Source organism: Parasteatoda tepidariorum, chromosome 6 (genome assembly GCF_982258835.1).
Source record: "Parasteatoda tepidariorum strain Cologne lab strain chromosome 6, Ptep-v5.0, whole genome shotgun sequence".
In the NCBI taxonomy this organism is placed as follows: Eukaryota; Metazoa; Arthropoda; class Arachnida; order Araneae; family Theridiidae; genus Parasteatoda; species Parasteatoda tepidariorum.
In genome coordinates, this window is record NC_141760.1 from 74,931,585 (window position 1) to 75,075,763 (window position 144,179).

A 144,179-nucleotide genomic window follows, 5' to 3' on the forward strand; every position below is an offset into this window, starting at 1 on the left:
TTATTAATTAATGCTAATTAAAATTCATGTTGCTAAATATTTATTTTGTGGTATGAGGAATTAGTTGATTTTTCATTAAAACATCCGAAATTATATCTCATTTCTTCTCTCTTTTGTAATACTTTTTTTAACAAAATAAATATAGTAGATTGTATTAAATTATTTGTTTTTGATCCCCTGAAACTGGTTTTTACTTAAATTTATTAATTAAATTTATTGATGATATGGATTTCGTTATTTAAAATATTGTCATAGTCAAAGTATTGTTATTAAATTTTTGTCATAGTCAATAGTAGACACTCCTGTTGTTGCTGCAATGCGCGCATTGGCTATTACTTTTTATTTGGTTTAGTATTTATTCGTTCAAATTTACTATTTTGAAATCTTTAAATTAATAAATTCTGAATTAGTTTTGTTATTTTAAATATCTGGTAATGTTATTATTTTGTCAAATATTTTTTTTGTGAATAAACTTTCTTTATTTTACTTGCGAAAATGGATGGAAAAAAAGTGATTACGTTACACACTTTTAACTTCGAAAAATTGAGTCAAATGCTTATAGAATTTTTTTCTTCTTACAAATAAATCTTTTTTTGAAAAAAATATGGTAATTTTTAACAGAGACATTAAAATATAGAAAGGGATTTAATCCCATTATACTTGAACGCAACTGCTTATAAATAAAAGTGTTAGCATAGAGGACCATTTGAGATGACCCAGGGTCGAATCTCAGCGTCTCGAAGACTGGTCGTACGAATGCTGCTCTCGGCATGCACTGACCACAATGCAGGCTTACATTTTTTGCAGAAGTTTTTATTGAAATAACAGAATTTTCAGAAATAATAGTACTTATCTGGTGAAAAGACAAGCGCCTGTTTTTTTGAAAAAAAAAAAAAAAAAAAACAGTATTTTTCTGTGAGATAAACAGTTTTATGCTGATACTTGAGCTCACTGTTTTTTCCATAAATTTAAAAAATTTTTTTTTAGTTTTAATGTGTGAAAGTTAAAACTCTTAAAACGGTTCCAGATAAAGCATATTAGAAAATGACAATAGAAAGTGCAATTGAAATCTTTTTTACAAGATTGTGTCCTTCCTTAATAGATAAGTTTAGTACTAACCATCCCTCTTAGCTAAAATGTTGGTTTTATTTTTATTAAATATTGGTAATAATGGCTTGGAATTTTGCGTGTATTTTTAGATCTTTTTTTGTAATTTTATTTTTATGTGCGGCGACTAACTGCCTTTCATCATTTTACCACTTTCATGTTTTTTTTTCTATTTTGGGCATTAATAGCTGAATCACCATTCTATAATAATATTTAGTGTATCACACAAAAGGTAGACTGAAATTACAGGTCTAATACTAAAATAAAAAATAAAAAGTACGAAAGAACTGTTTTCCTTCCTTTGAAAAAAATCGTTAGATTTTGGAATGCAAGGTGTTTTTAAACTACCAAAACTTAAAATTATGCAAGATCTGATCTTAAGAAGCTACAAGGGCTTAACAAAATAATAGAAACACTTTTACACTGAGAAAAATCTTAAATCAAAATCTCAAAAAATCTTAACGCATAATCTTATTACTTTAGAAGTGTATAGCTTCTATAATTTCTCCTACATATAAATGAAATTCAAAGGATTGAGGGACAGACAATATATTATAAACCGAAAATAATGTTTTTAATCTGTCTATGCCAAAAAAATATAACGATAGATTTGTAATTTGCGAAGTTATTTTGGTTTACTATAATTATCCAAAATTTTGTAAGCCTGACTTAAATATTTATGGAAATATGGTCATTTTTTATATAGAGTTTATTTTTTTTTTAGTTTAAGGTTTTTTTGCTCTATAACTTTAAAGATATAAAGTAAAATTGTGGAAGACTCCTGATTATTTTGGGCTTTATTTTAAAAAGTACGAAAGCTACATAGAAAACTGCTCGGAGCTTTTTAATTTTTTAAGATATTCAAGTGGGACATTTGATTAGTTGCCAAATATGATTCACTACAAAATTATTAAAAAAGAATGTAAATGTTTCTCTCAATTTTTAAAGCAAACATTTTGTGATTCATTTTGAATTTCCGTAAAGCTTTTGATTAATTTCATTGAATTTTATTATTGAAGTTACAGCAAAACAACGCAAGACAAGAAAAAGGATTTTTTTAAAAAATTTTATATAATAATACCTCTAGAAAATAATACCTCAATTTAGTTTTTGTTGGAAAAATATTTATGACTCAAAATTGAACTTTTAAAAATTGTTTTTAAAAATCCGAAATTTTTTACTAATGAGTTTAAAAGATTTATGTCCATTTAACTATGCTTATAAACAGCAAATACTCCTTAATCTGAACACTGTAAGAGATTTCGGAACAAATTACGGTATAAAGTACCACCATTCATGGTGTTGATACTTTTTACCATAAAATCCACTCTTACTGGAGCATGTTACGGAGCAAGAAATTTGATATATTGTCATTTTTACAGGAATAATTACCGTAAAATCATTGAATCACTTTAATTGAATAAAAACTACTGTAAGATTTAAAGTGTATTATTTTACGGATGAGTAATATAGACGATGTACTTTATATCGTAATTTAATTTAGAATTTCTTGCAGTGTAACAACCATTGTGTGTTTTATTTCAATGAACTGTCGTGTGCTTCTTTATTTCTGTAAATATTATGGCAATGGACTCGCAATGGGCTAATAGTTCTTGGTGATATGAAATGTCAAGTTATATCAGGTTATAAGCGAAACAAGATATTATTTAAGCTGTTTAAGATTAAGTTTTATGATCTAAGAGTCTTACTTTAAAATTCTTATTATTATTTAAGTAAAATTTTTAAGAAAAGGATGCTTAAAATTAATTTATGTCGTTAATTTTTTCGAGTCATGCAGTTTTTGAGTGTTTGGTGTTGATATTTTCTCTAATGAGTGCAAGAAAAATGTCATGTAGGATTAACTAAGCGGAGACTAGAAATGCAGTGTACATTGCAAAAAATTCTGAAATGAATTACGATAAAAATTACTGGTATACTTAGTGTATCATCTTCAAAATCCATTTTACTGTAAAATCCATTTTTTCTGTATATTTAAGGCATGAAATCCATTTTTGCCGAATTTAAGGCATATGGTGCGTTTTCTTGTTTTCAGTGACGCCATTTATTTCAGAGAATACGACTTCAGCCACACACTCTCGTCACAGCCCGTGTAAAAGAACGAACCCAATCATACATCCACAGATCGTAATTTTGACCTAAACCAGAAAACGATTTGTTAGAGTCCAGAGTTATTGATTTGTTATGGGAACTTGGAGGACATAGTGACCTGACAGTGCACCAGTCGCCATTTACTATACAAGGGGAGTCTTCGCTCGGCTGGGATGGAGCTCACGGCTTCTCGGACATGGTTCCAACTCCCTACCAAACCAGCAGGCTACTCCAGCCCTAATGAAATTTTATACATTAGTTTATAGAATCTCATTAATTCTACGGAGTCATTTATTTAATTATGGTGATTTACTGATGTTACAGTAAATATTATTGCAAAATTTGCAGTATATAAATATTGTCCCGAAAAATTTTACTGTGAAGCACACTGAGTGCCAGTACTTTTTACCGTAATTAGTTTCGGAATTTTTTACAGCGTAACATAATAATACCATTGTTGATACATTACTTTTTCATGAAGTGTTATGATTTAATTGCTTACGTAATTTTTTTTTCAGAATCTCAACACCTGTTAGGCCCGTGCAACAGACAAAGAGAAAAGCAGTTGAAGATATTGCTACTAAAAACACCAAGAGTATGAAAGGTGATCCTGAAACAGAGAAACTTCAGCAAATTCCCAGGTGCCGATTTTTTCCAAAGTGCCGCATGGGTCAAAAGTGTCACTTCCAGCATCCAACCTGCAGGTATAATGCCGCATGCAGAAATCGGAGGTGCATCTACCGACACATTGGTCCAAGAAAAATAGAGCTCTTCGAGAACAAAGAGAACGAGCAACCGAATAATTTCCGACTGCTGCTCGAGAAATTAGAAAAACAAAAACCTAATCCATACAAATGGGTAAAACCTAAAGATGTTGGTGCAAAGAAAGATGTACCATAGACACAGAAAATTGGAGGTAAAATAGATATTTTAACGAACGCGATTTCAATTAACAAATCAAATTCCGTATCCATCTTTACACACGATGGAAGGAAGAGTACCCGGTCTCTGCAATGAATGAGGGAAATGTTATTTGAGTAATGTTTTATGAATTAGATTGAAGAATATATAAAAGCAAATTTGTATACTAAGTTAGGTTTCTTTTTAAAAATTTCAATAAATTTTTTAATTCTATTTTTTTGTTCTGTAGTTACTTAAAAATTTATTTTGTTTCTGATTTATTGCTTTATTTACATTTTTTTTTAATTTGCAAGATTTGACACTTCAGTATTTATTCATTTACCGAGAAAAAAGTCTATTAGCAAATTTTTTTCTGGCACGAGATTTAGATTCTTGCCACATTTAAACATACAGTCGATTCAAACTTTTGCTTAAAATATATTAATTCAGAACTGTAATATTAATAAATTTCCCAAGCCTTGTTAATTATTTTTGCACTGATCAAATTTAAAAATGTCCCATAAGAAACAATGTTATAGGTTAAAATCTGAGAATTATTTAATGTTATATATTATTCATAACAAATACATAAGTTAAAGTAGTGTTTATTTTATATGAATTAAAATGGAAGAACTTTTTTAATGTTGCATGTTCATTGAAAAATCATTCAATGAGTTGATATTATGCTTTGATGTTATTTAACAATGAATGAAATCTCAGTTTCATAATGATCCAAATCTCTTTAAGTTACTTGTTTTAATATAACAACTCTTTATCCAATTCACATCAAATTCTAGTGTAGGAAATTTGAGTAGTACATGTTAGAATTTCAATTTTTTTCAAATATTACTTCAAAGAGAAAGAAATTACATGATGTGTTTTTTAATTTTTTTAAATAAAGATGCAGCAATTAATATATTAATATAATAATTTTATATAAAGACTAATGAAAGTGAGCTTTAAAATATTAAAATTGCTAAAAACCTAAAAAGTTTTATTAATTTTAGCACAAAACTGACAATAAATGTTTATGAAATGTGTTGTTTGTAAATTTTGAATGTTGCATTAAGTGTTCAGTACTTCTGATACATTTTGAAGTTCAACAAGCATGCAAACTTTCAAAAGGTTAGATGTTTCACACAGCTGTGGAGAGAAATTCACAAGAAATTCATGGGATAATAACTCACAGAAAAATCAACAAATTTAAGAAATTCTTATTTCCCCCCCTCTATTTTAAAACTTATTTCCGAATTATTCATGGTATGACATTCACCATACAAACCGGGAGAGGGATGTTCATTCATTCATGCGTTCAAAAAAGGAAACTATATTTTTTACTACAGGGGTAGAAGACTCTTTAAGAATTATGCGTCAATGAGGAACCAAAGCAATTAGTGATTATTTTGCGTATTATCCAAACTTAGTAAAATACAAGTAATTACTCTTATTTAAGTTAGATCAGTAAATTGAATAATTACTTGATAATTAGTACCCTTTTATTTTCTGCTTGTTTTCTGAACTTTAACTATTAAACGATATTTCCCATATGTTACTTGAACAATAAGTAGGTCCAATTTTACTTTTAGTTCGCTGTATTTGGCTTATACTTTCATTCAACAACTAAATAATGCAATTATAAGTTAGTACATTTTATAGGGTAGGTCTTGGATATATTTCAAACCGAAATAAAAATATTAAGAATAGAGATAGAAGAAATGTCTATGCTTATTTAAAATTCTCATGCATTTATTCAGCATATATTGAGCAAAAAATAATGAAATATGGAGAACAAAATATCAGAAAAAAATTGCTTGAAAGCAAACATAAAGAGTGGTCATCTCTTAATGTCGAGGAAAGATGAGCGTCTAATACAGCAATGGAAAGAGATGAATTTAATTTATAGAAAATAACACATTTCATACAGTTGATATGAAAAACTTAAAATAGGCTGTAAGGAATAAATTTTATCTTGAAAATAAGCAAAAATAAATCTATCAAATAAAATTTAATGAGCAGATTTAATCAATCACTTTCAAAAAAAAAATATCTCATTTTGGGCAAAGGGTTTTAAAACTTATACATTTTACCTGGAGTCATAGCATATATCTTACACATTTTAGCCAGAAATCGTTTTTTATGTTTTCTAATGTTTCTAATTATACCTTTTATTTCTTAAACCAAGACTTACCCTAGTCGCCTTAGAGCAGAGTTAATAGTAAAATAGAAAATAAAAATTAGTTACGTTTATTATATGTACCTTTTAAATTTTTTTAATATAATGGGAGAGATACACCTTCTCTTGATTCTTTTTTCATTATTGGTGTTTCTCCGAATCAAATTAAACCTCAATAAAGTTTATAGAACTATTAATAGTTGTTCAAAATTTATAAAATTTTTCATCGATAAAAAGTACTGTTTTGTACATATGCATATTGACTTGTTTGTCACCGCTAAATACGTAAATCAATATGTATGATTATGCGTATTATTTTTTTCTCTAAATAAACAGAAATAGAAGACAAATTAGAAGAATTAATAATTTAGAAGTTTTAAGTGTTGAAATGATTTAATTTACAAAAAGGTTTTGACTTACACCCATTTGCGATTCTACATTTCTTTCTAGGTAACTAAAAATGTATGGTACAAATACTTTTGGTAATTATATAGCAACATCAAAAGTCCTTAAGTGCTTATACAGCTGTGTCAAATATATAAATAAGAACAAATCAAAATTTATTCAGTTTAAAATAAAATTACTTCCAAATTATGCGCCTTATCAGGTTATCTTATTACTTCCAAATTATGCGTCTTACAGGCAATGTTACTCGGTTTCAGCAATTCGATATATCGAAAGGGGAATATGTTCAAAATAAGATATTAAATATTCCTGAAGCAGAAAAATAATATACTAATCTTGATTTCATTTGAATTCGTTTTATCTGATTAAATTAACCCTAAAAAATTCACAGAGTCTAAAACTATTTTCGTCTGCACAGTAATGTATTTAACCACAAAAGCTTTTACAGCTTCTGATCTATTAGTTGCATCGACGTGGACGATATTTTATCCGATTAAATGTAAAATAATATTTCGGAAAAACATGGCTTTTTTCTAGATAACAAAGTGTAAGTTACACCCTCCCCTCAGTAAGTTCTAGATTTTTATTGCAGCTCATATTGGAAGAAGGTAAATTTTTTAAAATTTATTTCATGAGTTTAGGAAACATGGCCTGAAGTTATATTAAAATCGACTCCTTGCCTGAAATATTGGGGTATTGTTACTCATTTTGAGTGTCAAGAATCCTAATTCATAGAAAACATTTTGCACAAAGAAGATAAGCACTTTCAAAGTTTAAGAGTAATTTTTTGTTTTTTAGCAAGAAAAATTTCCAATTAATAAAATCTTTTGTGGGACATGACATATACTATGATGTAAATACTGCGAAACTATTGAAAGTCTGAGTTTTGATGCTTCATATTCTTGAAGTTAAAAAGGCTCCTCCAAAAAGTTCTCATTTTATAAACCCTTCCTGCAAAGAGATAAGGCTCCCGATTTCAATAAATGATATAAATGCATTTTTTCTCTATTTCCAAGCGTATTTTTAATAATTATCAATACATTTTGTGAGAACATTGATTCTATAAGCCTTATTATTGTTTTTTAACAGATTTCCCTCATATTTACTAATTACGAAATTATTCTTATAAGACTTATGCATCTAGTTAGTTTTCACACATATTTGTGATTGAAAAATAATACAAATTCAAATATAATCCCAATATTCATAAATGCGTTTTTAATAAAATAGTAGTTTAAATGTAAGTAAACGAATAAATAAATTAAGACTGTATTGATAAAAAAATAACTTGAAACGATAATGAAAACTTTTAACGGTAAAAAAACTGAAAATTCCCCTATAAATTGTTCTATAAATTTTCTATAAATTGTTGATGAAAATCACTATAATTAAGAAAAATTTTATTACATGTAAATTAAACGAAATAACTAAAATTAATGGAAACTATCATTAAAATCTATAAATTATAATAAAATAATGAAAAAAAAAATGGTTTCATAAATAGCATAAGATAGATAAGCATAGAATTATTTGATAAAATTACTAAACATTTTCTAAAATTATTAATTTTTATTCTAATCAAAAAAAGCGTTCAGAGGTTTTAAAGAATACAACTTACAAAAAAAAAAAAATTTTTAATTTTAGGTATAATAAAACGGGCGTAAAGTAAGGGGAACTCCAATTTCATATTCGGAAAAAAAAACTATTTTTGAAAATGGAGAGGACATTTTTCTTTACTTTGATAGGTAAGGAAACTGATGCTTCACAATTCTAGATTGAGAAAAGTATTAATTTTACAATCATTTGTCCATGAATCCATCTTTACAACTTTGGACTGATAAAGGTAGTTTGAGTAAGTCGGGGGGTTAATATTAAATCATTTTTCTCATTTATGAAGCAGGAAACAGCCTTTTGTACTTTTAATATGAATGGAAAGTGTCTTTGGCCTTAGGTATGATAAGAGGTGTGACAATAACAATGATTCATAACAATGTAGCGAAGTATGTTATCTAAAACAATCTTCTACCTTATGGGGGTGGTCGTCAATTCGCAGGTGTTGTTCTGAGAAATTTTTATTTAAATTAACTCATTTCTGAGAAAATAAAAGATATTCTTGAGGAGACTGAAGCAGGAGTGATTGAATTTCCCTCCTTACATTGAATTCCTTTATCAGATGAGCAATTTTAAGAACGAGACAATCGCTTTTTTTTTGAGTGGAACTTCTTAAATGTGTTGTAAAACTCAAAGTCTTTTGAAAAGGAAAGTCTTCTCTTTTATATGAGTTTTTATAATTTCTTCAATTTACTACTGGACCTCATTTAACACTTTCTATAGCTTATCTCAACTTTTGACCGCACTCCTACCGAAACTTCTAAGAACATATTTTAAACGCTATAGCGACCCATATTTTCATGGTCAAAAATCTAAATAGAATTTGAAAAGAGTGAGGTTATTTAAAGAAAGTAAACTTTGTGTTAGATTTCACAACTTAACTATTTTTTGAGCTAATTAATCAACTTAGTCAAAGTCGGAGTACGAAACCCTTAAGTTATAATGCGTGAAAATCTAACAATTGCATAAAAAATATTTAGAATGCTTTTTTTTTCATGTTCACTGCATGAAACCTGGTATATTTTTAATTATGTTTCGCTTTTATTATGCATGTTTCGTCAAATATTGCAAAATTAAGCTAAATTGTTTCAATGATATTGTTGCTAGGGTAAAATTTTCGGAGTTGTATATTTTACTTGAATCATTTGTAGCCTATAGTATTATCCACAAAGTTATTTTCGTGGCGGAAATGGAATTCGCCATTAAAAGAGGAAAATTGAAAGAGAATAAAAAAAAATAAATGAAAAATTTGACTTCGCTGTAAGCATTTTCAAAATTTCACATTATTTTTCCATAAAATTCTCGTCTTTAGTGCAAAGAAAAAAAATGAAGAAAACTAAAATAAATTTCAAAATTAAAAATGAATTTAAATTACTTTAAAGATATTACTAAAAATTTTTAGTCTCCCTATTATCTGATATTATCGATATAAGGTTAGATATAGAAAAAAACTTTAAGGCAGGAAAAAGTAATAAAATAGAATATATGTGTGCCTGTAAGACAGCACTTCTTCAAGGGACCCACTGTCTACCAACACACATGAGCCTTTCTGTTGTCAGTGGGCAAACCAAAATTGACAGTGCACCATATATGAATCTAACCATCTATCCTTATAAGCTATCTTTAAAAATTACAAATTTCATTTTAAAATAAAAGATCATTCTCGATAAGATGGATAATAATATCAAATCAAAAGTGTTTGAAGATTTTATTCGCAAAAATGATTTCTCTAAAACACAAATATTAATGTTGGGAATAAACTTTTAGACTGTACATTTTAAGATCTTCTTTGAAGGTTTATATCATTCATAAATTGCTTCAATGAAACAATCCGTAACTCACTTTTATTTTTACACAAATATTCAATGCTACTTAATTGAATTCTAATAATAACTGTTTTTTTAGGTATTTGAATGAAATATTTAAATTTCAAATAATTGTGACAAAATTCTGTAATGCGTTTTGAGCCTTATAGAACTTTTCTTTTCGTATAATTAGCCTCAAAGACATGTCATTCTTGTAAAGATTAATTGTCATTGATAAGAGCTTCAAAGTATATAATACCCTGAATGATTTCTTATAGTTTGTATGTTGCATGAAAAGAACTGTGTGTGTGTGGGGGGGGGGTTATGACTTGACACGAGTGACAATAGTTATGATTCAGTGTCTAGGTTTGACCAATGAGAGGTATCTATCTATTGTTGCAGCAAAAGTACATAACTGTTACTTTAAAATTGTAATATTCATTTCGGTGTTGAACTGTGAGTTCGGGACTTAGTTTCTTAATAGTTATATTAGTAGAAAAGTATAGTTACTTCGTTATAGTCTTGAAGCTTGGTGTAGTGAATTTTCTGTCAAGATTTTGTGGAAAAGTCTTAGGATCCTTAACGATGTCTCTGATCAAGGATATTAAGTAAGTTCTTCTTTATTTTTTACTGATTTATTTATTGATTAATTAAGGCTTTTCATTCTTCGATCTCCATTTTATTTAATACGCTCTAATTAGAAAAAAAAATGTGGCTTACAGTTATGGTTCATCTGTGTCTGAATATAAGTTTTAGTATTTGAAATTTCTTAGTATTTGTAATTAGTATTTGAAATTGTTGGATATATTAGAAAATAATCTAGGAAAGTAAATTTGACTTAATGTAATTTTAATTTAATGTAAGATTTATTTGGTTAAATAATTTGTTTTTGAACAGTACTCCTGAAAGTCGTTTTGAACTGTAATATTTTAATTAATGTTAATTAAAATTCATTTTAGAAAATATTTATTTTGTGGTATAAGGAATTATTTGATTTTTCATTAAAATGTCCGAAATGTCCTCTTTTGTAATACTTTTTTTACCGAAGTAAATATAATAGAATGTATTAAATTATTTGTTTTTGTACTCCTGAAAGTGGTTTTTAGTTAAACTTAATTAAATTTATTAATTATATGGATTTCGTTATTTAAAGTATTTGTTAATACATTTTATTCTGTTGTCGCAGGAATCAGTTGATTCTGCAAAGAGCCCCCAGAAATTACTCTAAATATCTCAGCTTTTCCTTGCTGACATTTTTAATACCTTTTCTTGCAAAACAAATGTGATATAATGTAATTTTAATTATATATAAAGTTTAGTTGATTAGGTTATTTATTTTTGACCTAAGAAACAGTTTTTTAAAAATTTTATTTAACTAAGTTGATTGCTGAAATGGATTTCATTATTTAAAGCATTTATTAATTCATTTTATAAAATATTTTATTCTGTGGTATCAGGAATCAGTTCATTCTGTATTGAGGTATGAAGAATTAGGTGATTTTTCATTTAAACGTCCGAAATTATATCTCATTTCTTCTCTCTTTTGTAATACTTTTTTTACCAAAGTAAATATAATAGAGTGTATTAAATTATTTGTTTTTGTTCTCCTGAAATTGGTTTTTAGCTAAACTTAATTAAATTTATTGATGATATGGATTTCGTTACTTAAAATATTGTTATTAAAATTTCGTCATAGTCAACAGTAGGCAGTGCTGTAGTAGTTGCAATGCGCGCATTGGCCATTACTTTTTATTTGTTTTAGTATTTATTCGTTCAAAGTTACTATTTTGAATTTTTTAAATTAATAAATTCTAAATTAGTTTTATTATTTTAAATATGTGGTAATGTTAAAATTTTGTCAAATATATTTCTTGTGAATAAACTTTCTTCATTTAATTTGCGAAAATGGATATTAAAAAAGCGATTACTTTTCGCACTTTTACCTTTAAAAAATTGAGTTTCTTTACATTTGAAAAATTAATGGGTTAAATACTTATAGAATTTTTCTTTCTTTTTTTTTCTTTACACATTAATCTAATCTTTTTTGAAAAAAATTAATACTTCATCAGAGACATTAGAATATAAAAAGAGATTTAATCCATTAATCTTGAATTCAGTTGCTTATAAATAGAAATTTTTGATCCAATTACGTCAGAAAATATTAATTTACGTCAAATTTAATTAGATTATTTGCAATTGATAAAGATAAATAAAATAGTATAATATTCGATTTGGTTTTTCAAAAATAAAGTTTTTAATATTAGTTATTTTTCCAAATTCAGTTAAAATGTAAAGAAATTAAGAAAAAAAAATCATACATGTGAAAAAGAGGGGTAAAATATGTACTCTGATTTACTGATATATCGCGTACTCTAAGAATAGCACCAAACATGTCCTTAGGCTGTGAAATACTGTAGTGAAGGAGAAGGTTTTCTTCTTCACGGATGGGTTTTACTGAATTTGTTACGATATTATCGTTTGTCGATATTTATTGTGCCCATATATTTTTTGATATTCATCGTGTGTTTATATTTATCAATATTTAGCTTAAGTTAAAATTTTTTGCATTTACTATATATCGTGAGAATATCTCGCTATAAATTTAAATTATCGACGGCTCACGAGATATCGATACATCGAACTATTAGCTCCGAATTGGTTTGTGAATAATAAGTGAGTCCTAAATTTAAAGATGTATCGTACACAATAAGGATTAACTTAACGGAAGAAAAAGATATTTTTTACAGGAAAAAAACACTGTTTAAGAAACTGTTTCTGTTTTTCTCCGTTATCTGCTCTCTGTAAAAAATTCCCGTTATTTTTTGCAGACTTTATCTATATTTGCAAAGCAGTTTTTCTTACCGTATAATCACTCTTTCTTTTTCAAGTCATTTTACTATAAAGTATAGAAAGTAGTAGAGAAGTATCGAAAAATACTTGCTCTTATTTTTCAGTAAATATTTAATGATAATGACATCGTATAAATTAAACTGCGATCTGATTTTATTTTTAAATTAATAGTTTAACTATATATTTCCTTAATATATAATTTTTCGGAAGTTAAGTTACCATACATTTTTATTCTGGTAGACCTCTATAGTTTAAACTTTTTTACACTTACGTGTTATATCAATAACTTTTTTAAGATGAAAACAGTTTAAGATTTCCCTCATACTGGGACGCTAGAGCTCCGGTAGTACAGAGGATCCATTGCTATGTCCCAGGTTCGAATCCCATCTTCGCGTCAATACGTCGTACGAATGCTGCTTTCAGCATGCGCTGACCGCAATGCAGACATCATAGAAGTTTCTGTTGAAATAGCGGAATTTTCAGAAATAACAGTACTTATCTGATGAAAAAACAGACGCCTGTTTTTTTGAAAAAAAAAACTGTTTTTTTTTTCTTCTGTAAAATATACAATTAATTTTAAGCCATTATTAACCAAATCACCACTCCTTAACAATACTTAGTTTGTCACACTAAAAGTATACTGAAGTTACTATGATAATACTGAAAAAAAGCTCAATGGAACTGTTTTCCTTTATTTGAAAAATATCGTCAATTGTTAAAACGCAGGATGTTTATAAACTCCCAAAACCTAAAATTACGCAAGATATGATCTTAGTGAACAAAACAAAAGCAAAACTTTTATACTAATGCATTTTTGTTTCAAATTTCCGCAAAAAAAAAAAAAAAAATAACTTAAAGAATAATTTCATAACTTTAGAAGTGTTTAGATCATATAATTTCTCAAACATATAAATGAAGTTCAGAGCTTTTTCAGAGGTTTGAAGGGCAGAAACTATATTGCAAATGCAAAATAATGTTTTTGAATACAACATCCTATGCCGAAAAATATAGCAATAGATTTATATTTTTGTTAGTTACTCAGTTATTTTGGTTAGTATATACTATAATTATGCAAAATTTCGTAAGCCAAACTGAAATATTTATGGAGATTTGGTCATTTTTATAAAAAGTTTATTTCTTTGTCTCAGGTGCTTTGCTAAATTTAGAGAAATATTAAGTTAAATTGGACTAAAATTTGTGGAAGACACCTGATCATTTTGGGTTTTATTTTAGAAAGTACAAAAGCTACATAGAAAACTGCTTGATACTTTCTACGTTTTAAAGACGTTTAACTGAGACTTAAATATAAATTAGTTGCCAAATGCGATTCATCGCAAAACTATGAAGAAAAAATGTAAAAATTTTCCAGCGCATGTGCAGTAAAATTTTTTTTATTGTTACACAGATGTCGTGCAGTATTAAAGAATTTTTCTCAAATTTTAAAGCATACATTTTGCAATTAATTTTAAATTTCTCTAAATATTCTGATTAATTTTATTGAATTTTTTTCATTGAAGTTATCGAAAAACAACGTAAGACAAGAAATATATATTTTTTTCTTATAAAATTATTAATTCTTAGTTATAATTATTTAGCTTAATTTTATAAAAATTACTATATCTCCATAAATATTTAAGCTAGGCTTACTAAAATTTGTGCTACCATTGCATAAAAGTACCAAAATAATACAAATTTATTGTTACATTGTTTGGTTTAGGGCGTTCAAAAGCATTTTTTCCCGCTTGTAATTCATTGTCAGACCCTCAAATCTTAAAAAGGTCTTAAGTTTATTGATATGTATGAAAAATCGTATGATCTAAACACTTCTAAAGTTATAAAACAATTCGTTTTGTATTTTCAGAGAAATTTGAAAAAATGTAGTAGTATAAAAGTGCTTCCATATTTTTGTCTACTACCTGTATCATTACACTTGTATTTATTAAATTTTCTTCATGGAAAATAAATTGTAAATGCTGTGAATGATAAAACTTAAAAAATAATTTCTCAATTTAGTTTACGTTGGAAAAATATTTATAACTCATTGTTCAGTTTTTTAAATTATCTTTAAAACTCCAAATTTCTCGCTAATAAGTTGAAAAAAATTATATCCATTTAACTAAGCTTATAAACAGCAAATATTCCATAATCTGTACACTGTAAGAGATTTCAGATCAAATTACAGTATAAAGTACTGCCACTCAGGGTGCTGATACTTTTTACACTGATAAATACCGTAAAATCACTTTAATTAAATAAATATTACTGTAAAATTTTAAGTACAATATTTTATGGTAAAATTGGATTGGACTGAGGATGCACGCACAGACGATGTACTTTATATCGTAATTCAATTAAAAATTTTTTACAATGTAACATCCATTGTGTGCTTTATTTCTATGAACTACCATGTGCTAACTTATTTCTGTGAATTTTCTCACTTTCATACTTGCAATATGGGCGAATAGTTTTTGGAGTCATCAGATGACAAGTTATATCAGGTTATAAGCGAAACAAGATACCACTTAAGATGTTTAAGCTTAAGTTTAATGATCTAAAAGTCTTACTTCAAATGCCCATTATTATTTAAGTAAAATTTTTAAGAAAAGAATTCTTAAAATTAATTTATTTCGTTAATTTTTTCGAATAATGCAGTTTTTGAGCCACTCCATGTATGTGATTTTCTCTCTGATGGATTCAAGAAAAATGTCATGTCAAATTAACCAAGTGGATACTAGAAATGCTGCGTACTTTGTAAAAAATTCTGAAATGAATTACGGTAAAAATTACTGGCACCCTTAGTGCATCATCTTCAAAATCCATTTTACTGCAAAATATGCCACGTTTTCTTGTTTTCAGTGGCGCTATACACGGGGAGTCTTCGCTAGTCTGGGATAGAGCTCACTGCTTCTTGGACATGGTTCCAACGCCTTACCAAACCAACAGACTATTTCACCTCTAATAAAATTCTATGTATTAGTTTATAGAATCACTTTAAGTTAACAGAATTATTTATTTAATTACGGTGATTTAGTGATTTTACAGTAAATATTATTGCAAAATTTGCAGTATATAAATATTGTCCCGAAATATTTTACTGTGAAACGCACCAGCACTCTGAGTGCCAGTACTTTTTACCGCCATTAGTTTCGAAATTTTTTACGGCGTAATTTAATGACACCATTGCTGATACATTGCTTTTTTTATGAAGTGTTTTGATTTAATTGTTTATATTTTTTTTCAGAATCTCGGCACCTGTTAGACCCTTTCAACAGATAAAGAGAAAAGCGGTTGAAGATGTTGCTACTAAAAGCAGCAAGAGTATGAAGAGAGATCCCGAAACAGAGAAACTTCAGCAAACTCCCAGGTGCCGATTTTTTCCAAAGTGCCGCATGGGTCAAAAGTGCCACTTCCAGCATCCAACCTGCAGGTATAATGCCGCATGCAGAAATCTGAAATGCATCTACCGACACATTGGTCCCAGAAAAATAGAGCTCTTCGAGAACAAGGAGAACAAGCAACCCAACAGTTTCCGATTGCTGCTCGAGAAATTAGAAAAGCAAAAGCCTAATCCATACAAATGGGTAAAACCTAAAGATATTGGTGCAAAAAAAGATGTACCATAGACACAGAAAATTGGGGGGTTAAATAGGTGTTTTAAAGAACGCGATTTTAATTAACAAATCAAATCCCGTACCCATGTTTGCACGCGATGATAGAAGAGTACCCGGTCTCTGCAATGAATGAGGGAAATGTTATTTGAGTAATGTTGTATGAATCAGATTGAAGAATATATAAAACTTACTATACAGAATAATAAAAAATTTATTCTGTATAGTAAGTTAGTTTCTTTTTTAATGATTTCAATAAATTTTTTATTTCTTATTTTTTTTGCACTGTGGTTATTTAAAAATTTATTCTGTTTCTGATTTATTGCTTTATTTAAATTTTTTTTTCCAATTCCAAGATTTGATACTGCATTATTTATTCATTTTTCGAGAAAAGAGTTTATTAGCTACTCTTTCCTAGCGCGAGATTAACATTCTTGCCACATTTAAACACACAGATTATTCAGTCTAGTGAATTTTTGCTTAGGATATATTATATTTATTCATAACTGTGATAATAATAAATTTCCCGAGCCTTACATAGAAGTTTGTTACTTATTTTAGCACTCATCAAATTAAAAAATGTCCCATAAGCAACAGTGTTATAAGTTTAAATCTGACATTTATTTAATGCTATATATTATTCCTATAAAAACATTTTATCTGATCCTGTAATTTAAGGATATTGTTTATTTTATCTGAATTAAAGTGGAAGAATTTTTTAATGTTACATATTCATTGAGAAATCAATCAAGGAGTTGATATTATGCTTTGTTGTTATTCAACAATGAATGAAATCTCAGTTTCATGATAATCCAAATCTCTTTAAGTTACTTGTTTTAAAAATTCCTTATCCAATTCACACCAAACTCTAGTGTAGGAAATTTGAGTAGTGGAAGTTGGAATATCAATTTTTTCAAGGAAAAAAAATTCCATGATTTGAGTTTTTATGTTTTTTAATTTTTTTTATAAAAAGTATTAAAACGCAGTAATTAATATATTAATATAATAATTTTTTATAAAGAATAATGGAAATATTAATATTGTTGAAAAAACTTATTAAATTTAATACAAAACTGACTATAAATGCTTATGAAATGTATTGTTTGTAAATTTTGAATGCTGCATTAAGTGTTCAGTACCTCTGAGTTCAACAAGCGTGCAAACTCTAAAAAGGTTAGATACTTCACACAGCTATATAAAGAAGTTCTCTGGTAATTTATGGGATAATAACTCACATAAAAATGATAAAATTTAAGAAATTCTATTTGCGATTTGTAGGTTACCTTATAATGTATTAAAAACTGGAATGCCTTTTTTGATACACTTTTATTTGTATGAGGCAAGACAAAAAATTAAAGGAAAAAACACACTATTTTTAAACTTGCTTACTGAAAAATTAGTCAAACATCAAGAGGAATTTTAAGAAAATCATAGAAATTTAATACATTTTTATGATTTTCCTAATGTACTTTATCAAGAATAAAAACGAATAAGTTATAACGACTTCTACATCCATTTAAACGAAGTCAATTTAAGTAACAAAAAAAATTTATAAAATCGGTTAAAAATTTTTGTTATTAAATTAAAAACAAAAATAACTTTATTTCCCCCCCCCTCTCTATTTTAAAACTTATTTCCTAATTATTCATGGTATGACATTCACCTTACAAACTGGGAGGGGGTTAGATCTCACACACCCTCATTTTTCATGTTCATTCATTTATTCAACAAAACAATACGATATTTTTTGCAACAAAGGCAGAAGACTCTTTAAGAACTATGCGTCAATAAGGAACAAAAGCAACTAGTGATTACTGATTAATTTGCGTATTATCCTACCTAATTGAAACACAAGTATTTACTCTTATGTAACTTAGATCAGTAAAATGAATGATTGCTTGATAATAAGTAAACTCTCATTTTCTGCCTGTTTCTCAACTTTAACTATGTTTTCCCAGATGTTATTTGAGCAATAAGAAGTCCCAATTCTCTCTTTAGTTCATTGCATTTGGAGTATATTTTCATTCAAATACTAAATAATGCCATTATAAATTAGTACTTTTTATAGGGTAGGTCTAGGATATAGTTCAAACCGAAATAAAAAATATATAATAACAGAGATAGAAGAAATGTTTATGCTTAGTTTAAATTCTCATACATTTATTTAACATATATTGGGTAAAAAATAGTGAAATATTGAGAACAAAATATCAGAAAAAAATTGTTTGAAAGCAAATTTAAAAAGTGATCATCTCTTAATGTCGAGGGAAGATGAGCGTCTAATACAGCAATGGAAAGAGATGAATTTAATTTATAGAAAATAACACATTTCATACAGTTGATATGAAAAACTTAAAATAGGCTGTAAGGAATAAATTTTATCTTGAAAACAAGTGAAAATAAATCTAGCAAATAAAATTTAATGAGCAGATTTAATCAATCACTTTTAAAAAAAATCTCATTTTGGGCAATGGGTTTAAAAACTTAAACATTTTGCGTGGAGTCATCTCATATATTTGAAATCCAGTCATCGTTTTTATGTTTTCTAATGTTTCTAACATGCCTCTTATTTTTTTAAACCAAGATTTACCCCTGTCGCCTCAGAGCAGATTAATAGTAGAATAAAAAAAAAATTTACTTTTAGTTAGATTCTATATATTTTTTTTATATAATGTGAGAGATGCACCTTCTCTTGGTTCTTTTTTCAGCATTGCTGTTGTTTGCATCCAAGAAAATGGTCTTGAACTTGATGCATCTGCTCAAGTATGGTGACATATTTTTTTCGAAGTGTTTTTCCAAGCTGAATGAAATAAAGACTCTATAAAATTTGTAGAACTATTAGTAGTTGTTCAAAAGTTATAAAATTTTCATTGATAAAAAGTACTGTTTCGTAGTAATGCATATTAACTTGTGTGTCACTGCTATATACACAAATAAATATATTTGATTATACGTATTTTTTTCTCTAAATAGACAGAGATCAAAACTAAATTAATGGAATTAATAAATTTGATGTTTTAAGTGTCAAAATGATTTAATTTATAAAAAGGCCTTGACTTACACCTACTTCCGATTCTACATTTCTTTCTAGGTAACTAAAATGAATAGCACAAATACTTTTAGTAATTATATAGCAATATCAAAAGTACTTAAGTGCTTATACAGCAATGTCAAATATATAAATAGGTACAAATCAAAATTAATGCAGTTTAACATAAAACTACTTCCAAACTATGCGTCTTTCAGGTTAAAATCTTATTCGGCTTCAGCAATTCGATATATCGAAAAGGGAATATGTTCAAAATAAGATATTAAATATTCCTGAAACTGTTAACAATAAAGTGATCTTGATTTCATTTGAATTCGTTTGATCTGATTCAATTAATTCTAAAAAAAATCACAGTATCTAAAACTATTTTCATCTGCACAGCAATGTATTTAATCACAAAGGCTTTTATAGCTTCTGATCTATTAGCTGCATCGACGTGGATGATATTTTATACGATTAAGTGTAAAATAATATTTCGGAACAACATGGCTTTTTTCTAGATAGCAAAGTGTAAGTCACCCCCTCCTCCCACTCAGTTCTAGAGTTTGATTGCAGCTCTTATTGGGAGAAGGTAAATTTTATTAAATTCATTTCATTAGTTTAGGAGACATGGCCTGAAGTTATATTAAAATCGCCTCCTTGCCTGAACTATTGGGGTATGGCTACTCATTTTGCGTGTCAAGAATCCTAATTCACAGAAAACATTTTGCACAGAGAAGATAAGCACTTTCAAAGTTTAAGAGTAATTTTTTGTTTTTTAAGAAGAAAAATTTCCAATTAATAAATTTTTTTGTGGGACATGACCTATACTGTAATGTATATACTGCGAAACTATTGAAAGTCTGAGTTTTGATGTTTCATACTCTTAAAGTTAAAAAGGCTCCTTCAAAAATTTCGCATTTTATAAACCCTTCCTGTAAAGAGATAAAGTTCCCGATTTCAATAAATGATATGTATGCTTTTTTCTCGATTTCCATGTGCATTATTAATAATTATTAATACATTTTGTGAGAACATTGATTTTATAAACTTTATTATTGATTATTAACAGATTTCCCTGATTTACAAATTACGAAATTATTTATGCAACAATTTAATTTTCACACATAGTTGCGAATGAAAATACAAATTCAAATATGATCCTAATATTCAAAAACATATTTTTAATAAAATAATAGTTTAAATGTATGAAAACGAATTTAATTAAGACTGTATTGATAAAAAAATAACTTGAAACTATAATGAAAACTTTTAACAGCAAAAAAACTGAAAATTCCCTGAAATTTTTTATAAAATGTTGATGAAAATCACTATAATTAAGAAAAATTATATTGCATGTAAACTAAACGAAATAACTAAAATTAAAGGAAATAATTATTAAAATCATTAAGTTATAATAAAAAAATATATAAAAAATATGGTTTTATAAATAGCATAAGTGTGATAAGTATAGAATTATTTGGTAAAATTACTAAACATTTTCTGAAATTATTAATTTTTATTCAAGTCAAAATTCGCGCTTAGATGTTTTAAACTATGCCTTAAATTGTAAAAATACTGACTGTACTTACTGACACAATTATTTATTGACTAAATGTTTTTAAAGGTAAGGTATGTATGTATGTAGCATAATAAACAAATACAATAACAGCAAATACAAAATTTTCTGCCTTTCAGCAGGAAAAATTTGCAGTGAATAAAATCTTTCGCAGGGCATGACAGATACTGTGATGTATATATTGTGCAACTATTGAAAGCCCGAGCATAATTTTTCATTTTATAAACCCTTCCTGAAAAGAGATAAAGCTTTCGATTTAAATAAATGAATATATAACTTTTTTTCTCGATTTCCATGTGCATTTTTGATAATTATTAATACATTTTGTTAACCGTTAAAAACAGATTTCCCTAACATTTACTTCTTTAAGAAGAGATTACGAAATTATTCGTATAAGAGTTATGCTACAATTAAATTTCCACGCATAGCCATGATTGAAAAATATTAAAAAATCAAAAATAATCCAAATATTCACAAAATATATTTTTAATGAAACAGTAGTATAATTGTAAATTAACGAATAAATAAATATAGATGATAGAGATAAAAAATAGTTTAAATGACATGACATCAAAAAAATGATAACTTTGGACATTTAAAAAATTGAAAATTTTCCTAAAATTTTTTTACAAAATTTTGATAAATAATCACTATAATTAATAAAAATTTGCATTGTACGTAAATTAAACTAAATAACTACAATTAGGAGAACTTAACATTAACATCATTAAGTTGCAATCGAAATAATGAAAAAACTGGTATAAGTTGAGTATCATAACTAAGAAAAATTAAAATGCGCATAAATGTAAACCAAGGAAAAATTGAAACCAACATTAAAACCTTTGAGAACTTATATTTAAGAATCATTACGCAATGTTTTTAATAAATTAATAATGATTTATAACTGAACATTAATAACATAACATAAATTTAATTAAATAACTGCAAACTAAAATGATTAACTAACATTAAGTTATAATTCATGGAAATGTATGATTTTTAAAACACCATTTATATTATAAATATAGAATTATTTTATTTCATTTTTGATAAATTGTCTGAAATTAAATAATTTATACTTAAATCAAGAATAAATTTTTGAAATTTTAAGATTATAACTTTCAAAAAAGCACGTGCTTTCCTCTACTAATCAGCTTTATAATCAGCTTGTTATAAATAATTTGCAAATAAGAGGCGATAAAGGATAATCCTCCAGCACCCCTCTCCAAGCTTCATCTTAGTTTTTCACCCCTCCGATTTTCCTTCTCCGATTTTGACAGTTGAAGATGGATTAAGGATTACGCCCACTGAAGAGGGGGAGAATTCGTGTGACGAAGGAGCAGGAACGCTGATTGGATGAGATAACATACTTCGCTACATTGTTATTGTCACACCTCTTATCATACCTAAGGACAAAGACACTTTTCATTCATATTAAAAGTACAAAAGGCTGTTTCCTGCTTCATAAATGAGAAAAATGTATTTAGTAATAACCCCCCAGACTGACTCGAATCATCTTTTTCAGTCAAAAGTTGTAAAGATGGGTTCATGGACAAAGGATTGTAAAATACATACTTTCCTCGATCTAGAATTGTGAATCATCAATTTCCTTACCTATCAAAGTAAAGAAAAATGGCCTGTCCATTTTTAAAGTTAATTTTTTTCCGAATATGAAATTTGAGTTCAACTTATTTTATGCCCGTTTTATTATACCTAAAAGCGATATATATTTAAACCATTAGCGGGATTTTGAAAATTAGCTCACTATTGAATTAGCTAGAAATTGAATCAAAAGAGTACAGTGAAAGCTCAATATATAACGATTACGGCATATTTTTTTAAAACGCTGTTTTTTATATGTTGTATTGTATAAAAAAAGGGCAAAATGGAAGATATTTTTATTTATTTCTAGTATCGATAAAGAAAATTCAAGTACAAATTTCGTTCAACCTTAAATTCAATTTCCTTAAATTCATTTATTCTTAAAAGTTAGTCCTTTATTTTTGTATAGCATACATGCGGGAATAACATTGATCACTACTACCTTCCAAAAAGTACTCTTCCTACTTACAGGAAAAAAATTCAGTTAATTGCTATTTTCAATGCTGTTTATTTTTAAAAAAATCGCTATTTTAGCAACTAATTTAAGTATTCACTTACTACATCAATTTCGCTAAAATGGAAGTTCCATCAGTTATTGTGAAATTTTACAAATAGAAATTTAAACTATATAGGATTTAAACTATATGACTAAAAAATGGTGCAAAGTAATTGAATTAACAAATATTTGAATTTGCAAATTTTAAAAATGTGGACAAAAACTTATTGATGCGCTAAAAACTTTCCCCTGGTATAACGAAATATACAAAAACTAAAATTAATATTAAAGGGCCAACGCATGCGACTAAATTTTTCAAATTAATGACCGAAAATCTAAATCCATCGAAAAAAGTTACGTTTATTGAGAAATTTTACGTTTACTATGTTTATTTGCTGATTAGAAAATAATAAATTCATAACCTAAAATTTCGTCTTAATCTTAGAAACCTTACGTTACGAAACCTTAGAAACCTTACGTTACTATTGGTACTCAATACTTGAAAATTCAATAATTAAAACCAGTTATTTAGGGTAATATACATTTTCGCTTACTCATTGTATCACTACACATTCCTTGATTGAAATAATAGCGATCATGTTGAAATAACAGTTGTCATGTGCTATATTTTCAGTGAATATTTTTTATACAAAGCAACTCCACTATAATGAACCTGCAATATAGTGAACATCCGATAGTAATCAACTTTTTAGTGGTCCTTCTGATTTCATTTAACTAATGTTATTTTATGCGCTTATAGTGGACAGCTAAAAATGGGTATAGTTCATTTATAGTGAATTTTTCAGCCTTTTTTTTTTCCTTCCTTTTTTTTTTTCACTTATGATTTTAAGTGGAGGCATTTCTTTAAGCAGTGTCAAATTTTTAATGTTGATGAAGAGCAAGAAATTTCACCAATTTATCTCAGGAATGAGATTTTCTTACTACAGAAAATGGGGATAAAAAAACACTGTATTCTGTATTAATTGTTGATACGGAAATTGTTGAACTGTGCTTCAGAAGTGCGTAGTGCGTCAGAAATCACTAATTTCTTCCGTAGGATTTAGAAATTAATCATTTTACTTTTTATTCTTAATTCAATTAATCAATTAAAACTTTATTGAAACAATTATGTGCTATCGCAATCACTATTTCCATTATGTGCTAAAAATAATTTTTCAGAGATTGAAAATAGTGAACCATCGTTTATAGTGAACTTATCACTAGGATCCTCAGACAGTTCAATCGTTTTACTTTTTATTCTTAATTTAATTAATCAATTAAAACTTTATTGAAACAATTATGTGTTATCGTTATCACTATTTCCATTATGTGCTAAAAATAATTTTTCAGAAATTGAAAATAGTGAACCATCGTTTATAGTGAACTTATCACTAGGATCCTCAGACAGTTCATTTTCACGGAGTTCGACTGTCTTTTATTTTTGATTAGCATCTGTCATTCAGAAACTCTAGTATTAAAGGTATGCTTAATTAAATTTTTACACAATCTCCTATTTTCTAGAAATATATTTTTTAATTATGTGTTTTTTCTCTCGGATATTGTGAGAGTACCCTTCAAAATATGGGGGACTACCTTTTTGAGTGTTTCATCACACCTTCAGAAAAAAATAAAATTTAAAAAAAAATTGCACTCAATTATAAAAGTCTTTTATTTAAAAATTACTGAGTGTAAAATATTTTTTTTGATTTATTTATTTATAATTTTTATAACTTAATTTTTCCAATTTTAATCATATTTTAATTTGTAAGGCATTCACGTTTTTCTCATTTTAAAAACTCTGCTTCTTTAAATGACAATAGCGTAAATTTCCATAAAGTTTTTGTAAATACAAATTTTTTTTCAAAAATTTTAGATTTTGTCGTCTGAGATAACATTCCTTAAATTATTGTGAAAACTTTATGTACCTCTCATTTAAAAAAAACTATGAGGAAAGCAATTAATCTCATATTACCTGTAATTATTTTTAAATAAATATTTTTTTAACCATTATGTTCCTGAATTTTTGAATCGTTTAATTAGTCCCGAAGATAAGGTGAAGTTTTCAAAAAGAATAAAGAATATTACTGGCTTTTAACTTTCGAATTAAGCAATTGGAACTATATTTTGCAGTTTGAAAATATTTTCTCCCTGTTTTAAGGGTTGAAAATGAGTATTGAAAGATTATTTTTGTTAACATAATTTGATTGATTTTAGATTGATTTTTGTGGGAGAATTTGATGATTAAATGGAATAGTTAGTTTTTTTAGCTATTGAAACCAATGAAAAATAAATCATCCAAAAACTGTATACACACATATACAGAGTCATCCCTACTTAATTAATAGCACATCAGATAATCGAATAACCCGCTTATATGAAAAAAATTTAAAGAAAAAAATAATTTTATATGACACTAATGTTAAACTTCTTCGTTTAAATGAATATTTGTTGTCCTCGCCTAATTGCATGAAAAAGAGGTACTGAAATGTAAAAAAAATCAATTTATTTTTAAGAAATGTTTCACCAACTAGAATGAAATTTTCAGTTTAGAAGATAAGAATTCGATAGGTGGTCTCTTCAGTAGGGACTTCTTGTTTATTTGTTGCTCTGAACAGGTGTTAGGAGTATAGTTTAAGAATTAATCAAATCTTGCTGGTAGTTAGTTATACATTGGAGAGAATGAAGAGAATTGTATCCCTCTTTGCTACCTCTCTTTACTGTGCTTCCTAATTGCCTCAATTATACCCCCCCCTCCACACTGCTAACAGCATGCGGATTGCATTTCTAGGAAGGTCTCTCTTCTATTTGACATGTGAGAGGTGCAATTTATAGAAATCAAACATTATCTTGGCGATTAGCCCGACCCACATTAATATATAAGAATATATTACATCAAGTTATGCAGAGAAATAAATGTAAGATATTGCAATCAGAATTAGATTTACAACTAAAATATGATGCCTTTGCTAATAATCTTGCATTTATCATTACATTTTTATTATCGTTATGTGTTATTAAATTTTACAAATGATGCTGAATTATAAATTCTGAAATAAAAGAATTGATGAACTTTTCTTATTATTATTACTGTTTTTGTTTAATTGATTTATTGTGAATAAAAAAATTTTGATTAGAGCATGTTTAAATGCATTATTATGTATAAAAGTCATACTCAGTGTTTTGTAAATAAAATTTAAAAACAATTTCCTCCAAGTAATTGCTTAAGAGTAAGATTAAATTTACAAAACAACAACACTTCTATGGTTTTGCCAGCAAAAACAAAAATCAAAATATTAAGTGTAATATAAGAATTGAGTTGATATAGTCGCAGTCATTTTATCAAACATCCTGTTCATTTTATATAAATTTTATCTTAAAATATGTTACAAGAATTTCTTACTAACTTTTAAAAGAAAAGCGGATGAAAAGTTGGAGTTTTATGATTAATAATAACAATACGAAATAAATCTCCAACTTTTCTCTCTTTAAGAAAATAATAAGGAATTCTTGCAACTCATTTAAAGATAAAATTTATTTTAAATGAACATTTTATGAGAATTAACTGAGAGAACTCGATTCTCACAAATTGAAAAGCTACACTAAGTATTTAAGACTATTTCATCTTATATCTCGTTTAAAAGTTTCCCATTTAAAAAAATAATAATAATAATTCTTTTCTTCCAGTTATTTTCTCATTTTTGTAGATTTCGAACTGATAGTGAAACTCGATATAAGATCAAATATATTTGTACTCCATATAGCTATAGAGTAAAGCTTATATAAGGTAAACCAACCAGTGAAGGAATATTTCATATATATTGATTAAAAAAAAGAATTTGAAAGTTTTTCTTTAGAGTGATTGCTAACAGTAGCTTACTGCCAAACAATAGGAAGTCATCTAGCAATGTTTTGAATTACCTGGTCAAATAGACTTATCTGGAAAAAATTTTGAATTTTTTATTATCTCTGCAACACCTTGTTTCTTCACCTTGTGCTTACATTTATACGTTTGTAGTGGAATTAATTGCATGCAATAGTTTTATTTTTCTCATTGTAAAAAAGAGAATTCAAAATTTAGTTGTTAAAGTTACGTTTTATTGTTTTTTTTTTAAGCATCATAGCATAACAAAGTACTGACATAAGGGGTTGTTTATTCACTGGATCCCCCAGGCGATGAAAAACCAGTGAAAGAACAAGCGTTCCTTTAATGGTTTTTTCTGTAAGTTGATGAAAATAAAAGACAAACTTCAATTTTCTTGTACCTTTAGTGATGTTCTGCATCAAAAGTATGTTAAAAATACGAAAAACAACTTCTGCATACAAATAAAAGTTTATCAGAAAATGTATTCCAGTTTTCGATACATTCTAAGGTAACCTGCATATCGCAAATAGAATTTCTTAAATTTGCAATAGTTTTGACAATAGTTCTCAATAGTTTTAATGTTAGTTTACATTTTTAGTTTAATTTATGCGCATTTTAATTTTTCAATTTAATATAAGATAACAATTCATTTTAATTTACGATACTCAAATTATACCAGTTGGCATAAGTAAGTGTAGTGTTAGCTCCCTTATAAGTTTTTAAAATTACAATTTTTCTTTTTAAGTTGTATTCTTTAACGAACTCTTAATCTTTAAAAATGACTTTTCATTTCAAATCTCAAAGATAATAATTAATGTATTATAAAAACTAATAGAACCTTGTTTCTTTATTATATTAATTTTTTTCGTCGCTATTAGGGTATAATATAATCGTTTACTAACAAAAACCTACTTTTTGTATTAATTAAATTTTCTTTCCTATTGCTATAAATGCTATAATTATATATTAATTAATATATATTAATTAATATATATTAATGTTATAATTTAAAATAATATTTTAATGTTATAATTTAAAGCTGAAAAATAAATCTTTATTTATTATTTTCTAAAAAAAACAATCACTGCTTTTGTCCAGCAAGTGCCAATGCAATAGCCAAGGTGTATACAATCGCCGATGTCGACAGAATAATTTCGTCAACAAAACTCTATATTAATAAAATATACAAAATAGAATATTGCTTAAAATTAAATTTCTGTATTCTTAGTTTGCATATATTTCTGGTTTTACACACTAAAGTTAATTATAATTTTGAAAATTTTAATTCTCTACGTAATAGATTTATCAATAGGGTGAGATGAACACGTGCGAATATATATATAATATATATTATGAAAATAAAAAAAGAAAAAAAATTATATAAAGAAATTTTGATTGTAGATATTTCTAATTTCCATTAAAAAAAACTTCAGATATTTTATTTTGATTTTTTTGATTGCCATTATTGATAGTAAAGTCGTACCTCAATTTTCACTAGCATACTACTAGCATTGCAATTTTTAGTTATACACAGGGCTGACGATTCTAAGGTTGCTCAGTAATCTCTTAATTCATTCCTTTCCTTGTGCGTCAGACATAGTTTAATGCATTTTTTGTCAGTATACCTGGTGTAGTAATTATTTTTGTCTGACTCTATTACTTTCTACATTTAGTCATGTAAATTTGAAATGCACTTTCCTCACATTTTAATTTTCAAACTTCGCAGTTTACTTTGATTTTTTGTTAGTCAATGAAAATCCGAAGAAAATGATATTTTTTGAAAATTTCTCTATAATAATTCTTATTCCTCGATCTTTGTTATTTTTCAAACATTTTTAAACTAAATCGTACTTTTTGTTCATTTTTGGGATTAATTTTGTAACCCGTAATTCATAATTCTTATTAATAAAATAAGTCTTCATGAAAGCTCTGTAATAGTTTTAAGGAGTACAACAAATTTTTCATTTCTTGTTTAATTGTAAATATTTCTTTAAAACTTCATTTTCATAGGATTTTAACTTTTACATTGTTTATGTTAATGATATTTTTGTAAATTGTTTTCTCTATATTTTTTTAGAATAATTTAAAGTCATTAAATATATTTCATTCAATTTATACTTGAAATTTTTTAAATATTTTGAAAGTATATAACATAATTTCCCAATATCATTAGGTTTTTCAAAAATTTTTTAAAAATTTTCATTAGTCTTTTTCGTTATCTAGCTATCCAATTTTGTTTCGAATAGCTATAATTCGAAAAATAATATTACATTGTTAAGTTAAAAAAAAATAATAATAACCATGTATATCATACAATATACTTTAATATACAATACACTCTAATATACAATAAATGTTAGGTTATAATTTTAGAATTGACAATGTGTTTAGATTATACTTCGTTAAATACGAAACATATTTAAATATGGCACGCTGGAAGATATATACACATATATTTTAATTTGTGTAAATATATATACATTTCCTTTTATGTAAACTTAATTTTTAATTTAGACTAAATCAGAGAAATCAGATGACTTGTTAAAATTAATATGTTAATTCAATATGTTTTTTAGGAGCGAAAAACCATTTCATCTCATTATGATTAGAATGCATCTATAAAATGCATTCTAAATGCTCACCATTAACAAATTTAAAGAAGTAAAATTAAAAAATTAATTAAATGTTAATGCACTTTTTTCTTTTTAATTTGTATTCGATTGATAAATCATTTTTTGTTAACTAATTTGTTGCTGTGAATGTAATAGTTAAATCATAGTCATAAACAAAATAAATAATTTAAATAATTACAATTAGTTAATTACAATATAAATAATGCAGCTAATTTTAAAATATTAGATCGGACGAAGTTCATGACTTTGCATTCAGAACATACCCTATAGGGTAACCCTATAGCCTCTGTAACTCTGTGGGGGAAACATTTTGAGCGTGTTAGGTGGGTCATCTTGACCATCATTTAGCAGCAAGTGTTCCTTTGTAGCACTCCTTGCAATGCCTTTTGTTCATTTTGGGGGGAATAAGTTTGTGACGAACCGTACCCGTCATCAAACAATCCTCTACCTTATGGGGGTGGTCGTCAATTCGCAGGTGTTGTTCTGAGAAATTTTTATTTAAATTAACTCATTTCTGAGAAAATAAAAGATATCCTTTAGGAGATTGAAGCAGGAGTGATTGAATTTTCCTCCTTACTTTGAATTCCTTTATCAGATGAGCAATTTTAAGAACGAGACAATTGCTTTTTTTTGAGTGGAACTTCTTAAATGTGTTGTAAAACTCAAAGATTTCTGAAAAAGAAAGTCTTCTCTTTTATATGAGTTTTTATAATTTCTTCAACTTACTACTGGACCTCATTTAACACTTTCCATAGCTTATCTCAACTTTTGACCGCACTCCTAAAGAAACTTCTAAAAACATATTTTAAACGTTATAAGCAACCCATATTTTCATGGTCAAAAATCTAAATGGAATTTAAAAAACGTGAGGTTATTTAAAGAAAGTTAACTTTGTGCTTGATTTCACAACTTAACTATTTTTTTGCGCTAATTACTCAACTTAGTCAAAGTCAGAGTGCAAAACCCTTAAGTTATAATGCGTGAAAATGTGACAATTGCATAAAAAATATTTAGAATGCTTTTTTTTTCATGTTCACTGCATGAAACCTGGTACATTTTTAATTATGTTTCGCTCTTATTATACATGTTCCGTCAAATATTGCAAAATTAAGCGAAATTGTTTCAATGATATAGTTGCTAGGGTAAAATTTTCGGAATTGTAAATTTTTTTGAATCATTTGTAGCCTATAGTATTATCCACAAAGTTATTTTCGAGGCGAAAATGGAATGCGCCAATATAAAGAAGAAAATGGGAAGAGAATAAAAAAAATAAATGAAAAATTTGACTTTGCCGTAAGCACTTACAAAATTTCACATTATTTTTCCTTAAAATTCTCGTTTTTAGTGCAAAGAAAAAATATGTAAAAAACTAAAATAAACTTCTAAATTAAAAATAATTGAAAATGCATTTAAATTACTTTAAAGATATTAATAAAAATTGTTAGTCTCCTTAGTATCTGATATTATCTATATAAGTTTAGATATTGAAAAAAATTTTAAAGCAGGAAAAAGTAAAAAAAAATAGAATATATTTGTGCCTGGAAGAGAGCACTTCTTCAGGGGACACACTGTCAACAAACACTCATGAGCCTTTCTGTTGTCAGTGGAAAAACCAAACTGACAGTGCCCCTATCCATATAAGCTATCTTTGAAAATTACAAATGACATTTCGAATTACATTAAACAAAAAAGATCATTCTCAATAAGATGGAGAATAATATCAAATCAAAAGTGTTTTAAGATTTTATTTGTAAAAATTATTTCTCTTAAACACAAATATTAATGTTGGAGATGAACTTTTAGATAGTACATTTGAAGACTTTTTTTGAAGGTTTATATCATTTATAAATTGCTTCAATGAAACAATCCGTAATTAAATTTTATTTTTGCACAAATATTCAATGTTACTTAATTGAATTCTAATAATAACTGTTTTTTTTTTTTAATATTTGAACGAAATACTTAAATTTTAAGGGATTGTGACAAAATTCTGTAATGCTTGTTGAGCTTTATAGAACTTTTCCTTTGGCATAATTAGCCCCAAGGACATGTCATTCTTGCAAAGAGTAATTATCATTGATAAGAGCTTCAAAGTATATAATACCCCGAATGATTTCTTATAGTTTGTATGTTGCATGAAAAGAATTGTGTGTGTGTGGGGGGGGGGGGAGGTTATGACTTGACACGAGTGACAATCAGTTATGATTCCCTGTCCAGGTTTGACCAATGGGAGGTATCTATCTATTGTTGCAGCAAAAGTACATAACTGTTACTTTAAAATTGTAGTATTCATTTCGGTGCTGTACGTTGAGTTAGTGATTTACTTCTTTGAGTTAGTGATTTGCAGAAAAGTGTAGTTACTTTACTTGGTGTAAAATTGGTGTAGTGAATTTTTTAAGATTTTGATTGAAGATTTTGTGGAAAACTCATTAACGCAGGATCATTAACGATGTCTTTGCTCAAGGATATTAAGTAAGTTTTTCGTTATTTTTTACTGGTTTATTTATTGATTAATTAAGGCTTCATTAATTATTGATTAGTTTACTTATTGATTAAATAAGGCGTTCCAATTAGAAAAAAAAATGTTTCTTATGGTTCATCTGTGTCTGAATAAGTTTTAGTATTTGAAATTTTTTAGTATTTGAAATTGTTGAATATATTTGAAAATAAACTAGGAAAGTAAATATTACTTAATGTAATTTTAATTTAATAGAAGATTTATTGATTTAATAATTTGTTTTTGAACTCCTCCAAAAGTTTTTCTAAATTTAATTGAGTTTATGGATGAAATGGTTTTTGGTATTTAAAGTATTTTATTTGTTTTATAAATTATTTTAATTTGTGATATCAGGAATTAATTGATTCTGCATTGAAATGTCAGAAATTACATTTAATATCTGATTTCTCCCACTCTTCCAATTAATACTAATTTGTTTTTGTTCTCCTGAAAGTGGTTTTTAGTTAAACTTAATTAAGTTTATTGATGATGTGGAATTCATTATTTAAAATATTTTTTAATGAATTTTATTCTGTGGTCTCAGGAATCAGTTGATTCTGCAACGAAGCCCCACTCTCTAAATATCTCAGTTTTTCCTTGCTGTCTTTTTTAATACCTTTTCTTGCGAAGTAAATGCGATATAATGTAATTTTGATTAAATAATATAAGATTTAGTTGATTAAATTATTTATGTTTGACCTAACAAACAGTTTTTAAAGAAATTTTATTTATCTAAGATGATTGCTGAAATAGATTTTATTATTTAAAGTACTTATTAATTTATTTTATAGAATATTTCATTCTGAGGTATCAGGAATCAGTTTATCCTGTATTGGAGAGACAGGAATTACTCTAAATGTCTCAGTTCTTTCTCTCTCCTTTTTAATACTTTTTTTAGCAAAATAAATGTGGCATAATGCAATTTAATTTTAATGTAAGGACTTTTTGATTTTTAGCTAATGTAATTTAAACTTAATGTCAGATTTATTTGATGAAATCACTCGTCATTAAGGCTCCCCGAAGAATTTTTCATTTAAAATTTCATAATTAAAATGATTATGAATGACAATTGTTTTGTATAGAGAGCATTAATTCATTAAGAAGTTTTTTATACTGCAATTTCTGTATTCTTTTGCACTTAGGTTATTTAAATGAAAATTGTCTGTCAGAGAAGGAATTACCTATTCAAATTTAGATTTTCCTATTTTGTTTCTCCTAATGAAGGGAATGAAATATATTGCATCTATTGATATAGATTAGAGGAAAATTTAGGAAATAGAGGAAGTGATTTTTAATATTTTGGAGGAGTAAAATAGTGCATGATTTTTTTTTCTTTAATATGAATTTTGATAAAAAATTTAAGACGATGGTTTGTTAATGATTTATTTTTCCCCCCGGCTATAATTGTATAAAATAACATAATTTTGTCACAGTCAATAGTAGGCACTCCTGTAGTTGCTGCAATGCGCGCATTGACTACTTTATTTTGGTTTGGTACCTAATTCGGGAAAATGGTTCAAAGTTACTAACTTCAGAATTAATTTTGCTACTTAAAAAATGTGGTGATGTTAAAATTTTGTCAAATATCTTTTTAGGAATAAAATTTCTTCATTTTACTTGCGAAAATGGATGTAAGAAAAAGTGGTTACATTGCGTTCAAAAAATATAGTTTCTTTTCTTTAGAAAATTAATGGGTTAAAAGCTTATAAAAATGAATCTTTTTTTACAAATTTATCTTTTTTAAGAAAAATAGTAATTTTTAATCAGTGACATTAAGATTTAGAAGGGGATTTAAGCCCTTTGATCATTTATTTAGCTGCTTATGAGTAGAAATTTTTGATCCAATTACGTCAGAAAATATTAACTTACGTCAAATTTAATTAGATTTTTTTGTAATTGATAATGAAAAATTAACTAATATAATATGTGATTTTAATTTTAAAAAAAAAAATTTCAATCTTAGTTATTTTCCAAAATTCAGTTATAATGTAAAGAAATTTTAAAGAAAATATGCTGGTGTAAAAGAGAGGTAAAATATATACAGATATAACCGCTAATTTACTGATATATCACGTACTGCAAGAATAGCCGTATGTATGTCATTGGGCTGTTGAATACTGTAGTAAGGGAAAAGGTTCTCATCTTCACGGATGGGTTTTACTGATTTTGTGACGATATTATCGTTTGTCGATATTACTTTTGCGCTTATACTTTTTGATATTCATCGTGTGTTGATATTTATCAATATTTAGCTTATGTTAAGATTTTTCGTATGTACTAAATATCATTAGGATATATTTTAAATATCGTTTTCGCTATAAATTAAAATTATCGATGTTTCACGATATATTGATTCACGAACTATTAGCTCCGAATTTGGCTGTAAATAATAAGTGAGTCCTAAGTTAAAAGATTTATCGTATACTGTAAAGATTAACTTCCCAGAACAAAAAACTGTTTAAAAAACTGTTCCTGTTTTCAACTGTTATCCGCTCACTGTAAAAACGTCCTGTTATTTTTGCATACATTCTCTGTATATTTGCAAAGCAGTTTTTCGCACTTTATAATCACTCTTTCTTTTTCAAATCATTTTACGATTAAGTATAGAAAGTAGTAGAGAAGTATCGAAAAATACTTGCTCTCATTTTTCAGGAAATATTTAAAGATATTAACATCGTATAAATAAAACTACGATCCAATTTTATTTTCAAATCCATACTTTAGCAATGTATTTCTTTAATATAAAATTTTTTTGGCTCATTAAGTTACCATGCATTTTTATTCTGGTAGGCCTCTATAATTTAAACATTTTTACACTTATATATTTTTTCAAAAACTTTTTTAAGACAAAAAGAGTATAAGATTTTCTTCATATTGAGATGCCTAATGCTCCGGTAGCATAGAGGACCATTTGAGATGACCCAGGTTCGAATCTCAGCGTCACGGAGAATGGTCTTACGAATGCTGCTCCTGGCATGCACTGACCAGAATGAAGGAATACATTTTTCGTAGAAGTTTTTATTGAAATAACAGAATTTTCAGAAATAACAGTAGGGGAGAGTGGGGTCAATTGTAACAGGGTACGATTGTAACAGAGCAAAAATTTCGAGTGTCGGGTTCTAGATTTGGTTCCTAGGTGGCGCACAAGGTGTATTTAATAAATCTACATGTACACCCCTGATGGCAACCATTTTTATGTACTTTTGAAAGAGTTAGATCGCAAAAGATATTTTCACGCCACGCAAGTACTTTTTTTGGTATTAGAATATTATATTGTAACAAAGTAATTTTGTTTAAACAAATAAAAATTAGTAACCGAATATGTAAGTGGACACCTTAATTAACATTTCAATAAAAAAAATATTAGTTTTGCTAATTAACTAGCATTGTTTTTAACAAATGAAGCTGAAATGGCGTCTTGGGGACAATTGTAACAATAAGTAAAGGGACGAATGTAACAGCTGAAAATAAATAATTTTATGTTAACAAACCATTACTTAAGTCTTTAAGAACCACCAATAGTTTCCTATATCATTTATATTATGTTGCATGCGCATTATTTTATTTGTCACCTTTCACAGCATAAATTAAAATTTTTAACCCCTTAAAGTTAAAAGCTTAACCCTTTAGGTCTCTGCTCACTATTATTTTTACTCCTAAAATATAACTACTATTTTGATCAATAAAGAAATATATCACAACTATGATACTATGTATAATTAACTATGTTTTAGTTGAATTTATGAACTGTTACAATTGACCCCGTAAGTGGGGACAATTGTAACAAGTGCTCGACTGTCAAAAATTGTTAATAACTAATATAATAACATTTAAAATCAGGTATTTATTTTTTTTTCTAGTAGAGGATAGTCTACTTTACTCGTCTGTCAATTAATACTAATAATATATTGGATTTTTTGTTAGTTAAAAATAGTTAAGTAAAAAATGTTACAATTGACCCCACTCTCCCCTACTTATCTGGTAAAAAAACAAGCACCCGTTTTTTTGAAGGAAAAAAAAACAGTATTTTTACGAGAGATAAACAGTCTTATGCTGATACTTGAGCTGACAGTGCTTTTCTGCAAATTCAAAAAAAAATTTTCAACATTTTTTTTATAGTTAAAACTGTTCCAGATAAAGTATTTAAGAAAATGAATATAGAAAGTACAATAAAATCTTTTTCACAAGATTATATCCTTTTTTTGATAGATAAGTTTAGTACTAACCATCCCTCTTTGTTAAAATGTTGGTTTTATCTTTATTAAACATTAATAATATTGGCTAGGTATTTTGCTTGTATTTTTACTTCTTTTTCAGTAATTTTATTTTTATTTGCGTCGATTAATTGCCTTTCCATCATTTTACCACTTTCTTGGTTTTTTTTTTCGATTTTAGGCCATTAATAGCCAAATCACCATGTCACACTAAAATTATACTGAAATTACAGGGCTAATACTAAAATAAAAAAAAAGGTTTTAAGGAGCTGTTTTCCTTCATTTGAAAAATATCGTCTATTTTCAGGACGCAAGATGTTTTTAAACTTCCAAAACCCATAATTATGCGACATATGATCTTAAGAAGTTACAGGGGGTGAACAGAATAATGGAAACACTTTTATACTTATAATTTTTTTTTCATGTTCCTCAAAAAGTTATCTTATTCGTTGATACGGATAATCAAATTATCTTATCACTTTAGAAGTGTTTAGATCCTATAATTTCTCCTACATGTAAATGAAGTTCAAAGGATTGAGGGACAGACAATATATTATAAACCGAAAATAATGTTTTTAATCATTCTGTGCCAAAAAATATAGCAATAGTTTTGCAATTTGTGACAGTTATTTTGGTTTACTATAATTACCCAAAATTTCGTAAGCATGACTCAAATATGTATGGAGATATGGTCATTTTTATTAAAAATTGCTCCATGACTTTAAAATTGTTAAGTAAAATTGGGGGAGACTCCTGATCATTTTGGGCTTCATTTTAAAAAGTACAGAAACTGCTTGGAACTTTTAAACTTTGGAACTTAGAAAACTGCTTGGAACTTTTTACGTTTTTAGGATATTCAAGTAAGATTTTTGATTAGTTGCCAAATAAGATTCACTACAAAATTGTGAAAAAAGAATGTAAAATTTTCCTCGCTCATGTGAAGTACAAAAGAAAAACAACTTTAATTACTCATATCTTGTGCAGTTTTAAGCGAATTTTTCTCAAATTTTAAAGCAAGCATTTTGTAATTAATTTTAATTTTCTCTAAATATTTTGATTAATTTTATTGAAGTTATAGGAAAACAGCGTAAGGCAAAAAAACAAATTTTTATAATAACTATATATCTGTAAACAGGATTACTAAATTTTGTGCAACCATTGTATATAAGAACTAAAATATTTCAATAAATACAAATCTATTATTACATTGTTTGGTATAGAGTGTTCAAAAGCAATTTTTCCCGTTTGTTTTCACCATTGTCAGTCCCTCAAACCTAAAAGAAGCTTTAAAGTTTATTGATATGTATGAGAAATCATATGATTTACATACTTCTAAAGTTATAAAATAATTCGTTAAGTATTTTCGAAGAAATTTTAAAAAAATGTTGTGGTATAAAAGTATTTCCATTATTTTGTCTACACCCTGTATTATTACAGATGTATTATAGATATTACAAATTTCATTAAATTTACTTCATGCAAAGTAATTAGTAAATGAATTAATGGATTAATTTTTTTCACCAGGACCATAATATAGAGCTGTGAAAGATAAAACCTAGAAAATAATATCTCAATTTAGTTTATGTTGGAAAAATATTTATGACTCATAGTTGAATTTTTTAAATTGTTTTTAAAAATCCGAAATTTCTCACTAATGAGTTTAAAAGATTTATATCCATTTAACTATGCTTATAAACAGCAAATACTCCATATTCTGAACACTGTAAGAGAATTCGGATCAAATTACGGTATAAAGTACCGCCACTCATGGTGTCGTTACTTTTTACCATAAAATCCACTCTTACTGGAGCATGTTACGGAGCAAGAAATTTGATATATCGTAATTTTTGCAGTAATAATTATCGTAAAATCACTTTAATTAAATGAATATTACTGTAAGATTTTTAAGTATCTTATTTTATGGTAAATCTGGATTGCACTGCTGATGCACGCACAGACGATGTACTTTATATCGTAATTTAATTAAAAAAATTTCACAGTGTAACAACCATTGTGTGCTTTATTTCTATGAACTATCATGTGCTGAATTGTTTCTGTGAATGCTTTCACTTTCATACTTGCAATATGGGCGAATAGTTTTTGGAGTCATCAGATGTAAAGTTATATCAGGTTATAAGGGAAACAAGATACCACTTAAGCTGTTTAAGCTTAAGTTTTTTGATCTAAAAGTCTTACTTTAAAATTCCCATAATTAAAGTAAAATTTTTAGGAAAAGAATGCTTAAAATTAATTTATGTCGTTAATTTTTTCGAGTCATGCAGTTTTTGAACCACTCCATGTATGTGATTTTTTCTCTAATATGTTCAAGAAAAGTGTCATGTAGAATTAACTAAGCAGACACTGGAAATGCTGTGTACATTGTAAAAAATTCTGAAATAAATTATGGTAAAAATTACTGGCACCCTAAGTGCATCATCTTCAAAGTCCATTTTACTGTAAAATCCATTGTTACTGCAAAATTATATGTTTTTATTGTTTCTAATGCCACCTGCCAAATACCAGCAAATGTGTTATGTGAAACCAACCAAGGCATATGGTGCATTTTCCTGCTTTCAGTGGCGCCATCTATTTCAAAGAACACGACTTCAGCCCCACACTTCCGTCTCAGCCCATGCTAAAGGATGAACCAATTCATACATCCACAGATCGTAATTTTGACCTAAATCAGAAAGCGATTAGTTAGAGTTCAGAGTAACTGATTTGTTCTGGGAACTTGGAGGTTTTAGTGATCTGACAGTGCCATTTACTATACACGGGGAGTCTTCGCTAGTCTGGGATAGAGCTCACTGCTTCTCGGACATGGTTCCAACGCCCTACCAAACCAACAGACTATTTCGCCTCTAATAAAATTCTATGCATTAGTTTTTGAAATCACTTTAATTTAACAAAATTATTTATTTAATTACGGTTATTTAGTGATTTTACAGTAAATATTATTGCAAAATTTGCAGTATATAAATATTGTCCCGAAAAATTTTACTGTGAGACGCACCAGCACACTGACTGCCAGTACTTTTTTCCGTCATTAGTTTTGAAACTTTTTACGGCGTAATTTAATATTACCATTGCTGATACATTGCTTTTTTTATGAAGTGTTTTGATTTAATTGTTTATATTTTTTTTCAGAATCTCTGCACCTGTTAGACCCTTTCAACAGATGAAGAGAAAAGCGGTTGAAGATATTGCTACTAAAAACAGCAAGAGTATGAAAAGAGATCCTGAAACAGAGAAACTTCAGCAAACTCCCAGGTGCCGATTTTTTCCGAAGTGCCGCATGGGTCAAAAGTGCCACTTCCAGCATCCAACCTGCAAGTATAATGCCGCCTGCAGAAATCTGAAGTGCATTTACCGACACATTGGTCCCAGAAAAATAGAGCTCTTCGAGAACAAGGAGAACGAGCAACCCAACAGTTTCCGATTGCTGCTCGAAAAGTTAGAAAAGCAAAAGCCTAATCCATACAAATGGGTAAAACCTAAAGATATTGGTGCAAAAAAAGATGTACCATAGAAGCAGAAAATTGGGGGGTTAAATAGGTGTTTTAAAGAACGCGATTTTAATTAACAAATCAAATCCCGTACCCATGTTTGCACGCGATGATAGAAGAGTACTCGGTCTCTGCAATAAATGAGGGAAATATTATTTGAGTAATGTTGTATGAATTAGATTGAAGAATATATAAACGCAGATGTGTATAGTAAGTTAGTTTCTTTTTTAAAGATTTCAATAAATTTTTTAATTCTTTTTTTTTGTACTGTGGTTATTTAAAAATTTATTTTGCTTCTGATTTAGTGCTTTATTTAAATTTTCCAATTGCAAAATTTGATACTGCACTATTTATTCATTTATCGAGAAAAGAGTTTATTAGCTAATCTTTCCTAGCGCGAGATTAACAATCTTGCCACATTTAAACACACAGATTATTCAGTCTAATGAATTTTTGCTTAGGATATATTATATTAATTCAGAACTGTAATAGTAATAAATTTCCCGAGCCTTACATAGAAGTTTGTTACTTATTTTATCACTCATCAAATTAAAAAATGTCCCATGAGCAACAGTGTTATTAATTTAAATCTGACATTTATTTTATGCTATATATTATTCCTATAAAAACATTTTATCTGTTCCCGTAATTTAAGGATAGTGTTTATTTTATCTGAATTAAAGTGGAAGAATTTTTTAATGTTACATATTCATTGAGAAATCAATCAAGGAGTTGATATTATGCTTTGTTGTTATTTAACAATGAATGAAATCTCAGTTTCATAATAATCCAAATCTCTTTATGTTACTTGTTTTAAAAATTCCTCATCCAATTCACACCCAACTCTAGTGTAGAAAATTTGAGTAGTGGAAGTTGGAATTTCAATTTTTTTCAAATGTTACTCCAAGGGGAAAAAAATTCCATGATTTGAGTATTTATGTTTTTTAATTTTCTTAAAAAAAAGTATTAAAACGCAGCAGTTAATATATTAATATAATAATTTTTTGTAAAGAATAATGGAAGCAAGTTTTAAAATATTAGTATTGCTTAAATTAAATTTAACACAAAACTGACTATTAATGTTTATGAAATGTGTTGTTTATAAATTTTGAATGCTGCATTAATTGTTCAGTACCTCTGATACATTTTGAAGCTCAACAAGCCTGCAAACTCTAAAAAGGTTAGATACTTCACACAGCTATATAAAGAAGTTCTCTGGTAATTTATGGGATAATAACTCACATAAAAGTGATAAAATTTAAGAAATTCTATTTGCGATTTGTAGGTAACCTTATAATGTATTAAAAACTGGAATGTCTTTTTTGATACACTTTTATTTGTTAGGGGCAAGACTAAAAATTAAATGAAAAAACACACTATTTTTAAACTTGCTTACTTAAAAATTAGTCAAACATCAAGAGGAATTTTAAGAAAATCATAGAAATTTAATAAATTTTTATGATTTTCTTAATGTATTTTATCAAGAATAAAAACGAATCAGTTATTACGACTTCTACATCTATTTAAACGAAGTCAATTTAAGTAACAAAAAAAATGTATACAATCGGTAGAAAATTTTTGTTATTAAATTAAAAACAAAAAGAACTTTATTTCCCCCCCTCTATTTTAAAACTTATTTCTTAATTATTCATGGTATGACATTCACATTACAAACTGGGAGGGGGTTAGATCTCACCCACCCTCATTTTTCATGTTCATTCATTTATTCAACAAGACAATACTATATTTTTTGCAACAAGGGTAGAAGACTCTTTAAGAAGTATGCGTCAATAAGGAACAAAAGCAACTAGTGATTACCGATTATTTTGCGTGTAATCCTACCTAATTAAAACACAAGTATTTACTGTTATGTAACTTAGATCAGTAAAGTGAATGATTGCTTGATAATAAGTAAACTCTCATTTTCTGCCTGTTTCTCAACTTTAACTATGTTTTCCTAGATGTTACTAGAGCAATAAGCAGTCCCAATTCTCTCTTTAGTTCATTGAATTTGGAGTATTCATTCAAATACTTAATAATGCAATTATAAATTAGTACTTTTTATAGGGTAGGTCTTGGATATAGTTCAAGCCGAAATAAAAAATATTAAGAACAGAGATAGAAGAAATGTTTATGCTTAGTTTAAATTTTCATACATTTTTTCAACATATATTGAGTAAAAAATAGTGAAATATTGAGAACAAAATATCAGTAAAAAATTGTTTGAATGCAAATTTAAAAAGTGATCCTCTCTTAATGTCGAGGGAAGATGAGCGTCTAATACAGCAATGGAAAGAGATGAATTTAGTTTATAGAAAATAACACATTTCATACAGTTGATATGAAAAACTTAAAATAGGCTGTAAGGAATAAATTTTATCTTGAAAACAAGTAAAAATAAATCTGGCAAATAAAATTGAATGAGCAGATTTAATTAATCACTTTAAAAAAATCACATTTAGGGCAAAGGGTTTAAAAACTTAAAAATTTTGCGTGGAGTCATCTTACACATTTCATCCAGTCATCGTTTTTTATGTTTTTTAATGTTTCTAACATGCCTTTTATTTTTTTAAACCAAGACTTACCCCAGTCGCCTCAGAGCAGATTAATAGTAAAATAGAAAGAAAAATTTACGTTTAGTTAGCTTTTATATATTTTTTTTATATAATGTGAGAGATGCATCTTCTCTTGGTTCTTTTTTCAGTATTGCTGTTGTTTGCATCCAAGAAAATGGTCTTGAACTTGATGCGTCGGCACAAGTATGGTGACATATTTTTTTCGAAGTGTTTTTCCACGCTGAATCACGCCAAATAAAGACACTATAAAATTTGTAGAACTATTAGTAGTTGTTCAAAAGTTATAAAATTCTTCACCGATAAAAAGTTCTGTTTTGTACTTATGCATATTGGCTTGTTTGTCAGTGCTATATACACAAATATATATATCAGGTTGAGTAAAAACAAAAAAACAATCCTGTAAAATGATAAATAGATAGAAAATCAGCAAAGTTAATGAGGATAGTAATGTCCATTCAAATCAGTAATAGTCTGCCAACGTTTTGGCAACTTTCCAATCCCTTCTGCGAAGAATTGGGAGGTGCGCGAGTCCAGAAAGCGATCAACCTCATTTATGATCTCATCATTTGAACGGAAGATTGTGCCATCAAGATGCAGCTGCAAATGTGAAAACAGATAGTAATCTGAAGGTGCCATGTCTGAACTGTATGGTGGATGATGCATCAAATCCCACTCCAGTGTGTAGAGGGTCCAGCCGGTCATTGCACTGACATGTGACCGGGCGTTATCTTGATGAAAGAGAACCACCTTCCTTCTGAACTCGTTTTTTCGTTTTTCGCAAATGGCATCGCTAACTTTGATTAGCATATTGCTGTTGTACTGTTGATAGCCTGCCCGCTTTTCAGGTACTCCTTGTAGATAATTCCACGACAATCCCACCAGATACAGAGAACGACTTTCTTGTTAGTTAGAGTTCGTCTTGCAACCGAACCTGCTGATTCCCCGTGTGCTGACCACCCTCCTTTACGGCTAGTATTGTTGTAGTATACCCATTTTTCATCACTGGTCACAATTCTGACCAGAATGTTCTCTTTCCTTTGATCTCTGAGCAGAACCAAACAGGCCGCTTTTCTTTTGCTCTTGTTTTCAGCAGTCAATTCGTGAGGCACCCAGCGGTTAAACTTAAATGTTAAATTTATGCGTTTGAGGGCATTTACTATTGTTTTTCGGCAAACGTCAAGCTCCAACGCAATGGTTCGTGTTGAAACATTTCTGTCTTGATCAATAATTTACTTTAATTGATCACAATCAATCTCAATAGGGCGACCAGAACGTGGTTCATCTTCAATGTTGAAATTTCCACTATTAAACTTTCGAAACCAAACAAATCATAAGAAACAGTACTGAAACCTAAACTTTCACACATTTTCTTGTGGCATTTAGTTACACTGAGTTTATTTCGGAACTCATAGTACATAATCGTTCTGATCTGCTTACGTGATAGCTCCATTTCAAACACTTTTCTAGTGCACAAGATGATAAAGTTTTGACAAACAAATTACACAGTTGTGTAGCTCCAACTTTCAACTTTAAAATGCAAAAGCCCATTTCAGGAAAGGTTAATTACCACGGGAATGGTTGCTGCTGGCACGGAGGTATCTCCCCTTGGCGGAAAACTTTTTACTCAACCCGATATTTGATTATACGTATTTTTTTCTCTAAATAGACAGAGATCGAAACCAAAGTAATAGAATTAATAATTTTGATGTCTTAAGTGTTAAAATGATTCAATTTATAAAAAGATTTTGACTTACATCTATTTACGATTCTACATTTCCATCTAGGTAACTGAAATGAATAGTACAAATACTTTTAGTAATTATATAGCAATATTAAAAGTGATTATGCAACAATGTCAAATATATAAATAGGTACAAATCAAAATTTATGCAATTTAAAATAAAATTACTTCCAAACTATGCGTCTTACAGGTTAAAATCTTATTCGGTTTCAGCAATTCGATGTATCGAAAAGGTAATATGTTCAAAATAGGGTATGAAATATTCCTAAAACTGTTAACAACAAAGTAATCTTGATTTCATTTGAATTCGTTTTATTTGATTCAATTAATTCTAAAATAATTAACAGGATCTAAAACTATTTTCGTCTGCACAGCAATGTATTTAACCACAAAAGCTTTTATAACTTCTGAATTATTAGTTGCATCAACCTGGATGATATTTTATTCGATTAAGTGTAAAATAATATTTCGGAACAACATGGCTTTTTTCTAGATAGCAAAGTGTAAGTCACCTCCTCCTCCCAGTCAGTTCTGGATTTTGATTGCAGCTCATATTGGGAGAAGGTAAATTTTTTAAATTCATTTCATTAGTTTAGGAGACATGGCCTGAAGTTAGATTAAAATCGCCTCCTTGCCTGAACTATTGGGGTATTGCCACTCATTTTGAGTATCAAGAATCCTAATTGATAGAAAACATTTTGCACAGAGAAGATAAGCACTTTTAAAGTTTAAGAGTAATTTTTTGTTTTTTAACAAGAAAAATTTCCAATTAATAAAATGTTTTGTGGGACATGACCTATACTGTAATGTATATACTGCGAAACTACTGAAAGTCTGAGTTTTGATGTTTCATATTCTTAAAGTTGAAAAGGCTCCTTCAAAACTTTTTCATTTTATAAACCCTTCCTGTTAAGAGATAAGGCTCCCGATTTCAATAAATGATATAAATGCTTTTTTCTCGATTACCATGTGAATTTTTAATAATTATTCATACATTTTGTGAGAACATTTATTTTATAAGCTTTATTGTTGATTATTAAGAGATTTCCCTGATATTTATAAATTACGAAATTATTTATGCAACAATTTAATTTTCACACATAGTTGCGATTGAAAAATAATACAAATTCAAATATGATCCTAATATTCACAAATATATTTTTAATTAAATAATAGTTTAAAAGTATATAAACGAATAAGTTAATTAAGACTGTATTGATAAAAAAGTAACTTGAAACAAAAATAAAAACTTTTAACTGCAAAAAAACTGAAAATTCCCTGACATTTTTTAAAAAATGTTGATGAAAATCACTGTAACTAAGAAAAATTTTATTGCACTTAAATTAAACGAAATAACAAAAATTAAAGGAAATAATCGTTAAAATCATTAAGTTATAATAAAATAATATATAAAAAATATGGTTTTATAAATAGCATAAGAGTGATAAGTATAGAATTATTTGGTAAAATTACTAAACATTTTCTGAAATTATTAATTTTCATTCAAATCAAAAGTATATGTTTTGAAGAATAGAACTTAAAAAGATAAATTGTAATTTCAAAAACTTGTGAGGCAGCTAACACTACACTTACTTATGCCAACTAGTATAATTTGAGTACCGTAAATTAAAATGAAATGTTATCGTATATTAAATTAGACCTACATAGAGAGTGACCTACATAGAGAAGAGAGACCTAAATAGCAGCGATATCAGCTTACCGTTAGCATTGGGGGGGGGGTTATAATTGAGGCAATTATTAAGCACAGTAAAGAGAGATAAAATTCTCTTCATTCCCTCCAATGTATAACTAACTACCAGCAAGATTTGATTAATTCTTAAACTATACTCCTAACACCTGTTCTGAGCAACAAATAAACAACTGAGGAGACCCCCTATCGAATTCTTATCTTCTTAACTGAAAATTTCCTTCTAGTTGGTGAAACATTTTTTAAAAATAAACTGCTTTTTTTTTCATTTCAGTACCTCTTATGCAATTAAGCGAGGACTGGAAACAACAAATATTCATTTAAACGAGGAAATTTAACATTAGTTTAATATAAAATGATCTGTTTTCTCTAAATTTTATTCGTATAAGCAGTACTACTCTGTAAATATATATATATATATATATATATATATATATATATATATATATATATATATATATATATATATATATATATATATATATATATATATATATATATATATATATATATATATATATATATATATATATATATATATATATATATATATATATATATATATATGAAAGCAAAGTGTATGGTTTCTAACTAGCAAACGTAAAATTTCTTATTTAACGTAACTTTTTTCAGATTTTCGGTAATTATTCTGAAAAGTTTAGTCAAAAGAGTTAGACCTTTAATATTAATTTTAGTGACATATTTCGCTAGATCACGGGAATTTTCTTAGCGCATTAAAAATTTTGTCCACATTTATAAAATTTGTCAATTCAAAGATAATTCCGTATTAAAATAATTTTTTAAAACTATGTACTATTTTTTAGTCATATAGTTTAAATCATATATAGTTTAAATTTTTATTTATAAAATTTCACAATGACTGATGGAACTTCTATTTCAGCAAAATTGATGCAAAAAGCGAATACTTACATTAATTGTTAAAATAGCAATTTTTTTTCAAATATACTGCATTGAAAATAGCAATAAACTGCATTTTTCTTTTGTTAGTAGGAAGAGTACTTTTTGGAACGTAGTTGTTCATTGTTATTCCCGTATGTATAACACAGAAAAATAAATTTAGAAAAAGAATTTAAGGTCGAAAGAAATTTGTATTTGAATTTTCCTTATCAGTGCTAGAAATAAATAAAAATATCATCCATTTTGCCCTTTTTATATACCATACAACATATAAAAAACAGCATTTTTTAAAAAATATGCCGTAATCGTTATATATCGAGCTTTCACTGTACTCTTTGGATTCAATTTCTAGCTAATTCATAGTGAGCTAATTTTCGAAATCCCGCTAATGATTTTAATATATTTTGATTTTAGGTACAATATAATGGGCATAAAATAAGGGGAACTCTAATTTCATATTCGGAAAAAAATTAACTGTGAAAATGGACAGGACATTTTTCTTTACTCTGATAGATAAGGAAACTGATGCTTCACAATTCTAGATTGAGAAAAGTATGTATTTTACAAGCCTTTGTCCATGAACCCATCTTTTAAACTTTTTGACTGAAAAAGATGATTTGAGTCAGTCAGGGGGATATTACTAAATCATTTTTCTCATTTATGAAGCAGGAAATTGCCTTTTGTACCTTTAATATAAATGGAAAGTGTCTTTGGCATTAGGTATGATAAGAGATGTGACAATAACAATGATCCATAACACCTTAAGGTAGTGGTCGTCACCTTATGGGGGTGGTCGTCAATTCGCAGGTGTTGTTCTGAGAAATTTTTATTCCTGAGAAAATTTAATTCTGGTCCTTATTTCAGCACTTTTTCTAACTTATCCCAAATTTTGACCGCTCTTCTACCAAAAATTCTAAGACTGTATTTTCATGGTCAAAAATCTAAATAGAGTTTAAAAAACGCGAGGTTATTCAAATAAAGTTAAATTTGTGTTAGATTTCATAACTTCCCCTATTTCTGTACTTATTAATTAGCTTATTCAAGGACAGAGGACAGACCCATTAAGTATTAATGCATGAAAATCCGACAATTACTTGAAAAAACATTTGACTTTTATTTTGTGTTCACTGCATGAAAACTGATACATTTTTATTATGTTTCGCTTGTCCTTAGAAGTCAAATAATACATAAGTAAGCTATGGATGGTGTTTTCAATAAAAATGCAAACAATAACAATCTCGAGCTCGGGACCTACTCTAGTTCCGGTTAAAAAGCTTGCAGCTGCTTATTACATGTTATTCTGATAGGCGATGTTTTCAAACGGATAATTTTGCTTTCAGTAAAAGATATAAATTAGATAATTTCTGAGCTCAAATCTGCCGTCTTTCATAAGATATTAATGTTATTATGTAATTCTGGGGAGTTTGGAGTGAAAATGTGTTTTAGTTATTTTGTTATTTACTTTTAAAAAAGGTGACATTATTGCTAGATTTTGAATAACTCGCTTTTTTGGCAGTCTTGATTTGGCCTCTTTCCATTTGTTTATTACTGTTTGTTCGTGTTGCAAGCTGTGCACCATCTTACGTTAGTGTTAACACTTTTAGTATTGTAAACACAAGTATTGTTAGCATTGTAAACATAAGTAATAAGTAATCAAATACATTGTTTGCAAGAATCTCAAAACACAATGATGCCAAATGGCTTTAAAATAAAACTGAAACAGTAACCCTTTAATTTAGGCAGTCCCGAGCTTGCAGCGTTCCCTAGTGTAGAAAACACCATCCATATTGTTTCAATGATATAGTTGCTAGGGTAAAATTTTCGGAATTGTATATTTTATTTGAATCATTTGTAAGCCATAGTTTTATCCTCGAAATTATTTTCTTTTTGAAAATGGAATGCGCCATTAAAAGAAGAATTGGAAGAGGAAAAAAAATGAATGAAAAATTTGACTTCGCCGTAAGCAATTTCAATATTACACATTATTTTCCCATAAAATCCTCGTTCTTAGTGCAAAGAAAAAAATATGTTGAAAACTAAAATAACTTTAAAAATTAAAAATACTTAAAAATGCATTTAAATTACTTTAAAGATATTACTAAAAAATGTTAATCGCGTTATTATCAGACATTATCCATATAAGCTATCTTTGAAAATTACTAATTACATTTCTAATTACATTTAAAAAAAAGAAGATCATTCTTAGTAAGACGGAGAATAATATCAAATCAAAGGTGTTTTAAGATTTTATTCGCAAAAATTATTTCTCTAAAACACAAATATTAATGTTGGGAATAAACTTTTGGACCATTTGAAGATCTTTTTTGAAGGTTTATATCATTTATAAATTGCTTCAAGGAAACAATCCGTAACTCACTTTTATTTTTACACAAAATTCGATGCTACTTAATTGAATTCTAATAATAAATGTTTTTTTTAAGTATTTGAATGAAATATTTAAATTTCAAAGAATTGTGACAAAATTCTGCAATGCTTTTTGAGCTTTATAGAACTTTTCTTTTCGTATAATTAGCCTCAAAGACATGTCATTCTTGTAAAGATTAATTGTCATTGATTACAGCTTCAAAGTATATAATACCCTGAATGATTTCTTTTAGTTTGTATGTTGCATGAAAAGAATTGTGTGTGTGTGGGGGGGGGGGTTATGACTTGACACGAGTGACAATAGTTATGATTCAGTGTCCAGGTTTGACCAATGTGAGGTATCTATCTATTGTTGCAGCAAAAGTACATAACTGTTACTTTAAAATTGTAATATTCATTTCGGTGTTGAACTGTGAGTTCGCTCGTTATAGTTATATTAGTAGAAAAGTATAGTTACTTCGTTATAGTCTTGAAGCTTGGTGTAGTGAATTTCCTGTCAAGATTTTGTGGAAAAGTCTTAGGATCATTAACGATGTCTCTGCTCAAGGATATTAAGTAAATTCTTCTTTATTTTTTACTGATTTATTTATGGATTAGTTAAGGCTTTTCATTCTTCTATCTCTATTTTATGGTTATGGTTAATCTGTGTCTGAATATAAGTTTTAGTATTTGAAATTTCTTAGTATTTGTAATTAGTATTTGAAATTGTTGGATATATTAGAAAATAAACTAGGAAAGTATATTTGACTTAATGTAATTTTAATTTAATGTAAGATTTATTTGATTAAATAATTTGTTTCTGAACTCCTCCAAAAGTTTTTTAAAGTTTAATTCAATTTATTGCTGAAATGGTTTTTGGTATTTAAAATATATATTTATTTGTTTTATAAATTATTTTAGCTTGTTGTATCAAGAATCAATTGATTCTGCATTTAAACGTCATAAATTTACTTTAAATAAACATCCATACAATTACATACATTATCTTTAAATATCTCAATTAATTTTGCCTTAAAGTGCTTAACTCCACAAATAGTTTTTTCTTATTTGAATTTAATTAACATAATTTCTTTAAATGTATTTTTTAATTAATGTTATTTAAAATTCATTTTATTACATATTTATTTTGTGATATGAGGAATTAGGTGATTTCTCATTTAAACGTCCCAAATTATATCTCATTTCTTCTGTCTTTTGTAATTCTTTTTTTTACCAAAGTAAAAGATAAGATAATTTAGATAATTTAGATAATTAAGATTTAGATAAGAAATTGAGTGTATTAAATTATTTGTTTTTGTTCTCCTGAAAGTGGTTTTTAGTTAAACTTAATTAAGTTTGTTGATGATATGGATTTCGTTATTTCAATTATTTATTAATAAATTTTATTCCGTGGTCTCAGGAATCAGTTGATTCTGCAACGAAGCCCCAGAAATAACTCTAAATATCTCAGCTTTTCCTTGCTGTCATTTTTAATACCTTTTCTTGCAAAGCAAATGTGATATAATGTAATTTTAATTATATATAAGGTTTAGTTGATTAGGTTATTTATTTTTGACCTAAGAAACAGTTTTTTTAAAAATTTTATTTAATTAAGTTGATTGCTGAAATGGATTTCAATATTTAAAGTATTTATTAATTCATTTTATAAAATATTTTATTCTGTGGTATCAGGAATCAGTTCATTCTGTATTGAGGTATGAGGAATTAGGTGATTTTTCATTTAAACGTCCGAAATTATATCTCATTTCTTCTCTCTTTTGTAATACTTTTTTTACCAAAGTAAATATAATAGAGTGTATTAAATTATTTGTTTTTGTTCTCCTGAAATTGGTTTTTAGTTAAACTTAATTAAATTTATTGATGATATGGATTTCGTTACTTAAAATATTGTTATTAAAATTTCGTCATAGTCAATAGTAGGCAGTGCTGTAGTAGTTGCAATGCGCGCATTATTATTTGTTTTAGTATTTATTCGTTCAAAGTTACTATTTTGAATTTTTTAAATTAATAAATTCTGAATTAGTTTTGTTATTTTAAATATGTGGTAATGTTGAAATTTTGTCAAATATATTTTTTGTGAATAAACTTTCTTCATTTTATTTGCGAAAATGGATATTAAAAAAGCGATTACTTTTCGCACTTTTACCTTTAAAAAATTAAGTTTCTTTACATTTGAAAAATTAATGGGTTAAATACTTATAGATTTTTTTTTTTACACATAATCTAATCTTTTTTGAAAAAAAATTAATATTTCATCAGAGATATTAGAATATAAAAAGAGATTTAATTCATTAATTTTGAATTCAGCTGCTTATAAATAGAAATTTTTGATCCAATTACGTCAAAAAATATTAATTTACGTCAAATTTAATTAGATTATTTGCAATTGATAAAGATAAATAAAATAGTATAATATTCGATTTGGTTTTTCAAAAATAAAGTTTTTAATATTAGTTATTTTTCCAAATTCAGTTAAAATGTAAAGAAATTAAGAAAAAAAAATCATACATGTGAAAAAGAGGGGTAAAATATGTACTCTGATTTACTGATATATCGCGTACTCTAAGAATAGCGCCAAGCATGTCCTTAGGCTGTGAAATACTGTAGTGAAGGATATTTATCGTCGATTTATTGTCGATATTTATTGTGCCCATATATTTTTTGATATTCATCGTGTGTTTATATTTATCAATATTTAGCTTGTGTTAACATTTTTCGTATTTTTCATATATCGTGAGAATATCTTTTAAATACCATTCTACCAATTTTAAGCCATTATTAACCAAATCACCATTCTTTAACAATATTTAGTTTGTCACACTAAAAGTATACTGAAGTTACTATGATAATACTGAAAAAAAGTTCAAAGGAACTGTTTTCCTTTATTTGAAAAATATCGTCAATTGTTAGAACGCAGGATGTTTATAAACTCCCAAAACCTAAAATTACGCAAGATATGATCTTAAGTTACCTGGGGTGAACAAAACAATAGAAAAACTTTTATACTAATAAATTTTTGTTTCAAATTTCTTCAAAAGAAAAAAAAACTTAAAGAATAATATTTTAACTTTAGAAGTGTTTAGATCATATAATTTCTCAAACATATTAATGAAAATCAGAGGTTTGAAGGGCAGACACTATATTGTAAATGCAAAATAATATTTTTGAACACAACATCCTATGCCGAAAAATATAGATTTATATTTTTGTTAGTTACTCAGTTATTTTGGTTAGTATGTACTATAATTATGCAAAATTTCGTAAGCCAAACTGAAATATTTATGGAGATTTGGTCATTTTTATAAAAATGTTTATTTCTTTGTCTTAGGTGCTTTGCTAAACTTAAAAAAATATTAAGTAAAATTGGACTAAAATTTGTGGAAGACACCTGAAGCTACATAGAAAATTGCTTGAAACTTTCTACGCTTTAAAGATGTTTAACTGAGACTTGAATCCAAATTAGTTGCCAAATGCGATTCATGTCAAAACTATGAAGAAAAAATGTAAAAATTTTCCAGCTCATGTGCAGTAATTTTTTTTTTCATTACTCATATGTCGTGCAGTATTAAAGAATTTTTCTCAAATTTTGAAACATACATTTTGCAATTAATTTTAAATTTCTCTAAATATTCTGATTAATTTTATTGAATTTTTTTCATTGAAGTTATCGAAAAACAACGTAAGACAAGAAATATATATTTTTTTCTTATAAAATTATTAATTCTTAGATATAATTATTTAGCTTAATTTTATAAAAATTACTATATCTCCGTAAATATTTAAGCTAGGCTTACTAAAATGTGTGCTACCATTGCATAAAAGAACCAAAATAATTCAAATAATACAAATTTCTTGTCACGTTGTTTGGTATAGGGTGTTCAAAAGCGTTTTTTTTTCTCGTTTGTAATTCATTGTCAGTCCCTCAAATCTTAAAAAGGTCTTAAGTTTATTGATATGTATGAAAAATCGTATGATCTAAACACTTCTAAAGTTATAAAATAATTCGTTATGTATTTTCAGAGAAATTTGAAAAAATGTAGTAGTATAAAAGTGTTTCCATAATTTTGTCTACTACCTGTATCATTACAATTGTACTTATTAAATTTGCTTCATGCAAAATAAATTGTAAATGCTGTGAATGATAAAACTTAAAAAATAATTTCTGAATTTAGTTTATGTTGGAAAAATATTTATGACTCATAGTTGAATTTTTTAAATTGTTTTTAAAAATCCGAAATTTCTTACTAATGAGTTTAAAAGATTTATATCCATTTAACTACGCTTATAAACAGCAAATACTCCATATTCTGTACACTGTAAGAGATTTCGGATCAAATTACGGTATAAAGTACCGCCACTAATGGTGCTGATACTTTTTACCATAAAATCCACTCTTACTGGAGCATGTTACGGAGCAAGAAATTTGATATATCGTAATTTTTGCAGCAAAAATTACCGTAAAATCACTTTACTTAAATGAATATTACTGTCAGATTTTTAAGTATCTTATTTTATGGTAAATTTGGATTGCACTGCTGATGCACGCACAGACGATGTACTTAATATCGTAATTTAATTAAAAAAAATTCACAGTGTAACAACCATTGTGTGCTTTATTTCATGTACTATCATGAGCTTATAAACTATCATGTGCTGAATTGTTTCTGTGAATTTTTTCACTTTCATACTTGCAATACGGGCTAATAGTTTTTGGAGTCATTAGATGTAAAGTTATATCAGGTTATAAGGGAAACAAGATACCACTTAAGCTGATTAAGCTTAAGGTTTTTGATCTAAAAGTCTTACTTTAAAATTCCCATTAATAAAGTAAAATTTTTAAGAAAGGAATTCGTAAAATAAATTTATGTCGTTAATTTTTTCGAATCATGCAGTTTTTGAACCACTCCATATATGTGATTTTTTCTCTAATGGGTTCAAGAAAAGTGTCATATAGAATTAACTAAGCGGACACTGGAAATGCTGCGTACATTGTAAAAAATTCTGAAATGAATTACGGTAAAAATTACTGGCACCCTTATTGCATCATCTTCAAAGTCCATTTTACTGTAAAATCCATTGTTACTGCAAAATTATATGTTTTTATTGTTTCTAATGCCACCAGCCAAATACCAGCAAATGTGGTATGTGAAAATAACCAAGGCATATGGTGCGTTTTCCTGTTTTCAGTGGCGCCATCTATTTCAAAGAACACGACTTCAGCCCCACACTTCCGTCACAGCCCGTGTTAAAGGATGAACCAATTCATACATCCACAGATCGTAATTTTGACCTAAGTCAGAAAGCGATTAGTTAGAGTTCAGAGTAACTGATTTGTTATGGGAACGTGGAGGTTTTAGTGATCTGACAGTGCCATTTACTATACACGGGGAGTCTTCGCTAGTCTGGGATAGAGCTCACTGCTTCTCGGACATGGTTCCAACGCCCTACCAAACCAACAGACTATTTCGCCTCTAACAAAATTTTATGCATTAGTTTATGGAATCACTTTAATTTAACAGAATTATTTATTTAATTACGGTGATTTAGTGATTTTACAGTAAATATTATTGCAAAATTTGCAGTATATAAATATTGTCCCGAAAAATTTTTTTGTGAAACGCACCAGCACACTGACTGCCAGTACTTTTTACCGCCATTGGTTTTGAAATTTTTTACTGCGTAATTTAATAACACCATTGCTGATACATTGCTTTTTTATGAAGTGTTTTGATTTAATTGTTTATTTTTTTTCAGAATCTCTGCACCTGTTAGACCCTTTCATCAGATAATGAGAAAAGCGGTTGAAGATATTGCTACTAAAAACAGCAAGAGTATGAAAAGAGATCCTGAAACAGAGAAACTTCAGCAAACTCCCAGATGCCGATTTTTTCCGAAGTGCCGCATGGGTCAAAATTGCCACTTCCAGCATCCAACCTGCAGGTATAATGCCGCATGCAGAAATCTGAAGTGCATCTACCGACACATTGGTCCCAGAAAAATAGAGCTCTTCGAGAACAAGGAGAACGAGCAACCCAACGGTTTCCGATTGCTGCTCGAGAAATTAAAAAAGCAAAATCCTAATCCATACAAATGGGTAAAACCTAAAGATCTAGGTGCAAAAAAAGATGTACTACCATAGACGCAGAAAATTGGGGGGATTAAATAGGTATTTTAAAGAACGCGATTCTAATTAACAAATCAAATCCCGTATCCACGTTTGCACGCACTGATAGAAGAGTACTCGGTCTCTGCAATGAATGAGGGAAATGTTATTTGAGTAATGTTGTATGAATTAGATTGAAGAATATATAAAAGCAGATGTGTATAGTAAGTTAGTTTCTTTTTTAAGGATTTCAATATATTTTTTAATTATAATTTTTTTTTGTACTGTGGTTATTTAGAAAATTATTTTGTTTCTGATTTATTATTAATTCAGAACTGTAATAATAATAAATTTCCCGAGCCTTACATAGAAGTTTGTTACTTATTTTAGCACTTATCAAATTAAAAAATGTCCCATAAGCAACAGTGTTATAAGTTTAAATCTGACATTTATTTAATGTTATATATTATTCCTTTAAATACATTTTATCTGATCCCGTAATTTAAGAATAGTGTTTACTTCTTCTGAATTAAAGTGGAAGAATTTTTTAATGTTACATATTCATTGAGAAATCAATCAAGGAGTTGATATTATGCTTTGTTGTTATTTAACAATGAATGAAATCTTAGTTTCATAGTAATCCAAATCTCTTTAAGTTACTTGTTTTAAAAATTCCTTATCCAATTCACACCGAACTCTAGTGTAGGAAATTTGAGTAGTGGAAGTTGGAATTTCAATTTTTTCAAATGTTACTTCAAGGGAAAAAATCCCATGATTTGAGTTTTTATGTTTTTTAATTTCTTTAAAAAAATATTAAAACGCAGCAATTAATATATTAATATAATGATTTTTTATAAAGAATAATGGAAGCAAGTTTCGAAATATTAATATTGCTAAAAAAAACTTTAACAGTTTTATTAAATTTAACACAAAACTGACTATAAATGTTTATGAAATGTGTTGTTTGTAAATTTTAAATGCTGCATTAAGTGTTCAGTACCTCTGATACATTTTGAAGTTCAACAAGCATGCAAACTCTAAAAAGGTTAGATACTTCACACAGCTATATAAAGAAGTTCTCTGGTAATTTATGGGATAATAACTCGCATGAAAATGATCAAATTTAAGAAATTCTATTTGCGATTTGTAGCTTACCTTATAATGTATTAAAAACTGGAATGCCTTTTCTGATACACTTATCTTTGTATGGGGCAGGACAAAAAATTAAATGAAAAAACACACTATTTTTAAACTTGCTTACTGAAAAATTCGTCAAACATCAAGAGGAATTTTAAGAAACTCATAGAAATTTGATAAATTTTTATGATTTTCTTAATGTATTTTATCAAGAATAAAAACGAATCAGTTATAACGACTTCTACATCCATTTAACCCCACCCTCATTTTTCATGTTCATTCATTTATTCAACAAGACAATAATATATTTTTTGCAACAAGGGCAGAAGACTCTTTAAGAACTATGCCTCAATAAGGAACAAAAGCAACTAGTGATTACTGGTTATTTTGCATTTAATACTACCTAAATAAAACACAAGTATTTACTATTATGCAACTTAGATCAGTAAAGTGATCGATTATAGAATGAAATGGAACTCAATAAATTGTTCACTATTGATTTTTTAAATAAAAATTATTAACATTCGTAGTTAAGGCTGATAAAAATAATAATTCAGATTAGCACATTAGCTTTTAATCCGAAATAGAGCTAATATTATGAAAAAACTGCGTGCAAAGTTTCAAAGAACTTTATGTTAAACATTTTTTGCAATGTGTGTTAACGTAAAAAGATTTTCTCAAAATCAACGTAAAAAGACTTAGTAAGCTAATCAATAAAATTTCAAAAATAGACCATATTAGAAGAATGGAAATTTTTGTTAATTTTGCCGATATTGAACCAGTCCAGGATACCTAAAATTTAAAAATATTTTTGGCTCTCTAGTCATGTAAGTTTAAGCCTGTTTTTTTTTCGTGTCATTTTTATCCAGATATTTCCATGATATGTAATATGCTTTTTCCCCCATTTTTTGCCAAAAATAATAATAAATTAGCCATATTACTCGATTTTCTTAAAGAACTATATTAAACTTATTTTTAAAAATTATTTTACAAATCAACTTAGTTTCAGCAAAGCTAATGATACATTTATTTAATTAATTATTAATAAAAGTTCAGCTAGTTTGAAAATTGAACTTAAAAAGGTGCTTCTGAAGGAGTTTAAAAATTATGAAAATTCCGAAATAGTAGTAGTTAAGTTAAATAAAGAACTATTGGGTAAGAAAACCTAATAGCTCCTAGAAAATTCATCTATTATAAATTTTTTATTTTATTTGCAAATGTTAAGCTGCATTGCTTTAAAATATATTTTAAAAAAAAGATTCTTTTGATTATTTTTCATTGGTTTGAATGTCCACTATAAAAACTAACTATTCGATTTAATCATCAAATTTTTACATAAAAATTAATATTAAGAATTATATTAACTAGTGGAAATTTTGAGTTAAGTGGCGAAATCGGACACGAAAATAATACTTTAATACTCCTTTTCAACCCTCAAAATAGGGAGAAAATATTTTCAATCTGTAAAATATAGTTCCAATAGCTTAGTTTGAAAGTTAAAAGCCATTAATATTCTTCATACTCTTTGAAAACTTCAACGATGGAACTAATTAAACGATTCAAAAATTTAAGCACATAATTGTTAAAAAATATTTATTTCAAAATAATTACAGGCAATATGAGATTAATTACTTTCTTCTACAGTTTATTTAATTTAGAGGTACATAAAGTTTTCACAGTAATTTAAAAAATGCTAATTTAACTGACAAGATCTAAAATTTTTGAATTTTTTATTTTATTTATCAAGAACTTTATGGAAATTTTCACTATTGTCATTTAAAGTAACATAATTTCTGAAATGGAAAAAAATGTAAATGCCTTACAAATTAAAATATGGTTAGAATTGGGAAAAAGTGAGTAATAAAAATAATAAATAAATAAATATTAAAAAATATTTTACACGCAGTTATTTTTAGACTTTTATAATTGAGTGTAAATTGTCTTAATAATTTATTTTGTTCCAAAGGTGGGATGAAACACTCAAAAAACTAGTCCCCTATATTTTGAAGGATACTCCCACAATATCCGAAAAAAAAACACAAAATTGAAAAATATATTTTTAGAAGTACGAGATTGCGTAAAAATTTAATTAATTATACCTTTAATACTAGAGTTTCTGAATGACAGATGCTAATAAAAAATAAAAGACAGTAGTACTCCGTTATAATGAACTGTCTGAGGATCCTAGTGATAAGTTCACTATAAACGATGGTTCACTATTTTCAATTCCTGAAAAATTATTTTTAGCACATAATGGAAATAGTGATTACGATAGTACATAATAAAAAAAAAGGCTGAAAAATTCACTATAAATGAACTACCCATTTTTAGCTGTCCACTATAAGTGTATAAAATAACATTAGTTAAATGAAATCAGAAGGACCACTAAAAAGTTGATTACAATCGGATGTTCACTGTATTACAGGTTCATTATAGTGGAGATGCTCTGTATAAAAAATATTCATTGGAAATATAGCACATTACAACTGTTATTTCAACCTGATTGCTATTATTTCAATTAATGTGTAGTGATACAATGAATAAAAGAAAATGTATATTACCCTAAATAGCTGGTTATAATTATTGAATTTTCAAGAATTGAGTACCAATGTTAATACTTTGAAAACGTGACGTAAGATTTGTAAAGTTAAGACGAAATTCTAAGTTATGAATTATTTGTTTTTTGATCAACAAGTAAGCATAGCAAATGTAAAATTTCTCAATAACCGTAACTTTTTTCGATGGATTTAGATTCTCGGTCATTAATCTGAAAAGTTTAGTCACAAAAGTTGGCTTTTTAATATTAATTTTAGTTTTTATATAGTTTTTCTACATAGTTTAGTTTTACACAGTTAAGTTTTTGCATATATTCGGGAAATTTTTTAGCACATCAAAAAGTTTTTGTCCACATTTATAAAATTTGTTAATTCAAAAATATTTCCATATAAAAATAATTTTTTAAAAATATGTACTAGTTTTTAGTCATATAGTTTAAATCCTATATAGTTTAAATTTCTATTTGTAAAATTTCACAATAGCTGATGGAACTTCCATTTCAGCAAAATTGATGTAATGAGCGAATACTTACATTAATTGCTAAAATAGCAATTTTTCTTCAATAAACAGCATTGAAAATTTCAATAAGCTGCATTTTTCTTTTGTAAGTAGGAAGATTACTTTTTGGAAGGTAGTTGATCGTTGTTATTTCCGCATGTATGTTATACAAAAATAAAAGACTAACTTTAGAAAAAGAATTTAAGGTCTAAAGAATTTTGATCTCTTCCATTTTGTCCTTTTTTATGCAATAAAACATATAAAAAACAGCATTTCTAAAAAAATATTCCGTAATCACGATATGAAGCTTTCACTGTACTCCTTTGATTTAAATTCTAGCTAATTTAATAGTAAGCTAATTTTCAAACACCCCGCTAATTATTTAAAAATACAATGCTTTTAGGTATAATAAAACGGGCATAAAATAAGGGGAACTCTAATTTCATATTCGGAAAAAAATTAAATTTAAAAATGGACAGGACATTTTTCTTTACTCTGATAGATAAGGAAACTGATGCTTCACAATTCTGGATTGAGAAAAGTATGATTTTAAAATCCTTTGTCCATGAATCCATCGTTACAACTTTGAACTGAAAAAGATGATTCGAGTCAGTCAGGGGTTTAATACTAAATCATTTTTCTCATTTATGAAGCAGGAAACAGCCTTTTGTACTTTTAATATGAATGGAAAGTGTCTTTGACCTTAGGCATGATAAGAGATGTGACAATAACAATGATTCATAACAATGTAGAGAAGAATGTTTTCTCAAACAATCTTCTACCCTATGGGGGTGGTTGTCAATTCGCAGGTGTTCTGAGAAATTTTTATTTAAATTAACTCATTTCTGAGAAAATGAAATATATTCTTCAGGAGACTGAAACAGGAGTGATTGATTTTCCCTCCTTACATTGAATTCATTTAACAAATTAGCAATTTTAAGAATGAGACAATCGCTTTTTTTTTGTGATTGGAACTTATTAAATTTGTTGTAAAACTCAAAGATTTTTAAAAAAGAAAGTTTTCTCTTTTATATGAATTTTTATAATTTCTTCAGTTTATTTCTGGTTCTCATTTAACACTTCCTCTAGCTTATTTAAACTTTTGACCGCACACCCTACTGAAACTTCCAAGAACATATTTTAAACTTTATAGCGACCCATATTTTCATGGTCAGAAATCTAAATAGAATTTAAAAAAAGTGAGGTTATTTAAGGAAAGGTAACTTTTTGTTAGATTTCATAACTTAAACTACTTCTGCGCTAATTAATTAGCTTAGTCAAAGACAGTGCACAGAACCATTAAGTTTTAATGCGTGAAAATCCCGACAATTGCATAAAAGAAATATTTAGAATGCTTTTTTTTCTCATGTTGACTGAATGAAACCTGGTACATTTTTATTATGTTTCGTTTGTCCTTAGAAGTCAAATATTACTGAAGTAAGTTATATTGTTTCAGTGATATAGTTGCCAGTGCAAAATTTTCAGAATTGTATATTTTATTTGAATTATCTGTAAGCCATAGTCTTATCCACAAAATTATTCTCATTTTGACAACGGAATGAGCCAATAAAAGAAGAAAATTAGAAAAGAATAAAAAAATTGAATGAAAAATTTGACTTTGCCGTAAGCAGTTTCAAAATTTCATGTTATTTTCCCATAAAATCCTAGATTTTAGTGCAAAAAAATATATATTGAAAACTGAAATAACTTAAAATTAAAAATAATTAAAATCAAAAATAAAAATAATTTTAATTTTTTAAAATTAAAAATGCATTTATATATATGATCTTACTAAAAATTGTTAGTCGGCTTAATATCTAATGTTATCCATATAAGCTATCTTTGAAAATTACAAATTACATTTCTAATGACATTAAGAAAAAAGGATCAATCTCAATAAGATGGAGAATAATACCATATCAAAGGTGATTTAAGATTTTATTTGCGAAAATTATTTCTCTAAAATACTAATATTAATGTTGGGGATAAACGTTTAGGTAGTACATTTGAAATTTTTTTTTTTGAAGGCTTATATCATTTATAAATTGCTTCATAGAAACAATCCGAAACTTAATTTTATTTTCATACAAATATTCAATGCTACTTAATTGAATTCTAATAATAAGTGTTTTTTTTAAATATTTGAACGAAATATTTAAATTTTAAAGGATTGTGACAAAATTCTGTAATGCTAGTTAAGCTTTTTTGTACTTTTCTTTTGGCATAATTGGCCCCAAAGACATGTCATTCTTGCAAAGAGTAATTATCATTGATAAGAGCTTCAAAGTATATAATACCCTGAATGATTTCTTATACTTTGTATGCTGCTGGAAAAGAAATGCGGGGGAGGGGGGAGGTTATGACTTGACACGAGTGACAATAAGTTATAATTCACTGTCCAGGTTTGACCAATGGGAGGTATCTATCTATTGTTGCAGCAAAAGTACATAACTGTTACTTTAAAATTGTAGTATTCATTTCAGTGTTGTACGGTTAGTTCGTGACTTAGTTTCTTAATAGTTAAATTTGAAGAAAAGTGTAGTTACTTCGTTATAGTCTTGAAGCTTGGTGTAGTGAATTTTCTATCAAGATTTTGTGGAAAACTATTAGGATTATTTGCGATGTCTCTGCTTAAGGATATTAAGTAAGTTTACCTTATTTTTTATTGATTAATTAAGGCTTTTCGTTCTTCTATCTCCATTTCATTTAATACGTTCTAATTAGAAAAAAAAATGTGGCTATAGGAAATAGGAAAGTAAATATGAATTAATGTAATTTTAATTTAATGTAAGATTTATTCGATTAAATTATTTGTTTTTGAACTCCATGAAAAGTTTTTGAAAATTTAATTAGTTATTATTATTGCTGAAATGGTTTCTGGTATTTAAAGTATTTATTTACTTGCTTTATTAATTATTTTTATTTGTGGTATCAGGAATCAATTGATTCTGCATTGAAACGTCAGAAATTACATTTAATATCTCATTTCTCCCACTTTTCCTATTAATACTCTTTTAAAGAAAGTAAATAATGCATAATGTAATTTTAATTTAATGTAAGATTTATTTGATTAAATAATTTATTTTTGATGCAAAGAGCTTTTTTTTAATTTGATTAAGTTTATTGCTGAAATGAATTTTGCAATAAACTTAATCAAATTAAATGGCATGTCTTCGGATCACATGCCATTTGTCGGATCACATGCCTTGTTTTAATGCTATTTAAAGTTCTTATTAATTTCTTTTACAATATATTTAGTTCTGTGGCATCAAGTATCAATTAATTCTGCCTTGAAGTGCCTAACTCCACGAATAGTTTCTTTTAATTTAAATTCAACTAACCTAATTTCCTTAAATGTATTTTGTTAATTAATGTTAATTAAAACTCATTTTATTAAATATTTATTTTGCGGTATGAGGAATTAGGTGATTTTTCATTAAAACGTCCGAAATTATATCTCATTTCTTCTCTTTTTTGTAATACACGTTTTTCACCAAAGTAAATATAATAGAGTGTATTAAATTATTTGTTTTTTTTCTCCTGAAAGTGGTTTTTAGTTAAACTTATTTAAATTTATTAATGATATGGATTTCACTATTTAAAATATTGTCTTCCCCCCTAAGAAAAAAAAAATCATACATGTGTAAAAGAGGGGTAAAATATGTACGCTAATTTACTAATATATCACGCACTCCAAGAATAGGCGCCTTAGGCTGTGAAATACTGCAGTGAAGGAATAGGTTTTCTACTTCACTACTGATTGTTGTGTTTTACTGATTTTGTTACGATATTATCGTTTGTCGATATTTATTGTGTCCATATATTTTTTGATATTCATCGTGTGTTGATATTTATCAATATTTAGCTTATGTTAACATTTTTCGTATTTACTATATATAGTGAGAATATCTTTTAAATGCCGTTCTCGCGGTAAATTCAAATTATCGACGGCTCGCGAAATATCGATGCATCGAACTATTTGCTCCGAATTTGTCTGTGAATAATAAGTGAGTAATAAGTTTAAAGATGTATCGAACACTGTAAGTATTAACTGGATTAACTTAACGGAAGAGATAGTTATTTTTCACAGGAAAAAAACACTGTTTCAGAAACTGTTTCTGTTTTTCTCCGTTACCCACTCACTGTAAAAAATTTTTCGCCATTATTGCAGACTTTCTCTGTATATTTGCAAAGCAGTTTTCCTTACTGTATAATCAGTCTTTCTTTTTCAAATTATTGTACGATTAAGTATAGAAAGAAGTAGAGAAGTATTAAAAAATTCGTACGCCTGTTTTTCAGGAAATATTTAAGGATAATAATAAGAGTAATTTTGTGCATCCATTGTATATAAGAACTAAAATAATTCAAAGAATACAAATTTATTGTTACATTGGTACCTCTTAAACTGTTAAAGATTTATAATCTAAAGGTCTTACTTTAAAACTCCCATTATTATTGAAGTAAAATTTTTAAGAAAAGAATGCTTAAAATCAATTTATGACGTATTTTTTTCCCTAATCATGCAGTTTTCAAAACACTCCATATATTTCGAACCACTTCATATGTGTGATTTTTTTTAATGGGTTCAAGAAAAATCTAATGTAGAATTAACTAAACGGACACTAGATATGCTGCTTACATTGTAAAAAGTTCCGAAATGAATTACGGTAAAAGTTACTGGCACCCTTAGTGCAACATCTTCAAATTCCATTTTTACTGTAAAATTATATGTTTTTATTGTTTCTAATGCCACATGCCAATTACCAGCAAATGTGTCATGTGAAACCAACCGAATTTAGGGCATGAGGTGCGTTTTCTTGTTTTCAGTGCTGCCATCCATTTAAAAAAATACGACTTCAGCCACACACTTGCGTCACAGCCCGTGTTAAAGGACGAACCAATTCATACATCCACAGATCATAATTTTGACCTAAATCAGAAAGCGGTTAGTTAGAGTTCAGAGTTACTGATTTGTTATGAGAGCTTGGAGGTTTTAGTGACCTGACAGTGCACCAGTCGCCATTTACTATACACGGGGAGTCTTCGCTAGTCTGCGATAGAGCTCACTGCTTCTCGGACATGGTTCCAACGCCTTACCAAACCAACAGACTATTTCGCCTCTAATAAAATTTTATGCATTGGTTTATAGAATCACTTTAATTTAACAGAATTATTTATTTAATTAGGGTGATTTAGTGATTTTACAGTAAATATTATTGCAAAATTTGCAGTATATAAATATTGTCCCGAAATATTTTACTGTGAAACGCACCAGCACTCAGAGTGCCGGTACTTTTTACCGCCATTAGTTTCGAAATTTTTTACGGCGTAATTTAATGGCACCATTGCTGATACATTGCTTTTTTTTATGAGGTGTTTTGATTATTTTGTTTGAATTTTTTTTTCAGAATCTCTGCCCCTGTTAGACCTTTTCAACAGATAAAGAGGAAAGCGGTTGAAGATATTGCTACTAAAAACAGCAAGAGTATGAAAAGAGATCCTGAAACAGAGAAACTTCAGCAAACTCCCAGGTGCCGATTTTTTCCAAAGTGCCGCATGGGTCAAAAGTGCCACTTCCAGCATCCAACCTGCAAGTATAATGCCGCATGCAGAAATCTGAAGTGCATTTACCGACACATTGGCCCCAGAAAAATGGAGCTCTTCGAGAACAAGGAGAACGAGCAACCCAACAGTTTCCGATTGCTGCTCGAGAAATTAGAAAAACAAAAGCCTAATCCATACAAATGGGTAAAACCTAAAGATGTTGGTGCAAAAAAAGATGTACCATAGACGCAGAAAATTGGGGAGTAATATAGGTATTTTAAAGAATGCGATTTTAATTGACAAATCAAATCCCGTATCCATCTTTGCACGCGATGAAAGGAAGAGTACTCGGTCTCTGCAATGAATGAGGGAAATGTTATTTGAGTAATGTTGTATGAATTAGATTGAAGAATATATAAAAGCAGATGTGTATAGTAAGTTAGGTTTCTTTTTCAAAATTTCAATAAATTTTTTAATTCTAATTTTTTCTTGTACTGTGGTTATTTAAAAATTTATTTTGTTTCTGATTTATTGCTTTATTTAAATTTTTTTTCCAATTGCAAGATATGATACTGCAGTATTTATTCATTTATAGTGAAAAGAGTTTATTAGCTAATCTCTCCTAGCTCAAGATTATCATTCTTGCCACATTTAAACACACAGATTATTCAGTCTAGTGAATTTTTGCTTAGGATATATTATATTAATTCAGAACTGTAATAATAATAAATTTCCCGAGCCTTACATAGAAGTTTGTTACTTATTTTAGCACTCATCAAATTAAAAAATGTCCCGTAAGCAACAGTGTTATAGGCTTAAATCTGAGAATTATTAAATGCTATATATTATTCCTAATAAAATACATAAGTTAAAGTTAGTGTTTATTTTAAATGAATAAAAATGGAAGAATTTTTTTATCTTGCATATTCATCGAAAAATCATTTCATGAGTTGATACTATGCTTTGTTGTTATTTAACAATAAATGAAATCTTAGTTTCATAATAATCCAAATCTCTTTAAGTAACACGTTTTAAAAATATAACAATTCTTTATGCAATTCACATCTAACTCTAGTATAGAAAATTTGAGTAGTAGAAGTTAGAATTTAAATTTTTTCTAATGTTGATTCAAAGAAAAAAAAGAAATTCCAGTATTTTAGTTTTTATGTTTTTTAATTCTTTTTTATAAAGTAATAAAATGCAGCAATTAATATATTAATATAATAATTTTTTCTAAACAATAATGGAAGCTTGTTTTAAAATATTAAAATTGCTAAAAAAAACCTTAGCAGTTTTATTAAATTTAACACAAAACTGACAATAAATGTTTATGAAATGTGTTGTTTGTAAATTTTGAATGCTGCATTAAGTGTTCAGTACCTCTGATACATTTTAAAGTTCAACAAGCATGCATATTTAATGCTATATACTATTCCTATAAAAACACGTAATTTAAGGATAGTGTTTATTTTATCTGAATTAAAATAGAAGAATTTTTTAATGTTGCATATTCATTGAGAAATCAATCAATGAGTTGATATTATGCTTTGTTGTTATTTAACAATGAATGAAATCGCAGTTTCATAATAATCCAAATCTCTTTAAGTTACTTGTTTCAAAAGTATACAAATTCCTTATCCAATTCACACCAAACTCTAGTGAAGGAAATTTGAGTAGTGGAAGTTATTTTTTTTGCACTGTGGTTATTTAAAAATTTATTCTGTTTCTGATTTATTGCTTTATTTAAATTTTTTTTCCAATTCCAAGATTTGATACTGCATTATTTATTCATTTTTGGAGAAAAGAGTTTATTAGCTACTCTTTCCTAGCGCGAGATTAACATTCTTGCCACATTTAAACACACAGATTATTCAGTCTAGTGAATTTTGGCTTAGGATATATTATATTTATTCAGAACTGAAATAATAATAAATTTCCCGAGCCTTACATAGAATTTTGTTACTTATTTTAGCACTCATCAAATTAAAAAATGTCCCATAAGCAACAGTGTTATAAGTTTAAATCTGACATTTATTTAGTGCTATATATTATTCCTATAAAAACACGTAATTTAAGGATAGTGTTTATTTTATCTGAATTAAAATAGAAGAATTTTTTAATGTTACATATTCATTGAGAAATCAATCAATGAGAAATCAATCAATATTTGTTGTTATTTAACAATGAATAAAATCTCAGTTTCATAATAATCCAAATCTCTTTAAGTTACTTGTTTTAAAAGTATAAAAATTCCTTATCCAATTCACACCAAACTCTAGTGTAGGAAATTTGAGTAGTGGAAGTTGGAATTTCAATTTTTTCAAATGTTACTTCAAGGGGAAAAAAAATTTCATGATTTGAGTTTTTATGTTTTTTAATTTTCTTAAAAAAAGTATTAAAACGCCGCAATTAATATATTAATATAATATTTTTTTATAAAGAATAATGGAAGCAAATTTTGAAATATTAATATTGCTAAAAAAACTTTAACAGTTTTATAAAATTTAACACAAAACTGACTATAAATGTTTATGAAATGTGCTGTTTGTAAATTTTGAATGCTGCATTAAGCGTTCAGCATACAAACTGCATACAATTTCAACAAGCATACAAACTGTAAAAAAGTTAGATGTTTCACACAGCTATGGACAGAAATTCATGGGATAATAACTCACATAAAAATCATCAAGTTTAAGAAATTCTATTTGTGATTTGAAGGTTACTTTATAATGAATCGAAAACTGAATGCATTTTTTGATAAACTTTTATTTGTATGGGGCTATACAAAAAAGGAAAAGAAAAAACACATTACTGTTAAACTTGTTTACGGAAAAATTTGGCAACCACAAAGAATTTAATCAGTTCTTGTGATTTTATCAAGAATAAAAACTTGTGAAATTTTTAGTTATAACGACTTTTACATACATTTGAAAGAAGTCAATTTAAGTAAGAAAGAAATTTTACACAATCAGTTGAGCAATTTTGTTATTATATTGAAAACAAAAAGAAACCTTATTTCCCCCCTTCTATTTTAAAGCTTATTTTCTAATTACTCATGGTATGACATTCACCATACAAACCGGAGAGGCTTAGAGATCACCTACCCTCATTTCTAATGTTTATTCATTCATTCAAAATAAAAAATAAAAAACTATATTTTTTACAACAGGGATAGAAGACTCTTTAAGAATCATGCGTCAATATGGAACAAAAGCAACTAGTGATTACTGATTATTCTGCGTATTGTCCTACCCAATTAAAATACAAGTATTTAATCTTATTTAACTTAGATCAGTAAATTGAATAATCACTTGATAATTAGTACCCTTTCTTATTCTGCCTGTTGTCTCAACTTTAACTATTAAACGATGTTCTCCTGATGTTATTTGAACAATAAGCAGGTTCAATTCTCCTTTTAGTTCATTGCATTTGGAGTATATTTTCCTTCAAATACTAAATAATGCAATTATAAATTAGTACTTTTTATAGGGTAGGTCTTGGATATAGTTCAAATCAAAATAAAAAAATTAAGAATAGAGAAAGAATTAAGAAATACTTATGCTTATTTTAAATTCTCATACCTTTATTCAACATATATTGAGCAAAAAATATTGAAAACAAAATAACAGAAAAAAATTGTTTGAAAGCAAACAAAAAAGTGGTCATTTCTTAATGTCGAGGGGAGATGATCACCTAATACAGCAATGGGAGAAGTGAATTTAATTTTTAGAAAAGAACACACTTCATACAGTTGATATGAAAAACTAAAAATAGGCTGTAACGAATGAATTTTATCTTGAAAATAAGTAAAAATAAATCTAGCCAATAAAATTTAATGAGCAGATTTAATCAATCCCTTTAAAAAAAAAAAAAAAATCACATACATGTTACACATTCCATCCAGTCATCGCTTTCTATGTTTTCTGAAGTTTCTAATATACCTCTTATTTTCTTAAACAAAGACTTACCCTAGTTAACTCAGAGCAGAGTTAATAGCAAAATGGAAAATAAAAATTAGTTACGTTTATTATATGTACCTTTTAAATTTTTTTTATATAATGGGAGACCTTCTCTTTTTTTCCTTATTTCTGTTTCTCCGAATCAAATAAAACCTCAATAAAGTTTATAGAACTATTAGTAGTTGTTCAAAATTTTTCATCGATAAAAATTACTGTTTTGTACGTATGCATATTGACTTGTTTGTTACCACTAAATACGTGAATCAATATATATGATTATAAGTATTTTTTCCCTCTAAATTGACAGAGATCGAAACCAAATTGGTAGTATTAATAATTTAGAAGTTTTAAGTGTTAAAATGATTTAATTTGCGAAACGGTTTTGACTTACACCCATTTGCGATTCTACATTTCTTTCTAGGCAACTAAAAATGTATGGTACAAATACTTTTGGTAATTATATACCAACATCAAAAGTACTTAAGTACTTATACAGCAGTGTTAAATACATAAAAAGTTACAAATCAAAATTTATGCAGTTTAAAATAAAATAACTTCCAAACTATGCGTCGTACAGGTTAAAATCTTATACCGATACAGCAATTCGATGTATCGAAAAGGGAATATGTTCAAAATAAGGTATTAAATATTTCTGAAACAGTAAATAATAAACTGATCTTGATTTAATTTGAATTCGTTTTATCTGATTAAATTAATCCTAAAAAATTCACAGAGTCTAAAACTATTTTCGTCTGCACAGCAATGTATTTAACCACAAGAGCTTTTATAGTTTCTGATCTATTATTTACATCGAAGTGGATGATATTTTATTCGATTAAATGTAAAATAATATTTCGGAACAACATGGCTTTTTTCTAGATAGCAAAGTGTAAGTCACCCCGTCCTCCCCGTAAGCTCTAGATTTTGATAGCAGCTCATATTGGGAGAAGGTAATTTTTTTAAAATTCATTTCATTAGCTTGGGAGACATGGCCTGAAGTTACATTAAAATCACCTCTTGCCTGAACTATTGGGGTATTGCTACGCATTTTGAGTGTCAAGAATCCTAACTCATAGAAAACATTTTGCACAGAGAAAATAAGCATTTTTAAAGTTTAAGAGGTTTTTTTTGTTTTTTAACAAGAAAAAATTACAATTAATAACATCTTTTGTAGGACATGACATATACTGTGATGTATATACTGTGAAACTATTGAAAGTCTGAGTTTTGATGTTTCATATTTTTAAAGTTAAAAAGGCTCCTTCAAAATTTTCTCATTTTATAAACCCTTCCTGTAAAGAGATAGGGATTCCGATTTCAATAAATGTTAAAGAATACAACTTAAAAAAAAAAAAATTTAATTTTAAAAACTTATGAAGGAGCTAATACTACACTTACTAATGCCAACTGGTATAATTTGAGTATTGTAAATTAAAATGAATTGTTATCGTATGTTAAAATGAAAAATTAAAATGCGCATAAATTAAACTAAAAATGTAATCTAACATTAAAGCCATTGAGAACTTATTAGTTAAAAATCATAAGAATATTAAGCACAAATATTTTATAAAATTTTTAATTAGACATTTATAATTATAGCAAATCAGAATATAAGCTTAGAGTTCAAAATTAGCATTCAATCGTTTAATATTCTGAAACAAGATTGATACTGAAAATAATACCCAGTTACACACTGTAAAAAAAAATTTCTTTAAAAATCATTGCACAATGTTAATAAGAAATTAGTAATAATTAATAAATAATTAATAACTTAGCTCGCATAACATAACAGAAATTTAATTAAATAACTACAAACAAAAATTATTAACTAAGTTAAGTTATAATTAAAAGACATTTATGGGTTTTAAAACACCGTTTACAGTAAGTGTTAAATATGAAATTACTTTATTTAATTTTTATAAATGGTCTGAAATTAAATAATTTTTGCGTAAACCAAAAGTAACTTTTCGAAAGTTTAAGAAAATATAGTATTTTCTTAATATAAGTATTTTGCAATTAAAAAAAAAGAAAAAATCTCTGCGTGGGCGATAAAGGATACTCGTCAAGCAACCCTCTCCAAGTTTCATCTTTGTTCCTCACCCCAACTCCGATTTTGACAATTGAAGATTGATTGAGGATTAGGACTGCACACACACAGAGGGGGACTTGGGTTTGTGACGAGATAGCTGGAACATGATACCTCATGTCAATGAGAAGAGAGACCTACCTAGAAGCGAAATCAGTATATTCTTAGTAGTGGTGGGGGGTAATAATTGAGGCAATTACTAATCACCGTAAAAAGGGGCAGTAAAAAGAGATAAAATTCTCTTCATTCACTCCACTGTGTACCAGCAAGATTTGATTAATTATTAAACTATAACACCTGTTCAGAGCAACAAATAAACAAGAAGTCCCTATTGAAGAGACTATCTATGGAATTCTTATCTTCTTAACTGAAAATTTCTTTCTAGTTGGTGACACGTTTCTTAAAAATAAACGGACTTTTTTTCATTTCTGTACTTCTCTTTTATTTAATTAGAAAACATGAAACAATTTAACATTAGTTTCATGTAAAATTATTTGTTTTCTCGATTTTTTATTCGTATATGCAGTACTTTATATATATATATATATATATATATATATATATATATATATATATATATATATATGTACAAAGTACTGCTTATACGAATAAAAAATAGAGAAAACAAATAATTTTACATGAAACTAATGTTAAATTTCCTCGTTTAAATGAATATTTGTATAAATCATATATAGTTTAAATTTTCATTTATAAAACTTCACAATGACTGATGGAACTTCCATTTCAGCAAAATTGATGTAATAATCGATTACTTACATTAATTGTTAAAATAGCGATTTTTTTAAAAAAATAAACAGCATTGAAAATAGCAATAAACTGCATTTTTCTTTTGTAAGTAGGAATATTACTTTTTGGAAGGTAGTTGATCAATGTTATTTTCCAACATGTTTGTAACAGAAAAATAAAGGACTAACTTTAGAATAAGAATTTAAGGTCGAAAGAAAGTTGTATTTGAATTTTCTTCATCGATACTAGAGATAAATAAAAATATCTTCCATTTTGCCCTTTTGTATGCAATATAACATAAAAGAAAAGGCATTTTTTAAAAAAAAATATTCCGTAATCGTCATATCGAGCTTTTACTGTACTCTTTTAATTCAATTTCTAGCTAATTTAATCGTGAGCTAATTTTCAAAATCCCGCTAATGATTTAAATATATAGGTATAGTAAGGTATAATAAAGCGGGCAAACATTAAGGTATAATAAAACGGGTATAAAATAAAGTGAACTAAAATTTCATATTCGGAAAAAAAAATTAACTTTAGAAATGGACAGGACATTTTTCTTTACTCTGACAGATAAGGAAACTGATACTTCACGATTCTAGATTGAGAAAAGTATGTAGTATTTTACAATCCTTTGTCCATGAATCCATCTTTACAGCTTTTAACTGAAAAAGATGATTTGAGTCAGTTAGGGGGGTTATTACTAAATCATTTTTCTCATTTATGAAGCAGGAAACAGCCTTTCATACTTTTAATATGAATGGAAAGTGTCTTTAGCCTTAGGTATGATAAGACATGTGACAATAACAATGATTCATAACAATGTAGCGAAGTATGTTACCTCAAACAATTTTCTACCTTATGGGGGTGGTCATCAATTCGCAGATGCTGTTCTGAGAAATTTTTATTTAAATTAACTCATTTCTGAGAAAATAAAGATATTCTTGAGGAGACTGAAACACAAGTGATTGAATTTCCCTCCTTACATTGAATTCCTTTAACAGATTAACAATTTCAAGAATGAGACAATCGCTCATTTTTTTTTTTTTGATTGGAACTTATTAAATGTTTTGTTAACCTCATAGACTTTTAAAAAAGAAAGTTTTCTCTTTTATTTGAGTTTTTATGATTTCTTCAATTTATTACTGGTCCTCATTTAACACTTTCTCTAGCTTATCTCAACTTTTGACCGCACTCCCACCGAAACTTCCGAGAACATATTTTAAACGTTATAGCGACCCATATTTTCATGGTCAAAAATCTAAATAGAATTTAAAAAAAGTGAGGTTATTTAAAGAAAGTTAATTTTGTGTTAGATTTCATAGCTTAAACTATTTTTTGCGCTAACTAATTAACTTAGTTAAAGACAGAGTACAAAACCCTTGTGTTATAATGCGTGAAAATCCGACAATTTTTAGAATATTTTTTTTTTCATGTTCACTGCATAAAGCCTGGTACATTTCTATTATGTTTCGCTTTTATTATGTATGTTTCGTCAAATATTACAAAATTAAGCTATATTGTTTCAATGATATGGTTGCAAAAGTAAAATTTTCGGAATGGAATATTTTATTTGAATCATTTGTAAGCCATAGCTTTATCCACAAACTTATTTTCGAGGCGAAAATGGAATTCGCAAATAAAAGAAGAAAATTGGAAGAGCATAAAAAATATGAATGAAAAATTTGACTTCGCCGTAAGCATGTTCAAAATTACGCATTATTTTTCCACAAAATCCTCAGTTTTATTGCAAAGAAAAAAATGTAAAAAACTAAAATAAACATCAAAATTAAAAATAATTAAAAATGCATTTAAATTACTTTAAAGATATTACTAAAAATTGTTAGTTTCCTTAGTATCTGGTATTATCCATATAACTTTAGATATTTAACAGATTTTAAAGCAGGAAAAAGTAATAAAATAGAATATATGTGTACCTGGTAGACAGTACTTCTTCAGAGAATACACTGTCTACAAACACACAGGAGCCTTTCTGTTGTCAGTGTAAAAATCAAAACTGACACTGCCCCTATCCATATAAGCTATCTTTGAAAATTACAAATTACATTTCTAATTACATTTAAAAATAAAAAGATCATTTTCAATAAGACGGAGAATAATATCAAATCAAAAGTGTTATAAGATTTTATTTGCGAAAAGTTATTTCTCTTAAACACAAATATTAATGTTGGAGATGAACTTTTAGATAGTACATTTGAAGACTTTTTTTGAAGATTTATATCATTTATAAATTGCTTCAATGAAACAATCCGAAACTTAATTTTATTTTTACACGAATATTCAATGCTACTTAATTGAATTCTAATAATAACTGTTTTTCTTAAATATTTGAATGAAATATTTAAATTTTAAAGGATTGTGACAAAATTCTGTAATGCTTGTTGAGCTTTATAGAACTTTTCCTTTGGCATAATTAGCCCCAAAGACATGTCATTCTTGGAAAGAGTAATTATCATTGATTAGAGCTTCAAAGTATGTAATACCCCCAATGATTTCTTATAGTTTGCAAGATGCAGGAAAAGAATTGTGGGGGGTGGGGATAGGTTATGACTAGACACGAGTGACAATAGTTATGATTAAGTGTCCAGGCTTGACCAATGGGAGGCAGTTTTTTTAAGAGCATCTATTGTTGCAGCAAAAGTACATAACTGTTACTTTATAATTGCAGTATTCACTTCGGTGTTGTACGGCAAGTTCGTGACTTTGTTTCTTAATAGTTATACTTGCAGAAAAGTGAAGTTACTTTGCTTGGTGAAAACTTGGTGTAGAGAATTTTTTAAGATTTTTTGAAGAATTTTTAGGAACATTAACGATGTCTCTGCTCAGGGATATTAAGTAAGTTTACTTTATTTTTTATTAATTTATTTATTGATTAATTAAGGATTTTCATTCTTCGATCTCTATTTCATTTAATACGTTTTAATTAGAAGAAAAATGTGGCTTACGGTTATGGTTCATCTGAGTCTGAATAAGTTTTAGTATTTGAAATCGTTGAATAGATTTGAAAATATAAGATTGATTTATTTAAATAATTCAGAAATTAATTTAAATATCTCATTTCTCCCACTCTTCCTTTTAATACTTTTTTTAAAAAATATGACAATGTAATTTTAATTTAATGTAAGATTTATTCGATTAAATAATTTGTTTTTGAACTCTGCGAAAAATTTTTTATAGCTGAAATGGATTTCGGTTTTTAAAGCATTTATTTATTTGTTTTATGAATTATTTTAAGTTGTGGTATCAGGATTCTGTATTGAAACGTCAGAAATTACTTTAAATATCTCATTTCCCTCACTCTTCCTATTAATACTTCTTTAAAGCAAGTAAAAAATGCATAGTGTAATTTTAATTTAATGTAAGATTTATTTGATTAAACAATTTGTTTTTAAAGAAAAGAGCTTTTTTTAAATTTTATTAAGTTTATTGCTGAAATGGATTTCGGTATTTAAAGTATTTATTTATTTGCTTTATAATATATTTTGTTCTGTGGTATCAAGAATAAATGAATTCGGCCTTGAAGTGCCTAACTCCACGAATAGTTCTCTATTTAAATTCAATAAACCTAATTTCCCTAAAAGTAGTTTGTTAATTAGTGTTAGTTAAAATTCATTTCATTAAATATTTATTTTTTGGTATGAGGAATTAGGTGATTTTTCATTTAAACGTCCGAAATTATATATCATTTCTTCTCTCTTTTGTAATACTTTTTTTACCAAAGTAAATATAATAGAGTGTATTAAATTATTTGTTTTTTTTTTTCTCCTGAAAGTGGTTTTTAGTTAAACTTAATTTAGTTTATTGATGATATGGGTTTCGTTATTAAAAATATTTATTAATAAATTTTATTCTATGGTCTCAGGAATCAGTTGATTCTGCAACGAAGCCCCAGAAATTACTCTAAATATCTCAGCTTTTCCATGCTTTTTAAATTCCTTTTCTTGAGAAGTAAATGTGATATAATGTAATTTTAATTAAATATAAGATTCAGTTGATTAAATTATTTATTTTTTACTTAACAAACAGTTTTTTTAAAATTTTTATTTAATTAATTTGATTGCTGAAATAGATTTTATTATTTGAAATTTTTATGAATTTGTTTTACAAAATGTTTTATTCTGTGGTATCAGGAATCAGTTGATTTTGCATTGATATTTGTTGTAAGACTTATTTGATTAAATCATTTGCTTTTGAACTCAATGAATAATTTTTTTAAAGTTTAATTTAGTTAAGTTTATTGCTCAAATGGATTTCATTATTTAAAGTATTTATTAATTTATTTTATAAAATATTTTATTCTGTGGTATCAGGAATCAGTTGATTCTGCATTGAAGCGACAGAAATTTCTCTAAATGTCTCTTTTATTCCTCTCTCACTTTTAATACTTTTTTTTTATCTATGTAAATTCGATATAATTTAATTTAAATTCAATGTAAGATATATTTGATTAAATTTTTTTTATACTCCACGGAGGGTTTTCTATAAAATGTTTTTTAGTTAATTGCTTAAATGAATTCATTTATTTAAAGTATTTATTAATTTATCTTGTAAATATTTTATTCAAAATATCAGTAATCAGTTGGTTCTTCTTTGAAATAACAGAAATTACTCTAAATATCTCATTTCCTCCTCTCTTACTTTTAATATTTTTCTTTAGCTAAAGATATGATATAATTTAATTAAAAACTAATGTAAGATATATTTAATTAACATGATATATTATGTTTTGGAACTTCACAAAGAGCTTTTTTTAAATTTAATTAAGTTAATTGCTGAAATGGATTTCGTTATTTACAGCATTTAATAATTTATTTTATTAAATATTTTGTTCTGTGGTATCAAAAATCAGTTGATTCGGCCTTGAAGTGACAAAAATTACTCTAAATATCCCAGTTCTTCCTCTCTCTATTCTTAGTACTTCTTTTATCAAAGTAAATTTTTTATACTCCACGAAGAGTTATTTTTTTCAAATAAATTTTGTTCATTTAGTTACTTAATTGAATTTTGTTATTTATAGTATTTATTAGTTAATTTTATAAAATATTTTATTCCAAGTTATCAGGAATCATTTGATTCTGCTTTGAAACGACATAAATTACTTTAAATATCTTATTTCTCCCTCTCTCACTTTTAATATTTTTCTTTAGTAAAGTAAATGTGATATAATGAAATTTAAATTTAATGTAAGATATATTTGAGTAAATTGTTTGTTTTAGTGCTCCATGAGAAGGTTTTTTAATTAAATTTATTTTAGTTTATTACTTATGTATTTTGTTATTTAAAGTATTTATTATTTTATGGTGTGGTGTCTGGCAATAATTGATTCTGCATTGAAGTGAATTGACAAAAATTACTCTAAATGTCTCAGTTCTTTCTCTCTCCTTTTTAATACTTTTTTTTAAGCAAAATAAATGTGACAAATGTAATTTAATTTTAATGTAAATATTTTTTGATTAAATGATTTGTTTTTGTACTCCACGAAGTGTTTTTTAATTAAATTTTTTGTTCTTTAATACTTAAATGTATTTCGTTATTTACAAGATTTATTAATTTATTTTATAAAAAAATTTTGTTCTGTGGTATTAGGAATCAGTTGATTCAGTATTGAAGCGACAGAAATTGCTCTCAAACATATTTAAGTTCTTCCTCTCTCTCTTTTAATGCTTTTTTTAGCGAAGTAAATATGACACAATGTAATTTTAATTTAATGTCAGATTTATTTGATGAAATCATTAGTTATTAATGCTCCCAGAAGAGTTTTTTATTTAAAATTTCATAATTAAAATGATTATAAATGACAATTGCTTTGAATAGAGAGCATTAATTCATTAAGAAGTTTTTTATACTGCAATTTCTGTATTCTTTTGCACTTAGGTTATTTAAATGAAAATTGTCTGTCAGAGAAGGAATTACCTATTCAAATTGAGATTTTCCTATTTTGTTTTTCCTAATAATGGGAATGAAGTATATAACATCTATTGATATAGATTAGATGAAAAATAAGTCATTTTTAATATGTGGGAAGAGTAAAATGTTGCATGATTTAATTTTTTATTCCTTTAATATGAATTTTATTAATTAATTTAAAAAAAGTTTTGTTAAGAGATTTAATTTTTTTCTCTGGCTTTATTTGTATAAGATAACATAATTTTGTCATAGTCAATAGTAGGCAGTCCTGTAGCAGTTGGCTAATTTGGTTTAATATTTATTCGTTCAAAGTTACTATTTTGATTCTTTTAAATTAATAAATTCTGAATTAGTTTTGCTATTTTAAATATGTGGTAATGTTAAAATTTTGCCAAATATTTTTTTGTGAATAAACTTTCTTTATTTTATTTGCGAAAATGGATATTAAAAAAGTGATTACTTTAGACACTTTTACCTTTAAAAATTTGAGTTTCTTTACATTTGAAAAATTAATGGGTCAAAGGCTTATAGAATTTTTTTTTTGCAATTTAATCTTTTTTGAAAAAAATTAGTAATTTTTATTCAGAGACATTGGAATATAGAAAGAGATTTAATCCCATTAATCTTGAATTCAGCTGTTTATAAATAGAAAATTTTGATCCAATTATGTCAGAAAATATTAATTTACGTCAAATTTAATTTGATAATTTGTAATTGATAACGATAAAATATTATAATATGCGATTTGATTTTTCAAAAATAATATTTTCAATATTAATTATTTTTCAAAATTCAGTTAAAATGTAAAGAATCATAGATGTGTAAAAGAGGGGTAAAATATGTACACTAATTTATTGATATATCACGTACTCCAAGAATAGCGCCAAGCATGTCCTTAGGCTGTGAAATGCTGTAGTGAAGGAAAAGGTTTTCTTCTTCATGGATGGGTTTTACTGATTTTGTTACGATATTATCGTTTGTGAATATTTATTGTGCCCACATATTTTTTGATATTCATCTTGTGTCAATATTTATCAATATTTAGCTTATGTTATCATTTTTCGAAATAGACATATATCGTGAGAATATCTTTTAAATACCGTTCTCGCGATAACGACGCGATTATCGACGTTTCACGAGACATCGACTCATCGAACTATTAGCACCGAATTTGTCTGTGAATAATGAGTCCTAAGTTTAAAGATCCATCGTACCCTGTTAGGATTAACTGGATTATCTTAACTGAAGAAAAAGATATTTTTCACAGGGAAAAAACACTGTTTAAGAAACCATTTCTGTTTCTCGCCGTTACCCACTCACTGTAAAAAAATCCCATTATTGCAGACTTTCTCTGTATATTTGCAAAGCAGTTTTCAGTTTTCTTTACCGTATAATCACTCTTTCTCTTTCATATCATTTTACGATTAAGTATAGAAATTAGTAGAGAAGTATCGAAAAATACTTGCTCTTATTTTTCAGGAAATATTTAATAATAATAACATCGTATAAATAAAACTGCGATCCAATTTTACTTTTAAATCGATACTTTAACAATGCATTTCTTTAATATATAATTTTCTGGCACATTTGTTTACCATACATTTTCATTCTGGTAGGCCTCTATAGTTTAAAGTTTTTTACACTTATTTATTATTTCAATAACTTTTTAAAGATGAAAAAGTCTAAGATTTTCTTCATACTGAGACGATTAGAGCTCCGGTAGCATAGAGTACTCTTTGAGATGTCCCTGGTTCGAATCTCAGCGTCGCGAAGAATGGTCGTACGAATGGTGCTCTCGGCATGCACTGACCACAATGCTGGCATAAATTTTTCGTAGAAGTTTTTATTGCAATAGCAGAATTTTTTGAAATAATAGTACTTATCTGGTGAAAAAACAAGCGCCTGTTTTTTCGAGAAAATGAAAAAAAGCCGTATTTTGGGGTAGAGCTCACTTCTACTCGGACATTATTCCAACGCCCTACCAAGCAAGCAGACTATTTCGCCCTTATAAATTGTTATATATTAGTTTATGTAACCACATAAATTTTATGGAATCATTTATTTAATTAAGGTGAATTAGCGATTTTACAGTATATATTATTACAAAATTTCCAGTATATAACTTTTGTCCCGAAATGTTTTTTACAGTAAAACGCGCAGCCAAACTGATTTCCAGTACTCTTTACCGTAATTAGTTTCGGATTTTTTTGCAGCGTAATTTATTAATACCATTGTTGATACATTATTTTTTATGAAGTGTTATGATTTAATTGTTTACATTTTTTTTCTTTAGAATCTCAGCACCTGTTAGACCCGTGCAGCAGACAAAGAGAAAGGCAGTTGAAGATATTGCTACTAAAAACAGCAAGAGTATGAAGAGAGATCCCGAAGCAGAGAAACTTCAGCAAACTCCCAGGTGCCGATTTTTTCCAAAGTGCCGCATGGGTCAAAAGTGCCACTTCCAGCATCCAACCTGCAGGTATAATGCCGCATGCAGAAATCTGAAATGCATCTACCGACACATTGGTCCCAGAAAAATAGAGCTCTTCGAGAACAAGGAGAACGAGCAACCCAACAGTTTCCGATTGCTGCTCGAGAAATTAGAAAAGCAAAAGCCTAATCCATACAAATGGGTAAAACCTAAAGATGTTGGTGCAAAAAAAGATGTACCATAGACGCAGAAAATTGATGGATAAAATAGGTATTTTAACGAACGCGATTTTAATTCACCAATCAAATCCCGTATCCATCTTTGCACACGATGAAAGCAAGAGTACGAGGTCTCTGCAATGAATGAGGAAAATGTTATTTGAATAATGTTGTATGAATTAGGTTGAAGAATATATAAAAGCAGATTTGTATAGTACGTTAGGTTTCTATTTTTTGGTACTGTAGTTATTCAAAAATTCATTTTGTTTCTGATTTATTGCTTTATTTACATTTTTTTTAATTTGCAAGATTTGACACTGTAGTCTTTATTCACTTACCGAAAAAAAAAGTTTATTAGCTAATCTTTTCTAGCGCGAGATTAACATTCTTGCCACATTTAAACATACAGATTATTCAGTCTAAAAGAATTTTTGCTTAAAGTATACATATTATGTTAATTCCAAACTGCAATAATATTAAATTTCCCAACCTTACATAGAAGTTTGTTAATTATTTTAGTACTCATCAAAGTTAAAAATGTCCCATAACCAACAGTGTTACAGGTTTAAATCTGAGAATTATTTAGTGTTGTATATTATTCCTAAAAAAATACGTAAGTTGAAGTTGGTGTTTATTTTTTTTTAATTTTATATTAATTAAAATGGGAGAATTTTTTACTGTTGCATTTTAATCGGAAAATCATTCCATGAGTTGATATTATGCTTTGTTGTTATTTAACAATGAATGAAATCTTAGTTTCATTATAATCCGAGTCTTTCTGAGTTACTTGTTTTAAAAATATAACTATTCTTTATCCCCAATTCACATCTAACTCTACTGTAGGAAATTTGAGTAGTAAAAGTTAGAATTCCAATTTTTTTAAATGTTAATTCAAAGAAAAAGAAAGAAATTCCATGATTTGAGTTTTTATGTTTTTTAATTCTTTTTTATAAAGTAATAAAACGCAGCAATTAATATATTAATATCATAATTTTTTATAAAGTATAATGGAAGTGAGTTTTAAAATATTAATAGTGCTAAAAAAGACCTAAACGGTTTAATTAAATTTAACACAAAACCGACTATAAATGTTTATAAAATGTGTTGCTTGTAAATTTTGAATGCTGCATTAAGTGTTCAGTACTTCGATACATTTTGAAGTTCAACAAGCATGCAAACTCTAAAAAGGTTAGATGTTTCACACAGCTGAGGAGAGAAATTCATGGGATAATAACTCACAGAAAAATCAACAAATTTAAGAAACTCTATTTGCGATTGACAGATTACCTTATAACAAAATGGGTTATACAAAAAATTAAGTGAAAAAACACTCTATTCTTAAACTTGCTTTCTGAAAAATTAGTCAAGCACAAAAAAGTTAATAAATTTTTATGATTTTCTTAATGTATTTTATCAAGAATAAAAACTTGTGAAATATTCAGTTATAACGACCTCTACATCCATTTAAAAGAAGTCAATTTAAGTAACAAAAAATTGTATACAATCGGATGAAATTTTATTTTTATTCAATTAAAATAAAAAAGAACCTTATCCCCCCCCTGTATTTTAAAACTTATTTCCTAATTATTCATGGTATGACATTCACCATACAAACCGGGAGAGGGATGTTCATTCATTCAAAAAAGGAAACTTATTTTTTACGACAGGGGTAGAAGACTCTTTAAGAATTATGCGTCAATGAGGAACCAAAGCAACTAGTGATTATTTTGCGTATTATCCAACCTAAGTAAAATACAAGTAATTACTCTTATTTAAGTTAGATCTGTAAATTGAGTAATTACTTGATAATTAGTACCCTTTTATTTTCTGCTTGTTTTCTCAACTTTAACTATTAAACGATATTTCCCATATGTTACTTATACAATAAGCAGGTCCAATTCTCCTTTTAGTTCGCCGCGTTTGGCATATACTTTCATTCAAACGCTAAATAATGCAATTATAAGTCAGTGCTTTTTATAGGGGGGGGGGGGGTCTTGGATATAGTTCAAACCAAAATAAAAATATTAAGAATAGAGATAGAAGAAATGTTTATGCTTATTTTAAATTCTCATACATTTATTCAACAAATATTGAGCAAGAAAGAATAATATATTGAGAACAAAATATCAAAAAAACTTTTTTTTTTCAGAGCAAATAAAAAGTGGTCATCTCTTAATGTCGAGGAGAGATGGTCGTCTAATACAGCGATGGAAAAAACGAATTTAATTTACAGAAAATGACACATTTCATACAGTTTATATGAAAAACTTAAAATAGGCTGTAAGGAATGAATTTTATTTTGAAAATAAGTAAATATAAATCTAGCAAATAAAATTTAATGAGCAGATTTAATGAATTACTTAAAAAAATAAATCATATTCTGTGCAAAGGGTTTTAAAACTTATACATTTTTCCTGGAGACATAGCATACATCTTACACATTTCATCCAGTCACCGTTTCTTATGTTTTCTAATGTTTCTAATATAACTCTTATTTTCTTAAATTAAGACTTACCCAAGTCACCTCTGAGCAGAGTTAATATTAAAATAGAAAATAAAAATTAGTTACGTTTATTATATGTACCTTTTATATTTCTTTTATATAATGGGAGAGATACACATTCTCTTGATTCTTTTTTCATTATTAATGTTTCTCCGAATCAAAAAAAGTACTGTTTTGTACATATGCATATTGAGCTGTTTGTCCCCGCTAAATAAGTGAATCAATAGATATGATTATACGTATTTTTTTTCTCTAAATAAACAGAAATAGAAGCCAAATTGGTAGAATTAATAATTTAGAAGTCTTAAGTGTTGAAATGATTTAATTTACAAAAAGGTTTTGACTTACACCCGTTTGCGATTCTACATTTCTTTCTAGGTAACTAAAAATGTATGGTACAAATACTTTTGGTAATTATATAGCAACATCAAAAGTGCTTATGCAGCTGTGTCAAATATATAAATAGGTACAAATCAAAATTTATGCAGTTTAAAATAAAATTACTTCCAAACTGTGCGTCTTACAGGTTAAAATCTTATTTGGTTTCAGCAATTCGTTGTATCGAAAAGGGAATATGTTCAAAATAAGATATTAAATATTCCTGAAACTGTTAACAATAAAGTAATCTTGATTTCATTTGAATTCGTTTTATCTGATTCAATTAATTCTAAAAAAGTTCACAGGATCTAAAACTATTTTCGTCTGCACAGCAATGTATTTAACCACAAAAGCTTTTATAACTTCTGATCTATTAGTTGCATCGACGTGGATGATATTTTATTCGATTAAACGCAAAATATTATTTCGGAACAATATGGCTTTTTTATCGATAGCAAAGTGTAAGTTACACCCTCCCCTCAGTAAGTTCTGGATTTTGATTGCACCTCATATTGGGAGAAGGTAAATTTTTTTTAAATTCATTTCATTTGTTTAGAAGGCATTTCCTGAAGTTATATTAACCCTTTATATCACCGTGTTGCATATCTGCAACATACACAAAAAGCCTGTGTCTTTGCCCCAACAAATTTTGAAGGACAATTTCGGCGATTGTCGGCCAAAACCAGTGGGCCAAGATGAAATTGGGCACTGACCTAATTGGGCTAACAAAAGAATCAGATGCAAATACCCAAAATGCAAAGAATTAACACAAACTATTTGTGAGAAATGTGGAATAGGACTTCGTTACAACAAAAGTAACAACTGTTTTAAAAATTTTCATATGAATTAAAATTTTTGAATCTTTCAATCTTAGTGCCATTTTTCACAATGTTGCAGGAATGCAACAAGCACTTTTTGTCATTTTGCATAAGGGTGCAGAAATGCAACAATAAATTTTTTTCCTATAATTTTTCTTATTTTATGTTGTAAATTTTTTTATTATTTTTTACATGCTTAGAATGATGTATTCTAATGTATGAGTAATTTTTATTAAAATCCGAGATGTTGAGATATAAAGGGTTAAAATCGCCTCCTTGCTGAACTATTGGGAGTATTGCTACTCATTTTGAGTGTCAAGAATCCTAATTCATATAAAACATTTTGCACAGAGAAAATAAACATTTTTAAAGTTTAAGAGTAATTTTTTTGTTTTTTAACAAGTTAATTTTCAATTAATAAAATCTTTTGTGGCATATGACATATACTGTGATGTAAATACTGCGAAACTATTTAAAGTCTAAGTTTTGATGTTTCATGATTTTAAAGTTAAAAAGGCTCCTTCAAAATTTCTCATTTTATAAACCCTTCCTGTAAAGAGAAAAGGCTCCCGATTTCAATAAATGATATAAATGCTTTTTTTTCTCGATTTCCATGAGCATTTTTAATAAATTATAATACATTTTGTGAGAACATTGATTATATAAACTTTATTATTGGTTATTGACAGATTTCCCTGATATTTACAAATTAGGAAATCATTCTTATAAGACTTATGCAAAAATTTAATTTTCACGCATGGTTGTGATTGAAAAATAATACAAATTCAAATATAATCCTAATATTCACAAATATATTTTTAATAAAATAGTAGTTTAAATGTAAGTAAACGAATAAATAAATTAAGAGTGTATTGATAAAAAAATAACTTGAAACGATAATGAAAACTTTTAATGGTAAAAAAACTGAAGATTCCTCGAAATTTTCTATAAAATGTTGATGAAAATCACTATAATAAAGCAAAATCATATTGCATGTAAATTAAACGAAATAACTAAAATTAAAGGAAATTAACATTAAAATCATTAAATTATAATAAAATAATGAAAAAAAATATGGTTTTATAAATAGCATAGGATAGATAAGCAAGGAATAATTTGGTAAAATTACTAAACCTTTTCTAAAATCATTAATTTTTATTCAAATAAACAATAGCGTTTAGAGGTTTTAAAGAATACAGCTTAAAAAAAATTAATTTTAAAATCTTATGAGGGAGCTAACACCACACTTACTTATGCCAACTGGTATAATTTGAGTATCATAAATTAAAATGAATTGTTATCGTATATTAAATTGAAAAATTAAAATGCGCATAAATTAAACTAAAAATGTAAACTAACGTTAAAACTATTGAGAACTTATTAGTTAAAAATCATAAGAATATTAAACACAAATATTTTGTTCTATATTATAATTCTAATATAATTATAATTCTTAAACTATACTCCTAACACCTGTTCAGAGCAACAAATAAACAAGAAATCCTATTGAAGAGACTACTTATCGAATTCTTATCTTCTTAACTGAAAATTTTATTTAGTCGGTGAAACATTTCTTAAAAACACTGTTTTTTATGCTTGTTTGTTTGTATATATATATATATATATATATATATATATATATATATATATATATATATATATATATATATATATATATATATATATATATATATATATATATATATATATATATATATATATATATATATATATATATATTATATATATATACTTTGAAAACAAAGCCTATTATTTCTAATCAGACATTATCCATATAAGCTATCTTTAAAAATTGTAAATTACATTTTAAAATAAAAGATCATTCTCAATAAGATGGAGAATAATATCAAATCAAAAGTGTTATAAGATTTTATTTGCGAAAAGTTATTTCTCTTAAACACAAATATTAATGTTGGAGATGAACTTTTAGATAGCACATTTGAAGACTTTTTTTTGAAGGTTTATATCATTTATAAATTGCTTCAATGAAACAATCCGAAACTTAATTTTATTTTTACACAAATATTCATTGATACTTAATTGAATTCTAATAATAACTGTTTTTTTTTAAATATTTGAACGAAATTCTTAAGGGATTGTGACAAAATTCTGTAATGCTTGTTGAGCTTTATAGAACTTTTCCTTTCGCATAATTAGCTCCAAGGATATGTCATTCTTGCAAAGAGTAATTATCACTGATAAGAGCTTCAAAGTATATAATACCCTGAATGATTTCTTATACTTTGTATGTTGCGGGAAAAGAATTGCGGGGGTGGGGAGGTTATGACTTGACAGAAGTGACAATAGTTATGATTCAGTGTCCAGGTTTGACCAATGGGAGGTAGTTTTTTTTGTTATGAACATCTATTGTTGTAGCAAAAGTACAAAACTATTCCTTTAAAATTGTAGTCTTCATTTCGGTGTTGTACTGTGAGTTCGTGACTTAGTTCTTAATAGTTTTAATAGTAGAAAAGTGTAGTTGTTTGATTATAGTCTTGACGTTTGGTGTAGTGAATTTTTTATCAAGATTTTGTGGAAAAGTCTTAGGATCATTAACGATGTCTCTGCTCAAGGATATTAAGTAAGTTCTTCTTTATTTTTTACTGATTTATTTATGGATTAATTAAGGCTTTTCATTCTTCTATCTCCATTTTATTTAATACGGTCTAATTATAAAAAAAAATGTGGCTTACAGTTATGGTTCATCTGTGTCTGAATATAAGTTTTAGTATTTGAAATTTCTTAGTATTTGTAATTAGTATTTGAAATTGTTGGATATATTAGAAAATAAACTAGGAAAGTAAATTTGACTTAATGTAATTTTAATTTAATGTAAGATTTATTTGATTAAATAATTTGTTTCTAAACTCCTCCAAAAGTTTTTTAAAGTTTAATTTAGTTTATTGCTGAAATGGTTTTTGGTATTTAAAATATTTATTTATTTGTTTTATAAATTATTTCAGCTTGTGGTATCAGGAATCAATTGATTCTGCATTTAAACGTCACAAATTTACATTAAATAAACATCCATACAATTACATACATTATCTTTAAATATCTCAATTAATTTTGCCTTAAAGTGCTTAACTCCACAAATAGTTTTTTCTTATTTAAATTCAATTAACATAATTTCCTTAAATGTATTTTTTTTAATTAATGTTAATTAAAATTCATTTTATTACATATTTATTTTGTGCTATGAGGAATTAGGTGATTTTTCATTTAAACGTCCGAAATTATATCTCATTTCTTCTGTCTTTTGTAGTTCTTTTTTTTACCAAAGTAAATATTTAGATGAGAAATTGAGTGTATTAAATTATTTGTTTTTGTTCTCCTGAAAGTGGTTTTTAGTTAAACTTAATTAAGTTTGTTGATGATATGGATTTCGTTATTTTAAATATTTATGAATAAATTTTATTCCGTGGTCTCAGGAATCAGTTGATTCTGCAACGAAGCCCCAGAAATAACTCTAAATATCTCAGCTTTTCCTTGCTGTCATTTTTAATACCTTTTTTGCAAAGCAAATGTGATTTAATGTAATTTTAATTATATATAAGGTTTATTTGATTAGGTTATTTATTTTTGACCTAAGAAACAGTTTTTTTTTGTCAATTTTTTCAATTTTGTCAATTTTTTTTTTGCTGAAATGGATTTCATTATTTAAAGTATTTATTAATTCATTTTATTAAATATTTTATTCTGTGGTATCAGGAATCAGTTCATTCTGTATTGAGGTATGAGGAATTAGGTGATTTTTCATTTAAACGTCCGAAATTATATCTCATTTCTTCTATCTTTTGTAATACTTTTTTTACCAAAGTAAATATAATAGAGTGTATTAAATTATTTGTTTTTGTTCTCCTGAAATTGGTTTTTAGTTAAACTTAATTAAATTTATTGATGATATGGATTTCGTTACTTAAAATATTATTATTAAAATTTCGTCATAGTCAATAGTAGGCAGTGCTGTAGTAGTTGCAATGCGCGCATTATTATTTGTTTTAGTATTTATTCGTTCAAAGTTACTATTTTGAATTTTTCAAATTAATAAATTCTGAATTAGTTTTGTTATTTTAAAAATGTGGTAATGTTAAAATTTTGTCAAATATATTTTTTGTGAATAAACTTTCTTCATTTTATTTGCGAAAATGGATATTAAAAAAGCGATTACTTTTCGCACTTTTACTTTTAAAAAATTGAGTTTCTTTACATTAGAAAAATTATTGGGTTAAATACTTATAGAATTTTTTTTTCTTTTTTTTTTTACACATTAATCTAATCCTTTTTGAAAAAAATTAATACTTCATCAGAGACATTAGAATATAAAAAGAGATTTAATCGATTAATCTTGAATTCAGCTGCTTATAAATAGAAATTTTTGATCCAATTACGTCAGAAAATATTAATTTACGTCAAATTTTAATAGATTATTTGCAATTGATAAAGATAAATAAAATAGTATAATATTCGATTTGGTTTTTCAAAAATAAAGTTTTTATTATTAGTTATTTTTCCAAATTCAGTTAAAATGTAATGAAATTAAGAAAAAAAAATCATACATGTGAAAAAGAGGGGTAAAATATGTACTCTGATTTACTGATATATCGCGTACTCTAAGAATAGCACCAAACATGTCCTTAGGCTGTGAAATACTGTAGTGAAGGAGAAGGTTTTCTTCTTCACGGATGGGTTTTACTGAATTTGTTACGATATTATCGCTTGTCGATATTTATTGTGCCCATATATTTTTTGATATTCATCGTGTGTTTATATTCATCAATATTTAGCTTAAGTTAAAATTTTTTGCATTTACTATATATCGTGAGAACATCCTTTAAATACCATCCTCGCGATAAATTCAAATTATCGACGGCTCACGAGATATCGATACATCGAACTATTAGCTCCGAATTTGTTTGTGAATAATAAGTGAGTCCTAAATTTAAAGATGTATCGTACACAGTACGGATTATCTTAACGGAAGAAAAAGATATTTTTTACAGGAAAAAAACACTGTTTAAGAAACTGTTTCTGTTTTTCTCCGTTATCTGCTCACTGTAAAAAATTCTCGTTATTTTTGCAGACTTTATCTATATTTGCAAAGCAGTTTTTCTTACCGTATAATCACTCCTTCTTTTTCAAATAATTTTACTATTAAGTATAGAAAGTAGTAGAGAAGTATCGAAAAATACTTGCTCTTGTCTTTCAGTATAAATTAAACTGCGATCTGATTTTATTTTTAAATCAATACTTTAACTATATATTTCCTTAATATATAATTTTTCGGAAGTTAAGTTACCATACATTTTTATTCTGGTAGGCCTCTATAGTTTAAACTTTTTTACACTTACGTGTTATATTAATAACTTTTTTAAGATGAAAACAGTTTAAGATTTCCCTCATACTGGGACTCTAGAGCTCCGGTAGTACAGAGGATCTGTTGCTATGTCCCAGGTTCGAATCCCATCTTCGCGTCAACAGGTCGTACGAATGCTGCTCTCAGCATGCGCTGACCGCAATGCAGACATAAATTTTTCATAGAAGTTTCTGTTGAAATAACGGAATTTTCAGAAATAACAGTACTTATCTGATGAAAAAACAGACACCAGTTTTTTTGAAAAAAAAAAACTGTTTTTTTTCCTGTAAAATAAACAATTAATTTTAAGCCATTATTAACCAAATCACCATTCTTTAACAATATTTAGTTTGTCACACTAAAAGTATACTGAAGTTACAATGATAATACTGAAAAAAAGTTCAAAGGAACTGTTTTCCTTTATTTGAAAAATATCGTCAATTGTTAGAACGCAGGATGTTTATAAACTCCCAAAACCTAAAATTACGCAAGATATGATCTTAAGAAGTTACCTGGGGTGAACAAAACAATAGAAAAACTTTTATACTAATACATTTTTGTTTCAAATTTCTGCAAAACAAAAAAAAAAAAAACCTAAAGAATAATTTTACAACAATTTTATAATTTTATAGAAAGTTTATTTCTTTGTCTCAGGTGCTTTACTAAATTTAAAAAAATATTAAGTAAAATTGGACTAAAATTTGTGGAAGACACCTGTTCATTTTGGGTTTTATTTTAGAAAGTACAAAAGCTACATAGAAAACTGCTTGATACTTTCTACGTTTTAAAGATGTTTAACTGAGACTTGAATATAAATTAGTTGCCAAATGCGATTCATGTCAAAACTATGAAGAAAAAATGTAAAAATTTTCCAGCGCGTGTGCAGTAAAATTTTTTTTTTCATTACTCATATGTCGTGCAGTATTAAAGAATTTTTGTCAAATTTTAAAGCATACATTTTGCAATTAATTTTAAATTTCACTAAATATTCTGATTAATTTTATTGAATTTTTTTCATTGAAGTTATCGAAAACAACGTAAGACAAGAAAGATATATTTTTTTCTTATAAAATTATTAATTCTTAGTTATAACTATTTAGCTTAATTTTATAAAAATTACTATATCTCCATAAATATTTAAGCTAGGCTTACTAAAATTTGTGCTACCATTGCATAAAAGTACCAAAATAATTCAAATAATACACATTTATTATTACATTGTTTGGTTTAGGGCTTCAAAAGCATTTTTTCCGCTTGTAAGTCATTGTCAGTCCCTCAAATCTTAAAAAGCTCTTAAGTTTATTGATATGTATGAAAAATCGTATGATCTAAACACTTCTAAAGTTATGAAACAATTCGTTATGTATTTTCAGAGAAATTTGAAAAAATGTAGTAGTATAAAAGTGTTTCCATAATTTTGTCTACTACCTGTATCATTACACTTGTATTTATTAAATTTTCTTCATGCAAAATAAATTGTAAATGCTGTGAATGATAAAACTTAAAAAATAATTTCTCAATTTAGTTTACGTTGGAAAAATATTTATGACTCATTGTTGAGTTTTTTAAATTATCTTTAAAACCCCAAATTTCTCGCTAATAAGTTGAAAAAATTATATCCATTTAACTAAGCTTATAAACAGCAAATATTCCACAATCTGTGCACTGTAAAAGATTTCGGATCAAATTACAGTATAAAGTACTGCCACTCAAGGTTCCGATACTTTTTACACTGATAAATACTTTAAAATCACTTTAATTAAATAAATATTACTGTAAAATTTTAAGTACAATATTTTATGGTAAAATTGGATTGGGCTGAGGATGCACGCACAGAGCCACTCCATGATGTGATTTTTTCTCTGATGGATTCAAGAAAAATGTCATGTCAAATTAACCAAGTGGATACTAGAAATGCTGCGTACTTTGTAAAAAATTCTGAAAGGAATTTCGGTAAGAATTACTGGCACCCTTAGTGCATCATCTTCAAAATCCATTTTATTGCAAAATATGCCACGTTTTCTTGTTTTCAGTGGCGCCATCTATTTCAAAGAACACCACTTCAGCCCCACACTTCCGTCACAGCCCGTGTTAAAGGATGAACCAATTCATACATCCACAGGTCGTAATTTTGACTTAAATCAGAAAGCGATTAGTTAGAGTTTAGAGTAACTGATTTGTTATGGGAATTTGAAGGACTTAGTGCCCCGGCAGTGCAGCAGTCGCCATTTACTATACACGGGGAGTCTTCGCTAGTCTGGGATAGAGCTCACTGCTTCTCGGACATGGTTCAAACGCCTTACCAAACCAACTGACTATTTCACCTCTAATAAAATTTTATGCATTAGTTAATAGAATCACTTTAATTTAACAGAATTATTTATTTAATTACGGTGATTTAGCGATTTTACAGTAAATATTATTGCAAAATTTGCAGTATATAACTTTTGTCGGTAAATTTTTTGCTCTTAAACGCACTGGCACCCTGAGTGCCAGTACTTTTTATCGTAATTAGTTTCGGAATTTCTTACAGCGTAATTTAATGACACCATTGCTGATATATTGCTTTTTTATGAAGTGTTTTGATTTAATTGTTTATATTTTTTTTCTGAATCTCTGCACCTGTTAGACCCTTTCATCAGATAAAGAGGAAAGCGGTTGAAGATATTGCTACTAAAAACAGCAAGAGTATGAAGAGAGATCCCGAAGCAGAGAAACTTCAGCAAACTCCCAGGTGCCGATTTTTTCCAAAGTGCCGCATGGGTCAAAAGTGCCACTTCCAGCATCCAACCTGCAGGTATAATGCCGCATGCAGAAATCTGAAATGCATCTACCGACACATTGGTCCCAGAAAAATAGAGCTCTTCGAGAACAAGGAGAACGAGCAACCCAACAGTTTCCGATTGCTGCTCGAGAAATTAGAAAAACAAAAGCCTAATCCATACAAATGGGTAAAACCTAAAGATGTTGGTGCAAAAAAAGATGTACCATAGACGCTGAAATTTGGGGAGTAAAATAGGTATTTTAAAGAATGCGATTTTAATTAACAAATCAAATACCGTATCCATCTTTGCACGCGATGAAAGGAAGAGTACTCGATCTCTGCAATGAATGAGGGAAATGTTATTTGAGTAATGTTGTATGAATTAGATTGAAGAATATATAAAAGCAGATGTGTATAGTAAGCTAGTTTCTTTTTAAAAATTTCAATAAATTTTTTAATTCTTTTTTTTTGTACTGTGGTTACTTAAAAATTTATTTTGTTTCTGATTTATTGCTTTATTTAAATTTTTTTTTCCAATTGCAGGATTTGATACTGCAGTATTTATTCATTTATCGTGAAGATAGTTTATTAGCTAATCTCTCCTAGCTCAAGATTAACATTCTTGCCACATTAAACACACAGATTATTCAGTCTAGTGAATTTGTGCTTAGGATATATTATATTAATTCAGAACTGAAATAATGATAAATTTCCCGAGCCTTACATAGAATTTTGTTACTTATTTTAGCACTCATCAAATTAAAAAATGTCCCATAAGCAACAGTGTTATAAGTTTAAATCTGACATTTATTTAATGTTATATATTATTCCTATAAAAACACGTAATTTAAGGATTGTGTTTATTTTATCTGAATTAAAATAGAAGAATTTTTTAATGTTACATATTCATTGAGAAATCAATCAATGAGTTGATATTATGTTTTGTTGTTATTTAACAATGAATGAAATCTCAGTCTCATAATAATCCAAATCTCTTCAAGTTACTTGTTTTAAAAGTATAAAAATTCCTTATCCAATTCACACCAAACTCTAGTGTAGGAAATTTGAGTAGTGGAAGTTGGAATTTCAATTTTTTCAAATGTTACTTCAAGGGAAAAAAAAATTCCATGGTTTTTGAGTTTAATGTTTTTTAATTTTTTTAAAAAAAAGTATTAAAACGCAGCAATTAATATATTAATATAACGTTTTTTTATAAAGAATAATGGAAGCAAATTTTGAAATATTAATATTGCTAAAAAGACTTGAGCATTTTTATAAAATTTAACACAAAACTGACTATAAATGTTTATGAAATGTGCTGTTTGTAAATTATGAATGCTGCATTAAGCGTTCAGTACTTTTGATACATTTTGAATTTCAACAAGCATACAAACTGTAAAAAAGTTAGATGTTTCACACAGCTATGGACAGAAATTCACGGGAAATTCATGGGATAATAACTCACATAAAAATCATCAAGTTTAAGAAATTCTATTTGCGATTTGAAGGTTACTTTATAATGAATCGAAAACTGAATGCATTTTTTGATAAACTTTTATTTGTATGGGGCTATACAAAAAAGGAAAAGAAAAAACACATTACTGTTAAACTTGTTTACGGAAAAATTTGGCAAACACAAAGAATTGAATCAACTTTTATGATTTTATCAAGAATAAAAACTTGTGAAATTTTCAGTTATAAAGACTTTTACATACATTTGAAAGAAGTCAATATAAGTAAGAAAAAAATTGTGCACAATCAGTTGAACAATTTTGTTATTTTATTGAAAACAAAAAGAAACCTTATTTCCCCCCTTCTATTTTAAAGCTTATTTTCTAATTATTCATAGTATGACATTCACCATACAAACCGGAGAGGCTTAGAGGTCACCTACCCTCTTTTTTAATGTTTATTCATTCATTCAAAATAAAAAACTACTTTTTACAACAGGGATGGAAGACTCTTTAAGAATCATGCGTCAATTGGGAACAAAAGCAACTAGTGATTACTGATTATTCTGCGTACTGTCCTACCCAATTAAAATACAAGTATTTACTCTTATTTAACTTAGATCAGTAAATTGAATAATTAGTACCCTCTCATTTTCCACCTGTTCTCTCAACTTTAACTATTAAACGATGTTTTCCTGATGTTACTTGAACAATAAGCAGGTTCAATTCTCCTTTTAGTTCGCTGCATTCGGCATATACTTTCATTCAAACACTAAATAATGCAATTGTAAGTTAGTATTTAAATTGGGTAGGTCTTGGATATAGTTCAAACCAAAATAAAAATATTAAGAATAGAGATAGAAGAAATACTTATGCTTATTTTAAATTCTCATACCTTTATTCAGCATATATGGATCAAAAAATAGTGAAATATTGAAAACAAAATATCAGAAAAAAATTTCTTGAAAGCAAACAAGGAAGTGGTCATCTCTTAATGTCGAGGGAAGATAAGCGTCTAATACAGCAATAGAAAGAGATGAATTTAATTTATAGAAAATAACACATTTCATACAGTTGATATGAAAAACTTAAAATAGGCTGTAAGGAATGAATTTTATCTTGAAAATAAGTAAAAATAAATCTACCAAATAAAATTTAATGAGCAGGTTTAATCAATTACTTTAAAAAAAATAATATTTTGGGCAAAGGGTTTTAAAACTTATACATTTTGTCTGAAATCAGAGCATACATCTTACACATTTCATCCAGTCACCGTTTCTTATGTTTTCTAATGTTTCTAATATACCTCTTATTTTCTTAAAACAAGACTTACCCTAGTCACCTGAGAGCAGAGTTAATAGCAAAATAGAAAATTGAAATTAGTTACGTTTATTATCTGTACATTTTTTTTTATATAATGGGAGAAATGCACCTTCTCTTGATTCGTTTTTAATTATTGCTGTTGTTTTTTTTTTCAAGTAACTGGTTTTGAACTTGATGTGTCGGCTCAAGTGTAGTGACATATTTTTTCCGAAGTGTTTTTTTTAATTCTGAATCGAAGTTTATAGAACTATTAGCATCATCATCATCATATCTGGCTAGACAGCCCAGGGTGGGCCAGTGCTTTCCTTTGAATTCGAATCCACTTCTCTCTACTTTTGACACTTGTTCGCCAGTTTTTCTCCTTTAGAGTAAGGAAATCAGTCTCAACTAAATCCAGCCATGTCAGCCTGGGTCTACCTCTTTTCCTGTTCGTTAGGGGTTTGTGTAACAGGATTTTTTTTTTAATTTGAGTCATCATTCCTTTTGAAAATGTGAGCTGCCCAGTTCATTCGATGTATTTTAATGAGTTTCACAATATCTGGCTCTCTGTAGATTTTATACAGTTCAGTATTATATCGTCTTCTCCAAGAATTATTTATTTTTATCCCACCAAGGATAGCCCTCAAAACTTTTCTCTCAAAAATGGCAATTTTATTTTCACCAGCTTGAGTTAGGTTCCAGGTCTCAGAGCCATAGGTAAGTATTGGCCTAATTAATGTATTATAGAGTAAAAGTTTTGTACTTTTTGATAAAAGAGTGGATTTGAAAAAACGTTTTAAACCATAAAAAGCTTTATTTGAACAAATTAGACGATTCCGAATCTTATTGTCTATATTATTGTCGGCAGTAACTATTGAACCAAGGTAAGTAAAATTATGAACAGTCTGAAACCTGTGGGAACCAATCTCCAGATAGGATTCAGTAAAATTTAATTTAGCAAGTACAGGCATGTATTTGGTCTTATCGGTATTGATGATTAGTCCCATATCCTTAGCAGCAAGCTCCAAAGAAAGGAAAGCTTCTTTTTATGCAGGAACAGTTCTTGCAATGATGTCTAAATCATCCGCATACGCCAATATTTGAATAGATTTTGAAAATATGTTGCCCCTGATATTGATTTCAGCATCTCTTATAACTTAGAACTATTAGCAGTTGTTCAAAATTTATAAAATTTTTCATTGATAAAAAGTACTGTTTTGTACTTATGCATATTGACTTGTTTGTCACTGCTATATACACGAATAAATATATTTGATTAAACGTATTTTTTTGTCTAAATAGACAGAGATCGAAACCAAATTAATAGAATTAATAATTTTGATGTTTTAAGTGTTGAAATGATTTAATTTATAAAAAGGCCTTGACTTGCATTTACTTCCGATTCTACATTTCTTTCTAGGTAACTAAAATGAATAGTACAAATACTTTTAGTAATTATGTAGCAACATCAAAAGTACCTAAGTGCTTATACAGCAATGTCAAATATATTAATAGGTACAAATCAAAATTAATGCAGTTTAAAATAAAATTACTTCCAAACTGTGCGTCTTACAGGTTAAAATCTTATTCGGTTTCAGCAATTCGTTGTATCGAAAAGGGAATATGTTCAAAATAAGATATTAAATATTCCTGAAACTGTTAACAATAAAGTAATCTTGATTTCATTTGAATTCGTTTTATCTGATTCAATTAATTCTAAAAAAGTTCACAGGATCTAAAACTATTTTCGTCTGCACAGCAATGTATTTAACCACAAAAGCTTTTATAGCTTCTGATCTATTAGTTGCATCGACGTGGATGATATTTTATTCGATTAAATGTATAATAATATTTCGGTACAACATGGCTTTTTTCTAGATAGCAAAGTGTAAGTATGTAATTTTTTTAAAATTCATTTCATTAGCTTGGGAGACATGGCCTGAAGTTACATTAAAATCACCTCTTGCCTGAACTATTGGGGTATTGCTACGCATTTTGAGTGTCAAGAATCCTAACTCATAGAAAACATTTTGCACAGAGAAAATAAGCATTTTTAAAGTTTAAGAGTAATTTTTTGTTTTTCAACAAGAAAAAATTACAATTAATAACATCTTTTGTAGGACATGACATATACTGTGATGTATATACTGCGAAACTATTGAAAGGCTGAGTTTTGATGCTTCATATTTTTAAAGTTAAAAAGGCTCCTTCAAAATTTTCTCATTTTATAAACCCTTCCTGTAAAGGGATAGGGCTTTCGATTTCAATAAATGTTAAAGAATACAACTTAAAAAAAAATTTAATTTTAAAAACTTATGAAGGAGCTAACACTACACTTACTAATGCCAACTGGTATAATTTGAGTACTGTAAATTAAAATGAATTGTTATCGTATGTTAAAATGAAAAATTAAAATGCGCATAAATTAAACTAAAAATGTAATCTAACATTAAAGCCATTTAGAACTTATTAGTTAAAAATCATAAGAATATTAAGCACAAATATTTTATAAAATTTTAAATTAGACATTTATAATTATAGCAAATCAGAATATAAGCTTAGAGTTCAAAATTAGCATTCAATCGTTTAATATTCTGAAACAAGAACGATACTGAAAATAATACCCAGTTACACACTGTAAAAAAAAATTTCTTTAAAAATCATTGCACAATGTTAATAAGAAATTAGTAATAATTAATAAATAATTAATAACTTAGCACGCATAACATAACAGAAATTTAATTAAATAACTACAAACAAAAATTATTAACTAAGTTAAGTTATAATTAAAAGACATTTATGGGTTTTAAAACACCGTTTACAGTAAGTGTTAAATATGAAATTACTTTATTTAATTTTTGATAAATGGTCTGAAATTAAATAATGTTTACGTAAACCAAAAGTAACTTTTCGAAAGTTTAAGAAAATAAAGTATTTTCTTAATATAAGTATTTCGCAATAAAAAAAAAAAAAATCTCTGCGTGGGCGATAAAGGATACTCGTCAAGCAACCCTCTCCAAGTTTCATCTTTGTTCCTCACCCCAACTCCGATTTTGACAATTGAAGATTGATTGAGGATTAGGACTGCACACACACAGAGGGGGACTTGGGTTTGTGACGAGATAGCTGGAACATGATACCTCATGTCAATGAGAAGAGAGACCTACCTAGAAGCGAAATCAGTATATTCTTAGTAGTGGGGGGGGGGGGTAATAATTGAGGCAATTACTAATCACAGTAAAAAGGGGCAGTAAAGAGAGATAAAATCTTCCTCATTCACTCCACTGTGTACCAGCAAGATTTGATTAATTATTAAACTATAACACCTGTTCAGAGCAACAAATAAACAAGAAGTCCCTACTGAAGAGACCACCTATCGAATTCTTATCTTCTAAACTGAAAATTTCTTTCTAGTTGGTGAAACATTTCTTAAAAATAAATTGATTTTTTTTTCATTTCAGTACCTCTTTTTCATGCAATTAGGCGAGGACTGGAAACAACAAATATTCATTTAAACGAGGAAGTTTAACATTAGTGTCATATAAAATTATTTGGTTTCTTTAATTTTTTTTCATATAAGCGGGTTATTCGATTATCTGATGTGCTATGAATTAAGTAGGGATGACTCTGTATATGTGTGTATATAGTTTTTGGATGATTTATTTTTCATTGGTTTCAATAGCTAAAAAAACTAACTATTCCATTTAATCATCAAATTTTCCCATAAAAATCAATCAAATTTTGTTAACAAAAATAATCTTTCAATACTCATTTTCAACCCTTAAAACAGGGAGAAAATATTTTCAAACTGTAAAATATAGTTCCAATAGCTTAATTCGAAAGTTAAAAGCCAGTAATATTCTTTATTCTTTTTGAAAACTTCACCTTATCTTCGGGACTAATTAAACGATTCAAAAATTAAAGGACATAATGGTTAAAAAAATATTTATTTAAAAATAATTGCAGGCAATATGAGATTAAGTGCTTTCTTCATAGTTTTTTTTTTAAATGAGAGGTACATAAAGTTTTCACAATAATTTAAGAAATGTTATCTTAGACGACAAAATCTAAAATTTTTGAAAAAAAATTTGTATATTTACGAAAACTTTATGGAAATTTTCGCTATTGTCATTTAAGGAAGCATAGTTTTTGAAATGGGAAAAATGTGAATGCCTTACAAATTAAAATATGATTAAAATTGGAAATATTAAGTTATAAAAATTATAAATAAATAAATATTTCACACGCAGTAATCTTTAAATAAACGACTTTTATAATTGAGTGTAATTTTTTTTTAAATTTATTTTTTTCTGAAGATGTGATGAAACACTCAAAAAGGTAGTCCCCCATATTTTGAAGGGTACTCTCACAATATCCGAGAGAAAAAACACATAATTAAAAAATATATTTCTAGAAAATAGGAGATTGTGTAAAAATTTAACTAAGCATACCTTTAATACTAGAGTTTCTGAATGACAGATGCTAATAAAAAATAAAAAACAGTCGAACTCCGTTAAAATGAACTGTCTGAGGATCCTAGTGATAAGTTCACTATAAACGATGGTTCACTATTTTCAATTTCTGAAAAATTATTTTTAGCACATAATGGAAATAGTGATTACGATAGCACATAATTGTTTCAATAAAGTTTTAATTGATTAATTAAATTAAGAATAAAAAGTAAAATGATTGAACTGTCTGAGGATCCTAGTGATAAGTTCACTATAAACGATGGTTCACTATTTTCAATTTCTGAAAAATTATTTTTAGCACATAATGGAAATAATGATTATGATAGCACATAATTGCTTCAATAAAGTTTTAATTGATTAATTGAATTAAGAATAAAAAGTAAAATGATTAATTTCTAAATCCTACGGAAGAAATTAGTGATTTCTGACGCACTACGATTCGATGTGAAGCACAGTTCAACAATTTCCGTATCAACAATTAATACAGAATCCAGTGTTTTTTGATCTCCATTTTCTGTTGTAAGAAAATCTCATTCCTGAGATAAATTGGTGAAATTTCTTGCTCTTCATCAACATTAAAAATTTGACACTGCTTAAAGAAATGCCTCCACTTAAAATCATAAATGAAAAAAAAAGGAAGGAAAAAAAAAAGGCTGAAAAATTCACTATAAATGAATTACCCATTTTTATCTGTCCACTATAAGCGTATAAAATAACGGTAGTTGAATGAAATAAGAAGGACCACTAAAAAGCTAATTACAATCGAGTGTTCACTATATTACAGGTTCATTATAGTGGAGTTGCTTTGTATAAAAAATATTCACTGAAAATATAGCACATTACAACTGTTATTTCAACATGATCGCTATTATTTCAATCAAGGAATGTGTAGTGATACAATGAATAAGCGAAAATGTATATTGCCCTAAGTAACTGGTTTTAATTATTGAATTTTCAAGAATTGAGTACCAATAGTAACGTAAGGTTTCTAAGATTAAGACGACATTTTAAGGTATGAATTTATTATTTTCTAATCAGCAAATAAACATAGTAAACGTAAAATTTCTCAATAAACGTAACTTTTTTCGATGGATTTAGATTTTCGGTCATTAATTTGAAAATTTTAGTCGCATGCGTTGGCCCTTTAATATTAATTTTAGTTTTTGTATATTTCGTTATACCAGGGGAAAGTTTTTAGCGCATCAATAAGTTTTTGTCCACATTTTTAAAATTTGCAAATTCAAAGATTTGTTAATTCAATTACTTTGCACTATTTTTTAGTCATATAGTTTAAATCCTATATAGTTTAAATTTCTATTTGTAAAATTTCACAATAACTGATGGAACTTCCATTTTAGCGAAATTGATGTAGTAAGCAAATACTTAAATTAGTTGCTAAAGTAGCGATTTTTTAAAAAATAAACAGCATTGAAAATAGCAATAAACTGAATTTTTTTCTTGTAAGTAGGAAGAGTACTTTTTGGAAGGTAGTAGTGATCAATGTTATTCCCGCATGTATGCTATACAAAAATAAAGGACTAACTTTTAAGAATAAATGAATTTAAGGAAATTGAATTTAAGGTTGAACGAAATTTGTATTTGAATTTTCTTTATCGATACTAGAAATAAATAAAAATATCTTCCACTCTGCCCTTTTTTTATACAATACATCATATAAAAAACAGCGTTTTTAAAAAATATGCCGTAATCGTTATATATTGAGCTTTCACTGTACGCTTTTGATTCACTTTCTAGCTAATTCAATAGTGAGCTAATTTTCAAAATCCCGCTAATGGTTTAAATATATATTGCTTTTAGGTATAATAAAACGGGCATAAAATAAGTTGAACTCAAATTTCATATTCGGAAAAAAATTAACTTTAAAAATGGACAGGACATTTTTCTTTACTTTGATAGGTAAGACAATTGATGATTCACAATTCTTGATTGAGAAAGGTATGTATTTTACAATCCTTTGTCCATGAACCCATCTTTACAACTTTTGACTAAAAAAGATGATTTGAGTCAGTCTGGGAGGTTATTACTAAATACATTTTTCTCATTTATGATGCAGGAAACAGCCTTTTGTACTTTTAATATGAATGGAAAGTGTCTTTGGCCTTAGGTATGATAAGAGGTGTGACAATAACAATGTGGCGAAGTATGTTATCTCAAACAATCAGCGTTCCTGCTCCTTCGTCACACGAATTCTCCCCCTCTTCAGTGGGGGTAATCCTTAATCCATCTTCAACTGTCAAAATCGGAGAAGGAAAATCGGAGGGGTGAAGAACTAAGATGAAGCCTGGAGAGGGGTGCTGGAGGATTATCCTTTATCGCCTCTTATTTGCAAATTATTTATAACAAGCTGATTATAATGCTGATTAGTAGAGGAAAGCACGTGCTTTTTTGAAAGTTATAATCTTAAAATTTCAAAAATTTATTCTTGATTTAAGTATAAATTATTTAATTTCAGACAATTTATCAAAAATGAAATAAAATAATTCTATATTTATAATATAAATGGTGTTTTAAAAATCATACATTTCCATGAATTATAACTTAATGTTAGTTATTCATTTTAGTTTGCTGTTATTTAATTAAATTTATGTTATGTTATTAATGTTTAGTTATAAATTATTATTAATTTATTAAAAACATTGCGTAATGTTTCTTAAATATAAGTTCTCAAAGGTTTTAATGTTGGTTTCAATTTTTCCTTGGTTTACATTTATGCGCATTTTAATTTTTCTTAGTTATGATACTCAACTTATACCAGTTTTTTCATTATTTCCATTGTAACTTAATGATGTTAATGTTAAGTTCTCCTAATTGTAGTTATTTAGTTTAATTTACGTACAATGCAAATTTTTATTAATTATAGTGATTATTTTTCAAAATTTTGTAAAAAAATTTTTGGAAAATTTTCAATTTTTTAAATGTCTAAAGTTTTTATTTTTTTGATGTCATGTCATTTAAACTTATTTTTTAATCTCTATCATCTATATTTATTTATTCGTTAATTTACAATTATACTACAGTTTCATTAAAAATATATTTTGTGAATATTTGGATTATTTTTGATTTTTTAATATTTTTCAATCATGGCTATGCGTGGAAATTTAATTGTAGCATAACTCTTATACGAATAATTTCGTAATCTCTTCTTAAAAAAGTAAATGTTAGGGAAATCTGTTTTTAACGGTTAACAAAATGTATAAATAATTATCAAAAATGCACATGGAAATTGAGAAAAAAAGTTATATATTCATTTATTTAAATCGAAAGCTTTATCTCCTTACAGGAAGGGTTTATAAAATGAAAAATTATGCTCGGGCTTTCAATAGTTGCGCAATATATACATCACAGTATCTGTCATGCCCTGCGAAAAATTTTATTCATTGCAAATTTTTCCTGCTGAAAGGCAGAAAATTTTGTATTTGCTGTTATTGTATTTGTTTATTATGCTACATACATACATACATACATACCTTACCTTTGAAAAAATTTAGTCAATAAATAATTGTGTCAGTAAGTACAGTCAGTATTTTTACAATATAAGGCATATTTTAACGAACTCTTAATCTTTAAAAATGACTTTTCATTTCAAATCTTAAAGATAATAATTAATGTATTATAAAAACTAATAGAACCTAGTTTCTTTATTATATTAATTTTTTTCGTCGCTATTAGGGTATAATATAATCTTTTACTAACAAAAACCTACTTTTTGTATTAATTAAATTTTCTTTCCTATTGCTATAAATGCTATAATTATATATTAATTAATATATATTAATGTTGTAATTTAAAATAATATTTTAATGTTATAATTTAAAGCTGAAAAATAAATCTTTATTTATTATTTTCTAAAAAAAACAATCACTGCTTTTGTCCAGCAAGTGCCAATGCAATAGCCAAGGTGTATACAATCGCCGATGTCGACAGAATAATTTCGTCAACAAAACTTTATGTTAATAAAATATACAAAATAGAATATTGCTTAAAATTAAATTTCTGTATTCTTAGTTTGCATATATTTCTGGTTTTACACACTAAAGTTAATTATAATTTTGAAAATTTTAATTTTTTACGTAATAGATTTATCAATAGGGTGAGATGAACACGTGCGAATATATATATAATATATATTATCAAAATAAAAAAAGAAGAAAAATTATATAAAGAAATTTTGATTGTAGATATTTCTAATTTCCGTTGAAAAAAACCCTCAGATATTTTATTTTGATTTTTTTCATTGCCATTATTGATAGTAAAGTCGTACCTCAATTTTCACTAGCATACTACTAGCATTGCAATTTTTAGTTATACATAGGGCTGACGATTCTAAGGTTGGTCAGTAATCTCTTAATTTATTCCTTTCCTTGTGCGTCAGACATAGTTTAATGCATTTTTCGTCAGTATACCTGGTGTAGTAATTATTTTTGTCTGACTCTATTACTTTCTACATTTAGTCATGTAAATTTGATATGCATTTTCCTCACATTTTAATTTTCAAACTTCGCAGTTAACTTTGATTTTTTGTTAGTCAATGAAAATCCGAAGAAAATGATATTTTTTGAAAATTTCTCTATAATAATTCTTATTTCTCGGTCTTTGTTATTTTTCAAACATTTTTAAACTGAATGGTACTTTTTGTTCATTTTTGGGATTAATTTTGTAACCCGTAATTCTTAATAATAAAATAAGTCTGCATGAAAACTCTGTAATAGTTTTAAGGAGTACAACAAATTTTTCAGATTTATTTCTTGTTTAATTGTAAATATTTTTTTAAAACTTCATTTTCATAGGATTTTAACTTTTACATTGTTTATGTTAATGATATTTTTGTAAATTGTTTTCTCTATATTTTTTTAGAATAATTTAAAGTCATTAAATATATTTCATTCAATTTATACTTGAAATTTTTTAAATATTTTGAAAGTATATAACATAATTTCCCAATATCATTAGGTTTTAAAAAATTTTCATTAGTCTTTTTCGTTATCTAGCTATCCAATTTTGTTTCGAATAGCTATAATTCGAAAAATAATATTACATTGTTAAGTTAAAAAAAAATAATAATAACCATGTATAACATACAATATACTTTAATATACAATACACTCTAATATACAATAAATGTTAGGTTATAATTTTAGAATTGTTTAGATTATAATTCGTTAAATACGAAACATATTTAAATATGGCACGCTGGAAGATATATATACATATATTTTAATTTGGGTAAATATATATATATTTCCTTTTATGTAAACTTAATTTTTAATTTAAACTAAATCAGAGAAACCAGATGACTTGTTAAAATTAATATGTTAATTCAATATGTTTCTGAGGAGCGAAAAACCATTTCATCTCATTATGATTAGAATGCATTTATAAAATGTCTTGCTCACCATTAACAAATTTAAAGGAGTAAAATTACAAAATTAATTAAATGTTAATGCACTTTTTTCTTTTTAATTTGTTTTCGATTGATAAATCATTTTTTGTAAACTAATTTTTTGCTGTGAATGTAATAGTTAAATCATAGTCATAAACAAAATAAATAATTTAAATAAATACAATTAGTTAATTACAATATAAATAATGCAGCTAATTTAAAAATATTAGATCGGACGAAGTTTATGACTTTGCATTCAGAACATACCCTATAGCAGGGGTGGCGAACCTTTATACACCAACGTGCCATCTTTTCTAAAAAATTGCTTAATGAAATCACAGACGTGCCGTCAAATAATTTTGACTTCATGATTATTGGGAAAATAATAATACTAAATACTATCAACTCAAACTTTATTTACATTGAAAAGAAAATACATTTTGCAATGTCTTAGTTATACGCGTAATTCAACTTAAAGTAGCATCAGTGGGACTTCTGTTATTGCAAATTAAATGACAAATAACTTATATGAGGTTGTAAAATATTAGTTCAAGCAGAACTGTTGATTTTTTTGCTAGTTATTTATTGTTAGCTTGTTTTTTATGGTTATTAATTGTTCTTTTAGCATTAATTGTTTATATATTTATTAATAATTGTTTATTATTTTGTTTGTTTTTTGTGAATTTTTATTTAATTGTTACATATGCTTCATAGTGTGTGACATTTGTGTAATAACAATTCAGAGTGCAATAACAATTGTGATCGGTGGCGTGCGCAAAATATTGTGTCGCGTGCCATAAATGGCACGCGTGCCATTGGTTCGCCATCCCTGCCCTATAGGATAACCCTATAGCCTCTGTAACTCTGTGGGGGAAACATTTTGAGCGTGTTAGGTGGGTCATCTTGACCATCATTTAGTAGCAGGTGTCCCTTTGTAGCACTCCTTACAATGCCTTTTGTTCATTTTGGGGGGAATAAGTTTGTGACGAACCGTACCCGTCATCAAACTATCTTCTACCTTATGGGGGTGGTCGTCAATTCGCAGGTATTGTTCTGAGAAATTTTTATTTAAATTAACTCATTTCTGAGAAAATAAGAGATATTCTTGAGGAGACTGAAACACAAGTGATTGAATTTCCCTCCTTACATTGAATTCCTTTAACAGATTAACAGTTTTAAGAATGAGACAATCGCTTCTCTTTAATTTTTTTTAGATGTGTTGTAAAACTCAAACACTTTTAAAAAAGAAAGTTTTCTCTTCTATATGAGTTTTTTATAATTTCTTCAATTTACTACTGGTTCTCATTTAACACTTTCTCTAGCTCATCTCAACTTTTGACCGCACTCTTGCCGAAACTTCTGAGAACATATTTTAAACGCTATAGCGACCCATATTTTCATGGTCAAAAATCTAAATAGAATTTAAAAAATGTGAGGTTATTTAAAGAAAGTTAACTTTGTGTTAGATTTCACAACTTAACTATTTTTTTGCGCTAATTAATCAACTTAGTCAAAGTCAGAGTACAAGACCCTTAAGTTATCATGCGTGAAAATCTGACAATTGCATAAAAAATATTTAGAATGCTTTTTTTTCATGTTCGCTGCATGAAACCTGGTACATTTTTAATTATGTTTCGTTTTTATTATGCATGTTTCATCAAATATTGCTAAATTAAGCTAAATTGTTTGAATGATATAGTTGCTAGGGTAAAATTTTCGGAATTGTATTGTTTATATGAATCATTTGAAGCCTATAGTATTATCCACAAAGTCATTTTTGAGGCGAAAATGGAATGCGCCAATAAAAGAAGAAAATTGGAAGAGAATAAAAAAAAATAAATGAAAATTTGACTTTGCCGTAAGCAGTTTCAAAATTTCACATTATTTTTCCATAAAATTCTCGTTTTTAGTGCAAAGAAAAAAAATGAAGAAAACTAAAATAAATTTCAAAATTAAAAATGAATTTAAATTACTTTAAAGATATTACTAAAAATTTTTAGTCTCCTTATTATCTGATATTATCGATATAAGGTTAGATATAGAAAAAAACTTTAAGGCAGGAAAAAGTAATAAAATAGAATATATGTGTACCTGGTAGACAGTACTTCTTCAGGGAACACACTGTCTACAAACACACATGAGCCTTTCTGTTGTCAGTGTAAAAACCAAAACTGCCACTGCCCCTATCCATATAAGCTATCTTTGAAAATTACAAATTACATTTCTAATTACATTAAAAAAAAAGATCATTTTCAATAAGATGGAGAATAATATCAAATCAAAAGTGTTATAAGATTTTATTTGCAAAAAATTATTTCTCTTAAACGCAAATATTAATGTTTTAGATGAACTTTTAGATAGTGCATTTGAAGACTTTTTTTGAAGCTTTATATCATTTATAAATTGCTTCAATGAAACAATCCGTAACTCACTTTTATTTTTACACAAATATTCAATGCTTCTTAATTGAATTCTAATAATAACTGTTTTTTTTTAGGTATTTGAATGAAATATTTAAATTTCAAAGAATTGTGACAAAATTCTGCTATGCTTTTTGAGCCTTATAGAACTTTTCTTTTCGTATAATTAGCCTCAAAGACATATCATTCTTGTAAAGATTAATTGTCATTGATAAGAGCTTCAAAGTATATAATACCCTGAATGATTTCTTATAGTTTGTATGTTGCATGGAAAGAATTGTGTGTGTGTGTGGGGGGGGGGGTTATGACTTGGAACAAGTGACAATAGTTATGATTCACTGTCCAGGTTTGACCAATGGGAGATATCTATCTATTGTTGCAGCAAAAGTACAAAACTGTTACTTTAAAATTGTAATATTCATTTCGGCGTTGAACTGTGAGTTCGGGACTTAGTTTCTTAATAGTTATATTAGTAGAAAAGTATAGTTACTTCGTTATAGTCTTGAAGCTTGGTGTAGTGAATTTTCTGTCAAGATTTTGTGGAAAAGTCTTAGGATCATTAAAGATGTCTCTGCTCAAGGATATTAAGTAAGTTCTTCTTTATTTCTTACTGGTTTATTTATTGATTAATTAAGGCTTTTCATTCTTCTATCTCCATTTTATTTAATACGCTCTAATTAGAAAAAAAAATGTGGCTTACAGTTATGGTTCATCTGTGTCTGAATATAAGTTTTAGTATTTGAAATTTCTTAGTATTTGTAATTAGTATTTGAAATTGCTGGATTTATTAAAAAATAAACTAGGAAAGTAAATTTGACTTAATGTAATTTTAATTTAATGTAAGATTTAATTGATTAAATAATTTGTTTTTGAACTGTACTCCTGAAAGTGGTTTTGAACTGTAATATTTTAATTAATGTTAATTAAAATTCATTTTAGAAAATATTTATTTTGTGGTATAAGGAATTATTTGATTTTTCATTAAAATGTCCGAAATGTCCTCTTTTGTAATACTTTTTTTACCGAAGTAAATATAATAGAAGGTATTAAATTATTTGTTTTTGTACTCCTGAAAGTGTTTTTTAGTTAAACTTAATTAAATTTATTAATTATATGGATTTCATCATTTATAGTATTTGTTAATACATTTTATTCTGTGGTCGCAGGAATCTGTTGCTTTTGCAAAGAGCCCCCAGAAATAACTCTAAATATCTCAGCTTTTCCTTGCTGGCATTTTTAATACCTTTTCTTGCAAAGCAAATGTGATATAATGTAATTTTAATTATATTTAAAGTTTAGTTGATTAGGTTATTTATTTTTGACCTAAGAAACAGCTTTTTTAAAAATTTTATTTAACTAAGTTGATTGCTGAAATGGATTTCATTATTTAAAGTATATTCATTTAAAGTAATTCATTTTATAAAATATTTTATTCTGTGGTATCAGGAATCAGTTCATTCTGTATTAACTGATTCTGGTATGAGAAATTAGGTGATTTTTCATTAAAACGTCCGAAATTATATCTCATTTCTTTTCTCTTTTGTAATATTTTTTTTTTACCACAGTAAATATAATAGAGTGTATTAAATTATTTGTTTTTGTTCTCCTGAAACTGGTTTTTAGTTAAACTTAATTAAATTTATTGATGATATGGATTTCGTTACTTAAAATATTGTTATTAAAATTTCGTCATAGTCAATAGTAGGCAGTGCTGTTGTAGTTGCAATGCGCGCATTGGCCGTTACTTTTTATTTGTTTTAGTATTTATTCGTTCAAAGTTGCCATTTTGAATTCCTTAAATTAATAAATTCTGAATTAGTTTTGTTAATTTAAATGTGTGGTAATGTTAAAATTTTGTCAAATATATTTTTTGTGAATAAACTTTCTTCATTTTATTTGCGAAAATGGATATTAAAAAAGCGATTACTTTTCGCACTTTTACCTTTAAAAAATTGAGTTTCTTTACATTTGAAAAACTAATGGGTTAAATACATATAGATTTTTTTTTTACACATTAATTTAATCTTTTGTGAAAAAAATTAATACTTCATCAGAGACATTAGAATATAAAGAGAGATTTAATCCCATTAATCTTGAATTCAGCTGCTTATAAATAGAATATTTTGATCTAATTATTTCAGAAAATATTAATTTACGTCAAATTTAATTAGATAATTTGTAATTGATAACGACAAAATATTATAATATGCTATTTGATTTTTCATAAATAAAGTTTTCAATATTAGTTATTTTTCAAAATTCAGTTAAAATGCAAAGAATCATACATGTGAAAAAGAGGGGTAAAATATGTACTCTGATTTACTGATATATCGCGTACTCTAAGAATAGCACCAAACATGTCCTTAGGCTGTGAAATACTGTAGTGAAGGAGAAGGTTTTCTTCTTCACGGATGGGTTTTACTGAATTTGTTACGATATTATCGTTTGTCGATATTTATTGTGCCCATATATTTTTTGATATTCATCGTGTGTTTATATTTATCAATATTTAGCTTAAGTTAAAATTTTTTGCATTTACTATATATCGTGAGAATATCTCGCTATAAATTTAAATTATCGACGGCTCACGAGATATCGATACATCGAACTATTAGCTCCGAATTGGTTTGTGAATAATAAGTGAGTCCTAAATTTAAAGATGTATCGTACACAGTAAGGATTAACTTAACGGAAGAAAAAGATATTTTTTACAGGAAAAAAACACTGTTTAAGAAACTGTTTCTGTTTTTCTCCGTTATCTGCTCACTGTAAAAAATTCCCGTTATTTTTTGCAGACTTTATCTATATTTGCAAAGCAGTTTTTCTTACCGTATAATCACTCTTTCTTTTTCAAGTCATTTTACTATAAAGTATAGAAAGTAGTAGAGAAGTATCGAAAAATACTTGCTCTTATTTTTCAGTAAATATTTAATGATAATGACATCGTATAAATTAAACTGCGATCTGATTTTATTTTTAAATTAATAGTTTAACTATATATTTCCTTAATATATAATTTTTCGGAAGTTAAGTTACCATACATTTTTATTCTGGTAGACCTCTATAGTTTAAACTTTTTTACACTTACGTGTTATTTCAATAACTTTTTTAAGATAAAAACAGTTTAAGATTTCCCTCATACTGGGACGCTAGAGCTCCGGTAGTACAGAGGATCCATTGCTATGTCCCAGGTTCGAATCCCATCTTCGAGTCAATAGGTCGTACGAATGCAGCTCTCAGCATGCGCTGACCGCAATGCAGACATCATAGAAGTTTCTGTTGAAATAGTGGAATTTTCAGAAATAACAGTACTTATCTGATGAAAACACAGACGCCTGTTTTTTTGAAAAAAAAAACTGTTTTTTTTTTCAGTAAAATATACAATTAATTTTAAGCCATTATTAACCATATCACCACTCCTTAACAATACTTAGTTTGTCACACTAAAAGTATACTGAAGTTACTATGATAATACTGAAAAAAAGTTCAATATAACTGTTTTCCTTTATTTGAAAAATATCGTCAATTGTTAGAACGCAGGATGTTTATAAACTCCCAAAACCTAAAATTACGCAAGGTATGATCTTAGGAAGTTACCTGGTGTGAACAAAACAAAAGAAAAACTTTTATACTAATGCATTTTTGTTTCAAATTTCCGCAAAAAAAAAAATAACTTAAAGAATAATTTTATAACTTTAGAAGTGTTTGATCATATAATTTCTCAAACATATAAATGAAGTTCAGAGCTTTTTCAGAGGTTTGAAGGGCAGAAACTATATTGCAAATGCAAAATAATGTTTTTGAATACAACATCCTATGCCGAAAAATATAGCAATAGATTTATATTTTTGTTAGTTACTCAGTTATTTTGGTTAGTATATACTATAATTATGCAAAATTTTGTAAGCCAAACTGAAATATTTATGGAAATTTGGTCATTTTTATAAAAAGTTTATTTCTTTGTCTTAGGTGCTTTGCTAAATTTAGAGAAATATTAAGTTACATTGGACTAAAATTTGTGGAAGACACCTGATCATTTTGGGTTTTATTTTAGAAAGTACAAAAGCTACATAGAAAACTGCTTGATACTTTCTATGTTTTAAAGACGTTTAACTGAGACTTGAATATAAATTAGTTGCCAAATGCGATTCATCTCAAAACTATGAAGAAAAAATGTAAAAATTTTCCAGCGCATGTGCAGTAAAATTTTTTTTATTATTACACATATGTCGTGCAGTATTAAAGAATTTTTCTCAAATTTTAAAGCATACATTTTGCAATTAATTTTAAATTTCTCTAAATATTCTGATTAATTTTATTGAATTTTTTTCATTGAAGTTATCGAAAAACAACGTAAGACAAGAAATATATATTTTTTTCTTATAAAATCATTAATTCTTAGTTATAATTATTTAGCTTAATTTTATAAAAATTACTATATCTCCATAAATATTTAAGCTAGGCTTACTAAAATTTGTGCTACCATTGCATAAAAGTACCAAAATAATACAAATTTATTGTTACATTGTTTGGTTTAGGGCGTTCAAAAGCATTTTTTCCCGCTTGTAATTCATTGTCAGACCCTCAAATCTTAAAAAGGTCTTAAGTTTATTGATATGTATGAAAAATTGTATGATCTAAACACTTCTAAAGTTATAAAACAATTCGTTATGTATTTTCAGAGAAATTTGAAAAAATGTAGTTGTATAAAAGTGTTTCCATATTTTTGTCTACTACCTGTATCATTACACTTGTATTTATTAAATTTTCCTCATGCAAAATAAATTGTAAATGCTGTGAATGATAAAACTTAAAAAATAAGTTCTCAATTTAGTTTACGTTGGAAAAATATGTATGACTCATTGTTCAGTTTTTTAAATTATCTTTAAAACCCCAAATTTCTCGCTAATAAGTTGAAAAAAATTATATCCATTTAACTAAGCTTATAAACAGCAAATATTCCATAATCTGTACACTGTAAGAGATTTCAGATCAAATTACAGTATAAAGTACTGCCACTCAGGGTGCTGATACTTTTTACACTGATAAATACCGTAAAATCACTTTAATTAAATAAATATTACTGTAAAATTTTAAGTACAATTTTTTATGGTAAAATTGGATTGAACTGAGGATGCACGCACAGACGATGTACTTTATATCGTAATTCAATTAAAAATTTTTTACAATGTAACATCCATTGTGTGCTTTATTTCTATGAACTACCATGTGCTAACTTATTTCTGTGAATTTTCTCACTTTCATACTTGCAATATGGGCGAATAGTTTTTGGAGTCATCAGATGACAAGTTATATCAGGTTATAAGCGAAACAAGATACCACTTAAGCTGTTTAAGCTTAAGTTTAATGATCTAAAAGTCTTACTTCAAATGCCCATTATTATTTAAGTAAAATTTTTAAGAAAAGAATTCTTAAAACTAATTTATTTCGTTAATTTTTTCGAATAATGCAGTTTTTGAGCCACTCCATGTATGTGATTTTTTCTCTGATGGATTCAAGAAAACTGTCATGTAAAATTAACCAAGTGGATACTAGAAATGCTGCGTACTTTGTAAAAAATTCTGAAATGAATTACGGTAAAAATTACTGGCACCCTTAGTGCATCATCTTCAAAATCCATTTTACTGCAAAATATGCCACGTTTTCTTGTTTTCAGTGGCGCTATACACGGGGAGTCTTCGCTAGTCTGGGATAGAGCTCACTGCTTCTTGGACATGGTTCCAACGCCTTACCAAACCAACAGACTATTTCACCTCTAATAAAATTTTATCTATTAGTTTATAGAATCACTTTAAGTTAACAGAATTATTTATTTAATTACGGTGATTTAGTGATTTTACAGTAAATATTATTGCAAAATTTGCAGTATATAAATATTGTCCCGAAATATTTTACTGTGAAACGCACCAGCACTCTGAGTGCCAGTACTTTTTACCGCTATTAGTTTCGAAATTTTTTACGGCGTAATTTAATGACACCATTGCTGATACATTGCTTTTTTTATGAAGTGTTTTGATTTAATTGTTTATATTTTTTTTCAGAATCTCTGCACCTGTTAGACCCTTTCATCAGATAAAGAGGAAAGCGGTTGAAGATATTGCTACTAAAAACAGCAAGAGTATGAAGAGAGATCCCGAAGCAGAGAAACTTCAGCAAACTCCCAGGTGCCGATTTTTTCCAAAGTGCCGCATGGGTCAAAAGTGCCACTTCCAGCATCCAACCTGCAGGTATAATGCCGCATGCAGAAATCTGAAATGCATCTACCGACACATTGGTCCCAGAAAAATAGAGCTCTTCGAGAACAAGGAGAACGAGCAACCCAACAGTTTCCGATTGCTGCTCGAGAAATTAGAAAAGCAAAAGCCTAATCCATACAAATGGGTAAAACCTAAAGATATTGGTGCAAAAAAAGATGTACCATAGACCCAGAAAATTGGGGGGTTAAATAGGTATTTTAAAGAAAGCGATTTTAATTAACAAATCAAATCCCGTATCTATGTTTGCACGCGATGATAGAAGAGTATCCGGTCTCTGCAATGAATGAGGGAAATGTTATTTGAGTAATGTTGTATGAATTAGATTGAAGAATATATAAAAGCAGATGTGTATAGTAAGTTAGTTTCTTTTTTAATGATTTCAATAAATTTTTTATTTCTTATTTTTTTTGCACTGTGGTTATTTAAAAATTTATTCTGTTTCTGATTTATTGCTTTATTCAAATTTTTTTTCCTATTGCAAGATTTGATACTGCATTATTTATTCATTTTTCGAGAAAAGAGTTTATTAGCTACTCTTTCCTAGCGCGAGATTAACATTCTTGCCACATTTAAACACACAGATTATTCAGTCTAGTGAATTTTGGCTTAGGATATATTATATTTATTCAGAACTGAAATAATAATAAATTTCCCGAGCCTTACATAGAATTTTGTTACTTATTTTAGCACTCATCAAATTAAAAAATGTCCCATAAGCAACAGTGTTATAAGTTTAAATCTGACATTTATTTAATGCTATATATTATTCCTATAAAAACACGTAATTTAAGGATAGTGTTTATTTTATCTGAATTAAAATAGAAGAATTTTTTAATGTTCCATATTCATTGAGAAATCAATCAATGAGAAATCAATCAATATTTGTTGTTATTTAACAATGAATAAAATCTCAGTTTCATAATAATCCAAATCTCTTTAAGTTACTTGTTTCAAAAGTATACAAATTCCTTATCCAATTCACACCAAACTCTAGTGAAGGAAATTTGAGTAGTGGAAGTTGGAATTTCAATTTTTTCAGGTGTTACTTCAAGGAAAAAAAAATTCCATGATTTGAGCTTTTATGTTTTTTAATTTTTCTAAAAAAAAGTATTAAAACGCCGCAATTAATATATTAATATAATATTTTTTTGTAAGGAATAATGGAAGCAAATTTTGAAATATTAATATTGCGAAAAAAACTTTAACATTTTTATAAAATTTAACACAAAACTGACTATAAATGTTTCTGAAATGTGCTGTTTGTAAATTTTGAATGCAGCATTAAGCGTTCAGTACTTTAGATACATTTTGAATTTCAACAAGCATACAAACTGTAAAAAAGTTAGATGTTTCACACAGCTACGGAGAGAAATTCACAGGAAATTCATGGGATAATAACTCACATAAAACTCATCAAATTTAAGAAATTCTATTTGCGATTAGAAGGTTACTTTATAATGAATCGAAAACTGAATGCATTTTTTGATAAACATTTATTTGTATGGGGCTATAGAAAAAAGGAAAAGAAAAAAAAACATTACTGTTAAACTTGTTTACGGAAAAATTTGGCAAACACAAAGAACTTAATCAACTTTTATGATTTTATCAAGAATAAAAACTTGTGAAATTTTCAGTTATAACGACTTTTACATACATTTGAAAGAAGTCAATTTAAGTAAGAAAAAAATTGTACACAATCAGTTGAACAATTTTGTTATTATATTGAAAACAAAAAGAAACCTTATTTCAACCCCTTCTATTTTAAAGCTTATTTTCCAATTATTCATGGTATGACATTCACCATACAGATCGGAGAGGCTTAAAGATCACCTACCCTCATTTTTAATGTTTATTCATTCATTCAAAATAAAAAATAAGGAACTATATTTTTTACAACAGGGATAGAAGACTCTTTAAGAATCATGCGTCAATAAGGAACAAAAGCAACTAGTGATTACTGATTATTCTGCGTATTGTCCTACCCAATTAAAATACAAGTATTTACTCTTATTTAACTTAGATCAGTAAATTGAATAATCACTTGATAATTAGTACCCTTTCTTATTCTACCTGTTGTCTCAACTTTAACTATTAAACGATATTCTCCTGATGTTATTTGAACAATAAGCAGGTTCAATTCTCCTTTTAGTTCATTGCATTTGGAGTATATTTTAATTCAAATACTAAATAATGCAATTATAAATTAGTACTTTTTATAGGGTAGGTCTTGGATATAGTTCAAATCAAAATAAAAATATTAAGAATAGAGATAGAAGAAATACTTATGCTTATTTTAAATTGTCATACCTTTATTCAACATATATTGAGCAAAAAATAGTGAAATATTGAAAACAAAATAACAGAAAAAAATTGTTTGAAAGCAAACAAAAAAGTGGTCACTTCTTAATGTCGAGGGGAGATGATCACCTAATACAGCAATGGGAGAAGTGAATTTAATTTTTAGAAAATAACACACTTCATACAGTTGATATGAAAAACTAAAAATAGGCTGTAACGAATGAATTTTATCTTGAAAATAAATAAAAATAAATCTAGCCAATAAAATTTAATGAGCAGATTTAATCAATCACTTTCAAAAAAATTAATCAATCACTTTCGTTCTGTGGTTATTTAAAAATTTATTTTGTTTCTGATTTATTGCTTTATTGAAATTTTTTTTTCCTATTGCAAGATTTGATACTGCACTATTTATTCATTTATCGAGAAAAGAGTTTATTAGCTAATCTTTCCTAGCGCGATATTAACATTCTTGCCACATTTAAACACACAGATTATTCAGTCTAGTGAATTTTTGCTTAGGATATATTATATTAATTCAGAACTGTAATAATAATAAATTTCCCGTGCCTTACATAGAAGTTTGTTACTTATCTTAGCACTCATCAAATTAAAAAATGTCACATATGCAACAGTGTTATAAGTTTAAATCTGAGAATTATTTATTGCTATATAGTATTATTCCTAGAAAAATACATAAGTTAAAGTTGGTGTTTATTTTATATGAATAAAAATGGAAGAATTTTTTAATCTTACATATTCATCGAAAAATCATTTCATGAGTTGATACTATGCTTTGTTGTTATTTAACAATGAATGAAATCTCAGGTTCATAATAATCCAAATCTCTTTAGGTTACTTGTTTTAAAAATTCCTTATCCAATTCACACCAAACTCTAGTGTAGGAAATTTGAGTAGTGGAAGTTGAAATTTCAATTTTTTCAAATGTTACTTCAAGGGGAAAAAAATTCCATGATTTGAGTTTTTATGTTTTTTAATTTTTTTTTTAAAAAAAGTATTTATACTCAGCTTTTAATGTAATGATTTTTTATAAAGAATAATAATAGCAAGTTTTGAAATATTAATATTGCTTAAAAAAACTTTAACAGTTTCATTAAATTTAACACAAAACTGACTATAAATGTTTATGAAATGTGTTGCTTGTAAATTTTGAATGCTGCATTAAGTGTTCAGTACCTCTGATACATTTTGAAGTTCAACAAGCATGCAAACTCTAAAAAGGTTAGATACTTCACACAGCTATATAAAGAAGTTCTCTGGTAATTTATGGGATAATAAGTCTCATAAAAATGATAAAATTTAAGAAATTCTATTTGCGATTTGTAGGTTTCCTTATAATGTAATAAAAACTGGAATATCTTTTTTGATACACTCTTATTTGTATGGGGCAAGACAAAAAATTAAATGAAAAAACACACTATTTTTAAACTTGCTTACTGAAAAATTAGTCAAACATCAAGAGGAATTTTAAGAAAATCATAGAAATTTAACAAATTTTTATGATTTTCGTAATGTATTTTATCAAGAATAAAAACGAATCAGTTATAACGACTTCTACATCTATTTAAACGGTTGAATCGGTACAATCGGTTGAAAATTTTTGTTATTAAATTAAAAACAAAGACAACTTTATTTTAAACTTATTTCCTAATTATTCATTGTATGACATTCACCATACAAACTGGGAGGGGGTTAGATCTCACCCACCCTCATTTTTCATGTTCATTCATTTATTCAACAAGACAATACTATATTTTTTGCAACAAGGGTAGAAGACTCTTTTAGAACTATGCGTCAATAAGGAACCAAAGCAACTAGTGATTACTGATCATTTTGCATATTATCCTGCCCAATTAAAATGCAAGTATTTAATCTTATTTAACTTAGATCAGTAAATTGAATAATCACTTGATAATTAGTACCCTTTCTTATTCTGCCTGTTGTCTCAACTTTAACTATTAAACCATGTTTTCCTGATGTTACTTGAGCAATAAGCAGTCCCAATTCTCTCTTTAGTTCATTGCATTTGGAGTATATTTTCCTTCAAATACTAAATAATGTAATTATAAATTAGTTCTTTTTTATAGGGTAGGTCTTGGATATAGTTCAAACCAAAGTAAAAAATATTAAGAACAGAGATAGAAGAAATGTTTATGCTTAGTTTCAATTCTAATACATTTATTCAACAAATATTGAGTAAAAAATAGTGAAATATTGTGAACAAAAAATCAGAAAAAAATTGTTTGAAAGCAAATTTAAAAAGTGATCATCTCTTAATGTTAAGGGAAGATGAGCGTCTAATACAGCAGTGGAAAGAGATGAATTTAATTTATAGAAAATAACACATTTCATACAGTTGATATGAAAAACTTAAAACAGGCTGTAAGGAATAAACTTTATCTTGAAAACAAGTAAAAATAAATCTAGTAGATAAAATTTAATGAGCAGATTTAATCAATCACTTTAAAAAAAAATCACATTTTGGGCAAAGGGTTTTAAAACTTATACATTTTACCTGGAGTCACAGCATACATCTTAAACATTTCATCCAGGCATCGTTTTTTATGTTTTCTAATGTTTCTAACATGCCTCTTATTTTTTAAACCAAGACTTACCCAAGTCGCCTCAGAGCAGATTAATAGTAAAATAGAAAATTTTTTTTCTACGTTTAGTTAGCTTTTATATATTTTTTTTATATAATGTGAGAGATACACCTTCTCTTGGTTCTTTTTTCAGTATTGCTGCTGTTTGCATCCAAGTAAATGGTCTTGAACTTGAAGTGTTTTTCCACGCTGAATCAAATAAAGACTCAATAAAATTTGTAGAACTATTAGTAGTTGTTCAAAAGTTATAAAATTTTTCATTGATAAAAAGTACTGTTTTGCACTTATGCATATTGACTTGTTTGTCACTGCTATATACACAAATAAATATATTTGATTATACGTATTTTTTTCTCTAAATAGACAGAGATCAAAACTAAATTAATGGAATTAATAATTTTGATGTTGTAAGTGTTAAAATGATTTAATTTATAAAAAGGGCTTGGCTTACACCTACTTCCGATTCTACATTCCTTTCTAGGTAACTAAAATGAATAGTACAAATACTTTTAGTAATAATATAGCAATATAAAAAGTACTTAAGTGCTTATACTGCAATGTCAAATATATAGATAGGTACAAATCAAAACTAATGCGATTTAAAATAAAATTACTTCCAAACTATGCGTCTTACAGGTTAAAATCTTATTCGGCTTCAGCAATTCGATCTATCGAAAAGGGAATATGTTCAAAATAAGATGTTAGATATTTCTGAAACTGTTAACAATAAAGTGATCTTGATTTCCTTTGAATTCGTTTTATCCGATTAAATTAATTCTAAAAAAATCGCAGAGTCTAAAACTATTTTCGTCTGCACAGCAATGTATTTAACCACAAAAGCTTTTATAGCTTCTGATTTATTAGTTGCATCGACGTGGATGATATTTTATTCGATTAATTGTAAAATAATATTTCAGAACAGCATGGCTTTTTTCTAGATTGCAAAGTGTAAGTCACCCCCTCCTCCCAATAAGTTCTAGATTTTGATTGCAGCTCATATTGGGTGAAGGTAAATTTTTTTAAATTCATTTCATTAGCTTGGGAGACATGCCCTGAAGTTATATTAAAATCACCTCTTTGCCTGAACTATTGGGGTATTGCCACGCAGTTTGAGTGTCAAGAATCCTAACTCATAGAAAACATTTTGCACAAAGAAGATAAGCATTTTCAAAGTTTAAGAGTAATTTTTTGTTTCTTAACAAGAAAAATTTTCAATTAATAAAATCTTTTGTGGGACATGACATATACTGTGATGTATATACTGCTAAACTATTGAAAGTCTGAGTTTTGATGTTTCATATTCTTAAAGTTAAAAAGGCTCCTTCGAAAATTTCTCATTTTATAAACCCTTCCTGTAAAGAGATAAGGCTCCCGATTTCAATAAATGATATAAATGCTTTTTTCTCCATTACCATGTGCATTTTTAATAATTATTATTAAATTTTGTGAGAACATTGATTTTATAAACTTTATTATTGGTTATGAATGGATTTCCCTGATAATTACAAATTACAAAATTATTCTTATAAGATTTATGCAACAATTTAATTTTCACACATAGTTGTGATTGAAAAATAATACAAATTCACATATAATCCTAATATTCACAAATATATTTTTAATAAAATAGTAGTTTAAATGTAAATAAATAAATTAAGACTGTATTGATAAAAAAATAACTTGAAGCAATAATTAAAACTTTTAACGGTAAAAAAACTGAAAATTCCCCTAAATGTTTTATAAAATGTTGATGAAATCACTATAATTGAGAAAAATTAATTTGCGTGTAATTTAAACGAAATAACTCAAACTTAAGGAAATTAACATTAAAATCATTACATTATAATAAAATAATGAAAAAAATATGGCATAAGATAGATAAGCATAGAATTATTTGGTAAAATTACTAAACATTTTCTAAAATTATTAATTTTTATTCAAATCATAATCATTCAAATCATCTTAATTAAAAAAAAAACTTTCATTTCTAAAACTTATGAGGGAGCTAACACTACAATTACGAATGCCAACTGGTATGAGTATCGTAAATTAAAATGAATTGTTATCGTATATCAAATTAAAAAATTAATACGCATAAATTAAACTGAAAATGTAATCTAACTTCAAAACCACTGAGAACTTATTAGTTAAAAATCATAAGAATATTAAACACAAATATTTTATAAATTTTTAATTAGACAATTACAATTATAGCAAATCAGAATATAAGAACTCTAGTTCAAAACTAGCATTAAATCTTTTAATAGTATGAAACAAAAATGATACTAAAAATAATACCAGTTACACACTCTAAAAAAAATTTCTTTAAAAATCATTGCAAAATGTTAATAAGAAATTAGTAATAATTAATAAATAATTAATAACATATCATTTATAACATAACTAAAATTTAATTAAATAACTGCAAACTAAAATTATTAACTAAATTATGTTGCAATTAAAAGACATTTATGGGTATTAAAACACCGTTTACATTAAGTGATAAATATAGAGTTACTTTATTAAACTTGTGATAAATGGTCTGAAATTAAATAATTTGTACGTAAATCAAGAGTAACTTTTTAAATATTTAGAAAATAACTAGTAAAAAAAAGTATTTTGCAATTAAAAAAAAAAAAAAACTCTGCATGGGCGATAAAGGATACTCCTCTAGCAACCCCCCTCTCAAAGTTTCATATTCGTTCCTCACCCCAACTCCGATTTTGACAATTGAAGATTGTTTGAGGATTAGGACCACACACACACGGAGGGGGGACTTGGTTTTGGGACGAGATAGCTGGAACATGGTACCTCACACATGTCAATGGGAAGAAAGACCTACCTAGAAGCGAAATCAGTATACCGTTAGCAGGGGGGGGGTTATAATTGAGGCAATTATTAAGCACAGTAAAGAGAGATAAAATTCTCTTCATTCACTCTAATGTACATTTACCAGCAAGATTTGATTAATTCTTAAACTATACTCCTAACAACTGTTCAGAGCAACAAATAAGCAAGAAATCCCTATTGAAGAGACCACCTGTCGAACTCTTATCTTCTTAACTGAAAATTTCATTTAGTTGGTGAAACATTTCTTAAAAATAAACGTTTTTATTCTTTTCATTTCCGTACTTCTGTTTTATGCAATTAAGCGAGGACTGGTAACAACAAATATTCATTTAAACGAGGAAATTTAACATTAGTTTCACATAAAATGATTTGTTTTCTCTAAATTTTATTCGTGTAAGCAGTACTACTCTGTATATATATATATATATATATATATATATATATATATATATATATATATATATATATATATATATATATATATATATATATATATATATATATATATATATATATATATATATATATATATATATATATATATATATATATATATATATATATATATATATATATGTATATATATATTATATATATATACTTTGAAAACAAAGCCTATTATTTCTAATTAGCAAATAAACATAGTTAACGTAAAATTTCTCAATAAACGTACCTTTTTTTCAGATTTTCGGTATTTATTCTGAAAAGTTCAGTCAAAAAAGTTGGCCCTTTAATGTAAACTTTAGTGTTTGCATATTTCGTCAGATAACGGGAATTTTTTTAGCGCATTAAAAATTTTGCCCACATTTATAAAATTTGTTAATTCAAAGATAATTCCGTATTAAAATATTTTTTTTAAACTACGTACTATTTTTTAGTCATATAGTTTAAATCATCTATAGTTATCATATCATATCATATCATCTATAGTTATCATATCATACCATCTTATCATATCGAGCTTTCACTGTACTCTTTCGATTCAAGTTCTAGCTAATTCAGTTGTGAGCTAATTTTCAAAATCTCGCTAATTATTTAAAAATATAATGCTTTTAGGTATAATAAAACAGGCGTAAAGTAAGGGGAACTCAAATTTCATATTCGGAAAAAAAAAACGTTGAAAATGGACAGGCCATTTTTCTTTACTCTGATAGATAAGGAAACTGATGATTCACAATTCTAGATTGAGAAAAGAATGTATTTTACAATCCTTTGTCCATGAACCCATCTTTACAACTTTGGACTGAAAAAGATGATTTTAGTCAGTCAGGGGTTTAATATTAAATCATTTTTCTCATTTATAAAGCAGGAAACAGCCTTTTGTACTTTTAATATGAATGGAAAGTGTCTTTGACCTTAGGCATGATAAGACATGTGACAATAACAATGATTCATAACAATGTAGAGAAGAATGTTTTCTCAAACAATCTTCTACCCTATGGGGGTGGTTGTCAATTCGCAGGTGTTGTTCTGAGAAATTTTTATTTAACTTAACTCATTTCTGAGAAAATAAAAGATATTCTTCAGGAGACTGAAGCAGGAGTGATTGATTTTCCCTCCTTGCATTGAATTCATTTAACAGATTAGCAATTTTAAGAACGAGACAATCGCTTTTTTTTCTGATTGGAACTTATTAAATGTGTTGTAAAACTCAAAGATTTTTAAAAAAGAAAGTTTTCTCTTTTATATGAATTTTTATAATTTCTTCAGTTTATTTCTGGTTCTCATTTAACACTTCCTCTAGCTTATTTAAACTTTTGACCGCACACCCTACTGAAACTTCCAAGAACATATTTTAAACTTTATAGCGACCCATATTTTCATGGTCAAAAATCTAAATAGAATTTAAAAAAAGTTAGGTTTTTTAAGGAAAGGTAACTTTGTGTTAGATTTCATAACTTAAACTACTTTCTACGCTAATTAATTAGCTTAGTCAAAGACAGTGTACAGAACCATTAAGTTTTAATGCGGGAAAATCCCGACAATTGCATAAAAGAAATATTTAGAATGCTTTTTTTTCTCATGTTGACTGAATGAAACCTGGTACATTTTTATTATGTTTCGTTTGTCCTTAGAAGTCAAATATTACTGAAGTAAGTTATATTGTTTCAGTGATATAGTTGCTAGGGTAAAATTTTCGGAATTGTACATTTTGTTTGAATCATCTGTAAGCCATAGTATTATCCACAAAATTATTCTCATTTTGAAAACGGAATGAGCCAATAAAAGAAGAAAATTGGAAAAGAATTAAAAAAATTGAATGAAAAATTTGACTTTGCCGTAAGCAGTTTCAAAACTTCATATTATTTTCCCATAAAATCCTAGATTTTAGTGCAAAAAATATATAGTGAAAACTGAAATAACTTAAAATTAAAAATAATTGAAATCAAAAATAAAAATAATATTAATCTTTCAAAATTGATCTATCTTTGATAGAAAAAAAGATCATTCTCAATAAGATGGTGAATAATATCAAATCGAAGGTGTTTTAAGCTTTTATTTGCAAAAATTATTTCTCTAATACACTAATATTAATGTTGGGGATAAACTTTTAGGTAGTACATTTGAAAATTTTTTTTTGAAGGCTTATATCATTTATAAATTGCTTCAATGAAACAATCCGAAACTTAATTTTATTTTTATACAAATATTCAATGCTACTTAATTGAATTCTAATAATAAGTGCTTTTTTTAAAATATTTGAACGAAATATTTAAATTTTAAAGGATTGTGACAAAATTCTGTAATGCTAGTTGAGCTTTATAGAACTTTTTCTTTGGCATAATTAGCCCCAAAGACATGTCATTCTTGCAAAGAGTAATTATCATTGATAAGAGCTTCAAAGTATATAATAACCTGAATGATTTTTTATTGTTTGTATGTTGCATGAAAAGAATTGTGGGGGGGGGGGAGGTTATGACTTGACACGAGTGACAATAGTTATGATTGACTGTCCAGGTTTGACCAATGGGAGGTGTGTATCTATTGTTGCAGCAAAAGTACATAACTGTTACTTTAAAATTGTAATATTCATTTCGGTGTTGATCTGTGAGTTCGCTCGTTATAGTTATATTAGTAGAAAAGTATAGTTACTTCGTTATAGTCTTGAAGCTTGGTGTAGTGAATTTTCTATCAAGAGTTTGTGGATAACTCTTAGGATTATTAGCGATGTCTCTGCTCAAGGATATTAAGTAAGTTTACCTTATTTTTTATTGATTTATTTATTGAATAATTAAGGCTTTTCGTTCTTCTATCTCCATTTCATTTAATATGTTCTAATTAGAAAAAAAAGGCGGGTATAGGAAATAGGGAAGTAAATATGAATTAATGTAATTTTAATTTAATGTAAGATTTATTCGATTAGATTATTTGTTTTTGAACTCCTCGAAACGTTTTTTAAAAATTTAATTAGTTATTATTATTGCTGAAATGGATTTCGGTATTTAAAGTATTTATTTACTTGCTTTATTAATTATTTTTATTTGTGGGATCAGGAATCAATTGATTCTGCATTGAAACGTCAGAAATTACATTAAATATCTCATTTCTCCCACTCTTCCTATTAATACTCTTTTAAAGAAAGTAAATAATGCATAATGTAATTTTAATATAATTTAAGATTTATTTGATTAAATAATTTGTTTCTGAAGCAAAGAGCTTTTTTTAATTTGATTAAGTTTATTGCTGAAATGAATTTCGCTATTTAAAGTTCTTATTAATTTCTTTTACAATATATTTAGTTCTGTGGTATCAAGAATCAATTAATTCTGCCTTGAAGTGCCTAACTCCACGAATAGTTTTTTTAAAATTTAAATTCAATTAACCTAATTTCCTTAAATGTATTTTGTTAATTAATGTTAATTAAAATTCATTTTATTAAATATTTATTTTGTGGTATGAGGAATTAGGTGATTTTTCATTAAAACGTCCGAAATTATATCTCATTTCTTCTCTCTTTTGTAATACTTTTTTCACCAATGTAAATATAATAGAGTGTATTAAATTATTTGTTTTTGTTCTCCTGAAAGTGGTTTCTAGTTAAACTTAATTGAATTTATTGATGATATGGATTTCACTATTTGAAATATTGTCTTCCCCCTAAAAAATTAAAAAAAAAAATCATACATGTGTAAAAAAGGGATAAAATATATACTCTAATTTACTAATATATCACGTACTCCAAGAATAGGCACCTTAGGCTGTGAAATACTGTAGTGAAGGAATAGGTTTTCTTCTTCACGGATGTGTTTTACTGATTTTGTTACGATATTATCGTTTGTCGATATTTATTGTGCCCATATATTTTTTGATATTCATCGTGTGTTCATATTTATCAATATTTAGCTTATGTTAACATTTTTCGTATTTACTATATATCGTGAGAATATCTTTTAAATACCGTTCTCGCAATAAATTCAAATTATCGACGGCTCGCGAGATATCGATGCATCGAACTATTAGCTCCGAATTTGTCTGTGAATAATTAGTGAGTAATAAATTAAAAGATGTATCGAACACTGTAAGGACTAACTGGATTAACTTAAAGGAAGAGAAAGTTATTTTTCACAGAAAAAAACACTGTTTAAGAAACTGTTTCTGTTTTTCTCCGTTACCCACTCACTGTAAAAAAATCCCGCTATTATTGCAGACTTTCTCTGCATATTTGCAGAGCAGTTTTCCTTACTGGATAATCACTCTTTCTTTTTCAAATTATTGTTCGATTAAGTATAGAAAGAAGTAGAGAAGTGTAAAAAAATTCGTACACCTATTTTTCAGGATATATTTAAGGATAATAATAAGGATAATTTTGTGCATCCATTATATATAAGAACTGAAATAATTCAAAAAATACAAATTTATTGTTTCATTGGTACCTCTTAAACTGTTAAAGTTTTATAATCTGAAGGTCTTACTTAAAAAATCCCTTTATTATTGAAGTAAAATTTTTAAGAAAAGTATGCTTAAAATCATTTTATGTCGTATTTCCCCCCCCCCCCCCAATCATGCAGTTTTCGAAACACTCCATATATTTCGAACCACTTCATATGTGTGATTTTTTTTTCTAATGGGTTCAAGAAAAATCTAATGTAGAATTAACTAAACGGACACTAGAAATGGTGCTTACAGTGTAAAAAGTTCTGAAATGAATTACGATAAAAGTTACTGGCACCCTTAGTGCAACATCTTCAAGTTCCATTTTTACTGTAAAATTATATGTTTTTATTGTTTCTAATGCCACATGCCAATTACCAGCAAATGTGTCATGTGAAACCAACCGAATTTAAGGCATGGGGTGCGTTTTCTTGTTTTCAGTGGCGCCATCTATTTCAAAGAGCACGACTTCAGCCCCACACTTCCGTCACAGCCCGTGTTAAAGGACAAACCAATTCATACATCCACAGATCGTAATTTTGACCTAAATCAGAAAGCGATTAGTTAGAGTTCAGAGTAACTGATTTGTTATGGGAGCTTGGAGGTTTTAGTGACCTGACAGTGCACCTGTCGCCATTTACTATACACGGGGAGTCTTCGCTCGTCTGGGATAGAGCTCACTGCTTCTCGGACATGGTTCCTACCCCCTACCAAACCAACAGACTATTTCACCTCTAATAAAATTTTACGCATTAGTTTATGGAATCACTTTAATTTAACAGAATTATTTATTTAATTACGGTGATTTAGTGATTTTACAGAAAATATAATTGCAAAATTTGCAGTATACAAATATTGTCCCGAAATATTTTACTGTGAAACGCACCAGCACTCTGAGTGCCAGTGTTTTTTACCGCCATTAGTTTTGAAATTTTTTACGGCGTAATTTAATGACAACATTGCTGATACATTGCTTTTTTTATGAAGTGTTTTGATTTAATTGTTTATATTTTTTTTTCAGAATCTCTGCACCCGTTAGACACTTTCAACAGATAAAGAGAAAAGCGGTTGAAGATATTGCTACTAAAAACAGCAAGAGTATGAAAAGAGATCCTGAAACAGAGAAATTTCAGCAAACTCCCAGGTGCCGATTTTTTCCGAAGTGCCGCATGGGTCAAAAGTGCCACTTCCAGCATCCAACCTGCAGGTATAATGCCGCATGCAGAAATCTGAAATGCATTTACCGACACATTGGCCCCAGAAAAATAGAGCTCTTCGAGAACAAGGAGAACGAGCAACCCAACAGTTTCCGATTGCTGCTCGAGAAATTAGAAAAGCAAAAGCCTAATCCATACAAATGGGTAAAACCTAAAGATATTGGTGCAAAAAAAGATGTACCATAGACGCAGAAAATTGGGGGGTTAAATAGGTATTTTAAAGAACGCGATTTCAATTAACAAATCCGATCCCGTATCCATGTTTGCACGCGATGATAGAAGAGTACTCGGTCTCTGCAATGAATGAGGGAAATGTTATTTGAGTAATGTTGTATGAATTAGATTGAAGAATATATAAAAGCAGATGTGTATAGTAAGTTAGTTTCTTTTTTAAAGATTTCAATAAATTTTTTAATTCTTATTTTTTTGTACTGTGGTTATTTAAAAATTTATTTTGTCACTGATTTATTGCTTTATTTAATTTTTTTTTCCAATTGCAAGATTTGATACTGCAGTATTTATTCATTTATCGTGAAAAGAGTTTATTAGCTAATCTGTCCTAGCTCAAGATTAACATTCTTGCCACATTTAAACACACAGAGTATTCAGTCTAGTGAATTTTTGCTTTGGATATATTATATTAATTCAGAACTGTAATAATAATAAATTTCCCGAGCCTTACATAGAAGTTTGTTACTTATTTTAGCACTCATCAAATTAAAAAAATGTCCCGTAATCAACAGTGTTATAAGTTTAAGTCTGAGATTTATTTAATGCTATATATTATTCCTATAAAAACACGTAATTTAAGGATACTGTTTATTTTATCTGAATTAAAATAGAAGAGCTTTTTAATGTTGCATATTCATTGAGAAATCAACCAATGAGTTGATATTATGCTTTGCTGTTATTTAACAATGAATGAAATTTTAGTTTCATAATAATCCAAATCTCTTTAAGTTACTTGTTTTAAAAGTATAAAAATTCCTTATCCAATTCACACCAAACTCTGGTGTAGGAAATTTGTGTAGTGGAAGTTGGAATTTCAATTTTTTCAAATGTTACTTCAAGGGAAAAAAAAATTCCATGATTTTAGTTTTTATGTTTTTTTATTTTTTTAAAAAAAGTATTAAAACGCCGCAATTAATATATTAATATAAAAATTTTTTATAAAGAATAATGGAAGCAAATTTTGAAATATTAATATTGCTAAAAAATCTTTAACAGTTTTATAAAATTTAACACAAAACTGACTATAAATGTTTATGAAATGTTCTGTTTGTAAATTTTGAATGCTGCATTAAGCGTTCAGTACTTTTGACACATTTTGAATTTCAACAAGCATACAAACTGTAAAAAAGTTAGATGTTTCACACAGCTACGGACAGAAATTCATGGGATAATAACTCACATAAAATTCATCAAATTTAAGAATTCTATTTGCGATTTGAAGGTTACTTTATAATGAACCGAAAACTGAATGCATTTTTTGATAAACTTTTATTTGTATGGGGCTATACAAAAAAGGAAATTAAAAAACACATTACTGTTAAACTTGTTTACGGAAAAATTTGGCAAACACAAAGAATTTAATCAACTTTTATGTTTTTATCAAGAATAAAAACTTGTGAAATTTTCAGTTATAACGACTTTTACATACATTTGAAAGAAGTCAATTTAAGTAAGAAAAAAATTGTACACAATCAGTTGAACAATTTTGTAATTATATTGAAAACAGAAAGAAACCCTATTTCCCCCCTTCTATTTTAAAGCTTATTTTCTAATTATTCATGGTAGGACATTCACCAAACAAACCAGAGAGGCTTAGAGATCACCTACCCTCATTTTTAATGTTTATTCATTCATTCAAAATAAAGAATAAAAAACTATATTTTTTACAACAGGGATAGAAGACTCTTTAAGAATCATGCGTCAATAGAGAACAAAAGCAACTAGTGATTACTGATTATTCCGCGTATTGTCCTACCCAATTAAAATACAAGTATTTACTCTTATTTAACTTAGATCAGTAAATTGAATAATCACTTGATAATTAGTACCCTTTCTTATTCCGCCTGTTGTCTCAACTTTAACTATTAAAGGATGTTTTCCTGATGTTACTTGAACAATAAGCAGGTTCAATTCTCCTTTTAGTTCATTGCATTTGGAGCATATTTTCATTCAAATACTAAATAATGTAATTATAAATTAGCACTTTTTAAAGGGTATGTCTTGGATGTAGTTCAAATCAAAATAAAAATATTAAGAATAGAGATAGAAGAAATACTTATGCTTATTTTAAATTCTAATACCTTTATTCATCATATATTGAGCAAAAAATAGTGAAATATTGAAAACAAAATAACAGAAAAAAATTGTTTGAAAGCAAACAAAAAAGTGGTCATTTCTTAATGTCGAGGGGTGATGATCACCTAATACAGCAATGGGAGAAGTGAACTTAATTTATAGAAAATAACACACTTCATACAGTTGATATGAGAAACTAAAAATAGGCTGTAACGAATGAATTTTATCTTGAAAATAAGTAAAAATAAATCTAGCCAATAAAATTTAATGAGCAGGTTTAATCAATTACTTTAAAAAAAATCATATTTTGGGCAAAGGGTTTTAAAACTTATACATTTTGTCTGAAATCATAGCATACATCTTACACATTTCATCCAGTCACCGTTTCTTATGTTTTCTAATGTTTCTAATATACCTCTTATTTTCTTAAACAAAGACTTACCCTAGTTAACTCAGAGCAGAGTTAATAGCAAAATAGAAAATAAAAATTAGTTACGTTTATTATATGTACCTTTTAAATTTTTTTTATATAATGAGAGACCTTCTCTTTTTTTCCTTATTTCTGCTTCTCCGAATCAAATAAACCCTCAATAAAGTTTATAGAACTATTAGTTGTTGCTCAAAATATTTCATCGATAAAAAGTACTGTTTTGTACGTATGCATATTGACTTGTTTGTTACCACTAAATGCGTGAATCAATATATATGATTATAAGTATTTTTTCCCTCTAAATTGACAGAGATCGAAACCAAATTGGTAGTATTAATAATTTAGAAGTTTTAAGTGTTAAAATGATTTAATTTGTGAAAAGGTTTTGACTTACACCCATTTGCGATTCTACATTTCTTTCTAGGTAACTTGAAATGTATAGTACAAATACTTTTGGTAATTATATAACAACATCAAAAGTACTTAAGTGCTTATACAGCAATGTCAAATATATAAATAGGTACAAATCAAAATTTATGCTGTTTGAAATAAAATTACATCCAAACTATGCATCTTACAGGTTAAAATCTTATTCGGTTTCAGCAATTCGATGTACCGAAAAGGGAATATGTTCAAAATAAGGTAATAAATATTCCTAAAACTGTTAACAATAAAGTAATCTTGATTTCATTTGAATTCGTTTTATCTGATTCAATTAATTCTAAAAGAATCCACAGGATCTAAAACTATTTTCGTCTGAACAGCAATGTATTTAACCACAAAAGCTTTTATAGCTTCTGATCTATTAGTTGCATCGACGTGGATGATATTTTATTCGATGAAATGTAAAATAATATTTCGGAAAAACATGTCTTTTTTCTAGATAGTAAAGTGTAATTCTCCCCGTCCTCCCAGTAAGTTCTAGATTTTGATTGCACCTTATATTGGGAGAAGGTAAAATTTTTTAAATTCATTACATTAGTTTAGGAGACATGGCCTGAAGTTATATTAAAATCGCCTCCTTGCCTGAACTATTGGGGTATTGCTACTCATTTTGAGTGTCAAGAATCCTTACTCATAGAAAACATTTTGCACGGAGAAAATAAGCATTTTTAAAGTTTAAGAGAAATTTTTTGTTTTTAGGAAGAAAAATTTTCAATTAATAAAATCTTTTGTGGGACATGACCTATACTGTGATGTATATACTGCGAAACTATTGAAAGCCTGAGTTTTGATGTTTCATATTCTTGAAGTTAAAAAGGCTCCTTCAAAAAGTTCTCATTTTATAAACCCTTCCTGTAAAGAGATAAGGCTCCCGATTTCAATAAATGATATAAATGCTTTTTTTCTCGATTTCCATGCGTATTTTTAATAATTATTAATACATTTTGTGAGAACATTGATTTTATAAACCTTATTATTGTTTATTAACAGATTTCCCTCATATTTACAAATGACGAAATTATTCTTATAAGACTTATGCATCTAGTTAATTTTCACACATATTTGTGAGTGAAAAATAATACAAATTCAAATATAATCCCAATATTCATAAATGCGTTTTTAATAAAATAGTAGTTTAAATGTAAGTAAACGAATAAATAAATTAAGACTGTATTGATAAAAAAATAACTTGAAACGATAATGAAAACTTTTAACGGTAAAAAAACTGAAAATTCCCTTAAATTTTCTATAAAATGTTGATGAAAATCACTGTAATTAAGAAAAATTATATTACATGTAAATTAAACGAAATAACTAAAATTAAAGGAAACTAGCATTAAAATCTATAAATTATAAAAAAATAATGAAAAAAAAATGGTTTCATAAGTAGCATAAGATAGATAAGCATAGGATTATTTAGTGAAATTACTAAACATTTTCTAAAATTATTAATTTTTATTCTAATCAAGAAAAGCGTTCAGAGGTTTTAAAAAATACAACTTACAAAAAAAAAAAATTGTAATTTTACGTATAATAAAACGGGCATAAAGTAAGGGAAACTCAACTTTCATATTCGGAAAAAAAAACTATTTTTGAAAATGGACAGGACATTTTTCTTTACTCTGATGATAAGGAAACTGATGATTCACAATTCCAGATTGAGAAAAGTACGTATTTTACAATCCTTTGTCCATGAATTCATCTTTACAACTTTTGACTGAAAAAGATCATTCGAGTCAGCCAGGGGGGTTATTACTAAATACATTTTTTTCATTCTTTAAGCAGGAAACAAACTTTTGTACTTTTAATATAAATGGAAAGTGTCTTTGGCCTTAGGTATGATAAGAGGTGTGACAATAACAATGATTCATAACAATGTAGAGAAGCATGTTATCTCAAACTATCTTCTACCTTATGGGGGTGGTCGTCAATTCGCAGGTGTTGTTCTGAGAAATTTTTATTTAAATTAACTCATTTCTGAGAAAATAAAAGATATTCTTGAGGAGACTGAAACAAAGTGATTGAATTTCCCTCCTTATATTGAATTCCTTTAACAGATAAGCAATTTTAAGAATGAGACAATCGCTTTTCTTTAATTTTTTTTAGATGTGTTGTAAAACTCAAAGACTTTAAAAAAAAAGTTTTCTCTTCTATATGAGTTTTTTATAATTTCTGCAATTTACTACTGGACCTCATTTAACACTTTCTATAGCTTCTCTTAACTTTTGACCGCACTCCTACCGAAACTTCTAAGAGCATATTTTAAACGCTATAGCGACCCATATTTTCGTGGTCAAAAATCTAAATAGAATTTAAAAAAAAGTGAGGTTATTTAAAGAAAGGTAACTTTGTGTTAGATTTCACAACTTAACTATTTTTTTTGCGCTAATTAATCAACTTAGTCAGAGTACAAAACCCTTAAGTTATAATGCGTGAAAATCTGACAATTGCATAAAAAATATTTAGAATGCTTTTTTTTCATGTTCAATGCATGAAACCTGGTACATTTTTAATAATGTTTCTGTTTTATTATGCATGTTTCGTCAAATATTGCAAAATTAAGCTAAATTGTTTCAATGATATAGTTGCTAGGGTAAAATTTTCGGAATTGTATATTTTATTTGAATCATTTGTAGCCTATAGTATTATCCACAAAGTCATTTTCGTGGCGAAAATGGAATGCGCCGATAAAAGAAGAAATTGGAAGAGAATAAAAAAAATAAATGAAAAATTTTACTTTGCCGTAAGCATTTTCAAAATTTTACATTATTTTTTTCATAAAATCCTCGTTTTTAGTGCAAAGAAAAAAATGAAGAAAACTAAAATAAACTTCAAAATTAAAAATAATTAAGAATGCATTTAAATTACTTTAAAGATATTACTAAAAATTGTTAGTCTCCTTAGTATCTGATATTATCTATATAAGTTTAGATATTGAAACAAATTTTAAAGCAGGAAAAAGTAATAAAATAGAATATATGTGTGCCTGGAAGACAGCACTTCTTCAGGGGCACACTCTATCTACAAACACGCATGAGCCTTTCTGTTGTCAGTGGAAAAACCAAAACTGACACTGCCCCTATCCATATAAGCTATCTTTGAAAATTACAAATTACATTAAAAAAAAAGAAAATCATTTTCAATAAGACGGAGAATAATATCAAATCAAAGGTGTTTTAAGATTTTATTCGCAAAAATTATATCTCTTAAACACAAATATTAATGTTGGAGATGAACTTTTAGATAGTACATTTGAAGACTTTTTTTGAAGGTTTATATAATTTATAAATTGCTTCAATGAAACAATCCGTAACTTAATTTCATTTTTACACAAATATTCAATGCTGCTTAATTGAATTCTAATAATAACGTTTTTTTTTTAAATATTTGAACCAAATATTGAAATTTTAAAGGATTGTGACAAAATTCTGTAATGTTTTTTGAGCTTTTTTATACTTTTCTTTTGGCATAATTAGCCCCAAAGATGCATTCTTGCAAAGAGTAATTATCATTGATAAGAGCTTCAAAGTATATAATATCCTGAATGATTTCTTATAGTTTGTATGTTGCATGAAAAGAACTGTGTGTGTGTGTGTGGGGGGGGGGTTATGACTTGACACGAATGACAATAGTTATGATTCAGTGTCCAGGTTTGACCAATGGGAGGTATCTATCTATTGTTGCAGCAAATGTACATAACTGTTACTTTAAAATCGTAGTCTTCATTTCGGTGCTGTACGTTGAGTTAGAGATTTAGTTCGTAGAGTTAGTGATTTGCAGAAAAGTGTAGTTACTTTACTTGGTGTAAAATTGGTGTAGTGAATTTTTTAAGATTTCGATTGAAGATTTTGTGGAAAACGCATTAACGCAGGATCATTAACGATGTCTTTGCTCAAGGATATTAAGTAAGTTTTTCGTTATTTTTTACTGATTTATTTATTGATTAATTAAGGCTTCATTAATTATTGATTAGTTTACTTATTGATTAAATAAGGCTTTCTAATTAGAAAAAAAAATGTTTCTTATGGTTCATCTGTGTCTGAATAAGTTTTAGTATTTGAAATTTTCTAGTATTTGAAATTGTTGAATATATTTGAAAATAAACCAGGAAAGTAAATATGACTTAATGTAATTTTAATTTAATGTGAGATTTATTTTATTTAATAATTTGTTTTTGAACTCCTCCAAAAGTTTTTCTAAATTTAATTCAGTTTATGGATGAAATGGTTTTTGGTATTTAAAGTATTTTATTTGTTTTATAAATTATTTTAATTTGTGGTATCAGGAATTAATTGATTCTTCATTGAAATGTCAGAAATTACATTTAATATCTGATTTCTCCCACTCTTCCTATTAATACTAATTTGTTTTTGTTCTCCTGAAAGTGGTTTTTAGTTAAACTTAATTAAGTTTATTGATGATGTGGATTTCGTTATTTAAAATATTTTTTAATAAATTTTATTCTGTGGTCTCAGGAATCAGTTGATTCTGCAACGAAGCCCCCGAAATTACTCTAAATATCTCAGTTTTTTCTTGCTGTCTTTTTTAATACCTTTTCTTGCGAAGTAATTGCGATATAATGTAATTTTGATTAAATAATATAAGATTTATTTGATTAAATTATTTATTTTTTACCTAACAAACAGTTTTTAGAGAAATTTTATTTATCTAAGTTGATTGCTGAAATAGATATTATTATTTAAAGCACTTATTAATTTATTTTATAAAATATTTTATTCTGTGGTATCAGGAGTCAGTTAATCCTGTATTGAAGAGACAGGAATTACTCTAAATGTCTCAGCTCTTTCTCTCTCCTTTTGAATAAATTTTTTAGCAAAATAAATGTGGCATAATGCAATTTAATTTTAATGTAAAGACTTTTTGATTTTAACTAACGTAATTTTAACTTAATGTCAGATTTATTTGATGAAATCATTCGTCATTAATGCTCCACGAAGAATTTTTTATTTAAAATTTAATAATTAAAATGATTATAAATGACAATTGTTTTGAATAGAGAGCATTAATTCATTAAGAAGTTTTTTATACTGCAATTTCTGTATTCTTTTGCACTTAGGTTATTTAAATGAAAATTGTCTGTCAGAGAAGGAATTACCTATTCAAATTGAGATTTTCCTATTTTGCTTTTCCTAATGAAGGGAATGAAATATATTACATCTATTGATATAGATTAGAGGAAAATTAAGTCATTTTTAATATTTTGGAGGAGTAAAATAGTACATGATTTTTTCTTCTTTAATATGAATTTTGTTAAACAATTTAAGACGATGGTTTGTTAAGAGATTTATTTTTTTCTCTGGCTATAATTGTATAAAATAACATAGTTTTGTCACAGTCTATAGTAGGCACTCCTGTAGTTGCTGCAATGCGCGCATTGACTGCTTTTTATTTGGTTTAGTACTTATTTCAGGAAAATGGTTCAAAGTTACTAAATTCAGAATTAATTTTGTTATTTAAAATATGTGGTGATGTTAAAATTTTGTCAAATATCTTTTTAGGAATAAAATTTCTTCATTTTACTTGCGAAAATGGATAACAGAATAAGTGGTTACATTGCGTTCAAAAAATATAGTTTCCTTACTTTAGAAAATTAATGGATTAAAAGCTTATAAAAATGAATCTTTTTTTACAAATTTATCTTTTATGAATAAAATAGTAATTTTTAATCAGTGACATTAAGATATAGAAGGGGATTTAATCCCTTTCATCATTTATTTAGCTGCTTATGAATAGAAATTTTTGATCCAATTACGTCAGAAATATTAACTTACGCCAAATTTAATTAGATTTTTTTTGTAATTAATAATGAAAAATTAACTAATATAATATGTGATTTTAATTTTTAAAAAATAAAATTTTCAATCTTAGTTATTTTCCAAAATTTAGTTATAATGTAAAGAAATTTCAAGGAAAATATGCTGGTGTAAAAGAGAGGCAAAATATATACAGATATAACCACTAATTTACTGATATATCACGTACTACAGGAATAGCCCTATGTATGTCTTTGGGCTGTGAAGTACTGTAGTGAAGGAAAAGGTTCTCATCTTCACGGATGGGTTTTACTGATTTTGGGACGATATTATCGTTTGTTGATATTACTTTTGCGCTTATACTTTTTGATATTCATCGTGTGTTGATATCTATCAATATTTAGCTTATGATAAGATTTTTCGTATATACTAAATATCGTTAGTATATATTTTAAATATCGTTTTCGCTATAAACTAAAATTATCGATGTTTCACGATATGTGTATTGATACACAAACTATTAGCTCCGAATTTAGCTGTAAATAATAAGTGAGTCGTAAGTTGAAAGATTTATCGTACACTGTAAAGATTAACTTTACAGAACAAAAAATTATTTTTAACAGGACAAAAAACTGTTTAAGAAACTGTTTCTGTTTTCAACTGTTATCCGCTCACTGTAAAAACTTCCTGTTATTTTTGCATACATTCTATGTATATTTGCAAAGCAGTTTTTCGCACTTTATAATTACTCTTTCTTTTTCAAATCATTTACGATTAAGTATAGAAAGTAGTAGAGAAGTATCGAAAAATACTTGCTCTTATTTTTCAGGAAATATTTAATGATATTAACATCGTATAAATAACACTACGATCCAATTTTATTTTAAATCGATACTTTAACTATATATTTCTTTAATATAAAATTTTTTGGCACATTAAGTTACCATACATTTTTATTCTGGTAGTCCTCTGTAGTTTCAACTTTTTTACGCTTAAACTAGTAATTGAAATAATATATAAGATGAAAACAGTTTAAGATTTTCTTCATATTGAGACGCCTAGAGCTCCGGTAGTATAGAGGACTCTTTGAGATGACCCAGGTTCGAATCTCAGCGTAGCGGAGAATGGTCGTACGAATGGTGCTCTTGGCATGCACTGACCAGAATGCAGGCATACATTTTTCGTAGAAGTTTTTATTGAAATAACAGAATTTTCAGAAATAACAGTACTTATCTGGTGAAAAAACAAGCACCCGTTTTTTTGAAGGAAAAAAGAAAGAAACAGTATTTTTACGAGAAATAAACAGTTTTATGCTGATACTTGAGCTGACAGTTCTTTTCTGCAAATTTAAAAAAAAAATTTCTGCATTTTTTTTTGATAGTTAAAACTGTTCCAGATAAATTATTTAAGAAAATGAATATAGAAAGTACAATTAAAATCTTTTTCACAAGATTATGCCCGTTTTTGATAGATAAGTTTAGTACTTGCCATCCCTCTTTGTTAAAATGTTGGTTTTATTTTAATTAAACATTAATAATATTGGCTAGGTAGTTCGCTTGTATTTTTACTTCTTTTTCAGTAATTTTATTTTTATTTGCGTCGATTAATTGCCTTTCCATCATTTTACCACTTTCATGGTTTTTTTTTTCGATTTTAGGCCATTAATAGCCTAATTACCATTCTTTAATAATATTTAGTATGTCACACTAAAAGTATACTGAAATTACAGGGCTAATACTAAAATTAAAAAAAAGTTTTAAGGAGCTGTTTTCCTTCATTTGAAAAAATATCGTCCATTTTTAGGACGCAAGATGTTTTTAAACTACCAAAACCTAAAATTATGCAACATTTGATCTTAAGAAGCTACAGGGGGTGAACAGAATAATAGAAACACTTTTATACTAATAATTTTTTTTTTCATGTTCCTCAAAAAATTATCTTATTCGCTGTTACGTTGATACGGATAATCAAATTATCTTATTACTTTAGAAGTGTTTAGATCCTATAATTTCTCCTACATGTAAATGAAGTTCAAAGGATTGAGGGACAGACAGTATATTATAAACCGAAAATATTGTTTTTAATCATTCTGTGCCAAAAAATATAGCAGTAGATTTGTAATTTGTGACAGTTATTTCGGTTTACTATAATTACCCAAAATTTCGTAAGCCTGACTCAAATATTTATGGAGATATTGTCATTATTATAAAAAATTGCTCTATGACTTTAAAATTATTAAGTAAAATTGGGGAAGACTCCTGATCATTTTAGGCTTCATTTTAAAAAGTACAAAAGCTACTTAGAAAACTACTTGGAACATTTTACGTTTTTAAGATATTCAAGTAAGACTTTTGATTAGTTGCCAAATAAGATTCACTTCATGATTGTGAAAAAAGAATGTAAGATTTTCCTCACTCATGTGCAGTACAAAAGAAAAACAACTTTGATTACTCATATCTTGTGCAGTTTTAAGCGAATTCTTCTCAAATTTTAAAGCAAACATTTTGTAATTAATTTTAAATTTCTCTAAATATTTTGATTAATTTTATTGAAGTTATAGGAAAACAGCGTAAGACAAAAAAACTATATATTAACTATAATAAACTATATAAAACTATATAAACTATATAAAAAAACTATATATTAATAACTATATATCTATAAATAGGATTACTACATTTTGTGCAACCATTGTATATAAGAACTAAAATATTTCAAAAAATACAAATTTATTGTTACATTGTTTAGTATAGAGTGTTCAAAAGCAATTTTTCCCGTTTGTTTTCACCATTGTCAGTCCCTCAAACCTAAAAGAAGCTTTAAAGTTTATTGATATGTATGAGAAATCACATGATTTACACACTTCTAAAGTTATAACATAATTCGTTAAGTATTTTCGAAGAAATTATAAAAAAATGTTGCAGTATAAAAGTGTTTCCATTATTTTATCCTTACACTGTATTATTACAGATGCATTATAGATTTTATAGATTTTATTAAATTTACTTCATGCAAAGTAATTAGTAAATGCATTAATGGATAATTTTTTTTTTACCAGGACCGTAAAATAGAGCTGTGAAAGATGAAACCTAGAAGATAATATCTCAATTTAGTTTATGTTGGAAAAATATTTATGACTCATAGTTGAATTTTTAAAATTCCTTTTAAAATACGAATTTTTTTACTAATGAGCTTAAAAGATTTATATCCATTTAACTATGCTTATAAACATCAAATACTCCATAATATGTGCACTGTAAAAGATATCGGTTCAAATTACGGTATAAAGTACCGTCACTAAGGGTGCCGGTCCTTTTTACCATAAAATCCACTCTTATGAAACATGCTACGTTGTAAAAAAATTTATTTATTGTAATAAAATTTTATTTTCAGTAATAATTACCGTAAAATCATTTTAATTAAATAAATATTACTGTTGGATTTTAAGTATAATATTTCATTTTAAAATTAGATTGGACTGATGATGCACTCATAGACGATGTACTTTATATCGTAATTTAATTAAAAACATTTTACAGTGTAACAACCATTGTGTGCTTTATTTCTATAACTATCATGTGCTGACTTATTTCTGTGAATTTTTTCACTTTCATACTTGCTAATAGTTTTTAGAGTCATCAGATGTCAAGTTACATCAGGTTATAAGCGAAACAAGATACCACTTAAGCTGTTTCAGCTTAAGTTTTTTGATCTAAAAGTCTTACTTTAAAATTCCCTTTAAAGTAAAATTTTTAAGAAAAGAATGCTTAAAATTAATTTATGTCGTTAATTTTTTCGAATTATGCAGTTTTGAGCCACTCCAGTATGTGATTTTTTCTCTAATGGATTCAAGAAAAATGTCATGTCAAATTAACCAAGTGGATACTAGAAATGCTGCGTACATTGTAAAAATTCTGAAATGAATTACGGTAAAAATTACTGGCACCCTTTGTGCATCATCTTCACAAATCCATTTACTGCAAAATTGGCCACGTTTTCTTGTTTTCAGTGGCGCCATCTATTTCAAAGACACGACTTCAGCCACACACTTCCGTCACAGCCCGTGTTAAAGGATGAACCAATTCATACATCCACAGATCGTAATTTTGACCTAAATCAGAAAGCGATTAGTTAGAGTTCAGAGTAACTGATTTGTTATGGGAACTTGGAGGTTTTAGTGATCTGACGGTGCACCAGTCGCCATTTACTATACACGGGGAGTCTTCGCTAGTCTGGGATAGAGCTCACTGCTTCTCGGACATGGTTCCTATCCCCTACCAAACCAACAGACTATTTCACCTCTAATAAAATTTTCTGCATTAGTTTATGGAATCACTTTAATTTAACAGAATTATTTATTTAATTACGGTGATTTACTGATTTTACAGTAAATATTATTGCAAAATTTGCAGTATATAAATATTGTCCCGAAAAATTTTACTGTGAAGCTCACCAGCAGGCTGAGTGCCAGTACTTTTTATCGCCATTAGTTTCGAAATTTTTTACGGCGTAATTCAATAACACCATTGCTGATGCATTGCTTTTTTTTATGAAGTGTTTCGATTTAATTGTTTATTTTTTTTTCAGAATCTCTGCACCTGTTAGACCCTTTCAACAGATAAAGAGAAAAGCGGTTGAAGATATTGCTACTAAAAACAGCAAGAGTATGAAAAGAGATCCTGAAACAGAGAAACTTCAGCAAACTCCCAGGTGCCGATTTTTCCGAAGTGCCGCATGGGTCAAAAGTGCCACTTTCAGCATCCAACCTGCAAGTATAATGCCGCATGCAGAAATCTGAAGTGCATTTACCGACACATTGGTCCCAGAAAAATAGAGCTCTTCGAGAACAAGGAGAACAAGCAACCCAGCAGTTTCCGATTGCTGCTCGAGAAATTAGAAAAGCAAAAGCCTAATCCATACAAATGGGTAAAACCTAAAGATATTGGTGCAAAAAAAGATGTACCATAGACGCAGAAAATTGGGGGGTTAAATAGGTAATTTAAAGAACGCGATTTTAATTTACAAATCAAATCCCGTATCCATGATTGCATATGATGATAGAAGAGTACTCGGTCTCTGCAATGAATGAGGGAAATGTTATTTGAGTAATGTTGTATGAATTAGATTGAAGAATATATAAAAGCAGATGTGTATAGTAAGTTAGTTTCTTTTTAAAGATTTCAATAAATTTTTTAATTCTTATTTTTTTTTGTACTGTGGTTATTTAAAAAATTTATTTTGTTTCTGATTTATTGCTTTATTTAAATTTTTTTTCCAATTGCAAGATTTGATACTGCACTATTTATACATTTATCGAGAAAAGAGTTTATTAGCTAATCTTTCCTAGCGTTAGATTAACATTCTTGCCACATTTAAACGCACAGATTATTTAGTCTAGTGAAGTTTTGCTTAGGATATATTATATTAATTCAGAGCTGTAATAATAATAAATTTCCCGCGCCTTACATAGAAGTTTGTTACTGATTTTAACACTCATCAAATTAAAAAATGTCCCATAAGCAACAGTGTTATAAATTTAAATCTGACATTTATTTAATGCTATATATTATTCCGATAAAAACATTTTATCTGATCCGTAATTTAAGGATAGTGTTTATTTTATCTGAATTAAAGTGGAAGAATTTTTTAATGTTACATATTCATTGAGAAATCAATCAAGGAGTTGCATGCTTTGTTGTTATTTAAGAATGAATGAAATCTCAGTTTCATAATAATCCAAATCTCTTTAAGTTACTTGTTTTAGAAGTATAAAAATTCCTTATCCAATTCACACCAAACTCTAGTATAGAAATTTGAGTAGTAAAAGAATTTATTAGCTAATCTTTCCTAGCGCGAGATTAACATTCTTGCCACATTTAAACACACAGATTATTCAGTCTGGTGAATTTTTGCTTTGGATATATTATATTTATTCAGAACTGTAATAATATGAAATTTCCCGCGCCTTACATAGAAGTTTGTTTCTTATTTTAGCACTCATCAAATGAAAAAATTTCCCGTAAGCAACAGTGTTATAAGTTTAAGTCTGAGATTTATTTAATGCTATATATTATTCCTAGAAAAACACGTAATTTAAGGATAGTGTTTATTTTATCTGAATTAAAATAGAAGAATTTTTTAATGTTACATTTTCATTGAGAAATCAATCAATGAGTTGATATTATGTTTTGATGTTATTTAACAATGAATGAAATCTCAGTTTCATATTAATCCAAACCTCTTTAAGTTACTTGTTTTAAAAGTATAAAAATTACTTATCCAATTCACACCAAAACTCTAGTGTAGGAAATTTGAGTAGTGGAAGTAGGAATTTCAATTTTTTCAAATGTTACTTCAAGGGAAAAAAAATTCCATGATTTGAGTTTCTATGTTTTTTAATTTTTTAAAAGAAAAGTATTAAAACGCCGCAATTAATATATTAATATTTTTTTATAAAGAATAATGGAAGCAAAATTTGAAATATTAATATTGCTAAAAAAACTTTAACAGTTTTATAAAATTTAACACAAAAATGACCATAAATGTTTATGAAATGTGTTGTTTGTAAATTTTGAATGCTGCATTAAGTGTTCAGTATCTCTGATACATTTTGAAGTTCAACAAGCATGCGAATTCTAAAAAGGTTAGATACTTCACACAGCTATATAAAGAAGTTCTCTGGTAATTTATGGGATAATAACTCACATAAAAATGATCAAATTTAAGAAACTCTATTGCGATTTGTAGCTTGCCTTATAATATATTAAAAACTGAAATGCCTTTCTTGATACACTTTTATTTGTATGGGGCAAGACAAAAATTTAAATGAAAAAACACACTATTTTTAAACTTGCTTACTGAAAAATTCGTCAAACATCAAGAGGAATTTTAAGAAAATCATAGAAATTTAATAAATTTTTATGATTTTCTTAATGTATTTTATCAAGAATAAAAACGAATCAGTTATAACGACTTCTACATCCATTTAAACGAAGTCAATTTAAGTAACAAAAAAAAAGTATACAATCGGTTGAAAATTTTTGTTATTAAATTAAAAACAAAAAGAACTTTATTTCCCCCCCCCCCTCTATTTTAAAACTTTTTCCTAATTATTCATGGTATGACATTCACATTACAAACTGGGAGGGGGTTAGATCTCACCCACCCTCATTTTTCATGTTCATTCATTTATTCAACAAGACAATAAGATATTTTTTGCAACAAGGGCAGAAGACTCTTTAAGAACTATGCGTCAATAAAGAACAAAAGCAACTAGTGATTACTGATTATTTTGCATTTAATACTACCTAATTAAAACACAAGTATTTACTATTATGTAACTTAGATCAGTAAAGTAAATGATTGCTTGATAATAAGTAAACTTTCATTTTCTGCCTGTTTCTCAACTTTAACTATGTTTTCCCAGATGTTACTTGAGCAATAAGCAGTCCCAATTCCCTCTTTAGCTCATTGCATTTGGAGTATATTTTCCTTCAAATACTAAATGATGCAATTATAAATTAGTTCTTTTTTATAGGGTAGGTCTAGGATATAGTTCAAACCGAAGTAAAAAATATTAAGAACAGAGATAGAAGAAATGTTTATGCTTAGTTTCAATTCTAATACATTTATTCAACATATATTGAGTAAACAATAGTGAAATATTGTGAACAAAAAAT

General features: G+C 27.3%; 9 protein-coding genes across 9 annotated transcripts in view; all 9 read left to right on the forward strand.

The window, feature by feature from the left end:
- Positions 1-4,350, forward strand: part of LOC122272509 (uncharacterized) — a 5,379-nt gene extending 1,029 nt beyond the window's left edge. The window contains exon 2 of the mRNA XM_087166635.1: positions 3,735-4,350. Coding sequence (XP_087022761.1) covers positions 3,735-4,116 — 382 coding nt within the window. The 3' untranslated portion in view covers positions 4,117-4,350. The remainder of the gene's footprint in view (positions 1-3,734) is intronic.
- Positions 4,351-10,309: 5,959 nt separating this feature from the next.
- LOC147808134 (uncharacterized) lies at positions 10,310-16,752 on the forward strand. Its single transcript, XM_087166636.1, has 2 exons — positions 10,310-10,718; positions 16,202-16,752. The coding sequence occupies exons 1-2, from the start codon at positions 10,696-10,698 to the stop codon at positions 16,581-16,583; spliced, it is 405 nt and encodes a 134-aa protein (XP_087022762.1). The 5' UTR covers positions 10,310-10,695; the 3' UTR covers positions 16,584-16,752.
- A 15,272-nt stretch (positions 16,753-32,024) lies between these two features.
- On the forward strand, positions 32,025-40,205 carry LOC147808135 (uncharacterized). Its single transcript, XM_087166637.1, has 2 exons — positions 32,025-32,240; positions 39,627-40,205. Exons 1-2 carry the CDS (start codon positions 32,218-32,220, stop codon positions 40,006-40,008), a joined length of 405 nt encoding a protein of 134 aa, XP_087022763.1. The 5' UTR covers positions 32,025-32,217; the 3' UTR covers positions 40,009-40,205.
- A 9,451-nt stretch (positions 40,206-49,656) lies between these two features.
- On the forward strand, positions 49,657-55,652 carry LOC147808136 (uncharacterized). The gene is made up of 2 exons (XM_087166638.1): positions 49,657-49,868; positions 55,068-55,652. The coding sequence occupies exons 1-2, from the start codon at positions 49,846-49,848 to the stop codon at positions 55,450-55,452; spliced, it is 408 nt and encodes a 135-aa protein (XP_087022764.1). The 5' UTR covers positions 49,657-49,845; the 3' UTR covers positions 55,453-55,652.
- A 6,319-nt stretch (positions 55,653-61,971) lies between these two features.
- Positions 61,972-65,633, forward strand: LOC147808137 (uncharacterized). Its single transcript, XM_087166639.1, has 2 exons — positions 61,972-62,251; positions 65,016-65,633. Exons 1-2 carry the CDS (start codon positions 62,229-62,231, stop codon positions 65,395-65,397), a joined length of 405 nt encoding a protein of 134 aa, XP_087022765.1. The 5' UTR covers positions 61,972-62,228; the 3' UTR covers positions 65,398-65,633.
- An 8,767-nt stretch (positions 65,634-74,400) lies between these two features.
- Positions 74,401-80,732, forward strand: LOC107442974 (uncharacterized). Its single transcript, XM_016056694.4, has 2 exons — positions 74,401-74,799; positions 80,165-80,732. The coding sequence occupies exons 1-2, from the start codon at positions 74,777-74,779 to the stop codon at positions 80,544-80,546; spliced, it is 405 nt and encodes a 134-aa protein (XP_015912180.2). The 5' UTR covers positions 74,401-74,776; the 3' UTR covers positions 80,547-80,732.
- A 5,929-nt stretch (positions 80,733-86,661) lies between these two features.
- LOC147808138 (uncharacterized) lies at positions 86,662-92,812 on the forward strand. Its single transcript, XM_087166640.1, has 2 exons — positions 86,662-86,821; positions 92,226-92,812. The coding sequence occupies exons 1-2, from the start codon at positions 86,799-86,801 to the stop codon at positions 92,587-92,589; spliced, it is 387 nt and encodes a 128-aa protein (XP_087022766.1). The 5' UTR covers positions 86,662-86,798; the 3' UTR covers positions 92,590-92,812.
- A 14,880-nt stretch (positions 92,813-107,692) lies between these two features.
- Positions 107,693-114,069, forward strand: LOC147808139 (uncharacterized). The gene is made up of 2 exons (XM_087166641.1): positions 107,693-107,994; positions 113,469-114,069. The coding sequence occupies exons 1-2, from the start codon at positions 107,972-107,974 to the stop codon at positions 113,848-113,850; spliced, it is 405 nt and encodes a 134-aa protein (XP_087022767.1). The 5' UTR covers positions 107,693-107,971; the 3' UTR covers positions 113,851-114,069.
- Positions 114,070-124,501: 10,432 nt separating this feature from the next.
- LOC147808140 (uncharacterized) lies at positions 124,502-127,966 on the forward strand. Its single transcript, XM_087166642.1, has 2 exons — positions 124,502-124,647; positions 127,350-127,966. The coding sequence occupies exons 1-2, from the start codon at positions 124,625-124,627 to the stop codon at positions 127,729-127,731; spliced, it is 405 nt and encodes a 134-aa protein (XP_087022768.1). The 5' UTR covers positions 124,502-124,624; the 3' UTR covers positions 127,732-127,966.
- Positions 127,967-144,179: the final 16,213 nt, after the last annotated feature.

What these genes read in the sequence shown, in the direction of transcription:
- LOC147808138 (XM_087166640.1), top strand. Translation starts at nt 86,799, where the DNA reads ATGTCTCTGCTCAAGGATATTAA. An exon ending in TCTCTGCTCAAGGATATTAA is followed by an intron (nt 86,822 to 92,225) that starts GTAAGTTCTTCT and finishes TGCACCTGTTAG; the next exon opens with ACCCTTTCATCAGATAAAGA.
- LOC147808140 (XM_087166642.1), top strand. Translation starts at nt 124,625, where the DNA reads ATGTCTCTGCTCAAGGATATTAA. An exon ending in TCTCTGCTCAAGGATATTAA is followed by an intron (nt 124,648 to 127,349) that starts GTAAGTTTACCT and finishes TTTTTTTTTCAG; the next exon opens with AATCTCTGCACCCGTTAGAC.
- LOC147808135 (XM_087166637.1), top strand. Translation starts at nt 32,218, where the DNA reads ATGTCTTTGCTCAAGGATATTAA. An exon ending in TCTTTGCTCAAGGATATTAA is followed by an intron (nt 32,241 to 39,626) that starts GTAAGTTTTTCG and finishes ATTTTTTTTCAG; the next exon opens with AATCTCTGCACCTGTTAGAC.
- LOC147808136 (XM_087166638.1), top strand. Translation starts at nt 49,846, where the DNA reads ATGTCTCTGCTCAAGGATATTAA. An exon ending in TCTCTGCTCAAGGATATTAA is followed by an intron (nt 49,869 to 55,067) that starts GTAAATTCTTCT and finishes ATTTTTTTTCAG; the next exon opens with AATCTCTGCACCTGTTAGAC.
- LOC147808137 (XM_087166639.1), top strand. Translation starts at nt 62,229, where the DNA reads ATGTCTCTGCTTAAGGATATTAA. An exon ending in TCTCTGCTTAAGGATATTAA is followed by an intron (nt 62,252 to 65,015) that starts GTAAGTTTACCT and finishes TTTTTTTTTCAG; the next exon opens with AATCTCTGCCCCTGTTAGAC.
- LOC107442974 (XM_016056694.4), top strand. Translation starts at nt 74,777, where the DNA reads ATGTCTCTGCTCAGGGATATTAA. An exon ending in TCTCTGCTCAGGGATATTAA is followed by an intron (nt 74,800 to 80,164) that starts GTAAGTTTACTT and finishes TTTTTTCTTTAG; the next exon opens with AATCTCAGCACCTGTTAGAC.
- LOC147808139 (XM_087166641.1), top strand. Translation starts at nt 107,972, where the DNA reads ATGTCTCTGCTCAAGGATATTAA. An exon ending in TCTCTGCTCAAGGATATTAA is followed by an intron (nt 107,995 to 113,468) that starts GTAAGTTCTTCT and finishes ATTTTTTTTCAG; the next exon opens with AATCTCTGCACCTGTTAGAC.
- LOC147808134 (XM_087166636.1), top strand. Translation starts at nt 10,696, where the DNA reads ATGTCTCTGATCAAGGATATTAA. An exon ending in TCTCTGATCAAGGATATTAA is followed by an intron (nt 10,719 to 16,201) that starts GTAAGTTCTTCT and finishes ATTTTTTTTCAG; the next exon opens with AATCTCGGCACCTGTTAGAC.